This window comes from Ruditapes philippinarum, unplaced genomic scaffold (assembly GCF_026571515.1).
Source record: "Ruditapes philippinarum isolate M1 unplaced genomic scaffold, ASM2657151v2 ctg2269_1_1_1_1, whole genome shotgun sequence".
Taxonomy (NCBI): Eukaryota; Metazoa; Mollusca; class Bivalvia; order Venerida; family Veneridae; genus Ruditapes; species Ruditapes philippinarum.
In genome coordinates, this window is record NW_026860580.1 from 1,072 (window position 1) to 145,250 (window position 144,179).

Below are 144,179 nucleotides of genomic sequence, written 5' to 3' on the forward strand. Positions count from 1 at the left end.
TTACCCTCGGCTATACGCTTCGGGTAACAGTATTTTCCTCGGGATGATATTTTTACTGTTACCCACAAACCCATGTACTATTTATATACTCTCCACACAAAACGGGTGTAAAAATCAAAATATCTGCTGCAGTTATATTAGATATGCAGTGCTATGCACAAAAGTAAAATTTGCAGTTTCCACGAAATAACTTGGACCTACCGTTGGTATTTTCCTGGCACTTGACACAGATATAAACATCCCTATTATCACACCCGTGAACATGTAGCGAGTAGGACAGCTTGATGCAGTCACAACTTACACCATAAAATGTCAGTTTTAAACCGGATTACCGAGATATGTTCTTCTGCTTTGTCTCTTTTTATAGACATAAATTTCTATGATATATTATGCAGTTATCGTTTGCAGGATAAAAAAAACCATACCAAACACACAATTGTTGTACCTGCAAACAACGGATCTACTTGCAACCAATTTACAGGTGTGTTTATAACTATATCAATATTAATAAAATAAAGCGTTGCAACTATTTAAAATTTCAAAATGATATCTTATCGTCGCACATGACATGTATTAATCATCTAGTTCTAAATAAATGTACAAGTCTGTGGTAAAATTTTAACTTTTGATGGCTTCTTATTTCAAAAATGTCCAAACTTCAATGTGTGGGATAGTAGCTTTAATATTTTCTATCTCTTGTATATATAGTAGGCGCATAACATACTAACAGTGATCCTCTAGCTTTGAGTTTAGCAACAGGTTTATTGGGTAAAGGTCACTGGTCTTTTTCTTATAAAGATTTTACTTTTTACTGATGTTTCTCGTATTTGGTAGGTAGACATCTTGGATAAGCTTTCTACCTTAAACGGAGTTAGGAATGGAGTAAGAAGTTAATTGGGTCATGGTTAAGGTCAACAACGTTTTAAATCGTTTCCTTGTTAATTTGCTCATACATCTTTATATATTTTTTTAAATGACCATTGAGCATTGATATACCTCGGCAAATATGCCGGTTAGGGAGCGTTCATTGCTTTGTGAGATATGTCTTGTTTATATATATCATGATAAAGATTGATTAAGTGTGTATCTTCTATTTTGAAGAACTTGAAGATAAAAAAGTAAGCCAGTAATGTTTTTTACTTTATTAGATGAACCAGAAATAAAACAGAAAAAATAAATAAGTAAAACATACATCTATTAACTTTTCCCCTCTAAAAATTCCCAATTTCAACCCAATTTACAACAGGTTAAATTACACGCTGACATTTTAGCATGTTAAGCAAAACAGTGAACGAAAATGAGACAAAATAAGAAAAAAATATTAAATATAAGATACATCTATCAATTTTTCCCTCTACAAAATCCCACTATTAACAGAAGTTATACGTAATAAAATACGATCAAGGTAGGTGAATGAAAAATGCAAATTCTTTACAAACAACAATACTGAACTATGCCAAAACAAGAGAAAAAAAGAGAATAATTTGAACGTTTATATAATCTTTAAACGATCAATGAATATACAACAAAACAAAATCTATGTGTAACATCTCACTGCACAGTTTCAGATATGATTATCAACGCAATAACAAAAACGTTTATTGTATTCGAAATGATTGAATTTTTCACATTAAAATTCCAATGGCACATTGAACAATTACAACAAGTAGAAAAAAATCACAATATACCTTACAAACTATTTAAATAGACGTGCAGATAAGCTTCAACAATGTTTTTTATTTATTTTTAGCGCTTTGAACATGTTTATAAATTATCCTAACATATTATATTACATTGAAATACTGTATATATTTTCAAACTGTCACTTATCGATTCCGAATATACTGTCATATTTGTTCATTTTTTTAAAGAAAGGCCATATTAGTTCAAACAAGAATGTTTTTCGTTGATTCTGCTTCTTTCATTTTTATATCATAATATCTTTTTAAAAATACTGTCTTTGTTTTTTCACGAATGTTTCATATATGTGAGAATAACGTAGAATTATATATGCACTCTTTTAAGATCAAAACATTATGTTTGATATGTGTCAAATTATTCTGTTACCTTCGAATGTTGCAGTAATTTTGTCAAAATATGTTCTCTTTTTTTTGGTCCAAATTATTTGTCTGGAGGCGGTTCAGACGATCCGGAAGCTGAAATATATAATAAAATGAAAACAAAAGGAAAAAAAATGTATACTTTAAAAGGTAACTACGTCATTTTTAGTTTTCATAGTGTGTGATGCCAACGTATAGTTTAATTTTATGATCGCAACTCAGTATTTCAGTTTTATTTTAATGCATTTCTGTAAAACACTTTATTAAGAATTTAACGCGAGATTGAAGTACTCATAAACTTAAGTACTTACTGCATATGGCGATCAGTATTTGACCTATCAAGGTCTTTAAAGTATCAAAGGAGGCGGTTGTATACACGTATTCAGGAGCTGATGCGATATCAAACAGTTCAGAGGTATCAAAGTCACCAATACCTATGGCAAATATCTGAAATAAATACATTTTAAAATTGAATGTAAGAAAATTAATGTTTGTATAACTCAGCAATAGGGTTGTTTAAGATGATACATTTGACGTCTGTTTATTTTTTGTTTGATTGTTAAATAATGCACGGAAGGGCACCTGAGGTCTTGCTCCAACAGTATGGAACGTCGCCATATGACCTACACTGTGTAGGTGGGACGTAAAACCAAATCATGTTATTAGAACAATTGTGTACTTAGCATGCGAATTACGCATAATCGTTTATAATGATAAATTAGTGTCATAATCGATATTTGTAACCTCTATGTTAGGAATTGAAATATTTTCTTCTTGAAACCTTTAGTTAAAAGGGAATAAAACATATTCAACTTTTATTGTAGTTTCTTTGCTGAATATGTTTTAAAATTTCTACAAAAATAGTACTTCTGGCATAATGCATTGAAATATATGATATGAGCCGCGACACGACAAAACCAACATAATGCCTGATCAGGATCCATGCTGTTCGCTATCAGATTCTCTACTTGCTATAGTGTTTGTAAGCGAACAGCATGGATCCTGATCAGACTGCGCGAATGCGCAGGCGGGTCTGGATCCATGCTGGTCGCAAACCCATTATGTTGGTTTTGTCGTGACGCGGCTCATATATATATATATATTGTGTATAAACAAAATTAACTCGTTGATTGTAAGACGTATTTTAAGAAAAAGACAATTAAGGCTAGAAATGAAGCTACCAGTTTTTTATTTATTCAGGCATATATCAAACACTGTCTTAACTAGATGTTAGTGTAAAAAATATTGCACGAGAAAAAATATCAACCACATGAAAAAAAAAACAAAAACAAAAACAAAAAAAAAAACACCAAAAACATGTGTATCAATAAAAACAAGACTAGATATAACATCCTTATATATTGTCAATGCCTTGCTAGAATACAAGAGTAAACATAAGGGAATACAAGTTTTACAGGAGAGTTTGAAGAAACCAACCATTGCTTTGCTTGAATATAGTTATAAAGAAAGTAAAAATAGCAGAACGAACTGAGTCGAACAAGACGTTAACAGTGAAAATGAAACCTCGTTAAAGACACAAGCCAGTGTCACAAGCGAGTACATTGTGTACAACACTTGTAATGAAAAATGAAACATTTTGGCAGTGAAACAATGTGAAAACGTGTACTGATACTTTTATGACAGCTTATGTTTATCACAGAAATACTTGGATCTAGATTTAAGGATTTACAAAGAGAGCGAAAAAGATTCAGATTAAAACAAAAACTGCAATCAATGTATAAATAAGCGAAAGTACCTAGGAAAACAAGGATAGTAAATGTAACATAATTTCAATATGATTATAAGACATTTGCATTAAAATTACCCCCAAAACAGGATAGCAAAAATATTTATATGTATGTAATCTAAATTACCGTGGTGTCAGGAACAGCTTTGAGGAGAGCAATTTCCGTCGGTAAATTGTTTGTAGCATATGGCTCAGTGGTCATGCCGTCAGTGATAACAATAACAAAGTTCGGAATAGTTGGTCTGTTAGCGCTGTCTAGGAGAATTGAGCGAGCTTCAGCTAACCCTAAGTCAGTTCTTGTTGTTCCAGATGAGTAACTGAAAAACAAATTCAGTTTTAAAACATATTTATATACGATTTTTTTATAACTACGCATTACATTCACAAAAAACAGAAAGTCAGGGGGGAATGGCACGAGTTGGAAATCTGTATAAAATACATCATTTTCCTCGTTCACTTTTTTTGAACAACTTCTTCTGCTTTTACTTTTTATATTTGACCAATATAAATTCTTCATCATATTCTCTGTAAAGTCAAAGGATTTTCAGTTTTACGGATGTAAAGTTACCCATATTTAAAGGGGCATTTAACCTCAAAACTACTTTTTATTTAATTCAAGTGTTTTTTAAAATGTTTATATTTTAATTGATTTAGAGCATGTTACATGTTTAACAACCGACGAAAGTAGTAATGAACATGTAGAAATGTGTTATTAAGGTAGCAGAAAGTAATCAAATTAATATGATGACTTTCATAAAATCAAAGCACAGAAGGCGCTGAATTTGTTTGGGTCTCAGAATGTCAGAAAGGTGAAGTTTGTGAGATTATAAAACAATTTGTTTTTGTATAGTGCCACTAATGCTTTCTAGCGTTTTAATTGTAGTAGATTGGCTATAAGGCTAATTGCAACACTGATATTCGATCAAATGTTTATTTTGACTTAAACAGTTTGAAAAAAAAGAATAGATGCAAGTGGGATTTGAACGCCAGACCTCTCGCTTCCTAAGCGAGCGCGCTAACCCCTCGGCCACGGTGGACATACATGTTAACGCCCTGAAGAAAACCATTTTATTCTCTTTAGGGTTTGTAACGACGCTAACTTTTGATTTAAACATATTTTATTGCCAAAAATAAGACATATACATACATGTAGACAGTTACAATACAATGACATGACATATTTGGCCGACGCTAACTGTTGTTTAAAACTTGTGTAAATAATCATGGCGCTTACTATAAGCATGTATATTTATAAAGAATAAAACAATATTAGAAATCTTCGACCATTCGGGAATTATTTTACTTTAGAATTAATCCGCCTGTCATGTGACCATATTTACGCAGTGATCTCCCCTAAATTTTTCGGCCTAAGTGTTACATATAAAGGGAAGTAACCGCTTCAAAAAAAGCGGACTACTTTCGGCACCTCATTTAACAGCATTAGAGTCTGAAATTTCGCTACCATTATTTGTTTGGTCTTACGACCCAAACAAATAAAAAACACTTCTTCAGTAAAATGTTTATACCAACTGCTAATACAGAAAAGGAAAAAACAATAGTTTTATGTATGCCAAATGAGTATTATTTATCAAAACTGAAGCAAACAAGAGCCGGTTTGAATCGGGTTGGTTTTTGACACAGAAAAGTACACCTCTCGTAGTTTCAGAGTTATGCCTCGGACAAAGTTCAAAGTGCAATAATTCCAAAAATAGGCAAGGCAGAGTCAAGGTTCTTTGCACTGCACTTTTACTCAATGAGATCTATCTACCGGTTTAGTTTCTTGTTGATTTCTCTACTGTCCCGAACAAAGTTCACCGTGTAAAATTTGAAAAAGGGCAATAATTGCAAAAAATAGACAAAGCAGAGTTACGGTTCTTTTACATTGCATATTTACGCAATAAGATATATCTGTCTGCAAACTTTAATGTAAATTATATTTTTTATTATTTCAGTTATATCCTGGAAAAGTTGAAAGTGAAAAAATGAACATAGAGCAATAACTTCAAAAATTAGGCAAGGTAGAGTTACGTTCTTTTTGCATTGCTTATCTACCAAATGAGATCATTCTACCTATAAAGTTTCTTGTTCATATCTCTTATAGTGTCAGAGTTAAGTCCTAGACAAAGTTCAAAGTGTTAAAATGAGCAAAGGGCAATAACTCCAAAAATAGGCAAGACAGAGTTATGGTTTTTTACACTGCACATCTACCCAATAAGATCTTTCTACATACAAAGTGTGTTGTTCATATCTCTTATAATTTCAGAGTTATATCCTGGACAATGTACAAAGTGTAAAAATGAACAAAGGGAGATAACGCCAAAATTTAGAGAGGCAGAGTTATGGTTCTTTTCCACTGCACGTCTACCCAATGAGATATATCTATCTACAAAGTTTCATGTTGATATCTCTTATAGTATTAGAGTTTTGTTCCAGAAAAAGTTCAAAGTAAAAACAAAATGAACAAAGAGCAATAACTCCAAAATAAGAGAAAGCAGAGTTATGTATCTTTAAAACTGCACTTCTAGCCAATGGGATCTATCTATCTTCAAAGTTTCATGATGATATCTTTTATAGAAGAGTCATGTCCCGAACAAAGTTCAAAGTGTGAAAATAAACAAAGGGCAATAAATCCAAATAAGCAGGGCAAAGTTATTATTTTTTTGCACTACAATTTTTATTTAATAAGATCAATCTTCCTTTAAATTTTCTTGCTGATACCGCTTATGTTTTCAGAGCTATGTTCCGGACAATGATCAAAATGGAAAAATGAACAAAGAGCAATAATAGAGTTATAGCACTGCACATTGCCTCAATGCCCTCTACATTGTGTGCAGATTTAAAAAATTATATCAAAAGGTTTTCAAGTAATTCTTCGTACAAGAACGGACGGATAGATGGACAGACGGAAAATGTGACCACTTTATGCTCTCAGGCAGCATAAAAAACAAAATAAACAAACAAAAATAAAACAACAACAAACAACAACAAGAGCTGTCACAGGAGACAGCGAAGCTCGACTAATAAAATACTGGACGCAGTAAGGAGGACAAAACTATGAAAGAAAAGTCAATTATGTATAATTATGTATTAAGTTATAGTAAAAAAATAACATTTGTTAACATAAGTTCCAAGATCAAGGGGAATAATTCTAGAAATAGTCATGCTAGAGTTATGGACCTTGCCACACAACATTTGTGTAATGATAAGAAATATATATTTGAAGTTTGAAGTAGATACCTTAAAAAGTAAAGAAGTTATTATATTTCTTAAAGAAAATCCTAAGTTCAAAGAGAGATAAATCTGTAAATATTGCTTCAAGAGTTATGAACATTGTCACATTAAATGTAATTGATGATAAGGAATAAGTATTTGAAGTTAGAGGTAGGTACCTTTAAAAATAAAAAAGATATTTTCTAGTATAACATTTTTCTAGTAAAAAAATCTAAGTTTATGGGGAGATAATTCTTGCAATATTGGTGCTAGAGTAATGAACCTTGTCACATAAGATGTGGATGATGATAACGAAAATATATTTGAAGTATGAAGTTGATCCCTTTAGAAATAAATAAGTAACAGTAAAAAATAATATTTTTTATGGAAAATTCTAAGTTCAAAGGGAGATAAATCTGAAAATATTGGTGCTAGAGTTATGAACCTTGTCACATAAGATGGGGATGATGATAACATAAATATATTTGAAGTATGAGGTTGATCCCTTAAGAAATAAAGAAGAAACAGTAAGAAATAGTATTTTTTGAGGAAAATTCTAAGTTCAGGGGGAGATAAATCTGAAAATATTGATGCTTATATTGATATTGAGTTATGAACCTTGTCACATAAGATGGGGATGATGATAAGGTACATATATTTGAAGTATGAGGCTGATCCCTTAGGAAATAAAGAAGTAACAGTAAAAAATAGTATTTTTTAAGAAAATTCTAAGTTCAAGGGAGATAAATCTAAAAATGTTGGTGCTAGAGTTATGAACCTTGTCACATAAGATGTGGTTGATGATAAGGAACGTATATTTGAAGTTTGAAGTTGATACCTTAAGAAATGACAAAGTTATAGTGAAAAATATTTAACTGCACCAAAACTTTAATCTAAAATCTGGACGCGGACGCGGACGCCGAAGCCGACGCCGGGACGAGAAGGACAGCTCTCCATATACTTCGTAAAGTCGAGCTAAAAACGCAAACAAATATAAAGGTTTTACTAGATCTAGCATTTAAGAGTGAGTCAGTGAGATTATATTGGTCGTTTTTTTGAAACAGAAACATCTTATAATCTACTTACGGTTGGCTGCATATTGATAAAGTGAAGTCAAAGTTGTCATTAAATGCGTCCAAGGGGTACACATAATTTATGGCGTACGAATAGTCAACTAAACCAATTCTTGTATCAATGTCAGATATCTGGAACGCATTGCCAAGTGCTATAACAAAAGCTTTGATTTTCTGGTAATTCGCTGTTTTTACTGATCCAGATGCATCAGTGACGAAAACAATATCTGATCTGAAATCTGTACAGTCTGAAATAAAGCAAAATATTATCACGTTTGTTAGCAAGTATAAAAACGGATCATTACCGTACTTGAATTGATTTTCCTATCTGACACTGTTTCGCTCAAACAAAACGTTTTTATGTTTGTATCATATACGTCGACACTATTTTCTCTTTTTGATTCATTTTTAGGAGTATGTTCATGTTTCATCGCATGTGCGGATGATTTATGTTTATACCATTATAAACAAAGTAATATTTCGATAGACATACATGTATATATGTTTTTGGGGGAAAAAACGCAAAGCATTAATAATCGTTTGGGATCTTTTTCAATAGCAGGGATTAAAACAAAATCCGTAATCTGCAGAGGGGTATATTCAACTGTTTGTCAGGTAAAGTTATTGATCATAATTGTTCACTAATTTTTCCGGCAGAAACAAGGCTTGTTGGTAATGTTTTCATTATTTCAATGCTGGTGTGTGAATGTATTTGCGATCTTGAAGAAATAATTATTTATAGAATTAACACACTGAAAGTAGATTTATGTTAGAAAGTATAAGCACAACTTTTGCTGATGTTAGCCGAAAATTTCTTCACTTTAACATAGTGGTTGATACAACAATCTCAAGCCGGCAAAAAAGCATTCATGGCGAAAATGATGATTTGTTAAGGAGAGCTTTAACTGCCAAATGTAAGACGAACAAATTATGACACAAATGACATTTGTACCGTCTTTGTGAACTCTGTTATGAAGCATATTCCGATAAACTTAAAGAGTAGAACAAATAAACATGATATTCAGTCAATTACCTACATCAGCTTGCGTAGAAAATGAACCATGACTAAATCTTTGAAATAATGTCTTCGTACAAAGGTTGGTCATGGATAATAATAACAAATAATAAAATTAACATTCAAGACAAAGTTATCACGTTTTGACAGACAAGCTAAAATATATGTTCGATACAATATATAAACGACAAGTAGCACATAAAGATTATAAAGATGACCATAGCATGACTATATAATACGCGAAGAATCTTGCTCTAGATCTTACTTTAATTCTAATTTTTATAATATACTGTACCGTTACAACAATCGCCTTCATCAGTATGTTCACAAATTCCACATATACAATAACCAGACAGACACTGATCGTCACAAGAGCAGTCACTTCCGTTCGATAATCCTATGGTTATATATTAAGTATCATTACACACACATAAATATAAACATATTAATGATAATAACATTATATAAACATAAATCGGCTACTTGAAAATATATGTTGCAGCTCATATTTACACCTAAACGTGGTAGCTGGTCATGAAAATGCACTACTAAAATGATAACCTGCATGGTCTTTATTCACAAAAAAAGATCCATATCAGAATTCATATTTCAAGATCTATGGATCATATTGCTAAAAATAAATATCGTTGATATTGAATGCTATATGTACAATAAATGCATTTGAATAGCATCACATAACTGAGTTTTCGGTTTTCTTTTTTCTGGTATTTTTACAACTTTTGAAAAATCACATTTTTGAAAGAAGAAATAAAGAGATAAAATGATGATTGTAATAGGCATTTAATCAATATTTTTTTCTCAGTTAGATATCTTATTCAAATACCCTAAACGAAGATTTTTTTCTTGAAAATTTAATGTTTTTAACAAGTTACAAATTAATTACAAAAATAACAAACAAAATTTTTGTTTATTTTCAACAAAATAAGCAAAAGAGCAATCAAATTACAACCTTGTATGTCTCACACTTTTGATCAATGTGTTTTAAATGAATTATTTCACCTAAGTAGCAGGAGATATATATGAGCCGCGTCATGACAAAACCAACAGAGTGGGTTTGCGACCCGCAGTCTGTTCAGGATACATGCTGTTCGCTTACCAACTCTATATGTAGACTATATCCCTGGTATTGATCAGCTACCAGATAGAGATGTAATAGATTTTTCTTCAAACCAATTTGGAGACATCTTAACTGAATTTTTAATTAATGTAAACTTTTGTATTCTCATTGTTGGACCTCAAGGTGCATCAGTTGTTTATTTTTGTTTAATTCCATATGAAAATTTGTCAAAGTTTATTAAGTCTAGCAAAGAGTATATCCTAAATTGTTATATGAGACTAAGAATGTAGGTATTTTGACAAATCCAGATGTTCAGCATGAGGTTTTTGATACTATAAGTCACTTGGAAAGATGTCTTTTAAACTAGAACATAGAGTTGTAAAAATTTCTTCTCACAGAAAAACTGGTAAGAAATTAAGTAAATAAACCTTGGTGGTCTGATCACCTTACTGTCTTATGGACTGACTTATGCCAAGCGGAGAAAATGTGGCTATAATGTTAGGATGGTAATAGCCAAATCTTACAAAGAAATTTAAGGCATTTGATAGTAGTGTTCAGAGAACAAAGAGGCAATATGTTTATCAAGCCCAGTCTGAATTGGAGGCGGCAGTATCTTCCAACTCCAGATAATTTTGGAAAAGTATTGGAAATATCGGTATTGGAAATGAACGTTTAAAACGTATTCCGATTGAAGTGAAAATGTCCGATGGTTCCATTAGCTCTGATCCAGAGACTGTACTTAGTAAGTGGGGCTCTGACAAAACTCGAAGAACACTGCATCAAATGACTTTGGCAATGACCAGGCTTCTGTTGATTTAGATCAGTTTAATGTTAATAGTGTTGATGAAATAGAGAATTAACACTTTGATAGCATGGTTACTATTGATGAGGTATTGAAATGTATTTCACATGCAAAATCTGGTAAAGCACCGGGTTATGACAATATACCATGTGAACTACTTAAAAATGATTCTGCGATAGCTTTGCTACATAGTCATTTTAATAGATGTTTTTTTAAAGTGGTACTGTTCCTACTGCATGGTCTAAGAGTAAAATTTCACCGGTTCCCAAGTCTTCAACCTCAGACCCACGGGATCCTTTGTCATACAAGGGCATTTCATTGGCTCCATCCATGTATAAAATATACTGCTCTGTTTAAATAATAAATTAGTAAAATGGACAGCTAGTAATAATATTATAAGTGATGAGCAAAATGGTTTTATAAAAGGTGAAAGTACAATTGACCAAGTACAGTCCTCAACTAATATTATTGAAACACGTCAACTTACAAAGTTACAAACATTTACTGCTTTTATAGATTTCAGGAAGGCGTATTACCTTATAGACCGTACATCACTGTCGCAAAAGTTGCACCAGCAGGTGGGCGTAGGGGGCAGACTGTTTCAGGCAATTTCATCATTAAATAAAGATGTTAAGTGCTGTATACTCTTAAATGGATTTGATACACCATGGTTTGATGTAGAATGTGGATTGAAACAAGGCTGTCCCCTGTCTCCAATGCTGTTCAACTTGTATATCAATGATTTAGTAATGTATATGAATAATTTAGACAAAGGTGTTTATATTGGTGAAAGAAAAATATGTATTTTGCTATATGCTGATGACAGAAAACGCCAAAGATCTTCAATCCATGTTAGATACTTTAGCTATATGGTGTTGTCAAAATAAAATGACTGTCAATTGTGATAAATCCAATTCACTTTAGAGCCAGCAGTATTACTAAAACTGAACATGTTTTTTTATTTCAATTCAGGAAAACTGGAAATTTTTCATAGTTATAAGTATCTTGGTGTCGTACTAAATGAACTTTTGGATTATAATGAAATTGCGAAGACAGTCGCAATGTCTGCCTCTAGAGCTCTTGGTCTTGTTATATCCAAAATTTGGTGGTTTTCAGTACTCTACATTTACAAATCTTTATGATTCAATGAAATGGCCAATAATTACAATTACAGTGCCCCGATTTGGGATGATAAATCTTACTCGTGCATTAATGCAGTTCATCATAGGGCTATGCGTTACTACTTGGGTGTTGGAAGATATACCCCGAATGTGGCTGTAAGTGGAAAGATGGGTTGAAAACCACCAATTGTTAGACAGTGCGTGTCTGTATTAAGACAGTATTTTAGAGTTATGAATATGGATGATAATAGAATTAATAAGTCTGTATATATGTGGTCTAAAGCAAGTAATGTCAAGAATGGTTTTTACCGAAGATATTGATAGTGTTCACGTACTAGAGGCTAATATCGGAAATGCCAAACCTACCATATCAATGCTAGAATATAAACTTATGGAAACAGAAACAAATAAATGGAAGTTATTACTTGAGAGAGAAAATGCCATTAGAGGACATGGCGGGAATAAATTAAGGACTTACAGGAAGTTTAAATCTCAGTTCTGCACTGAAAAGTACCTTATGTCTAAGTTGCCATTTATGTATAGATCAGCCTTAACAAAATTCAGATGTGGTGTAGAACCACTAAGAATAGAAACAGATCGTTATGAAATATTGATGTAATAAATAGAAAATGCTTTAACTGTCCGGGCACTATAGAAGATGAGAAACATGTATTACTTTACTGTCCATTATATAATGATATAAGGAAAGGGTTGGTCTCTGCGTTAGATGATGTATTAAGAAATAGAGATATTGTATCTGATGATGACAAAATGGTTACAATTTTTAGTAGTGAAAACCTAGTATATTTATCTGCCAAAGCCTGCCACCATATTCTGTTTGAGAGAAAAAGAAAATTGTACTTTAAATCATGATTCTTTTATATGTTTTTTTATGGAGTATCGTATTAACCAATATGTAAATAATGGTTAGTAACATTTAAGATTGTTTTTATGGTTTTTACAAATATATTCAAAAAGTAGGTTCCAATAAGTAGACGTGATAAAAATTTCTTATTTAAGATTTTTGTATTTTTTTTATATTTATATAGGATATCGCTCTAATGCACAATATTGAGCTTTTCCTTGATTTTAGTCGTGAGTATTTGGTTGGAGGCTGCTTCTTGAATTGAACCATTGTAACAGATATAGTTGTATTAACATACAAATAGGTCTTATGATACTATAGGACCATGAATAAATCACACATTCTTGCTTATTTCTTACGCCCAATCTTATTACTATTAAGATAAAACACACATACATATTATATCAAGGGTATAGTGTTTGGATAAACATTAGGATGTGCGTAGGATTTGCATATATCTGGGCATTTCTCGGAACACTGTAAACTTGTACACTGCTGTAACCATTCAAATCAAACAATCGACAATATCAAAAAACAAACTACACAGAATTTCAACTAAAATAAATACTGTCTGGTTGTCTCAACACTTCACATTATTTAAAAAAAAAAACAAAAAAAACTTGGTTTTATTTTAAAGTAACTTTGTTTTGTAGATATGTCTAGTATGTTAGATTTTGTTGTAAAATTATATATAGTCTCTTATAACTCATCTATGAGTGGCATTTATGTACAATGTCGTAGGTTTTATATTTGTATCGTTTTAATATTGTACATGATGATGAGACTTTAATAAACTATCTTATCTTATCTAATCTCTATTACAAGTGTAGAAACTGATAGCGAACAGCATTGATCCGCACAGTCTGATCAGGATCCATGCTGTTCGCTATCAGTTTCTCAACTTGTTATAGAGTTTGTAAGCGAACAGCATGGATCCTGATCAGACTGCGCGGATGCGCAGGCTGGTCTGGATCCATGCTGGTCGCAAACCCATTATGTTAGTTTTGTCATGACGCGGACCATTTGTTTTCTAAATGACAGGTATGGTGACACCCAAAATATATATCTAATTCTATGCATTTTCTGTCGGTCGGTCCGTAGACCAAATTGTTTCTGATTAATAACTAAAGAACACATCGGCCTAGGAATTTAAAACTAAGTAAAGGAATTGTTCGTGACCAGAAGGTGACCCATTTTAATTTTGAGGTCTTTAGGTCAAAGGTAAAGATCAAATTGACATTTAATGTCAAAATGGTTTCTAATGAATAACTCAACAATTTATAACACTTTGACCTTCAAATTTCTAAGGTCTTGGCCTGTAGATGATCCCTATTTTGGGTCAAGGGCTCATAGTCATATAGACGTTGTAGGTAAAAACGGTTTCCGATCAATAACCTCACAACCCATAGGCCCTTGACTCTCAAACTGCATAGGTACATTTGTCTTGGCCAGTAGATGAACCCTATTGAATCTGTGGTCATTGGATCAAAGGTTAATGTCACATTTGCATTGTAGGTAAAAACGGTTTCCGATCAATTACTTGACAATTCCTGGGCTGTTGACCCTAAAACTTTGAAGGTGCATTGATTTTGGCAAATAGATGACCCCTATTGATTTTGGGGTCAAAGGTTAAGGTCATTAAGTAGGCTTACATGATTTATAAACTTATATGGTAAGACTTGTAATAATTGTGTTGAAAACGCTGCACGCAACCTTTACGGGCACAATGATCTAGTGACTAGTCATGACCAGCAGATCACCCCTGTTGATTTTTTGTCATAAGGTCAAGTGCCAGTCACAATAACCCTGGAATATGACTAATTGGCTGCCAAAAGGGGCATACATGTTTTACAAAATATATCTTTTTTCACTTAAGCATTGTTCAACGAAATAAAATGAAAATTGTTTTGATACGAGGCAAACGTATCAAGATTTAAATAAGACACTCTCAAATGCATTGTTAACAACAAAAATATATTATTTTATAGCAGGTAATTTATAACACTGTCGTTACTACACAGTGAAAGCAACAAAACATTTTACACTAACAAAACAACTGCTTTAAAGTAAAGTGTAGAATATTAAAGCTGCATTATATAAAAATGTAGAATTATTTTTTCGTCGGTCTAAAAAGCAAGCAGTTTACTCTTTTATGAACTTTTTTAAATAGTAGTTATGTAAATTTTATTAAATACTCTTTAGAAATTATTATTTAAAAGAACGCCACGGTAACACTAAAGCTTCTTTACAATTTTTAACATGCAAATGAAGCTTATGTATGCGCTACGAACACAGAATTAGACTTTTGTAAAAATTCCCCATCTTATCAAATTTTACCGTTTTGGCTTCGAGGTACATTAGGTCTGTCGTTTACAAGAGTTTCGAACTAGTAAAGTTTAAAACATCCATTCTTTAAAGCAGAAATTCGGACTACTATGTTTGTAAATTGTCTGTACTCTCGAATTCGCCACAATGAGGTTGCTGAGTTTGAATCTTAAACAGCTCTTTTTGGTCGTCTGGACACCAAAATCAGAACGGGAGTCATAATTAAACAAATGTAGCTATTTATATTTCTATGAAATAATAAAATGCAGTTTTAACGGCATGCTATAAAATAACAAATGATCACTAAAAAAAACATCAACAACAACAAAATTGAAATAATTTCAATTGAAAATAGATGTTATCTTGTTTTATTTCATGTGCTTTTTATATAAATGAAATTGGAATATGAATGTGCTAACTTACTTGGGCTACATATTCCGCAATAGTCTAAGTAGTAATCATTCTTACATACGCATATGGTTGCTTCACCATCAACAACACAAATCTGGTTAGGGTCAAGGCAGTCGGAATCTGCCTGACATTCACCGCATGTTAAAGCATCTGTTGAAAATATTTACAAGAATGATTGAAAACGAATTTAATTCCAAGTCTAGTTCTTAATTGTGTTATTTTTGAGAATATAAAAGGAATTCATTTTGCGCAAGCAGTTGGTTAAGTAGAAAATTACATGGCACGAATAACTGTAAAACGCTATTAAGTGGTAATATGTAATATGATTCAACGGTATTTAAATAAATTTACAATTAATATTCAGAGGGCTTATAAAGCTTTAAAGAAAAAATGAAAATTCGAATTGTAAAACTTTGTCTAATTCCGATATTTTAACCAATAACACGTAATTGGATTGAAAAGTTAATAAGTTATACACAGGATATAGTAAAACTTCTTCATATTACATACAAAAAAAAATAGAAATTATAATAGAATTAAAATAAATTACCTAACTTTTCACAATTGTGACATTAAAAGATTTATTAGATGTGGACATAAAACAATAATTTGTCCTGGTGTATGGTACCATGAAACGATGGTTATTCTGTTTTTGTTGCTGTAAAATTTATTAAAGTATTATAACGAGACACACATATGAGCCGCGTCATGACAAAACCAACATAATGGGTTTGCGACCAGCATTGATCCAGACCAGCCTGCGCATCCGCGCAGTCTGATCAGGATCCATGCTGTTCGCTTTCGGATGCGCAGGCTGGTCTGGATCCATGCTGGTCGCAAACGCACTATGTTGGTTTTGTCGTGACGCGGCTCATATGTTGAAGACTTACAACACTCGTTTTCAAACTGCACGTCAAAATAAGGGCATTCACAGCGATATGTTGGACCACACACAAGACCGTTTGTTGCACAAGAGTCCGGGCTAGCCTCACAAGGTTCATCTATTTGGCTACCGACTGTAAAGCAAAATAATAAAGATAAATTGACATTTTCCAACATTGTGGAGATAAACCTTGTTAATTTACAAAATTAAAAAAAATAATAAAATAAATAAATAAACAAAAAGAACGAGATCAACGACCTCAAATAAATTTACGTTTACGATGTTGAAAAATTATGCAAAACCTGAAACAATTCAATAAAATAATTTCCTTTCTCCCTATTGTTTATGCCGGCTCGCATTACTTTAAACTGCAAAAACGTATTAAATAAAGAAAACATATATAATGTAAAGAACAAATTAACAGTGTTAAGAACAAATTAACAGAAACTCCAAGTTGGATACTATCTGATTAAGGTAAGTATATATGTACGAAACAAAATGTAACGACAGTTTAAAGTTGAATACAAATAGAGATTCAGAAAAAATGTAAAATACCACATACCACATCTACTGCCATTCCAGTAAAAGCCATCAAAACAAATACAAACTGTTCCGTTACAGTATGCGTTGCAATCTGTACATGTATTCAGTCCACCTGGACACCTTTCAGTTACTCTTGTTCCATCTTAAAAAGGAAAACTATTATTAAAAGATTGTAATAGTATTGAATTGGAGGAATATATGCAAACATTTGTTTAAATGTTTGATTTATTTCATCTTGACATATTCAGGATTGAGACAAAAACAAAAAGATTTCATAACTCATTATTCAGACGAAAACATAGATGAGCCGCGTCACGACAAAACCAACATAATGGGATTGCGACAAACATGGATTGAGACCAGCCTGCCCGTCTGCGCAGTCTGATCAGGATCCATGCTGTTCGCTTTCAGTTTCTCTACTTGTTATAGATTATGTAAGCGAACAGCCTGGATCCTGATCAGACTGCGCAGATGCGCAGGCTGGTCTAAATCCATGCTGGTCGCAAAACCATTATGTTGGTTTTGTCGTGACGCGTCTCATATATCTAGTTTAAAGACTATACCTACTACGAAGGCTTAAAATTATCTCCTAAATATCGAAGTTGGTACAAAATCAGTTTGAAAGTAGGTTTAATAGCAAAAGCAAAGCCTATTTCTCTAGTAATGATTAAATGTTAAATGCAAGGAAGGAATGAAATTGCAATAGTCATAACCAACGTATTTACGACCATTTAGCATTTTTAACCATTGTTTGGTTATTTACGTGGACTGAAAGTGCATTTTTCATTGGTGAATCAGTTTATTTGTTCACATGACAATACTTTACATTTTGATTCATTTTTTTAAATTCTGTGAAAATTACCATGAATCTGGAGGCATGCTATTGGAATACTTTAAATTTAAATTATGTGCTAGTTTTAGAATACTTACAGCACTCTCCATCGTACTGTATAGGAATTGCAGGTGGACATTCACATCTGCCGGATTCAGCGCCACAAACTAAGTCGCCTCCACATGAGTCAGGCTGATAACCGCAATCGTCACATAATGCTGACCCAACTGTTGAAATAAATCAAGCAAATTTAAATGTCCGACAAAACCTTTAATCAGTTGTATTTTGATTATACAAATATCGTCATTTCCTACATTCTTAAATAATTTAGTTAAAGTCACATTATGCCCATTGAAGGAAATATAGTGAATGACCAGGAGAAAGTCAAAATAAGTTTGCATGTTACTTATATATAGTTCCTTTCAATTTCATGATTTACCCCGCATGAACAATAAAGTACTCAAAAGGTCTAAGGAAATTTCTGTAAATATGCATCACACTATGAAAGGGATGGGGCAGACATTATATATATTCAAGGCAGTTGTACTTCTTTATCTTCAATATTTTCAAATATCAACTGTTGGACAATCACCATTGTAACAGTCACTTGAAATATATACTCCATTCAGCTCAGCTTTAGAATGAAAGAATGAGAAAAATGTCACTTCTAATAAACTAAATGAACAAGATTCGTGACCTTTTTCAAATTATTCCATATATGAAATAAATTTAAAAGTACCGCAATGAGTTCCGTTCCAATGATAGCCATCAACACAATCGCACACTGTTCCATTGCAGAATGCATGGCGATCTGTGCAAGTATTTAATGTAGTCGTGCATGTTTCTGTGACTTTAGTTCCATCTGTAACATGTCGGGAAAGGATGATGTAAATACAAGCTATTAATCTATTAAAGAAGCTCTACTAAAGTCGATAAAGCCTAGAAACGTGAAATTTAATCTTTCTAACACAGATCATAGAGCAATTTAAAGCAGAAAGATATACAAAAGTGAGAAATACAGCTATTTTATGCCGTTCTTAACAAAGCGTTTCAAATGTTTTCAATTGAGGGTAATTCTTCATAATTAAATTCAATATTAACATATTTTTCTGGTAAGAGTATCACCGAGAAGTCGGAAAAATTGCATGCATCCCAGATTGAGCAAAACAGTTTTTTTTAAATCTACTTTGTGAAAAATGTAACAAAAGTTTTAGAAAAGAAACGATATTTATTACTCTAGTAATGATTTACGTGTTAAATGCAAGGATTGAATGAAATTGCAATAGTCATAACCAACGTATTTACGACCATTTAGCATTTTTAACCATTGTTTGGTCATTTACGTGGACTGAAAGTGCCTTTTTCATTGGTGAATCAGTTTATTTGTTCACTTGACAATTCTTTACTTTTTGATTCATTTTTTAAATTTTGTGAAAATTACCATGAATCTGGAGGCATGCTAATGGAATACTTTAAATTTAAATTATGTGCTAGATTTAGAATACTTACAGCACTCTCCGTCGTACTGTATAGGAAGTGCAGGTGGACATTCACATCTGCCGGACTCAGCGCCACAAACTAAGTCGCCTCCACATGAGTCAGGATGATAACTGCAATCGTCACATAATGCTGACCCAACTGTTGAAATAAATCAAGCAAATTTAAATGTCCGACAAAACCTTTAATCAGTTGTATTTTGATTATACAAATATCGTCATTTCCTACATTCTTAAATAATTTAGTTAAAGTCACATTATGCCCATTGAAGGAAATATAGTGTATGACCAGGAGAAAGTCAAAATAAGTGTGCATGTTTCTTATATATAGTTCCTTTCAATTTCATGGTTTACCCCGCATGAACAATAAAGTACTCAAAAGGTCTAAGGAAATTTCTGTAAATATGCATCAGACTATGAAAGGGATGGGGCAGACTTTATATATATTCAAGGCAGTTGCTCTTCTTTATCTTCAATATTTTCAAATATCCACTGTTGGACAATCACCATTGTAACAGTCACTTGAAATATATACTCCATTCAGCTCAGCTTTAGAATGAAAGAATGGGAAAAATGTCACTTCTAATAAACAAAATGAACAAGATTCGTGACCTTTTTCAAATTATTCCATATATGAAATAAATTTAAAAGTACCGCAATGAGTTCCGTTCCAATGATAGCCATCAACACAATCGCACACTGTTCCATTGCAGAATGCATGGCGATCTGTGCAAGTATTTAATGTAGTCGTGCATGTTTCTGTGACTTTAGTTCCATCTGTAACATGTCGGGAAAGGATGATGTAAATACAAGCTATTAATCTATTAAAGAAGCTCTACTGAAGTCGATAAAGTCTAAAAACGTGAAATTTAATCTTTCTAACATAGATCATAGAGCAATTTAAAGCAGAAAGATATACAAAAAATGAGAAATACAGCTATTTTATGCCGTTCTTAACAAAGCGTTTCAAATGTTTTCAATTTAGGGTAATTCTTCATAATTAAATTCAATATTAACATATTTTTCTGGTAAGAGTATCACCGAGAAGTCGGAAAAAATGCATGCATCCCAGATTGAGCAAAACAATTTTTCTTATATCTACTTTGTGAAAAATGTAACAAAAGTTTTAGAAAAGAAACAATATTTATTACTCTAGTAATGATTTACGTGTTAAATGCAAGGAATGAATGAAATTGCAATAGTCATAACCAACGTATTTACGACCATTTAGCATTTTTAACCATTGTTTGGTCATTTACGTGGACTGAAAGTGCTTTTTCTTTTTCATTGGTGAATCAGTTTATTTGTTCACTTGACAATACTTTACTTTTTGATTCATTTTTTAAATTTTGTTTGAAAATTACCATGAATCTGGAGGCATGCTATTGGAATACTTTAAATTTAAATTATGTGCTAGTTTTAGAATACTTACAGCACTCTCCGTCGTACTGTATAGGAAGTGCAGGTGGACATTCACATCTGCCGGACTCAGCGCCACAAACTAAGTCGCCTCCACATGAGTCAGGATGATAACTGCAATCGTCACATAATGCTGACCCAACTGTTGAAATAAATCAAGCAAATTTAAATGTCCGACAAAACCTTTAATCAGTTGTATTTTGATTATACAAATGATTGCAATCATACCATATTATTTTTAATTTTTAAATTTTTGATCTAGTGATGAATTTTTTTAAATTAGTGTAGTTTTAAATAACTTACAGACTTTACTTGTATTATAAATTTGTGGAATTCACACTGCCGGACAGGCCAATGAATCCTCAATGTAGTATTGCAATTAAAATCTACCACTCATATAAGGAATTAAGGTGGACAAAACCTTACGTTACACAAACAATCGCCCTACATTAAATAATGTAATCCCATAATGCCAAAGTAAATAATAAGACAAAAAGTCAAAAACTATATTTATTTTTCAATTTGTATTTCCCAAAATTGAAAATACAATCAAAAGAAAATTATGAAAAATCAAATAAGGTGGCATGTTATATATATTCATCATTTCTATTTCCCATATTCAAATCTCATGTGAAATCACATCAACTATAAATATATCTTTCAGCTTGCTTTATAAATTAAATCACTTTAAACAAAACCTTAAATTTCCATTAAATTGATTTACCCCGCATGAACAATAAAGTACTCAAAAGGTCTAAGGAAATTTCTGTAAATATGCATCAGACTATGAAAGGGATGGGGCAGACTTTATATATATTCAAGGCAGTTGTACTTCTTTATCTTCAATATTTTCAAATATCCACTGTTGGACAATCACCATTGTAACAGTCACTTGAAATATATACTCCATTCAGCTCAGCTTTAGAATGAAAGAATGGGAAAAATGTCACTTCTAATAAACAAAATGAACAAGATTCGTGACCTTTTTCAAATTATTCCATATATGAAATAAATTTAAAAGTACCGCAATGAGTTCCGTTCCAATGATAGCCATCAACACAATCGCACACTGTTCCATTGCAGAATGCATGGCAATCTGTGCAAGTATTTAATGTAGTCGTGCATGTTTCTGTGACTTTAGTTCCATCTGTAACATGTCGGGAAAGGATGATGTAAATACAAGCTATTAATCTATTAAAGAAGCTCTACTGAAGTCGATAAAGCCTAGAAACGTGAAATTTAATCTTTCTAACATAGATCATAGAGCAATTTAAAGCAGAAAGATATACAAAAGTGAGAAATACAGCTATTTTATGCCGTTCTTAACAAAGCATTTCAAATGTTTTCGATTGAGGGTTATTCTTCATAATTAAATTCAATATTAACATATTTTTCTGGTAAGAGTATCACCGAGAAGTCGGAAAAAATGCATGCATCCCAGATTGAGCAAAACAATTTTTTTATTAAATCTACTTTGTGAAAAATGTAACAAAAGTTTTAGAAAAGAAACGATATTTATTACTCTAGTAATGATTTACGTGTTAAATGCAAGGAATGAATGAAATTGCAATAGTCATAACCAACGTATTTATGTTTACGACCAATTAGCATTTTTAACCATTGTTTGGTCATTTACGTGGACTGAAAGTGCCTTTTTCATTGGTGAATCAGTTTATTTGTTCACTTGACAATACTTTACTTTTTGATTCATTTTTTAAATTTTGTGAAAATTACCATGAATCTGGAGGCATGCTATTGGAATACTTTAAATTTAAATTATGTGCTAGTTTTAGAATACTTACAGCACTCTCCATCGTACTGTATAGGAAGTGCAGGTGGACATTCACATCTGCCGGATTCAGCGCCACAAACTAAGTCGCCTCCACATGAGTCAGGATGATAACTGCATTCGTCACATAATGCTGACCCAACTGTTGAAATAAATCAAGCAAATTTAAATGTCCGACAAAACCTTTAATCAGTTGTATTTTGATTATACAAATATCGTCATTTCCTACATTCTTAAATAATTTAGTTAAAGTCACATTATGCCCATTGAAGGAAATATAGTGAATGACCAGGAGAAAGTCAAAATAAGTTTGCATGTTACTTATATATAGTTCCTTTCAATTTCATGATTTACCCCGCATGAACTATAAAGTACTCAAAAAGGTCTTAGGAAATTTCTGTAAATATGCATCAGACTATGAAAGGGATGGGGCAGACTTTATATATTCAAGGCAGTTGTACTTCTTTATCTTCAATATTTTCAAATATCCACTGTTGGACAATCACCATTGTAACAGTCACTTGAAATATATATGCCATTCAGCTCAGCTTTAGAATGAAAGAATGAGAAAAATGTCACTTCTAATAAACAAAATGAACAAGATTCGTGACCTTTTTCAAATTATTCCATATATGAAATAAATTTAAAAGTACCGCAATGAGTTCCGTTCCAATGATAGCCATCAACACAATCGCACACTGTTCCATTGCAGAATGCATGGCGATCTGTGCAAGTATTTAATGTAGTCGTGCATGTTTCTGTGACTTTAGTTCCATCTGTAACATGTCGGGAAAGGATGATGTAAATACAAGCTATTAATCTATTAAAGAAGCTCTACTGAAGTCGATAAAGCCTAGAAACGTGAAATTTAATCTTTCTAACATAGATCATAGTGCAATTTAAAGCAGAAAGATATACAAAAGTGAGAAATACAGCTATTTTATGCCGTTCTTAACAAAGCATTTCAAATGTTTTCAATTGAGGGTAATTCTTCATAATTAAATTCAATATTAACATATTTTTCTGGTAAGAGTATCACCGAGAAGTCGGAAAAAATGCATGCATCCCAGATTGAGCAAAACAATTTTTTTTTAAAATCTATTTTGTGAAAAATGTAACAAAAGTTTTAGAAAAGAAACGATATTTATTACTCTAGTAATGATTTACGTGTTAAATGCAAGGAATGAATGAAATTGCAATAGTCATAACCAACGTATTTACGACCATTTAGCATTTTTAATCATTGTTTGGTCATTAACGTTGACTGAAAGAGCCTTTTTCATTGGTGAATCAGTTTATTTGTTCACTTGACAATACTTTACTTTTTGATTCATTTTTTAAATTTTGTGAAAATTACCATGAATTTGGAGGCATGTTATTGGAATACTTTAAATTTAAATCATGTGCAAGTTTTAACATACTTACAGCACTCTCCATCGTACTGTATAGGAAGTGCAGGTGGACATTCACATCTGCCGGATTCAGCGCCACAAACTAAGTCGCCTCCACATGAGTCAGGATGATAACTGCAATCGTCACATAATGCTGACCCAACTGTTAATAAATCAAGCAAATTTAAATGTCCGACAAAACCTTTTATCAGTTGTATTTTGATTATACAAATATCGTCATTTCCTACATTCTTAAATAATTTAGTTAAAGTCACATTATGCCCATTGAAGGAAATATAGTGAATGACCAGAAGAAAGTCAAAATAAGTGTGCATGTTACTTATATATAGTTCCTTTCAATTTTATGATTTACCCCGCAAGAACAATTATAAAGTACTCAAAAGGTCTAAGGAAATTTCTGTAAATATGCATCAGACTATGAAAGGGATGGGGCAGACTTTATATATATTCAAGGTAGTTGTACTTCTTTATCTTCAATATTTTCAAAAATTCACTGTTGGACAATCACCATTGTAACAGTCACTTGAAATATATACTCCATTCAGCTCAGCTTTAGAATGAAAGAATGGGAAAAATGTCACTTCTAATAAGCAAAATGAACAAGATTCGTGACCTTTTTCAAATTATTCCATATATGAAATAAATTTAAAAGTACCGCAATGAGTTCCGTTCCAATGATAGCCATCAACACAATCGCACACTGTTCCATTGCAGAATGCATGGCAATCTGTGCAAGTATTTAATGTAGTCGTGCATGTTTCTGTGACTTTAGTTCCATCTGTAACATGTCGGGAAAGGATGATGTATATACAAGCTATTAATCTATTAAAGAAGCTCTACTGAAGTCGATAAAGCCTAGAAACGTGAAATTTAATCTTTCTAACATAGATCATAGTGCAATTTAAAGCAGAAAGATATACAAAAGTGAGAAATACAGCTATTTTATGCCGTTCTTAACAAAGCGTTTCAAAGTTTTCAATTGAGGGTAATTCTTCATAATTAAATTCAATATTAACATATTTTTCTGGTAAGAGTATCACCGAGAAGTCGGAAAAAATGCATGCATCCCAGAGTGAGCAAAACATTTTTTTTTTAAATCTACTTTGTGAAAAATGTAACAAAAGTTTTAATAAAGAAACGATATTTATTACTCTAGTAATGATTTACGTGTTAAATGCAAGGAATGAATGAAATTGCAATAGTCATTACCAACGTATTTACGACCATTTAGCATTTTTAACCATTGTTTGGTCATTTACGTTGACTGAAAGTGCCTTTTTCATTGGTGAATCAGTTTATTTGTTCACTTGACAATACTTTACTTTTTGATTCATTTTTTAAATTTTGTGAAAATTACCATGAATCTGGAGGCATGCTATTGGAATACTTTAAATTTAAATCATGTGCAAGTTTTAACATACTTACAGCACTCTCCATCGTACTGTATAGGAAGTGCAGGTGGACATTCACATCTGCCGGATTCAGCGCCACAAACTAAGTCGCCTCCACATGAGTCAGGATGATAACTGCATTCGTCACATAATGCTGACCCAACTGTTGAAATAAATCAAGCAAATTTAAATGTCCGACAAAACCTTTAATCAGTTGTATTTTGATTATACAAATATCGTCATTTCCTACATTCTTAAATAATTTAGTTAAAGTCACATTATGCCCATTGAAGGAAATATAGTGAATGACCAGGAGAAAGTCAAAATAAGTGTGCATGTTACTTATATATAGTTCCTTTCAATTTCATGATTTACCCCGCATGAACAATAAAGTACTCAAAAGGTCTAAGGAAATTTCTGTAAATATGCATCAGACTATGAAAGGGATGGGGCAGACTTTATATATTCAAGGCAGTTGCTCTTCTTTATCTTCAATATTTTCAAATATCCACTGTTGGACAATCACCATTGTAACAGTCACTTGAAATATATACTCCATTCAGCTCAGCTTTAGAATGAAAGAATGGGAAAATGTCACTTCTAATAAACAAAATGAACAAGATTCGTGACCTTTTTTCAAATTATTCCATATATGAAATAAATTTAAAAGTACCGCAATGAGTTCCGTTCCAATGATAGCCATCAACACAATCGCACACTGTTCCATTGCAGAATGCATGGCAATCTGTGCAAGTATTTAATGTAGTCGTGCATGTTTCTGTGACTTTAGTTCCATCTGTAACATGTCGGGAAAGGATGATGTAAAAACAAGCTATTAGTCTATTAAAGAAGCTCTACTAAAGTCGATAAAGCCTAGAAACGTGAAATTTAATCTTTCTAACACAGATCATAGAGCAATTTAAAGCAGAAAGATATACAAAAGTGAGAAATACAGCTATTTTATGCCGTTCTTACAAAGCGTTTCAAATGTTTTCAATTCAGGGTAATTCTTCATAATTAAATTCAATATTAACATATTTTTCTGGTAAGATTATCACCGAAAAGTCGGAAAAAATGTATGCATCCCAGATTGAGCAAAACAATTTTTTTTTTAAAAATCTACTTTGTGAAAAATGTAACAAAAGTTTTAGAAAAGAAACGATATTTATTACTCTAGTAATGATTTACGTGTTAAATGCAAGGAATGAATGAAATTGCAATAGTCATAACCAACGTATTTACGACCATTTAGCATTTTTAATCATTGTTTGGTCATTAACGTTGACTGAAAGTGCCTTTTTCATTGGTGAATCAGTTTATTTGTTCACTTGACAATACTTTACTTTTTGATTCATTTTTTAAATTTTGTGAAAATTACCATGAATCTGGAGGCATGCTATTGGAATACTTTAAATTTAAACCATGTGCAAGTTTTAAAATACTTACAGCACTCTCCATCGTACTGTATAGGAAGTGTAGGTGGACATTCACATCTGCCGGATTCAGCGCCACAAACTAAGTCGCCTCCACATGAGTCAGGATGATAACTGCAATCGTCACATAATGCTGACCCAACTGTTGAAATAAATCAAGCAAATTTAAATGTCCGACAAAACCTTTAATCAGTTGTATTTTGATTATACAAATATCGTCATTTCCTACATTCTTAAATAATTTAGTTAAAGTCACATTATGCCCATTGAAGGATATATAGTGAATGACCAGGAGAAAGTCAAAATAAGTTTGCATGTTACTTATAAATAGTTCCTTTCAATTTCATAATTTACCCCGCATGAACAATAAAGTACTCAAAAGGTCTAAGGAAATTTCTGTAAATATGCATCACACTATGAAAGGGATGGGGCAGACTTGATATATTCAAGGCAGTTGTACTTCTTTATCTTCAATATTTTCAAATATCAAATGTTGGACAATCACCATTGTAACAGTCACTTGAAATATATACTCTATTCAGCTCAGCTTAAGAATAAAAGAATGAGAAAAATGTCACTTCTAATAAACAAAATGAACAAGATTCGTGACTTTTACCAAATTATTCCATATATGAAATAAATTTAAAAGTACCGCAATGAGTTCCGTTCCAATGATAGCCATCAACACAATCGCACACTGTTCCATTGCAGAATGCATGGCGATCTGTGCAAGTATTTAATGTAGTCGTGCATGTTTCTGTGACTTTAGTTCCATCTGTAATATGTCGGGAAAGGATGATGTAAATACAAAGCTATTAATCTATTAAAGAAGCTCTACTGAAGTCGATAAAGCCTAGAAACGTGAAATTTAATCTTTCTAACATAGATCATAGAGCAATTTAAAGCAGAAAGATATACAAAAGTGAGAAATACAGCTATTTTATGCCGTTCTTAACAAAGCGTTTCAAATATTTTCAATTGAGGGTAACCCTTCATAATCAAAATAGTAGCAGAGAGCGCAATTTATTTATAATTTTACTTTACCATCAAATAGAATTCTGAAAAACAAATTCACAGCTCCTGTTTTTGTCAAAAAAAACCTTAGTTGAGTCCGTTTTAGAATAATAGGTTCTTACAAAAATTAACAATCTGATCAATATCTTATAAAAAAAAGTACGGAACTGTAACAAACATATATAAAATATGGCAAGTTTCTTTTTTCTAAGATTATCAGTTTCTGATAAGATTGATGCTGCATGATCATGAGTAATCACGATTTGAGCCGTGTCATGACAAAACCAACATAATGGCTTTGCGACCAGCATCGATCCAGACCAGCCTGCGCATCCGCGCAGTCTGATCAGGATCCATGCTGTTCGCTTACAGACCCTATAACAAGTAAAGAAACTGATAACGAACAGCATGTATCCTGATCAGACTGCGCGGATGCGCGGGCTGGTCTGGATCCATGCTGATCGCAAACCCATTATGTAAATTTTGTCGTGACGCGGCTCATTTGTTAATGTTAATAAATAATGAACTTAATAGCAATTCGACACTCTTTTTTGAACATGCGCAGTTAAACTCTGGCACTATACGTACAACATGTATCTCCAATTAAGACTTGATTTGCACCACAGAACGATATACCATCACACGGGAATGATGTGAGAAATGTTGTAAAGTCAACTGTAAGTTATATAAAATGCATGATTGAAAATGTTCAAATAGAGATGTGAACGAATCAAATCGACTTAAAACTTTTAACACAATGTTGTGAAAAAAAGATAATTTCAAATATATGAATGAAGGATATAGTGAAGTATCTGACTTATTATCTAGTTTATATATGTACATGAATCTCGCTGTTTTAAATGAAGATACTAACGAGCAAACATTCATGACGCAAGAATCCACATGTAAGTGTTCTGTAACAGAGAATTGTTCGCAAGATCTTTAAAGTTCTGGTTTGACAAGAAACTACAAAATACGACTATAATGTTAAAAATATAAAATACTTGAATGGCAATCGACGCAATTTCCTTTTTGGTCAAGGATGAAACCATGCGCGCATAAACAAATCCCTTCTGCTTGATCGCACACAGCATTATCATCTTTACACTGATCAGTTGTAGTGCAGTTTTCACCAACGCATACCTCTAATGATTGAAATAACAAGTCAAATAATTTGTATGTAGGAAACAATCAGTAAAAAGTTTCTTCTAAGTTGGTTACAAGTTGTTGTTGTATCTTTTTATAGAAATTAATGACTCTTAATTTCGATCATTACTCTGAAAATAACTTAATATTTTTTATTATTTCCGGTTAAATTCAATTTTGTTGTTAAAATGAACTGAACCCGTCGTCTCTACATTTCTTACTGCAAAATATTAGGCATAATCTATTATTTTGTAATCTTTTAAATTTAATGAGTTTTTGTCAATAACTCTACGTCTCACCTTTGTTTCATAGCAATAAAAAGGAACGAAAGCAAGGGAAAGGCTTGTAAATAAAATAATGCGGTAAAAGTGTGAGGTTATATATGCATTATATGTAAAACTGATAAAATGTGTGTAAAAAGTTATAATTTGCCATAATTTGCATGAAAACTAAGGAAATCTAATAATCGCTTGTCATCAATGAAAAACAAGTTAAATGAGAAAATTGAAGGGGTCTGTTACAGAAAAATAATGTAACAGCATTAACTGTATTACATTTTCAACTGTGTGGCAATTTCAACAGCGTTTATAACTCGTTATTGTAGGTACGGTCATTCTAGATATAAGATATGCCTTGAGCAATAACACATTAGAAAGAAATAGAGCATTGATTGCAGACTTTGTTTAAATCTGAAAGGTCATGAAAACGTTATCAATTGCAATCAAATACTTTAGATAATATAAGAATTTCTTCAGTCTATCTAATTTGAAAAATGTGTTCTGCTATAAAGGTATCAGAAGCTTTACTATTGAAATGTCTTTACAGTGATATTTAATATAATGAACAAGTAGAAAAACATAAGGAAAGGCAAATTAAGAAGCAAAACGATCGTCCAAAAAGAAGAATAAAAAATAAAACAATGCTAGTTTGGAAGGTACAATTAACAATCACGTTTTGGTACTTCTTTAAACACCAATCAGTACCGACTTCGCATAGTGTACATAATAGTGTGCAAGCATACGGCTTGTCAAATATACCCTTCCAATTGGTTTTGTTAAAGATCGGTCTACAATACCCTTTAAAGTAAGGGTTTGCCACAATGAATATTATAAATGTATAAAGGCAATCGCATTAAAACCGTGTCAAATATAATGACGCTATCACTAACGGACATCTGACATTTTGGAGTTGGCTATCCACTTCCAAAGTGTATGCTACATGTTATTATATAACAAATAATGATTCTTTAAAAATGTCAAGGAATAGATAAAGTTTAATATTTATTGAAGCAAGCGAATTATAACATATAAAAAGTCATATGTTTTATATAATTATACTGGAAGCAAAAACGACATAGCAAGCCATGTGTTTACTGCAAACTTATGAAACCAATCACGAAAGGTCATGTGATTATCATAATTATATTGATAGCAATCAAGACCTTACAAGTCACGAAATTATATGAAATGCAAGTAAGAAATAAGTCATGCGTTAATATAGCTACAATGAAAGCAAATTCGACATGACATGTCATGTGTCAAATATAATTATATTGAAAGCAAGCACTGCATGTCAAACACTCGAAACAAGTTATTTGTTAAAAATATAATTATAATGAACGCAAGCATGATATAACAAGTAATTTGTTAGATACTTATATTTTGAAAGCTGGCGCGTCATAAAAAGACATGTGTTTTATATAATTGATATAATAATATTGAAAGGAAGTGCTACTTAAAAATACATGTGTTTTATATTATTATAATGAAAGAAAGTACGACAAAACAATAGAGACTGTGATATAGAGAAATGAGTCGCATAAAACAACCAAAACGAAGGCTCAGTGTGATTTAGCCTGTTCACGGACGGTAGTGGTAACTGTCACTGCAAACTACCAATGACACCCCCTCACTGAGGCTCTAACAGACTTTAACATTTAAATTATGTTCGTGCATGAAAAGCGACACATGATCCCCAAGTTAAAGAATGCGTTTGGCCTAAACAAATTGAAAAGAAGATCAGAAGTCATGCAGCATGCATTTCACAGACAAGACGTCGAAAGACGGATTTGAAACATGATGATATTGAAATTAAGCATTACAAGTCATTTCAAGTGTTAAAGTATAATGGTTAATGTATTACCAGGTGGCGGTGGTGCTGTAAATAAAAGTAAATTACTTTAGTTCAAGGTCAGTGGTTTGTTTCAAAGTCACTATGTTTAATTTAAAGAATAATAAAATGAATTTCCAATCTAACAACTGAAACCGTTTGTGACTAGCCTTTTCCAGAGTCAGTCAAGCGTACTATTGAAGGACAAACTTTCCTCTTGATGCCACAAATATGATAATGAACATTAAAACAAGCATGATAGACAAGTATCTTTTTAATATGTTTAGCAGGTTAATGCATAATAGTACACTTTCTATCACCAAAGCTTATTTTCATTTGTTATTCAACATCATTGTTAACTAACCTTATTTCAAATAAAAAGACTGATATTTTGTCAACATGCTGACTGTTTACAATTGTGTTCATATCAGCCAGTAATTTGCAAAAAAATATACGAACATACTTATGATTTTATAATACGCGTGTATATAAACAAATCTTTCATTCACATTTTCAAACTATATTATACAACATGCTAATGGAGGACATAAGAAAACAACATTTTTTCTATCTTTACTTCTACTTTCCTTTCCATTCTGATTACTTCCAGTTTATAAACGAATAATTTTAAATGAGCCGTGTCATGACAAAACCAACATTATGGGTTTGCGACCAGCATGGATCCAGACCAGCCTGCGCATCCGCGTAGTCTAATCAGGATCCATGCTGTTCGCTATCAGTTTCTCTACTTGTTATAGAGTTTGTAAACGAACAGCATGGGTCCTGATCAGACTGTGCGAATGCGCAGGCTGGTCTGGATCCATGCTGGTCGCAAACCCATTATGTTGGTTTTTTCATGAGGGCTCAAATAGTATTTCATTTTATATTTGGCAGAAATATGATATTTTCTCTAATTATTTTAAAATGAAACACTCATAACTTGTAATGTTATGTCAACGTTTTTTTTCTTTAAACAAGATAGGTGTTGTTAGTTAGTTTGCTGTTGTTTTTAAATGTTTCTCCGTAATTAATAATTATAATATATATTATATTGTTACTGTTATACTGTATCTTACGTTTGTACAAAAGTCATTGACATCCTTCTAAATCTTGTTGCTAAACTGCAGCGTGATTTGTTTATATATTCATATGTATGTAACGAAATAAATAGTATTTAAAATTATAAAACTCATTCTTCAAAATCTTGTTTCCTAAAACTTTCTGTGTAAAAAACAATTCTCACGCCTGGCAAGATAGCACTTATCATTGTGGAACATATTTATTTAAAAAAAAAAAAACTTTTATATAGTAGTAAAATGCAATTATCATTGCTTAACATATTTATAAACGAAACTTACCTTTTCTTTCAACGCGAACATTATTAATAAAAGAATCTTTTTCTTTCATCATATCATATGAATGTGCATTGTTTGCACTATATCACTAGTTTACACGAGAAAAATTGAATTAAAATGACTTACTGCAAATTTCTTGTAACACTAAATCAAGTATAGTATCAAGGTCGTCGAAATTATCAACAGTGAAGATCAAAGACCGATCAGATGCTATATAATTCAGCTCGTATATATCAAAATCTTTAACTCCAACTGCAATTGACTAAATTAAAAAGAGCAGAGCATTTCAGTTTTAACAAATTTTAGACATAGGTGACATAAAAGCATCTTAAAATATAAAAAACTTACATGATAAAAACGTATAAAACTATACATTTACTGTGTGAGAATTGTAAAGTTTGTGTTTATATTATAATTAAAATCAGTGCAAAAAAATCAATTAAAAAGTCTGTCGTTAAATATCTTCACAAAGACATAATATAATACAGTACTGTTAAATCTGGAAACATTGCTTTCAGTTCGTCAACCCGATCATCTAGAAGGTCTTGTCCACCATCGTTTGTCTCTCCGTCTGTTAATGTGAACAAAACATCAGGTACATCTGGTCTATTTCCTGGTCCACTAAACATATTTTTAGCTGCTTGTATGGCAAGATCAGTTCTTGTGCTGCCACCTGAGTAACTGGAATATGATTAATAAAATTAACTACTTCACTGTGATTAGTATCAAGGTATGATCCATTCAGTCGTTACTTTGCTTGTCGGGAGTTATCAATGAAAAGAGCAGATTATTTTCTTTAGTACACTTTGGCACGCTAGAACCGATGGGATAGTTTTGTTTGGAAAAAGATATAGCTGCAGATACTACCATCTTGCTGTATCCGTTCTTTGAGTAGTTATTTTACCTATCGGTTGTCTCCGCAAGGTGACATATTCTAAGGTATTGGTAAATCAAAAAGTCTAACTCCCTCAATTTCCCTGGAAATGGTGGGCGTTGGCATGATTGTCGAAAACATAGAAACAAACGATGTTCTTAATTTTCTATTTATACAATATCTGTGCACGCATATGTTTACATTGTAAAATATAAGAGCAACTGAAATTCATTCAAGACCTTCTATTGTTTCAATTTAACAAAAACTGTAACTCCATTTATCAGGACCACGTAAATTATGAAAATGAAGATCAACAAGGAAGGCCGGCTTTCAATGAACGCATAAAAAAATCCACCAACTCAGATCCACCGGTATGGAGCCAATCAGGGCACCTAATAAACCAGGACAGAGTACAAAGTCAAAGCGAGGATGGGGCGTTATTATGAATAATTCAGTAAAGGTATTTTTGAGGTTATTATAAAAGACCATTAAGTTTGTAGGGGGAGGTTCGGGAGGGCAGAGAAAAAAAGTTTGGACAGGAAAACGTAAACGTTTTGGTGAGCGGGGATACTCACAGTTGACGAGAAAACAAGAAGGGACCCCAAATGTGTTACTACAATTAGGATATTTCAATCAATAACAAAAACATTTAAGAAAAATAGGAGGCGCTGCCTTGGAACGGTCTGAAGTTTAAACTGGTAAATGGTGTACCAAACTTCAATCTTAATCCCAATATTTTGTAAATACATTAAATCCCGGCCACAGTTGTTGTGGCTTAGTAAGTACTTCGCCAATATGGTCATGTAGAAACATGTAGAAAGAAAACTCATATGAACAGATATATACTGATTGTCTTAAAGAATGACGAAACGACAAGTATATCACCTACACGGTTCGGCGAAGCAAGACAGAAGCTTAAGTAAGGCAATTCAGTTTTAATGTGTTTGAAGAACTGTCCATCATAGAGTCACCCACTTGGTCCGTCACATGTTATGAAAAGAGAACAGCATTGTGTCGAACTGTAAACTTTGTAATTGAAATATACGAATTATTGTAGAACTGTTCAATGAACGCAGCCACTACACGACCCAGCAATACATGACCACAGGCAAGGATCCCGGCAGGACCCAAATAAAACCAGGACAGGGCACAAGGCAAAGCTATGACGAGGTGATAACTATAATAACATATAATAGGAAATATTAGAAACAGACAATGAAATTAAACAGACGATTAATTAATCAAACGTAAAGTGTTGTTGGAGAAAGGGGCGAGAAGGTCGTGGGGGGATTGAAATGAAACAAAACTAGGCGGAAAGAGAAGATACTTACCGTAGACGAATAAACAACAAGGACACAAAAGTGTCAACATAATAGTATTAAACAACAGACATGATACTTTTGTAGAGGACCACAGGGTGATGATAAATGCAAAAAAAATCTGACTATGGGCATAATAATGTCTGTGGAAGGAATTTTAAAAAAATTCATGTTTAAAGTCTATGTTAGCTCACTCCTCTATTAATTCCATCTATATAAATTTTTCCTAGGGCCACCTTAATATCATTCTTGTGAAGTTTGGTCTTTTATCAACGGACGACAAACAGATTGTCGTCACAAACTTTCCCTAGGAGAAATATTATGAACAAAACAAAAGTACAAATTGCCTTAAAGAGCATGCTCCGACGAAACAAGGCAGAGGGCGAAAGTGATGGGTTTTATGAACTGCCGATAGTAGAGTATCCCATTTGACCGGTCAGAGCAAAAGAAAGTGGCCAACTATCAAATGGTTGAGAAGTAAGCATACAAACATCTTAAAAGGATTGTTTCAAAACCTCTTGTAATATAATGTTTGCTAATTTTTGTAAAAGTAACTGATCCAATATCTCACGAAGTTTGTGTGTTATAAACAGGGTTGCTTATACTTTTTTTTTAAATTTAATTTGCACTTGAATTAAGATATGTATTCAAAAGTACAATGTTAAAATTTATAAAGCCTCGCGGAATATTATTGAGATATGAGCCGCGTCATGACAAAACCAACATGATGGATTTGCGACCAGCATGGATTCAGACCAGCCTGCGCATCCGCGCATTATGATCAGGATCCATGCTGTTCGCTATCAGTTTCTCTACTTGTTATAGGGTTTGTGAGCGAACAGCATAGATCCTGATCAGACTGCGCGGATGCGCAGGCTGGTCTGGATTCATGCTGGTCGCAAACCAATATGTTGGTTTTGTCATGACGCGGAACATTTGTCTTATTAGATGAAACACCTGTGTACATCTCCTTTCAAGTTTGGAAAATTTATAATATTATTCCCTGTTATTCTTACAATTTATAAAATTTATATGGGACGTATTGATAAGTATGGAAATATGTATACATTTTGTATCTCAATAAGATGTAACAGTATCCAAATTATTAGTTTTAATTAATTGTTATTCACTTTTAGATAACTTAAATATCATTTCATTTAAATATAGACCTTTTTACAATACGATTCTTCCATAGCAACCAAGGTTGCATTACGCGCGTGCGCATTCTGTGCAGGGCAAAAGCTCAACAGTGTATGATACTTTAAGGCTTTAATAGTCGTGATTCCATGTTATATCAACCAGAAAACAGTAATTTTGGGATGACTAAAAGCGGTAAGTACTTCAATCGATATTTATAACAGATATAATAAATATGCAGGACTAATAATCCAATGGTCAAAAGGCGCATACAAAAAAAAACCTCTGTTTAATGTATCATTAGACGACTTTTTCATCCGTTATTTAAATTGAAACAAGAGGGTGTTAATTATTAAATTTTATTATCCCTGTATTTCATAATATTACACAATGTGTATTGTACACTTCCTTTAGATTTGCAAGGCGGTAAGTGTCAAACAGATTGACACGCGACCGTGGTTGTTTGTTTCCAGGTAGACATTGTATAAATATCATTCAACCGGGACGTTTTAAAACCATGACATATCTAATCTCGTACAATTATGAAAATCGTAATTTAAGTAACTTTTATATATACCGATCTCATCAATGTTTATTGATTTGTGAAGTGACCAATAGTGTGACTTGCATTTATAAATATTAACATGTGTTATGAGGAACCAGATAAAATGAATGTAAATTCACTTTCCTTAAAGATTAAAAAAAAATAATTATTAAAAAACGGACTTAAAAATTATCTGTTTTGCATCACAGTCAAATAAAGGATAGAATCAGGTGAAAACCTGAACAATAAAAATGCACTATCATCGGGTCTGTTCTGACTATTTTCAGAATGCTAATTAACCTCAAATTCAAATGTTATAAAATTTCTTTTATATTTTTTATGAACTATTTCAACAACAATTTAGTTGACTCCCATTTGAAAAAAAGATATAATTCCACATTTTCTTAAAAAAAATCTGAATGTCAGATCCGTGACCGTAAGCGGGACCACCGTAAGGGGGAATTCTTAAGCAATTTCCTTTTCCATGCCTTTTTATGGCAATCTTTGCAACAAAGCTATAAAGGAATCTTTTCTATCTTTGTTTAAAGCTATTTTATATAATTTTCTACCTTTTACCTTAAACTTACTCGGAATTGTCTAGGAACTTCTTCTATATTTCATGTTAGATTATGGATTTTTTGCCCTGCGCAGTTTGCGCAAGTGCGGGGAAATACTACTTCCGGTCGATTTCTTATAGCAACGGACCGCGTCGTAAAAAGATCTATAGGCTATCAATATTCAGGATGTTATCTCAGTATCTTGAAGTACCATTAATTAAAATAAATAATTAAAATATACATAAACGATTAAATGTGCCACACTATATAAAGTAATAACAATAATGACTGATATCTTGGTTGCTGAGAAAGTTCAGTCTTTGACTTAAATTTGACCCACATGTCCCTTACAGCTGTAGCCTTTTATCCTACCATACATATTTAGGAACGTATCGAGCTTAATTACCGCGTACTGCTTATTGGTCTATGCCTGCAATGACTTGACAAAATGCAAATCAGTCAAAAGTTGATAAATCGTTTTTTAATGTGTAATTTAAATGTATATTTATACAAATATGTTATTTTTAAGAACCAACAGGGAAAACTTACGGTAAAGAATTAAGCTTAGCTATAACTTCGGCATTTGTATCGAAATTCGGATCATTCAAGTTGAATCCAAGGCTGGTGTGAACACTGGTCGAATAATCAATGAGGCCCATTCGGACTTCGTTTGGGTCAATTACTAACTCATTAACGATGGCTTTAATGAAATCAATCTCGTCATCATAACCGCTACTTCCAACGGATCCTGACGAATCAACAATGAAAACAATGTCAGCAGTGGCAGTTTGACAAATATCTGAAATGCAAACAAAAAAAGTATTTAGAAATAAATGTATTTATAGATAGATAAAATATTTGATGTCATTGTTGAACATTCAGTAAATCAAACTGACTTTTAATGTAGGTTAATCTAGTAAATCAAACCGACACTTAATGTTGGTTAATTTATGAATTTGGCATTGGCCAATCTGAGAGCACCCTTAACGTCACGTGCTCTCTAACAACCAATCAATTAACGGCATCAGCCTTTCTGGAAAAACTTTTAGAAGGGAAAAACACGCTACATCTGCTCTGCTATAATTTTACCACCACCTCCCGTTTTCATCCTCCTCAATGTGTTTTCTCAAGGGTTACCAATAGTCAATACTAATTTTAAAATGTTGTTTTGTATCAATTTTAAAATAATATTTGACAGATTATGCTGTTCCTTCATTAACTTAGATAAGTATGCAATTGTTGTTGTTGTTTCTGTATATTATTGTTAGGCGGTATTTGTTCACCCAGATGTGGGAAAATTATTTTATATGTATGTAATAAGGTTGTTTTGCTGCAAAACAAATTTGCCCGTTTTCAATCAATCATGATGTTGCTTTGGAATTTCCCCATACACAGTCCACAGAGTCATTGCTTTACTTTAAACAGATGCACATAAACGTTAGATTAGTTTTAGATTAATTGTGCAAATTAAAATAATAAACTCTTTAAAGTTAATGGATGAGAAACCAATTCTATATATAAAACGTTGTTAAATGAGTTGTTGTGAATAATAGGACTTCTGCTCCGTTGCATACTACCGGCTGAAACAGTAATCCGTTTTTAAGAAAAAAGTGCTGTAATATTCATCCATGGTCCTTTAGGATCATTGGGGTCCGGCACTTTAAAGTGTTGATAATTGATTACCGCTCAAGCAGGTGCTTGGGGTTGTGAGGGATGTTTCACATTTTTATTATCCTTCATGTACAGGCTCAATCAAACCGCGTTTGCAATTTTGCTTTTTTTAATGCTTCCGAGGGATCATTTTATTTCCAGATTTTCACTCAGATGAAGATAAATGCAACTGCCACACAGTAAGTAAAATCTTTTAGAAAGGGAGAATTTTTATCAGAACAACATTTCCAGTGAAATTTGTGGCCTTATTTTTGTAAAAAATAACAAAAAGAAAGCCCCAAACGGCAAAATAAAAAATGCTTTAGGCTCTGATTTATTGAGACTATACTATACACTTCGTCATAAGAGACAGTGAACATGTTTTTTTTTTTTGGAAAAAGGGAAATGGTATTTGTTTGTGTTCAGTATAAATAATAAAGTGTATCATACATCCTTTATTCTATGAGATCATGTCCGGACCATCTAAAATTTAGTTTCACCAATATAATATTTTACCATATTTTCTGGGAGTGAGTGATAAATGTAGAAAGAAATATGAAAGCCCTTGTGAGAGTTTTTTTTTCTGTTTTTTTTTTATTCGATAATCATCGTCTTAACTGCTTTGATTGTCGTATGTGTGTCTTTAAATTAGTTAATTAACTTATCCTGTTTTAAGTAGTTTTTTCTATTTATGTATATAAAATCAATATTAAAAATGTATATTTTCACTTCACAATGTAGTTTATTGAGACAGAGACAAATTTTACAATCACACTATGCAAGTTATATAAACAAGAAATAATTTGAGCCGTCTCATGACAAAACCAACATAATGGGTTTACAACCAGCATCCGCGCAGTCTGTTCAAGATCCATGTTGTTTGCTTACCAACCCTATAACAACTAGAGAAACTGATAGCGAACAGCATGGATTCTGATCAGACTGCGCGGACGCGCAGGCTGAGCTGGATCCATGCTCGTCGCAAACCCATTATGTTGGTTTTGTCATGACGCGTCTCATTTATTGATGCATTATATCTTTTTCAACATGTTCCGTAAAGGCAAATTATGCCTCGAATACAAACAAAAAGTTTATTATTTCGAAAGGGCAAACATGAGTTTCATTAAACGTGTTAGATAATTTTACCTGTAAAATGAGAGCTTGATGTGAAATAATTTCTCATATAAGTAGTAAAGTATTATTTTGATTTACATACTTAATACTAAATCACTATAATTGAATAACTGCCAAAAAACCAACAGAAAAAAGCGAAGGCTCAGGGAATTGTCCAGTGAGTAAAACTTTTAGGAAATTATATTAGGACACAAGAAAAAAACCTTTTGAGAAATAAAATAAAATAAAACTAGGGCATAATGAGCTATTGTTTAAATTTTTAAAAAAATCAGACGTTCGATTTATGAAATAACTTACCAGTTACGCTCCCTCCTGAAATTGAAAAAGTAAACACTGTAAACAGTTACTCAATAATTGATGAAATAAGAAGAATATTTCTAGCGTATATAATTCTTTGTTGAACGGTATATGTCATTGACACTTCCCAAAAATATCCTACTAAAATTATAGAATTGAAAAAGTAACAAATTAAACTTGACCTGTATGATTATTACATAACTACAGTAACGAGCTTGAGAGGTAGTGCGTTAAATAAAGTTTTGATGCAACTCTGAACTTATTGAAGCATAATCTATTTTTCTTTAATTAATTAATCAAGTATGTTAAAAAGAATCTTTCTAGAGCTTGAGATTATGGCGTAGATTGTTCTGACCATCAAATATTGCTCAGAGCTAAACATTGAAATAATCAAGTTTTACAATCATGAATCAACATGGTTATTCTGGTTAAAGTTTGTTAATCATGTCAATAATTAAAAGCGACTACTTTACTTACATCGTTGCAACAGGCTTTAATCTTTGTTTTTTGTATTTTCGAAATTATTAAACAATTAATTAATTATTAAACAAAACTGCACTCAAACTTATCATAATAAACAAAGAAAGTCCTTACCTCGCAGAACTAAGTTCATAAGGAGTATCGCTATATAGGCGTGCCGCATGATACCAGGAATGCCCATGTCACTGAGTTTCCTGAGGTACAAATTAAAAATTAACTTCCAAATCAATAATTCATATCGTTCGATAAGGTGGAAACTTTACTAAGAACGATTAAGATTTTAGATGTTTTGACCTCAAACCAGGTAATTTGTTGCCTTAAGAAAATATATAATCGTAAAAAGATAAATGAGCCGTGTCATGACAAAACCAACATTATGGGTTTGCGAACAGCATGGATCCTGATCAGACTGCGCGGATGCGCGGGCTGGTCTGGATCCATGCAGGTCGCAAACCCATAATGTTGGTTTTGTCATGACGTGGCTCAAATATACAAGATAATCATGCTTCTGTATGATATCAGATGAGTTTTCACAAATATATAAGAGACATCAATTTCGGTTTGGAAATGTTCAGCCATGTTTTAAAAAAGAGGATGCTCACAACACTTGTGAACAAATTCACCGTAATATTTATAATGTTTGTATTATTTACATCACATTTCAGTAATGTATCATTCAAAAACAGGCAGTTTTGCTATTAATCTAGAACAAAATAATTCTTTATCATCATGGCTACCTTTCATATTACTCATAATTTTATACTTTGAATCCATTTATGTGTCATGAATTACTCAAAATGTCAAAATCAAAAGCAGCATGGTTGTAACTTCATTAAAAATACATATATGAAAATCTTTTTCCACACAATAGTAAATACTCAATCAAGCTAAAACAATTACATGTATTCTTATATCATTCCCGAACCACCTAAGCGACCGTCTGCTATTTCAGAGAGATAGCTTTGCACATGCCTATTAATTTATTACCACACGAGTTACTTCCCTTATCCACTAAAAATCTTGAAAAGGATGAATCAATACAATTATCATCGGAGCCGATATCATCACATAGTATTAGCCGCGTCCGGTCACATTCATTAATCAACCAGAAGTGATCATCAGAACAGAACAGAACAGAGTTTATTTCATAACTTGTACACACATAGGTACATCGTTATTACAAGCATTTTTAAATATAATTATAGGTCACATATTTTACAATTACACATAAAGAAAAAACAAATCAATACAATACTGAGCAATGGGATATTTAATACATACAATGTGATACATTACATACACTGACAAAACTCCATTAATCAATTATATATCCATTTCTTTAAATTACTTCTGTAAATGAATAATGAAGAGTACTAAATTTAAGCGGAGAACAAACTATAACTTCGCTTTTAATCGAATTTGTTTGATAAATTATTTTTATAATAATATACTGAAAAAACATCAAGGTATATATAATCAAAACTGCATCATAATACTATTGAAGATTTCTGAAGTAATCATTTCGTTTGATGTTTGCCTTTTTTAAATAATAACATAAGTTTGTAAGTACTTTATGACTTTTAGATTGTAGTAGTTCTATAAATTTGGCCATACTAGGCCTAATGTAAAAATATCGCTTAATATATTGACTACGTAGATTTTCATAAGCACTGCATTTTAAAACAAAATGATATTCGTCTTCGAGTTCGTTAGTATCACAGAATTGACAAGTTCTTTCGTGGTGTTCTACATGGCCTCGACCATACCTTCCGGACTCAATTCTAAGTCTGTGAGAGGACACTCGAAGGCGTGTAAGAGCGCTTCTAAAAGATTTACAATTAATCTTATCTTAATATAATTCATAACAGAACTGATCTTTTACATATGAATATAGATGACTGAGCACACCATTACTAGATACATCTGCACGCCATTCTTGTAAATAACAATCGATAAGTCTTTGTTTAAAAACAGGTAAGAACTGTTTTAACAATACACTATCGGGAAAATTCCATATTTCGGCAAAACCAATTACCGCAAGCAGTTTTTTAATTTTACATGGCCAGTTATTTGTGCCATTTTCACATTTGTCACGGGCATTTTCGTAAATGCATTTTAATATACTGTTATCCGTATTCAGTAATTTAAACCAATACTTTATTATATGTGTGTACCTAATGATAAATAACGGATACCTCCCTAATTCCCCGTAGACCGATACGTTACTTGTACTTAATTTAACGCCCAAAATCGTTTTACAGTATTTGAGATTTACACGTTCTAACTCTTTGGACTTAGTGAAGCCCCAAACCGGGCAGGCATAGTTTAAGATAGATCCCACAAAAGCATCAAACAATTGAAGCGATATCGAATGGCTAAGTTCATATTGTTTTATATAATTTAGCAGTATATTTGAGGCTTTAAAGGCCTTTCCGACTATGTACTGGTTATTTAATACGAATGAGCCGGTATAATTAAACACCACCCCTAGGTAGTTGAAGTCATTAACTATTTCTAGAGGCACATTATTGAAATGCCAGCGCTCATTACATTTTAGTCCACCCCTACGACGAAACACCACTATCTTGGTCCTAGATGTGTTGACTTGTAGGCCCCAGTACTGGCATTACTCGTATAATTTGTCTAAACTGGCCTGCAAATCTTCAACAAAATGGCCAATAATTGCCATATCATCGGCGAATAGCAGTATGATAAGGCACATATCATAAATAGATAAACCTGATTTAATGGATCCTTGCAGGAAAAGTTCCAAGTCTTCAAGAAAAAGGGCAAACATGACTGGCGAATTATTTAGGCCTTGCCTCAATCCAATGGAAATATTGAAAAAGTCAGAATAGGAATCAGAATGTTTAACACAAGACTTAACTATATTATACATAGACCTAAACATTTTTAAAAGTTTTCCATCCAACCCAAGATGATACAATTTAAACCACAGTGCCTGTCGATAAACGGAGTCAAAAGCCTTTTGTAGATCTACAAATGCACATGGCAAACGTGACCCTTGCGAAATAACATGTTTTATGAGGTTATGTAATGCAAATATAGCATCTACAGTGCTGTGACCCTTTCTGAAACCGAACTGGGCGTCAGATAGAATATTATAACTTTCAAACCATTTCTCAACCCTAGCTGTTAACACACCAGTGAATAATTTTCCAAGGTTACTCAAAAGTGTAATGCCCCCATAGTTGTTAGGGTCATTTTTACTTCCCTTTTTGTGGATCGGTATTATATAACCTTGTGCCCATATATCTGGGAAATAACCTGAATTAAAAACAATATTAAAAAGATCTGTTAGATGGCCTCCATTGATATCAATCGATTCGATTAAGTATTCATTTAAAATATTGTCACTGGGACATGGCGATTTGTTACGGCCGAGTCGCTTGACTGCAGCGGTTACCTCCCCTAGTGTGATAGGTAAGTTAAGCTCACTGTATGTAGGATCATGTAAATTTAAATCATTATTATCGTTAAAATTTTCAATCTCATTTATAACAGTTGTCGGAATATTATTAAACAAATCTGAAAAATAATTTTTAAAATGCTCTACTGTTATATCATTTTGACATGACTGATTATTAGATTTAAAATATTTCCAAAACTCACGCGGTTTACTTTTTCTTAACTCCGAAAGCTTCCTACCTTCTTTCAATTTGTAAGCGCGTTTTTTCTTGCGCACTATATATTTAAACGTTTTACGCTGTTTGCAAAGTTCAATTCTATTTATTTCGGACTGGTTACTGTTATAATTGTGCAACGCGCGTTTATAAAGTATCTTATGGTCGACACATTCCTTATCATACCATATATTTAGATTTGCTTGGGAGGGTACATTATTTTTATATTCACGTTTGAACAGAGGCGACGCAACTTCCGAAATGATGTTTGTAAACATATCCACTGTGTAATCTATTCTATTTAAATCACTACAATCCGCACTTACAATAAGATCATCTACTGCTGTTCTCGACTCAAACACTACATACCCTGGACACGTAAACCCCAATATTAACAGTGATGCGAAAAATAATAGATATGCTGACTGGAAAAATGATCCTAAACAAAATTTGCGCAAGCCGTTCCCGAATTGCCAACCAAACATACCCCGAGGACGTGAAAAACAAAAAGCCCCCATGACTTCAGTACTCCCAATCGTTTTGACGCGTTCCATAAAGATCGCTCTGTGTCACTCAACCGAAAAAAGCAAAAAGCTCGATCACCACTAGAAGAAACATACGTGAAACGTGTCAACATAGGTAATACACCCGAAACCAATAACTGTTTATTACAAGGAGCAACAAATCCCGAAACGGATCAAACTATACCAAAACTCTTGTCACCCAAGGCAGGGCTTCAATCCGAATCAACAATTTAAATGGATAATGATGTGTATTCAAATACACCTGGTCACTAGGTCAGGCAGGGAGAGAATTATAACAGTAAAACTGATGACAAAAATTATTATAAGTGCTCGCCCGAACGGAATTATTGCGGTCAATGTGTAAATTCATCCTATATAGACCAAACGCAATTTTTCTCTGTTTTGTCATTGAATGTGTGTGGCTTAGTTTCTAAACAAAACACTCCCGAATTTTATTCATTGATACAAAAGTATGATGTTATCGGGTTTCAAGAAACAAAAACTGATTTTCTTGACTCGGTCCGATTTGAAAACTTTGATTTGTATTTTAAACATAGGAAGCATGTTGCATGAAGAAAATCGGGTGGGATTTGTGTGGCCTATAAACATAATATTAAACGATATATTTCTTTTGTTGACACAGCCAGTTCAAATGTCCAATGGTTCGTAATTTCTCATAAACTTAAATCGGTGATATATTGTATGGCGTAATATATGTGCCACCAGAAAATTCTATATACACGGTTGAAGACCCGTTTGCAGAATTGCAAGCAGAATCAGATACATTATCAAATAAATATGAACATATCTGTTTATTCGGAGACTGGAATTCAAGAATCAAGAATTTACAAGAATTAGTTACTCCAGATTTTGACATTTTTCACGAAAATGATATGGACATTCTTTACAACGAACTAGATACTGAATTGAATGTATTTCTCGGTACAAATGTTGTTCCTTTCAGGAATAATGAAGACAATACTATGAACAATTATGGATATAAACTCATTGATTTCTTAAAATTTAATAACATATTGAATGGAAGAACTAAAGGTGACCAAAAAGGTCGTGTTACTTGCAAAAGTGTTAGTGCTATTGATTTTTTTGTCAGTACATCTAGTATGTTTAAAGTAATTACACATTTAAATGTCCTAGAATTTTGTCCTATGTATTCTGATGCTCATAGTCCTGTTGAAATTATTTTTGAATATTGTGATGTTAATATGCCAAAAAGTACTGAGAGTTTTAACTATAAACCAAAATTATGGGATTAAAATAGAATGCAAACATTTATTTCAAATATCGATGTAGATATTGTAAACAAAATACATGATGACTTAGATACAATTGAAAATAATAATATTTGTACGCAAGAAAATGTAAGCAAAATAGTATCTGATATATGTTCTGTATTCAGTAAAAGTGATGAAAAAAGTTTTGATACACAAACTGTTGAATTAAATGATACATGTAATAACCCTAAAAAGAACGCAAATTTTAGGCCAAAATGGTTCAACGGTGAATGTAAAACAGCACGGCGTTCTTTTCATCGTGCAAAATTCTTGTATAAGTAAAACGGATATAAATAAGCAAAACTTAAACTCTTCCAGTAAACTGTATAAAAAGTGTTTAAATAGGAATTATAATTAATACAAAAGGTCAAATGTAGAAAAGATAAAAAAGCTCAAAAAGTCTAGTCCAAGAGAGTATTGGAAAATTCTGAACGGTAGTTAAAGTAATCGGCACAATTTCGGCACAATTGAAAGATTTGTATGAATTTTTCAAAAATGTAAGCAGCATTGATGACGCTAATTCTCCTAGTAACGATTTACAATTTGAAGACAATTCCAATAATGAAACCTTAAATAAAGACATCTCAATGCAAGAAATCGAATATGCTGTAAAGGCCCTCAAAAACAATAAAGCTAGTGGTAACGATGACATTTTAAACGAATATTTAAAGTACTCTTTGCCTATTATGAAAAATGAATATAAACTATTCAATATAATTTTTAATTATGGTATTATCCCCGAATGTTGGACAGTTGGTGTTATTAACCCAATATTCAAAAATAAAGGTGATGCTACAGAGCCAAGCAATTATCGACCGATAACTATTTTGAGTTGTTTTGGCAAATTTTTTACGTCTATTTTAAATATACGTCTTCAGAAATTTTCTGAAGAAAAAGAATTGATAAATAAGTTTCAATGTGGATTTAGAAAGGGATATTCAACTGTAGACAATATGTATGCACTTAAAATGATAATTGATATATTGCAAAATTCTAGAAAAAAATTGTTTTGTGCATTTATAGATTTAAAAAGTGCATTTGATACTATATGTAGAACACATTTGTGGACAAAACTCTGTAGTTATGATATAACTGGAAAATTTCTCAATGTTGTTAAAAGTATTTATAATAATGCTAAAACATGTGTATGTGTAAATGGTAAGAAGTCAGATTATTTTTCATGTTCAATTGGTGTAAGACAGGGAGAAAACCTGTCTCCTCTATTGTTTTCATTTTTTCTGAATGATCTACATGAATATTTCGAAACAAACAACAATGTAAATGGGGTAACTTTGAACAATAAAATGATTGGTTTACTCAAATTATTTGTTATTCTCTATGCTGACGATACTGTCACATTATCCGAATCACCTGTTGATTTACAAAATGCCATACATTTATATCAAACGTATTGTGATAGTTGGAAATTAACAGTTAACACATCAAAAACTAAAGTCATTGTATTTTCGAAAGGAAGACATGCACAATATATTTTTACTTATAAGAATGAGAATTTAGAAATAGTTGATGAATTTTAATATTTAGGCATAACGTTTAGCAGAAGTGGTTGTTTTGTTAAAGAAAAATCTGAAATAGCTAATCAGGCTACTAAAGCGCTGTACTGTCTAATTAAGAAGTCGAAAAATCTGCAGTAACCAATAGATATGCAAATTTATTTATTTGATAAACTATTAAAGCTATCTTATTATATGAGTGTGAGTGCTGGGGTTTTGGTAACAATTCCATACTAGAAAAAGTTCAACTGAAATATCTAAAACACATATTGGGTCTTAAATCAAGCACACCCAACTGTATTGTATATGGTGAAACAGGTGTCAAGCCATTACACATTGAGATTAATACAAGAATGATAAGCTTTTGGTCAAAACTTGTTGTACTAATATATTTTAAACTGACATGTTCTTTGTATAATGTAATACTTCACAATTTTAGTAACTGTGTCAATGTCAACAGACAATCATTTAAATGGATCTTACATATACGACAAATACTTACAGATTGTGGTTTATTGAACATATGGGATACCCATGAATTTCCAAATCATAAATGGTTAGTTGCTTGTGTTAAACAGAAATTGTCTGATTTATATTTGAATGAGTGGTATTCTATTGTTAGTAATTCTAGTAAATGTAAAAATTACCGATTATTCAAGGAAACGTTCAAATTCGAACCATACTTAGTAAATACACCTCATAACCTGCTTAGATATGTTATTAAATTTCGAACTCGTAATAATAGACTTCCGGTAGAAACAGGAAGCTGGAATAGGACAGAACTTCACCAGCGAAAGTGCACACTTTGTAACTGTCTGGTAGCATAGGTGATGAATTTCATTATCTATTAGAATGGCTAGAAATTTTCTGCACTTAGAAAAAGGCATTTAGATCACCAATATATAAGAAAACCTAATGTTATGTTATTCAAATCTGTTATGAATATAGATACAAAACATTACGATAAGTACAAGCATTTTTGTTTATTTGTTAAGGAAATAATTATTAAATTTGATATTAGATAAAGTTGCAATCTGATGTACGTCTTAGAATTACTACAAAAATGTGTGCTTTGCTATTAAGATCTGTCGCATATTAAACATTTTTTAACTAATATTTAAGTAACGGAAGTTTAAGATCATGTTATTTGAGTATATGACTGATCTCTTTGGCAAAGCATATATTTGTAACACTATTGGTATTTAATTTAAACATATGGAATACTTAATGTCTCTCCCTCGTATGAAAATACGAGATATGTCTATGCATGTCATATATGCCTCTATAGTTTATTATGTAAATATGTTATAGCTCATATTGTCATGTTATTCATGAACTGAGTATGAAATAAACTTGTTTATTATATACTTATAAATGAAATATTGAGAAATATTGATGAAATAAAATGCGTATTTTTCATTTTCCGTATTTTCACTGTAAAAATTTATTTTTCACTAGTGAAACATATTTTCCGTATTTTCACTGGTGTCTTGCCGGACTACTTTCTTTTAAATTCTGCCATTACACAAGATTTAAGGGAAAGTCTTTCAAATTTTATAGCAAAAAAGAGAAAAATATATATAATAAACAGAAAATTCAAGTTTTTTCTATAAATTCATGATTTATTTTCATCTTGTGGCATGAAAATTACCATATTTCATTCGTGGCTACCGCCACTCATGAAATATTTATTTTCATACCACTCGATGAAAATAAATCATGTATTTATAGAAAAAACTTGAATATATTCTATAAACTTGGTAACAATCACCGGAAATTAACACCCTACCTTTCGGCTTAAAATGTTCCATATTATTTTGTAAACAGTTCGTTGAGTCTATTTTTTATCAAATTTGCTATAGATGAGTTATTTTCCTATAATAAATGACAGAAGAATTATTACAGAAATTGTTATTAAGTATTTGTGTCATTTATATTTGTTACAATTGAAATACCATCTATAATATAATTTCTAAAATACACAAAAATACCTTCGCTATTTTTAGCATTTACTGTATAAAGTAGAGCATGAAAACCCTTCTAACTCTATCCAGATTCAGTTAAGATTATGATGTCATTCGTAATTAAAAGGTCAGTTTTTGCCAGTTGTTTTGCTATAACTCATCCCGTTACAGTTAACCGTTTAAGCCCATCAACGTTTTCCTCGGCATCTTTAATCATTTTGTAATTAACAAATAGTTTGTCGTAGGACTTCCGGTTTTCTTCTCTTGCTTCATTTATCTGAAAAGTGCCCTCCTCTTCAAATGGTGCAACTACTCCCGAAGAAACTTCTGTTATGTAATATTTCGTGTATTTTAATTAGTAGCTAGATTAACGGACGACTTTCCTGTCGTTTAACATATTAAATTTGCATACAATACGACAATTTCTATTTCGCATTTCGTTTTTATCCAATGGTATAGCGCCCATGCGATACGCTCTTTCTTGAATGCTTGACACCAACTCTATTGCGAGCCGTTATTTGTCTACGTCAAGAGGACTTGATTATTTTTTCTTTAAATCCACCAAGATTGAGACTATTGATTGGGGATGCATATTTATTTCATGCTTTCCAGTATTTTATTGTAATATATCAGATGATTATATTCTGATAAACCACAAGTGAAATTTATAAAATAAAATTTTCACTGTAGCCGAACTATATCTGAATGCGGATGAAAAGAAAATCATATTTAAATGGAATAACATGCAGAAATAAATGCTGTCATGCGTAAATTTTGCTTCTTTAGGAAAAGAAAGTCGATGTCACCATAAATCATGTTAAAAATGTAACAAAGTTATAGAAATATAACAGAACAATATTTTCTTCTTTGTTGATTAAGATTTACTAAATGTTGTAATCTTTACAATTGCTTGAATATGTCCGTTGTTATGTTTCAATCTCCACACAGTGATCTCCCCTTATTTCTTCGGCGTGACGTCTTTGAAGGCAGTGATTACAATTCTGCCAAGGGAAGTAATCACTGTGAGGAGTTTGGTTATGTTTATGTTTTATTAAAGGCCTTGTTGAAAATAAGATTTTGCATTATATGTGTTGTATCTAATGCTTTGATGTATTGTCTTAATAAGTTACCTTCGTTAAATAAAGAGTTTATTATTATCATTATTATTATTTCAAAATTGATGATGTGACGTCATGATGTGATGACGTCACAAAAGAGAATGCGCGACGTTACGCGGCAAAATCAGTAAAAGATACTTAAAATCACTTAAAAAAGCATGAAATAAAAAGAAAATTTATTTGTTTAACATATAAGATTGAAATATATTTCATTCGTGAACACCAGCTATTATATTTTCACCACTCGTGAAAATATTGCATCTGGTGTTCACTCAGTGAAATTATATTTCAATCTTACATGCAAAACAAACAAATATCCTCTATATATTAAGGATTAAGCTTTGCATTTGTAGACCCACTTTATTTGTCTGCGATATTGACTTAATCTATCAAAGGTGCTTATAACGGTTTCACTAGTCCGCTCAATAGTAAAAGTGGCTCTTTCATATTTCACCTTTTTCAAGTAAGAGATATTTTTCTTGTTAAATTATCAAGATTTTACAGTGTTCCGTTTGGACAATCGTGATTTTTTATTAAGTCTGCACCTGCGATGCACGATGGTAAGATGTTGAAAACGCGACGGTACGATAGAGAAAACGCGATGGCACCATGGTGAAAACGAGATGATACGATTGTGAAAACACGATATAGCATCGCGTTTTTACCATCGTACCATCGTGTTTTCATCATCGTTTCATCGTTCGATCGCGTTTTCACAATTATACCATCGTGCATCGCGGGTAAGGCCGCAATAAAAAAATCACGATTGTCCAAACGGAACACTGTAAGATGTTCATATTATTGTCACCTTTTAAGCAGTACGCCTCCAGATTCATCTTAATTTTCATGAAAATTTTGAAAATGTATTTAAAGGTAAAAATATTGTGACATGAACAAAGAAAGTACTTGACACATTACAATCGGCACTTAAAATTCACGTAATTTACCAAAAAGAGGTCAAAATATGCATAAATAGCCCCTACTGCGTTAGTTACGCAGTAGAAATATGGTGATAAATACTACAAAATACAGTCATAAAATGCACATAAGATATAAATTATCACTTGAATCTTAATTTTTTACTTTTCTCAAAGTTTTAGTAAGGGTTTTCCAAGTTTAATCTTCTTGAAATATTTTGGGTCATCTGGAGGCATGCAGCTTTAAATGATCATGAATGGTCAGATCATTGCCTTTTGCCGTTCAATATTCGTTATTATAAGAATACTATAAAAAACGAAACAACAGGTTACCTATAGAACAAACAAAAGACGGTAGAATATGGTTAGAAACTAACAAAGATGAATTTAATAATAAAAAAAAAAACATATTACTAAACCTTTTTCTGTAAATTGTGACGATGGAATTGTTATCTCTTGTTATAAAAGTTTTGCAAATAAGATAATTGACGCTGAGTTACCTTTAAAAACAGAATCTACCAGAACCTACCAAAATTGCCCAAAGGTAAAATGAGATTGCAAAGGATGAAAAAAGGCTGAGAAAAAACATCTGAATGGTTGAATGTCGTCATGTTAAGTGTATACGTTCTTAATTTATTTATGTTTAAAATATGTACAAAAGCGGGAATTAACATTTAAAAAAATATGTAATTCAAAATAAAAAAAATAAAAAATAAATAAAACAAACAAAACTTTTTGAGTTTTTAAGGGTATTAATCTATATCTTATGAAATATTTTAATAAAATTTATCAACAGTGAAATTGTAATGAGTCTTTTATGTTCAGATTGATTCCCGAACAAGTTGCAGGGCCCCCGATAATGTTGTTATAACTTTTGGCCCGACCCTTTTGTATATTTACATTAATGTATTTATGTACAAAATGTATAATTGTGAAAACTTATGTGTGTATGTATATATATACAATAAAATATGTTTAAACTAACAAGTTGTAACATAAAATGTCTCTATTATTTAATACACATTTATAATGTACGTAAACAGAATAAAATGTTCCTGAACAAAATAATGTTTTGTTTCTTTAAGAAGGGTAAATTTACCGTTTAACAATGATTTTGTGCATGCGCCGTTCGCTTTTAAGGCAATAAATTACCATAGCATTTTGAAAGTATACTTTTAAAAATTAAAACATTAATTTTTGCATCAGATATACACTTTATAAGCTTTAAAAACATAACGCTAGCTCATTGTCGGTAGGCGTATTTTAAATGTAGCTTTCAATGTTTACAAAATAACATACGAACTTCTATGATAATAAAGCTGAATACATTTTGTAAATGAATGCAGTTTAAGGAGTTATATAAAACCAGTTACATAGAAGTTCTGCTTCTTGTTGAAACAATAAAAAACAACAAAACTTTTTCCAACAAGAATTTGTAACAGAGTTACCAACGTCCCCCGCCCCGGGAGTTTTATATGAAGCATAAAATTGTGCTATTTCAAAAGATTGAGGTATGGATCTCAGGACATTCAGTCCAAAATTATGATCAATGCTAGATCTGCAAATGTAACAATAAATTTGTCAAAAAAAATAAAATGAAACACAGAATTTAAAAATCTATCATGTTAAGCTTTGACCTCTAAGTGTGAACTTGACCTTGGAGGTAGGGGAGCAGGTGTTGTGCATGACATAACGTCTTATTATTGTGACTATTTGTGCCAAGTTATTTCAAAATCCCTTGAACTATGAAGAAGTTCTAGATTCAACACAAAATATACCCTATAACAGACTATGTTGATTTTTGACCTCTAAGTGTGACCTTGACCTTGGAGGTAGGGATGCAGGTGTTGCGCATGACACATCCTCTTATTATAGTTACTATTTGTGCGAAGTATTTTCACAATCCTTTGATCTATGAAAAAATTATAGACCTGACACAAATTATACCCTGTAACAGACTATGTAAGTATTTGACCTCCAGGTGTGACCTTGACCTTGGAGGTAGGTGACCGGTTTTTGCGCATGACACATCATCTGATTATTGTTAACAATTATGGCAAGTATTTACAAAAGTCCTTCATAGATAAGAAAGTTATGGACTGGACACGACATATACCCTCAAATAGACAATGTTGACCTTGAATGAACAAGTACGACCTTGACCCTGAAGGTACGGGTCTGGTTGTTGCGCATGACACATTGTCTTATTATAACAAGCATTTGTGCCAAGTTCTCTCAAATTCCTTTGATAAATGACAAAGTTATGGACCGGACACGAAATATACCCTGTAACAGACTACGTTAATATTTGACCTCCAAGTGTGACCTTGACGTTGAAGGTAGGCAACTGGTTTTTGCGCATGACACATCGTCTGATTATTATGAACAATTATGGCAAGTATTTACAAAAACCCTTCATAGATAAGAAAGTTATGGACCGGACACGAAATATACCCTGTAACAGACTATGTTAATATTTGACCTCCAAGTGTGACCTTCACCTTGATGGTAGGTGACTGCTTTTTCTGCATGACACATCGTCTGATAATTGTGAACAATTATGGCAAGTATTTACAAAATCCCTTCATAGATAAGAAAGTTATGGACCGGACACGAAATATACCCTGTAACAGACTATGTTAATATTTGACCTCCAAGTGTGACCTTGACCTTGAAGGTAGGTGACTGGTTTTTGCGCATGACACATCGTCTGATTATTGTGAACAATTATGGCAAGTATTAACAAAATCCCTTCATAGATAAGAAAGTTATGGACCGGACACGAAATTTACCCTGTAACACACTATGTTAATATTTGACCTCCAAATGTGACCTTGACCTTGAAGGTAGGTGACTGCTTTTTCCGCATGACACATCGTCTGATAATTGTGAACAATTATGGCAAGTATTTACAAAATCCCTTCATAGATAAGAAAGTTATGGACCGGACACGAAATATACCCTGTAACAGACTATGTTAATATTTGACCGCCAAGTGTGAACTTGACCTTAAAGGTAGGTGACTGGTTTTTGCGCATGGCACATCGTCTGATTATTGTGAACAATTATGGCAAGTATTTACAAAATCCCTTCATAGATAAGAAAATTATGGACCGGACACGACATATACCCTCAAATAGGCAATTTTGACCTTGAATGAGCAAGTGTGACCTTGACCCTGGAGGTAGGGGTCTGGTTGTTGCGCATGACACATCGTCTTATTATAATAAACATTTGTGCCAAGTTATTTAAAATTCCTTTCATAAATGACAAAGTTATGGACCGGACACGAAACAGACGGACAGACGGACAGACGGACGGAGCCTATTTCTATATCCCCCTTTTTTCTTCGAAAAGGCGGGGGACAATAACATTCGCGCTAATAACCGAGTTCTGATCGATGTGTAACCATATTATAGGAAAGAAACATCTTATTATATAACCGTAAAATTTGTTTCATGAAATACTTATTGTTTTCAAAACGAATATACGCACTATCCGAAATACCAACTACCTTCTGGCTATATATAGTAGGTAAGTTGGGGATTCGCGCGAATAACCAACTGAGTCCCCTGGTCGACGTAGGAAGACGGGGATATACTATTGGCTACAATTCATCCACCTTGACATAGATCTGTTACTTTTATACTGATTTTCCCTCTGTTTTTTTTAAAGCAAACATAGAATTTTCAAATAACCAACTATCTCCTAGTTGGTAGCAGGGGATTCACGCGAATAACCAACTGAGTCCCATGGTTGGGGTGTAACTATATAATAGAAAATAACCAACTGAGTCCCATGGTTGGGGTGTTACTATATTATAGAAAATAACCAACTGAGTCCCATGGTTGGGGTGTAACTATATAATAGAAAATAACCAACTGAGGTCCATGGTTGGGGTGTAACTATATTACAGAAAATAACCAACTGAGTCCCATGGTTGGGGTGTAACTATATTATAGAAAATAACCAACTGAGTCCCATGGTTGGGGTGTAACTATATTATAAAAAGTAACCAACTGAGGCCGATGGTTGGGGTGTAACTATATTATACAAAAATAACCAACTGAGGCCGATGGTTGGGGTGTAACTATATTATAGAAAATAACCAACTGAGGCCGATGGTTGGGGTGTAACTATATTATAGAAAATAACCAACTGAGTCCCATGGTTGGGGTGTAACTATATAATAGAAAATAACCAACTGAGTCCCATGGTTGGGGTGTTACTATATTATAGAAAATAACCAACTGAGTCCCATGGTTGGGGTGTAACTATATAATAGAAAATAACCAACTGAGGTCCATGGTTGGGGTGTAACTATATTACAGAAAATAACCAACTGAGTCCCATGGTTGGGGTGTAACTATATTATAGAAAATAACCAACTGAGTCCCATGGTTGGGGTGTAACTATATTATAGAAAATAACCAACTAAGGCCCATGGTTTGGGTATAACTATATCATACAAAATAACCAATTGAGACCCATGGTTTGGGTGTAACTATATCATAGAAAATAACCAACTGAGGCCGATGGTTGGGGTGTAACTATATTATAGAAAATAACCAACTGAGTCCCATGGTTGGGGTGTTACTATATCATAGAAAATAACAAACTGAGGCCGATGGTTGGGCTGTAACTATATTATAAAAATAACCAACTGAGGCCGATGGTTGGGGTGTTACTATATCATAGAAAATAACAAACTGAGGCCGATGGTTGGGCTGTTACTATATTATAGAAAATAACCAACTGAGTCCCATGGTTGGGGTTTAACTATATAATAGAAAATAACCAACTGAGGTCCATGGTTGGGGGTGTAACTATATTACAGAAAATAACCAACTGAGTCCCATGGTTGGGGTGTAACTATATAATAGAAAATAACCAACTGAGTCCCATGGTTGGGGGTGTAACTATATTATAGAAAATAACCAACTGAGTCCCATGGTTGGGGTGTTACTATATTATAGAAAATAACCAACTGAGTCCCATGGTTGGGGTGTAACTATATAATAGAAAATAACCAACTGAGTCCCATGGTTAGGGTGTAACTATATTATAGAAAATAACCAACTGAGTCCCATGGTTGGGGTGTAACTATATTATAGAAAATAACCAACTGAGTCCCATGGTTGGGGTGTAACTATATTATAAAAAATAACCAACTGAGGCCGATGGTTGGGGTGTAACTATATCATAGAAAATAACCAACTGAGTCCCATGGTTGGGGTGTAACTATATTATAGAAAATAACCAACTGAGGCCGATGGTTGGGGTGTAACTATATTATAGAAAATAACCAACTGAGTCCCATGGTTGGGGTGTTACTATATATAGAAAATAACAAACTGAGGCCGATGGTTGGGCTGTAACTATATTATAAAAATAACCAACTGAGGCCGATGGTTGGGGTGTTACTATATCATAGAAAATAACAAACTGAGGCCGATGGTTGGGCTGTTACTATATTATAGAAAATAACCAACTGAGTCCCATGGTTGGGGTTTAACTATATTATAAAAAATAACCAACTGAGTCACATGGTTGGGGTGTTACTATATCATAGAAAATAACAAACTAAGTCCCATGGTTGGGGTGTTACTATATCATAGAAAATAACAAACTAAGTCCGATGGTTGGGCTGTTACTATATTATAGAAAATAACCAACTGAGTCCCATGGTTGGGGTGTAACTATATTATAGAAAATAACCAACTGTCTCACATGGTTAGGGTGTAACTATGAGTTATAGAAAATGACCAACTGAGTCCCATGGTTGGGTGTTACTATATTATAGAAAATAACCAACTGAGGCCGATGGTTGGGGTGTAACTATATTATAAAAAATAACCAACTGACTCACATGGTTAGGGTGTAACTACGAGTTATAGAAAATGACCAACTGAGTCCCATGGTTGGGTGTAACTATATTATAGAAAATAACCAACTGAGGCCGATGGTTGGGGTGTTACTATATTATAGAAAATAACCAACTGAGTCCCATGGTTGGGGTGTAACTATATTATAGAAAATAACCAACTGACTCACATGGTTAGGGTGTAACTATGTTATAGAAAATGACCAACTGAGTCCCATGGTTGGGGTGTAACTATACTATAGAAAATAACCAACTGAGTCCCATGGTTAGGGTGTAACTATATCATAGAAAATAACCAACTGAGTCCCATGGTTGGGGTGTAACTATATTTAAGAAAATAACCAACTGAGTCCCATGGTTGGGGTGGTTGGGGTGTAACTATATTTAAGAAAATAACCAACTGAGTCCCATGGTTGGGGTGTTACTATATTATAGAAAATAACCAACTGAGGCCGATGGTTGGGGTGTAACTATATTATAAAAAATAACCAACTGACTCACATGGTTAGGGTGTAACTATATTATAGAAAATAACCAACTGAGGCCGATGGTTGGGCTGTTACTATATTATAGAAAATAACCAACTGAGTCCCATGGTTGGGGTGTAACTATATTATAAAAAATAACCAACTGAGTCCCATGGTTGGGGTGTAACTATATCATAGAAAATAACCAACTGAGTCCCATGGTTGGGGTGTAACTATATCATAGAAAATAACAAACTGATATCCATGGTTGGGGTGTTACTATATTATAGAAAATAACCAACTGAGTCCCATGGTTGGGGTGTAACTATATTATAGAAAATAACAAACTGAGTCCCATGGTTGGGGTGTTACTATATTAAAGAAAATAACCAACTGAGTCCCATGGTTGGGGTGTAACTATATAATAGAAAATAACCAACTGAGTCCCATGGTTGGGGTGTAACTATATTATAGAAAATAACCAACTGAGGCCGATGGTTGGGGTGTAACTATATTATAGAAAATAACCAACTGAGTCCCATGGTTGGGGTGTAACTATATAATAGAAAATAACCAACTGAGTCCCATGGTTGGGGTGTAACTATATTATAGAAAATAACCAACTGAGGCCGATGGTTGGGGTGTAACTATATTATAGAAAATAACCAACTGAGTCCCATGGTTGGGGTGTAACTATATAATAGAAAAATAACCAACTGAGGTCCATGGTTGGGGTGTAACTATATTATAAAAAATAACAAACTGAGTCCCATGGTTGGGGTGTAACTATATAATAGAAAATAACCAACTGACTCCCATGGTTGGGGTGTAACTATATTATAAAAAATAACCAACTGACTCACATGGTTGGGGTGTAACTATATTATAAAAAATAACCAACTGAGTCCCATGGTTGGGGTGTTACTATATTATAGAAAATAACCAACTGAGTCCCATGGTTGGGGTGTAACTATATTACAGAAAATAACCAACTGAGTCCCATGGTTGGGGTGTAACTATATTATAGAAAATAACCAACTGAGTCACATGGTTGGGTGTTACTATATTATAGAAAATAACCAACTGAGTCACATGGTTGGGGTACAACTATATTATAGAAAATAACCAACTGAGTCCCATGGTTGGGGTGTTACTATATTAAAGAAAATAACCAACTGAGTCCCATGGTTGGGGTGTAACTATATTATAAAAAATAACCAACTGAGTCCGATGGTTGGGGTGTAACTATATAATAGAAAATAACCAACTGAGTCACATGGTTGGGGTGTAACTATATAATAGAAAATAACCAACTGAGTCCCATGGTTGGGGTGTAACTATATAATAGAAAATAACCAACTGAGGTCCATGGTTGGGTGTAACTATATTATAAAAAATAACCAATTGAGTCCGATGGTTGGGGTGTAACTATATAATAGAAAATAACCAACTGAGTCACATGGTTGGGGTGTAACTATATAATAGAAAATAACCAACTGAGTCCCATGGTTGGGTGTTACTATATTAAAGAAAATAACCAACTGAGTCCCATGGTTGGGGTGTAACTATATTATAAAAATAACCAACTGAGTCCGATGGTTGGGGTGTAACTATATAATAGAAAATAACCAACTGAGTCACATGGTTGGGGTGTAACTATATAATAGAAAATAACCAACTGAGTCCCATGGTTGGGGTGTAACTATATAATAGAAAATAACCAACTGAGGTCCATGGTTGGGGTGTAACAATATTATAAAAAATAACAAACTGAGTCCCATGGTTGGGGTGTAACTATATAATAGAAAATAACCAACTGAGTCCCATGGTTGGGGTGTTACTATATTATAAAAAATAACCAACTGAGTCCCATGGTTGGGGTGTTACTATATCATAGAAAATAACAAACTGAGGCCATTGGTTGGGGTGTAACTATATTATAAAAAATAACCAACTGAGTCCCATGGTTGGGGTGTAAACTATATCATAGAAAATAACCAACTGAGTCCCATGGTTGGGGTGTAACTATATTATAAAAAATAACCAACTGAGTCCCATGGTTGGGGTGTTACTATATCATAGAAAATAACAAACTGAGGCCGATGGTTGGGGTGTAACTATATTATAAAAAATAACCAACTGAGTCCCATGGTTGGGGTGTAACTATATTATAAAAAATAACCAACTGAGTCCCATGGTTGGGTTGTTACTATATTATAGAAAATAACCAACTGAGTCCCATGGTTGGGGTGTTACTATATTATAGAAAATAACCAACTAAGTCCCATGGTTGGGGTGTAACTATATAATAGAAAATAACCAACTGAGTCCCATGGTTGGGGTGTAACTATATTATAAAAAATAACCAACTGAGGCCGATGGTTGGGGTGTAACTATATTATAGAAAATAACCAACTGAGTCCCATGGTTGGGGTGTAACTATATTATAAAAATAACCAACTGAGGCCGATGGTTGGGGTGTAACTATATTATAGAAAATAACCAATTGAGTCCCATGGTTGGGGTGTTACTATATTATAAAAAATAACCAACTGAGTCCCATGGTTGGGTTGTTACTATATTATAAAAAATAACCAACTGAGTCCCATGGTTGGGTTGTTACTATATTATAGAAAATAACCAACTGAGTCCCATGGTTGGGGTGTTACTATATTATAGAAAATAACCAACTAAGTCCCATGGTTGGGGTGTAACTATATTATAGAAAATAACCAACTGAGTCCCATGGTTGGGGTGTAACTATATTATAAAAAATAACCAACTGAGGCCGATGGTTGGGGTGTAACTATATTATAGAAAATAACCAACTGAGTCCCATGGTTGGGGTGTAACTATATTATAAAAAATAACCAACTGAGGCCGATGGTTGGGGTGTAACTATATTATAGAAAATAACCAAATGAGTCCCATGGTTGGGTTGTTACTATATTATAAAAAATAACCAACTGAGTCCCATGGTTGGGTTGTTACTATATTATAGAAAATAACCAACTGAGTCCCATGGTTGGGGTGTTACTATATTATAGAAAATAACCAACTAAGTCCCATGGTTGGGGTGTAACTATATTATAGAAAATAACCAACTGAGTCCCATGGTTGGGGTGTAACTATATTATAAAAAATAACCAACTGAGGCCGATGGTTGGGGTGTAACTATATTATAGAAAATAACCAACTGAGTCCGATGGTTGGGGTACAACTATATTATAGAAAATAACCAACTGAGTCCCATGGTTGGGGTGTAACTATATCATAGAAAATAACCAACTGAGTCCCATGGTTGGGGTGTTACTATATTATAGAAAATAACCAACTGAGTCCCATGGTTGGGGTGTAACTATATTATAGAAAATAACCAACTGAGGTCCATGGTTGGGGTCAAACTATATTTAAGAAAATAACCAAGTGAGGCCCATGTTTGGGGTGTAACTATATTAAAGAAAAATGAGTCCCAAAGGTTGGGGTGTAACTATATTATAGAAAATAACCAAATGAGTCCCATGGCTGGGTACAACTATATAATAGAAAATAACCAACTGAGTCCCATGGTTGGGGTGTAACTATATTATAGAAAATAAGCAACTAAGGCCCATGGTTGGGGTATAACTATATTATAGAAAATAACCAATTGAGACCCATGGTTTGGGTGTAACTATATCATAGAAAATAACCAACTGAGGCCCATGGTTGGGGTATAACTATATTATAGAAAATAACAAACTGAGGTCCATGGTTGGGGTGTAACTATATTATAGAAAACAGATATGAGCCGCGTCAGGACAAAACCAACATAATGGATATGCGACCAGCATGGATCGAGACTAGCCAGCGCATCCGCGCAGTCTGATCAGGATCCATGCTGTTCGCTTAAAAAAAACCTATAGCAAGTAGAGAAACTGATAGCGAACAGCATGGATCCTGATCAGCATCAGGCTGGTCTGGATCCATGCTGGTCGCAAGCCCATTATGTTGGTTTTGTCATGACGCGGCTTATGTCTTGTTATATAACCGTAAAGTTTGTTTCAGAAAAAAACTTTCTGTTTTCAGACGAATGTATGCAATATCCGAATTCGCAACTTCTTATATTTAATGTCAGCAACATATTGTCTGACTAATAGCTCGGTTTTGTACTTTTATTTTATTCTAATATTTGAAATAAATAGAAAAAAAAACGTTATATTAACATAAGAGCAGATACGTTTCGTATTTGTTCCTTCTCAGTCGTTTTTCCTTGTTTCGTTTTTTTTTCTTTTTTTTTCTTAATTTTCTCCTTTGTTATTAAAAGTTTATTGATTGGAGCATGTGTAAAAGACAGCACATTGTAAATTTAAAATCCTAACAAAAAAATGAACAAAATATAAAATTCATTTCAATTTGCACAAAAAGAAAACATCTGAAACCTACCGCGGAGAAAAATCTTGATTAAATAACAGATAATGTACGCAAATAAAATAGAATGTCCTTTGGTATGAATCATAAAAGTTTTTTTTTTTAATATATGCGTAGTTGATCCATTTTAAAACGCAATATTGTTGTCATGATAAATGTCATATGCCATAACATTTTTATTCAATATGTGTTCGCTTCTCATGTGTTGATAAACTCTGAACTTTATCGTTTCATCTTGATCTACATTAATTATTGTTATTTTATAGCTATTTAAAATGATTTTTTTATTTACTGGATTTAACACCACTTAGTATCAACCTCTTACACCGACAGAGAAGTGACTAAGAAGTGTTCCTTGATTCTTTATAAGCATCAACCTGCTTTTTCCGAAAAAAATCCCTGCTTTTTTCGAAAAGAATGCTTAATTATTTACCAGCTGAGCAAATTAGCTGGGATACATCCCAACATTTCCATGCTTTGCCCAGGAAAGAGACCTGAATTTTTGTACCAGTATTTACCTCCTTTCCTGCGAGTAACATTGAAGCACATGAAGTGGCATGAGTCTTATTTCCTACCAACCAAATTTTCAGGAAAACATTTGATTACACCACGAGTAGGAATATTGTTTTTAAAGTTCACGACATGAAAAAAATTATACCTTACAGAACAAACTTTCTTTTTATTTTATGCTTAAAAATAAGTTAAAAAGAAATTTCCTTGATATTAATGTTAATATTAAAATTTATTTTCCCCAATGAGCGCTCATTAGTTGAATTTGACATGAAATAAAAGAAGTCTTGGGCTGAAAAATAAGTTTAACAATCAATGTTAAATGGCGGTGATATTAATCATTCTATTAAAAAAAATAATGATCGATTTTTTAATAGTATTATCGAACAATTATAGTAGGAGAAAAAGTCAAACCATCCATCCATATTTCTGTTACTTACTGCGAATTTATATAAGACTTGGCTTTGTTTAATGTAAGCGGCCGCCAATTTTACAAGTTGTGTATTTCACGGGAGGAAAATAATCGTGTTTGATTCAGAGGGATATGATTTGGATTTACCAGTTATACACCTTTTTAAAAGAAAGAAAACTTATTTGAGGATTGTAACAGACAATGAATAAGTAATGACAGAAGTGTAAACATTCAAAAGCGGCTAGGAAATTCGAAAACTTCGAGAGTTGAAAGGCTGCCTAACGAACGTTGGGTTGTTTACTTATTCTTCGGCTGATGGCTGTCATTGCTTTTCAAGTTTTCATAAGGCATACGGCAGTTATTGCTCGTAGGATACTTAAATATGCCAAAATGTCATATATAGCAGTTTTGCATGTGGAAGAAATTTATTTTTCAGACTTATAAAAATGAAACAAAAAACATAAGAGACGATATTTGGTAATTGGTAATTTGAATGAATAGAAGAAAGTTTTCTTCTTTTTATTACTTTTCACAATAAATTTATTTATCAATTTCAGCTTTGCTTTTCTCTGAACAGTCTGACAATGTCAGAATTGTCAGCAGAAATAAAATTGAGGTACCACGTGGGGAAAATCTTAAAAAAATAGTTTCGTAATTTAAAAGTGTGAAATTATATTTTGATAATTTTCACTGTGAAATTATTAGATATAAGTTTCATTGATAAATCAGTAATCCACTAAAAGCATAAAATAATATGTGTTCTTGTTCTTTTTATATATGCATTTATTAATATTTTATTATTTATTATCTTACTTATTATTACTTTACTCTTTTTGAGGCATTTTGTTTGCAATACTGACAATCAATATTTCGCTTTTTTATGTTTTCGTTTTATGTTTTGATATAGTGTTTATTATTGATTAACTGTCTATGTGCTCCGGGTGATCATAAGTGACATGTTTATTTTTGATACTTTTCGTCATTTTTTAACCGTATTTTCATTGTAAAATTGTTGTATGCTTATCTTCTATCATGATAAAAATAGTGTATGTGTATGGTTACATTAGACTTATTTAAAATTCCAAGACAACCCTTGTATTTTTTGTTAAAAAAATAAAAGTAATATCTGAAGAAAGAATTTAAGTCAAATTATTATTGTAATTATAAAACTTTGCACCCTGTGATATGACTGTATCATGTGAATTATGCTGTTACAATATTTAATTTTGAATTTGAAATATAATTATAAAGTATATATATATACATTGAGTTCCGAATTTGGTTAAATTAAGATAAAAACGATACTAGATATATGTTACATTTTGCTGTTTTCCACTTACAAATTATATTTCTCTATTGGTAATTAAAGACACGATTATTACGATAAATTCTTATTAAAAAAAACTTCAAAATTTGTGGGGAAAAACATTGGGGTTTCCAAATGAAAAGCTGAATATATATTTATCAATAATTAATAGACTGAAATGAATAAGACCGAAAATTGCATATTTCCTTATAAAAAGGGGAAAGAAATAAAAAAAAATAAGAAAGTGAGACAGAATCCCAGTAAATATTCCACTCAACACCAATAATAAATTCTTACCTTGCCCGCTTGATGTATTCAAATCACGCACTAATATCCTTCTCTAAATCACTAATAAAAGAATAATTCTGTATTATTCCAAGTCCGGACCCGAATAATGAAGCGTGCGTCTCGGAAACCGGAGCCCAACTGATTAAGAACAATAATTATTAAAGGCAACGTGCCTTCATCTGTCAATCAGGAGATAATATCAAGTAAAATATGTTTCAACTAATTAGAATGAAACAGGTTTTTGTATAAAACGGTATAAGAAAATATGTCACGCTGACATTTATATATGATATATATGTATTTGTTATATTGGAAAAAAATCATTTTAAAGTACAGACACGTGTAGTTATATATCTACGTTAGTTAAAATTATAAAATAAATTCATGTATTGCCTCCCTTAGATTGCAAATTAGAAATTTGCCATAAAACTGGTTATTTTCTTTTAGATATGACATTTCATATTTTTTTACGAGTCAGACATATATTTCTTGCCATATGATTTGAATGCTTAATATTGTAGCCTTGTAATGGATACAGACACAACGAACAATGCATTCATGGTATGTGAGAAGTTAGCAGTGAACAGTGAGCTAAGCAAAAAGGCATTTCAATTTATATAGGGAAGGTAATGATCTGCTGTAATGCTCAGCTGTTTTGGGCATCTAGCAGGGCATTCCTAAATATAGTGTAAAAATGCTCTGCTGCAGTACTCAGCTGTCTTGGCAATCTAGCAGAGCATTCCTACCTTTAGTGTTAAAATGCTCTGCTGAAATGCTCAGCTGGCTAGCTAAGCTGGCTAGGCAATCTAGCAGGGCATTACTAAATATAGTGAGAAAATGCTCTGCTCGAATGCTATGCTGACTAGGCAATCTAGCAGGGCATTACTAAATATAGTGTAAAAATGCTCTGCTGGAATGCTAAGCTGGCTAGGCAATCTAGCAGGACATTACTAAATATAGTGTACAAATGCTATATTGGAATGCTAAGCTGGCTAGGCAATCTAGCAGAGCATTACTAAATATAGTGTAAAATGCTCTGCTGGAATGCTAAGCTGAGTAGGCAATCTAGCAGGACATTACTAAAGACAGTGTAAAAATGCTCTGCTGGAATGCTAAGCTGGCTAGGCAATCTAGCAGTGCATTACTAAAGATAGTGAACAAATGCTTTTCTGGAATGCTAAGCTGGATGGGCAATCATCTAGCAGGGCATTACTAAATATAGTGTAAAAATGCTCTGCTCGAATGCTAAACTGGCTAGGCAATCTAGCAGGGCATTACTAAAGATAGTGAACAAATGCTTTTCTGGAATGCTAAGCTGGATGGGCAATCATCTAGCAGGGCATTACTAAATATAGTGTAAAAATGCCCTGCTCGAATGCTAAACTGGCTAGGCAATCTAGCAGGGCATTTCTAAATATAGTGTAAAATGCTCTGGTGGAATGCTAATCTGCTAGGCAATCTAGCAGAGCTTTACGAAATATAGTGTAAAAATGCTCTGCTGGAATGCTAAGCTGGCTAGGCAATCTAGCAGGGCATTACTAAATACAGTGTTAAAATGCTCTGCAGGAATGCTCAGCTGGCTAGGCACTATAGCAGAGCATTCCTTAATATAGTGAAAAAATGCTCTGGTGGAATGCTCAGCTGGCTACGCAATCTAGCAGAGCATTACTAGATATGGTGTAAAGATGCTCTGCTGGAATGCTCAGTTGGCTAGGCACTATAGCAGAGCATTCCTTAATATAGTGAAAAAATGCTCTGGTGGAATGCTCAGCTGCCTAGGCAATCTAGCAGGGCATTACTAAATATGGTGTAAAAATGCTCTAGTGGAATGCTAAGCTGTCTAGGCAATCTAGCAAGGCATTCCGAAATATAGTTAAAAAATGCTCTGGTGGAATGCTCAGCTGGCTAAGCAATCTAGCGGGACATTCCAAAATATAGTGTAAAAATGCTGAGCATAACAGCTGAGCATTTTACACTATATTTAGGAATGCCCTGCTAGATTGCCTAGCCAGCTGAGCATACCAGCAGATCATGTTTACACTATATTTTGGAACGCCCCGCTAGATTGCTTACCAAGCTGAGCATAACAGCAGAGCATTTTTACACTATATTTTGGAATGTCCCGATAGATTGCTTAGCCTGCTGAGCATAACAGCAGAGCATTTTTACACTATATTTTGGAATGCCCCGCTAGATTGCTTAGCCAGCTGAGCATAACAGCAGAGCATTTTTACACTATATTTTGGAATGCCCCGCTAGATTGCTTAGCCAGCTGAGCATAACAGCAGAGCACTTTTACACTATATTTTGGAATGCCCCGCTAGATTGCTTAGCCAGCTGAGCATAACAGCAGAGCATTTTTACACTATGTTTTGGAATGCCCCGCTAGATTGCTTATCCAACTGAGCATAACAGCAGAGCTTTTAACACTATATTTTGGAATGCCCCGCTAGATTGCTTAGCCAGCTGAGTATAACAGCAGAGTATTTTTTACACTATATTTAGGAATGCCCTGCTAGATTGCTTAGCTAGCTGAGCATACCAGCAGAGCATTTTTACGCTTTATTTTGGAACGCCCCGCTAGATTGCCTAGCCAGCTGAGCATACCAGCAGAGCATTTTTACACTATATTTAGTAATGGCCTGCTAGATTGCTTACCCAGCTGAGCATACCAGCAAAGCATTTCTACACTTTATTTTGGAATGCTCTGCTAGATTGCTTACCCAGCTGAGCATAACAGCAGATCATTGATTTCCCTATATAAATCGTAATGCCTTTTTGCTTAGCTCACTGTTAACTGCTTACTTCTCACATACGAATTCATGTACTTACCGGTTCGAATAATATGCAGACAATCTTGTTTGTTTGAAAATGATGTTTCCTTATATAATATTTTTACCATAAAAGTAATAGGATACAGATTCAACACAGGTCACTCCAACATTCGGCTGTGATATTGTAATTAGACTGTTACATTTTTTACACAATTTATTTAGTTTAGTGTTGACCGGTATAGTTGTGGGGAGAACAACAATGGAGACCCGAAGATTTAAAATAGTAATGTGATCTGAACATTGAGCTTGTTTGGCAACATGCGTTTGTGAAGTTCCCATGTTTTTATTAAATTCATTGCAATGGTATATAGGGGCTATGTAGCACATACGAACAGGTTAACAGACAATAACAGATGTCTTGGGATTTTATAATTCATGTCATATGCCGGGAAGTAGACATGGCATCTCTTGTCATTATCTTTAAGACATCTAGGCATAGCGTCTTGTCTTCTGGCTTCAATCAAAATTTTTGAGAACTACCGGAGCGTTAATAAATATCCGAAATCTTAATCACGCCCACCAAGTAAAAATAATGACGTTTTGCATATATTCTTGTCGTGAGAAACAAACTGAATACATGAAATGGTACATAATATTATCTACAAACACTTTGCTGATGATCACTTCAGTTTTTGAAAGGTCATCTAATATTTCTATTATGGTAAAGACCCCCTAACCCCTTGGGTATGGAAACTTTAAAAACAAGATTTCAGCTCTGTCTATTTTTATACTGTATGTATATGCAACTGGAAACTATATTACGAGTAAAAGACATTGGAAAACTACAAAATGTACTCTTCTGTGTTTTTTAATACTTCATAAAATATTTACGTACAGTGCATTACATATTATCAACCTCACTTTTTGTAATGTTTATTTATATTTGTGCCTATGTGCCTTTGTAGTTTTATTTCTGTCGAAAATTTGAAAGGGAATTCACAACACAGTTTTGGATTGAACATGTCTGGCATGAGAGCATGCCAGACGGATTTATTTATCATTATAAAACTCTATAAAACTAAGAACATAGATAAAACATGCAGATATAAGTGATTTAAAAGACAGAAAGTTGGACAAACAACAGTCCATATCAGTCCAACCAAAAAGGCAAGTAGGCACATGGTTTAGACAAAATACATGTAACATCAAGGTTATAATTCAGCAGTTTCATATGGTACAGTATATGAAGTAAAACAATATTAGGTATTTACATATGTACATAGTCAAAACAATGCATGTCAGAAGAAGTAACAGCACACCCCAATACTGTTAATCAAGGTCTATGTATCCAGTTTAAAATTTGTAGAATACTCATAAAGTAACAATTAATGTGGTTGAAATAAAACAACTATTAGATATTTACAAATGTACATAGTCAAAACAATGCATGTCAGATAAAGTAACAGTACACCCCAATACTGTTAACAAGGTTAGCTTTTAAAAAAGCTAGTAGCGACTCGCTTCGTAAATTTTTTCCAGGGGTGCGTTTAAATGTAAAAATGACAGTTCTGTTAGCTGTAGAGACTTGAGCGAACATCAAAATAAAAGTGATGGAAGCCAGTTCTCTCAGTTTAACAAAGAGAAATATGAGTATATATGAAGATGCATGTAAACAGATAAAATGAAGTCCCTATGTCTATGCACATTTACTGTATGGCCTGTTGACCTTGACCAAATAAATGTTAGATAGGTAGAATTCATAAAGATGTCTCTTTATACGAAGTTAAGTTGTAATATGTTATTTAGTATTGGAATGAGTGACAGACACAAGTCCTAAAGTAAACACAAGTTGTCAATCAATTCAGCCAGAAAAGCCGGGATCCTATTTAAAATATAGGGATCCCGGAAATTGACCAGTCTAAGATGTTTTTCAGATAAGCCGGGATCCTATTAAAACATATAGGGATCCCGGGAATTGGCCAGTTCAAGAAAATAATTTTCAGAAAAGCCGGGATCGTATTAAAATATAAAGAGATCCCAGGAATTGGCCAGTTCAAGAATATAGTTTTCAGAAAAGCTGGGATCGCATTAAAACATAAAAGGATCCCGGGATTTGACCAATTCAAGAATGTAGTCTTTGATTTTTCCAATTAATTAGGCATATAATTATAAGTATTGTGATTTCTGCATTTTAAGTTTGTTAATAAATAGCTCTAAATATATTTATATCCTAAGTTTAATTAATTGAACGTTCATTACATACAATAAAAAAAACTAAACGTTTAATGGCCTTTCATTAAGACAATAATCAACACAAATATAGTTTATTAGTTTTTCCTCTATATCTTATACGATCCCGGATCCCGGCCAGTCCGGGCGTCCCGGATCCCGGCCAGTAAATATATACACTAAATACCGGAAGGTTAAAATGACCGGAAAAAAGGAAAAAGAAAAAAAATGCACAGAACCAGATGTACACTTATGTTAATTAACCAAACGAAAACTTACTACAGAGGAACAGATGAGATCGCTAAATCAAAAGTCAGTGTAAATATGATTTATTGAAAAGAATTCATGAAAACAAACATTTTAATCATCAGTATATCTTTGCGCTCAAAATAATACTTGCTGCTTTTTAAAAATGGCGTGAAAATTGAAGGTTTTTTTGACGCTATGTAAGATTAAATTTGATTGGCTAAATAATTTTTGATCCTAGCCCTGATAGATAAATTTTGTAGAAAGCTGGAAGCCAAGCTTCGATTAAATTTTTGGATGGATTCGGAGTTTTAGGTTGTTTCTCAGTAAAATCCTAACGTAATACCGGCTCGCCGTGGCGAGCCGGCATCAAGGTCTATGTATCCAGTTTGAAATATGTTGAACTCATAATGTAACAATTAATGTGGTTGAAATAAAACAACTTAGGTATTTACAAATGTACATAGTCAAAACAATGCATGTCAGATCGAGTAACAGTACACCCCAATACTGTTAGGAAAAAGTTAGGCGAAGACCTATGAAATTTTTTATAAAAGTGAACTTGAAACAATTAATGCAGTAAACATTGTTAGAATTTGAGATGTATAAGCAAGGCACAGCAATATGACAATTTAACAAATAATAATTGAATCAAGAATACATTGTTTCAACAACAAGATGAAAGTATTTCCAAATAAGCAATTACATTAGGCAGTCAGCATGTACATAATAGAAATATATGCACTATTGTGAAAAACAATCAATTTGGTAAAGTCTAAGGCAATTAAATAAAAATAGAAACACTATTATAAGTAGTATATGTGAATATTGTTTAGAAATATGAAATCTACAAACAAGTTGTGGTTGAATGACATAAGTTTAACAATGTACAAAAGGACAGTACACCCCAATACTGTTTAAAAATATGAAATTACAAACAAGTTGCAGTTTGATGCCAAAAGCTGAACAATTTATCAATAATAAACAGTACACCCCAATACTGTTTGTAAATATGAAACCTGTAAACAGGCTGTAGTTGAATGACACATATTAATCAGTACACCCAAATATTGAAAGAAGGTATTTCGTATTAGCAATGGACTAAAAGGGGGGAATGAGGTATGCACAAGTGAGCAGTATATCTTAATACTGTGCAAAATATCAGTTTGACATTACAGCTTATGGCAGAAAAATAAGACTAACTAGTATGATTACAGTGTGGCATGACACACATATTAATAATGAATCAGGTGTTGCAACTTAAAACCAGTGCACAAACATTGGTTATGAATGTACATTACAAAGTAATACAAGTTCTATAATTTATCATGCTTATTAGTGAGTGGCATTAACAACTGGCATTCGAATGTAACGTTTGAATGCATTAGATTTCCAGCGGCCCATGCGCATTACTTCATTTTCGGGTGTACCAGAAAGAATTGCTTGAGTGCAAGCTCCAATTCTGAAACTGTGGAGTTTGTAGTGAACTGGTGATAAGTTTGCTAAACGTAAGAGTAACTTAAAAACCTCCCGAAAGGAAGGTAATGTTAAGGGCGAGTTATTGGCTAATAAGAACAGAGGACCAGCAGACTGTCCCCGCATAGACAAGTAATTATTTAATGCTTTTACAGGGCAATTTGTTTGTAAGGATTTCATAAGAATTAACGTTGGCTTATCAGACTTATTTGTTTTGTGATTGAGTAGTTTAAGCCGGACTGATTTAGAGGAAGATGATAGATCAGTTATTTGAACTACTTTATCTGCTGAAGAGATTGTGGCAGGAAGGAGCTCTCCCAATCTGAAAAAACCATTAAAGGCAGTCAAAATTAATGCCATATATAAGTATTTAAGGTATGGAACATGAGCGAACATTTCTTTAACTGCTTGACAGAGTAATTGAATGTGATTATTTAGCAATGGCTTCCGTGTATCTGAACGGAGGTTTATCTTTCTACATCCCACTAACATCTTGCGAGTAATAAAGTTTTCACAAGGGTCTGTGAAACCGGATATATTATGGAAGTGAGATATAGCAGATAAATGACTGCTTATGGAAGATGGTGCAAAAGCCAAGATGTGTAGATGTGCAACAAAATCTGATATGCAATCAGGTGTGGCAGGCAAGGGTGAGAAATGGACAACACTGGTAGAAACAAAGCATAGAAACCGTTCCCAAAACCGATCGTAAGCTTTATGGGTTCCCGGAGCCAGAGAAGAATGCAACAAGGACTTCTTCACGTGAGCAATATCCATGGTGACATTTCTCGTGGAATTGGTACAGGGTCCCTGTTTAGGTGAGGAGCCAGTTCCAAAGCCTCTGTTACCTGTAATCGAGATAGTTTATCACAAATAGTGTTGTCTTTTGAAGGAATGTGGGTGGCATTAAAACAGAAGTTGTAACGAAGAGCTTTTTATACAATTATGCGAATAAGCTTCATCATACGGGGGTCTTTTGAAGTCTGCTTATTCAGGCAATGTACTGCTGCAAGGTTGTCACAAATGAATAGTATGTTTTTGTTTTCCCAACAATTACAAAAAATAGAGACTGCAAGGGCATTTGGGTAAAGCTCTAGAATATTAATGTGGCATGTTTTTATTTTATCAGGAAAAACTCCATAAGTCCAAGAAGACTGATGGGTGTATGCAAAACCTTTAGAACCCGCAGCGTCTGAATATAGATGGAGGGTTTTTGAAGAAATAAACCTATCATCAGTAAGAAGAGTGACTCCATTGTAATCTGATAAAAAGGAGTACCGAAGCTTTAGATCTGCTCGACAGTCTTTACTTATCTTAATGAAATGCCAGCTTTTAATGTGTCCTTTAGTAAGATCATATAAACGCCTTAGGAAACATCTGCCTGGTTTGATAACTTTACAAGCAAAGTTAAGATGACCCAAAATAGATTACAAGGTTTTAAGGGACACTTTCTTTTTGTGCATATTCTGAAGTAAAAGTGATTTTAGGTTAATAATTTTATCAGTAGGTAGGGACGCAGTCATGGTTGCTGTGTTCATCGTTATGCCGTGGACTTCAACGGACGTTGAAGGAAACACTGTTTTATCTGTTTTAATTGGAATTCCTATGTCTGCAGCTAATGTAAAAAATTTTGTAAGTGCCTCATGACATTCTCTAGAAGCCGGAGAACCAACAAATATAAAATCATCTATTATATGTGAAACTCTCCGTACTTTTAGTGAATGTTGCATGATCCACTGAATGGCTTTTGAGAAAGATTCAAAGATAGACACAGAAGAGGAGGCTCCCATTGGCAACACTGTGTCAAAGTAATAATGCCCTTGAAATGTGAAACCTAGTTTATGATAATCTAGGGGCGAAATTGGAATGATTCTGAAAGCGTCTTCAATATTAGCTTTGGAAATAAGGGAATGTTGGCCTGATTGTAGAACCAAACTTGCAACATGATCAAATGTTTCTAATTGAACAGTGGATTTTTCTTCCGGAATGCATGAATTGACAGAAGTACCAAATTTAGGGTAAGATAGATCATGGATCAGACGAAAGGAATTAGGTGAACGTTTAGGTACCACACCTAAAGGGCTGCATATGAAATTATCGAGCGGTGCATAGGAGTATGGGCCCTTAATTCTGTTCTTACTAATTTCCGAAGAAATTTTAACAGATACAAAGTTTGTGTGATTAGCAACTGAAGGGTGGTTTGGTGGTATTTTAACAGAAATAGAACCAATTGAACCAAGGGGAAACCCATTACGAAAACCATCTAATAAAAATTTTTTGTCTGAACATGGGTAGACCTGTAAGTACTTGGAAAGAACATCTACTTTGATAGGTGTGGGCAAATTAAATCTATTTGCTAGAGGGAGCCTGTCTTGGGTGAGGGTTTTGAGGGCCGTTTGACTTTGGTTTGGAGAAGGTATCAGCAGTTTGTGTGCGTCTAAAAGGTTTGGTGCACTTACTGGCTCCATGATTGAAGCCTTCACAATTGGAACATTTATGTGATCTGTCACATATTTGTTTTGAACACAAGGAGAATTTCTGGTATTCCCAGCAATATCCTCGGCGCTGCAGGATGTGCAAGGGTACTTTAGGGGTGTAGGAACTTCCTGACTGTGGTGAACTGACACGAAAGGAAGGTTTCAAGATCATGCAATGAAGGTACGTTTCTGTATGTATAAAACCCCAGGCTAGATTGGCTGAAGTTCTCAGTTGTCTAAACTTCTGATCGTAAGTTATCCAAGCAATGCCATGATTGGCTAAGTTCTGGATAAGGGTCATGTATCTGAACATTTGGTAACCTTCAGACTGATATTTGCTGGCATAAATATCAGCATAAACTTGGAATGCACGATTCCAGGTCATGATATTTGAAATCTGTTTTGGCGCTGATTTGTGCACTGATTTTATAGTTGCCCCAGGTGTTTTTTAATGGTAGTTGTTTCAGACAGTAAGTTGTCTGAAAAGTATATCTCCCCGAGATCAACAAACTCCCTATTAAGGATTTTGGTGCGCAATTTTTTACTGACGACAGGGTGTACTGAGGAAAAGGTCTCCAAATCAATTTCATTAACTGTGTCTGGGCTGTCTTGACAGCTTGACAGACGATCAGATCCATGAGAATAAGCGCAAACTGACAAATTGTCTTCATCAATGTCAGAGTCACTATTGTCAGTACAAGTATTACCCAGCCGCGGCTGCTTTTGGACGGCATGATCCGGTTCTGTTAATTCCGCCTCTGTACCGTCGGGGCGGATGCCTGGTTCTATCGTCATTGGTGGTAATAAGGCGGCTACTTCCTTCAGTGCAGACTTATTCTGCACTAAAGCATTGGCGATGATGCTCGCCAACCTGTGGTCGTCGCTAGTGGATGATGTTGTTGCCTTGCCTTTACCACTGGTAGACGCGGAGGGTTTTCTTTTTGGCATTCTGAAACATGTAATTAAGTATTAGATAAGGGAATAAACATAATAGTAAATAGTTTCCTTGCATATGTGAATGCCAAACACTGAAAAGTACAAGATACTTCGTAAAAACTGACATTGCAAAAGGGTAAAATAACCCTTTGCGTCAATAATATATTAAAATAAATGACATTGCAAAAGGAATTTATTTCTATGCGCCACATTTATATAGCATCATGAAGATGATAAACAATCTTGTGGGACTTTTCAAAAGGAACAGATGTCCCATGCGCCCCTCTAGTATAAAGTATAAATGAAAAGTCATTAAAATTGTGACAATGCAAAAGGAGTTTTTTTTTTTTTTTTTTTTTTTTTTTTTTTTTTTTTTTTTTTTTTTCCCCTATGCGTCACTATAATTGGTGTCTCAGTCAGAAAGAAAGCCCCATGACATTGCAAAAGGAAAGGTTGTCCTATGTGTCACTAAGGGAAAAGGCCATAAAATATGGCCTATGCATCAATCACGGAAAAGTCCATAAAATATGAAACTTTGCCACAGTAACCAAATACATTCCCTGTTGTACTCCTTAGAATCATATAACAGATTAACAACAAGCATATATGTGTATTTTCTATAATTCCAATGGAAAAGTATTTGGCACAGATGGTAATGAAATATACATAATGATATAATCATATACGATTGTGTAAAATCGTTTAAGTTTGTGTTGAGCGTTGATAGGAAATTTTTTTAATAAAATAAAATTAAAAACTGTCACAATCAAAGGACAGAATTCCTATGTAACAAAGTATTAATCAGAAGTCGTTGCAAAAGGAAAGGTATTCCCATGCGTTGATCGGAGAATGTTTGAATCGAATCAAGACAAAGCCATATGTAAATCTTGCAAGTGCAATAAAGACTATAATATAGACTATGCTGTATAACAGACAACAGTTTGCTAAAAGATACTGTATATTCCAACTGAGCAACTGTTTTACAAACATAGAGAAAAAATAGCAAAAATGCTATTAAGTTTGTGAAAATATAAAACAAAAATAAACCCACGTAAATAGTGGAAGCTCGTCCGGCAATGTAGAAAATATCACTCAACACATACAATTCAAAATATGTCAATCTATGCACTGATTTTTGTTCAACAATTCAAAGTGACAGCAAACCTGTAAAGTGAACGAAGTGTTAATACTAAATTATATACAATGAAACTGCATTTGTGACTGACATATTAAGACAATGTGCCATGGAATTGTTCTGCAAGTAAGCAAGCACCCCTTACTGATGTATAATAGCGTGGCATGCCTCTCACATAATCAACATGTATTCCATCTTTGTCCACATAGTCCCTAAGGAAACGAATGTTGAAATTATTTCTCGAATGAGACCAAAATATCAAATTTTGGTGATTAGAGCATTTGTCACTAAGAATCTGATTAGTTTCTTGTACTTTAGCATTAAATGCAGGTTGAGACTGTCTTTGCAATATCTCAAAAATAACAACCATATCACAGCCTTTTAAAAGGATCGCCTCTGCCAAAGAAAGTATATGACTGGCAACAGAAACTGCACTGGCATCGTGATTACATAAATCATTCGAGCCAATGTCTAAGACAGTAACTTTCACATTCAAATCAGACACAAGGTGGATTTCGGACCACAAAGACTTGTGGTGGTGAGGATTGGACATAGTAGCACCACCAACACCATGCCAGAAAATTTGAATCCTTTTATTATCTAAATTAAGGTTATATAAGCTATTATGGCAACACCACCTCGACAATCTTTTCGCAAATGAATGCCCCAAAATGAGAAAGTTAAGAGCCATTTTCTATACAGTGACTTCTCAAGGGCAAACTTCACAATAATAGCACGTTTGAATAATAAATAATTGTAAATTATGTCTTTCTTTGTTCTGAAACCCACGTGCTAAAAGTAGGTCAAATCATGTCCGCAAATTGATTTACAAAAGACATAGAAATTATGCCAAAATTGAAGCGAATATAGTAAAATAACAGATGCTTTTAAAGAATAGAACAATATTAGCATAAAATTGGTTGCTAAAACCTATGAAATGCGAGATCAAAATACAAATTATGAAACTTCTCTGAAATGACTAAGTCTGTGGTCCGAAAGTGACGCTTTTCAAAGCGAGGCTCATCTAGAAAACCGAAATGGTTAACAATTTCCGGAAAGTTCATATAACCGAAAATCCTGGCCCTTCCTCCTCCAATCTCTTAGAGTAAGCAATGATAATAAGTTTACAAATATAAACATCTTTATATGTTTCACTAAATAAAGCTAGGTTTTCCAAGAGGCCCCAGGGAGTAATTCAAAACTGTTAACGCAAGTGTACCACGTGACTAAAAAATTTCCACTGCTTATATTCTAAAAAGAAAATGGCCGCCATTGTTTCTCAATTCAGGCTCTTAATTTTTCGATGTTCACCACGCAGGGGCATCACAAGAGGAAATTTAGTTGTTTGCACCATTTTAAGGCTTAAGGGCTTTTCACGTTGGTTGAATAGACAAAAAGTAAACATCCGTTTTCATCGGACGTTGTTGCATTGGAATAATTATGTGTCTAAATGGAACAAGCAAACGATTCAAGAATGCAATAAAGGATTATTAACGAAATTAATCAGTGAAAAAGACATGTGGTAGAAAAATATGGATGTAAGACATGGTAATTTCATAAATGAACATTGTCAAAACCCATGAGGGGAATATTCTGGATAGGATCAGATTTCACAGATCGTAACCCCTATAAATGAGTTTGTAATAAATACAGCTTATTCAGTCTGGTAGATATCATCATTGCTTAAAGAATATAAGAAAAATAACTTCACAAGTACAACTTGCAAGGTAAGCACAGTTGAGTTATTGTCACTCTTGGTTCAATTTTGATACAGTTAGATTAAGTTGAAATGTTCATATTGTTACAATACAATAAATGACACACAGGCTAACGCCTCGGGTAACAGTAATTTCATCGGAATTATATCTTTACTGTAACCCACAAACTTATTTCTTCTTGATATCAGGTCAGTCAAAAAGTCAGTAAAATGATATTTATGTTTTTGCTGAGCAGACAGTAACAGAGTATATTATAACCCTTCACTTTTTTCGTTATGCTGATTTCCCATAGGCCCCTGGGAATTGTTTTTACTGTTAATGCAAGTGTACCACGTGACTTAGAATTTTGTACTGTTACATATGTAACAGTATTTTTTTAACAGTATAAAATCTGGATACGTGGTCTATTTTCTAAATAAAATGAAATATAATGGCCGCCATTTTTTTTCTTGATTCATTGTCATTTTAAATTAAACGTTATTAAAACCCGATAGGTCATCAATTTCTTCTCTGGAGTAACTTTGACACTCATAAAATTTTGTTGTTTGCACCCTGGTGTGCTTTTTGCGAGTAAAATATCTATTTGATGATAAGTCGAAAAGTGAACTTCCGTTTTCAACGGAAGTAATTGCAATGTAAATAATTGTATGTCAAACTGGAACATGCAGACGATTAAGCATGCAACAAAGGATTGTTTAACAATTTTATTCCGTGCAACGTTAAAGATATAGTGGAAAGACATAGGATATCATCATTATTTTGTTAAAAACCATGCTTAGAATAATCTAGAAAGAAGAATCAGATTTCACAGATAATTACCGTGTAGATGAGTTTGTGTTTTGTTTTCTAAATAAAATAGATAAATACAGAATCCCTTTAAGAAAGCCCAAGACGGCAGAATTGAAAATGTTGCAGGTTCGGTTTGATTGAGCCGGTTCATGGACGGTACTGGAAAGTGCAAGTTACCGCCCACGCCCCTAGTACCGGCTTAAGCAGAATTCAACATTTAAACATGAAATAGTAAAATTTTGAATTAAGAAACATCCACTTAATTGTTCATACGGCGGTTATAATCACGGAACCTTCAATGTGACACCTCCGTGCCATTCCATGAAAAGCGGCGTATGGTCCCCAATTAAAAAAAATACGTGTGCCCTAAACGTATAAAACAATGGGCGGAACATAATAAAATGGAATTTTGAAAGGGGTCAGAGGTTATGAAGCGTGCGTATCACAGATAAGACGTCAAAAGACAAATTTAAAAAGCAGGCAACATATCACCCAACTAGAAAATGCCGAAAAGTTGAATCTAAAAATACCACAAGCACAACAATAATGTCGTGCTGAACGATCTTCAAGGATCGAAAATATAACATAATTGATTAAATGTACGGGGAGACTTGTTACAGCCGCCAGACGGCACAAATAACACGTAAAACCTAGCTTATTGTACTATGTTTATGATTTGTAGATATCATCACTTGCTTAAAGAATAAAAGAAAATGAAAACTTCTCAAGTAGGCCTAAAGTACACTTAAAACTTAAAAGGTAAGGACAGTTTAGTTATTGTTACTCTTGGTTTATTTTTGTTACAGTAAGATTAAGTTGACAATTTCAAATCATCACAAAATTTTTGTTCGGGGTAATATAATTAATAACACATGGGTTTGTGAGTAACAATATTTATACAATGTTGATTACCTTATTACAAAAGGAATGGGGCACCTCTGAAAGAACATTGTGGTAAAGTGTACATCTTAATGTACTAGCCTACCACTCCATCTTTTGCAACTTGCCTGTATGTTTATTCGACTGTAATGTCAACTTTCATAATCTACTGGTTATTTTATGACTGGCAGTATAACAGCCACGTATCTGTCGCATAACGTTCTGTATGTCAATACAATAAAGATTGACACAATTACATATCTGAATTAAACCCTTTAATGAGACATTGTATTAACCTCTGAAATTTACTAAAATGTTTATTTTTGAAACAGACAAAAGCTCACCTGAACAATAGCCATTCCCTCCTAAAATGACACTGTTGACAAAAGTCCTCACATGAAATGTGTTGGCATCAAAAATGCAGGCAAGAAAAAAATCTTCCAATCAAATGTACAGGTAGACAGACTAGTTCATTCAGCAGTTAAATGAAAACCTTTTTTTTAAATATCCACACATCCTTCTTATTGTGTCCACCTGTATAAAGCTGACATGTACACTGTCGAAGCAATGTCTAAACAAAAAGTTAATTATTATACCGCTAATAATACGTGTATTGTTACCAGAGACCTATACAACATACAAAAAGTACGAAACACAAACCTAACAGATATTCTAGTACGTCCTTTTATGAGGTATGAATTTTAAAGGCCCATTATGCCTCCACTGGCCAACGTCTTTATTTCTAAAAAACTTTTATGTTTGGTTTTTTGTTACAGTTTCCAAAATATACGCATTTGCCATATAGAAGAACTATTGAGCTTTTGCCCTGTTAGCAATTGGTAACCAATTAGTTAAATTGAATTAGTATTTTGTATGGAAGTCAAAACTATTTTACATTTTGCTAGCTTTGCAACACATTACTACATAACATTATTAAAAAAATGTTTGACATTAATAAAGAATATAACTTGAAACCTGAAACTTGAAACTTTTTATTTGATTAAACGCCTGTTTCTATTTAACAATATTCAACGGCGTTGTACAGTACATATAATATAATAAGAATCAACATCAAATGAAATAAAAGCTTTAACATACAATTCCAATTAACATATTTTTAAAAAAAAAATTAGAGACCTTAAAATGATAAAACTGATATACATGTAGCATGAGATAAGATTATTTACATACATGTAACTTGATTACAAATAGATTAAAAAGAATAAAACATTCATTTACATTGCACATTCATCACACTGTCAGTCATTAGTTATACGTTACTCATGTTTATCTCATTTCAAATTTTAAAATAGTGATTCAAACTTTCTGAAAAAATGTGTTTTAAGATTTCTCTTAAATACATCAATATTCTTAGATTGTTTCAACTCTAATGGCAGCGGATTCCACAATTTTGGACCAATAGTTCCGAAACTTCTGTCACTAAATGTTTTTCTTTTATTGAATGGAATATCGTAGCAGGTCTCAGAGGTTTTAGCTGAACGTAGTCGGGTTTTTTTGGTACTTGTTTGGTTAGGAGTTCAGAAAAGTATTTTGGAGCATGACCGATTGAACAATTGTATACAAAAGTCAGAATTTTATATTCGATTCTAGATTTGATGGGCAGCCAGTGAATGTCGAACAATGCTTGCCTTGAACTGTCAAATTTCTTTCGTTGCAGAACTAACTTAGCGCACGTGTTTTGAAAACGTTGCATTTTTTTCAATTCAAAATCGGATACACCATAAAGAATGACATTGCAATAATCCAAGTGTGACATTACGAGTGCTATTACTAGTATTTCAGCTGCTTCTTTGGTGAGGTATTTTCGGATACGTTTTATTCTAAGATAGTTTAACATTGCAGTACGGCACTTTCGTTTGACATGTTCCTTGAAATTTAGCAGTATATAAACGATTTGAACCCCAACCGGATCTTGTGAGAAAATCTCAGCATCTAAACGTACAATCAGGCGTAATGACAAATTAAACTATCAAAAATCGGCTTGAATTTAATATGTTACGGTATGTTAACATTTGAATCATTTTAAGAAATAATTTATCTTTGCTCAAATATACATCCATAACCTTCTTCGTAAAATATATGCGCATAAAACGCTAAGCTCTTCGCCTCATGTTTTGTTTATGTCAACACACGCCGATTACACAAGCAAATGTATGCTTAAAATTATTTTATTTCACTATAACTGATATCTGAAACTTAAGTTTATTGTCTTAACCTCATGTTACCGGACAGACACTAATGAAAATATCTTTGAATATTGATAAAACATAGTAAATAATAGAGGCGACATTTCTGATAACTGTACCCGTCTTGCTAAAACAATTTTAATGATCTGTACCCTACTTGTGTTTTCACTGAACCATTACTTGCGAGTCACTTTTGATGATTTTTATTGTGTTTTTGTCGTATGTTCCAAATTTTAATGTGCAGAATATGAAGTTATTGTGTAACAAGAGAAGGGTACATGTTTTAGTTCTATGTACGTAACTAAAACTGCATATGAATGGAGGAGCTTCGACATGTTTTCACTGTCTACGAAAATACCATCATGAAGTGGCTGTTTATACGAATCAGAAAGTGAATTATTTCTTGATAGGAATGAATACTTAACTAACAAACCTCATCTTCACTTACCATTCATTTTTCTATGGAAAGATATAAAGCTGAAATATTACGTATGTACTATATTTTTTTTATATTTAGTACAACGGCATTGTTGTTAGTTTTGACGTGACCGTTATATTATTAGTTATAAAGATCGTTGACAGGTTATATGGCCCTATATAAACGGCTGTTTGTAAATATAACCCGAGCCGTTAGGTGAGGGTTATATTGCAAACAGCCGTTTATATACGGCCATATAACCTGTCAACAATCTTTATAACGAATTTATAATACAGCAAGCGTCATTTTTATAGAAAAAACGTAAGATTTCTTCATGAATCGACAGCAGCCGTGTATATAAAACTATATAAACGTCACGATTATCCAATGAAAAATGACGTTACAAACGTGCAGTATTATAAAACGTCACGTATCAATAAACCCCGAAATATCATTACAAGATTTTTTTGCAGATTACTTATTTCAACATGTTGAAAGCTTTACACCTACCGTTAATTTCATTCTGCTTTTTTAAACACTTTTATATTCTCAGAAGTTCATTGACTTTCTTTTTCTGAACGACTTTTATTCTTGTATATCTTTCATAGACGTCGACAATTCTGGCATCTTTTTAAACGGAGATTATTCGGGAAATTTTGAAATTTTAATTGTCAGTGTTTCAGCTATTGGTGTTATAAACTTCATTTTTTCGTTTACGTTATTGGTTGTGACGCTGAAATATTTAAGTAGGAAATTTTATTCTGATCATTATTTATTCTTATTTTCAAGTTTCAGTCTGGATGGCGAATAATTATGTGGCTATAAAGGCATTGAAATTCGTAGTCTTTACTCAACTGTATATGCAGTTGTATTCTTCCACGGTGATCCGAAAGAAAATATACATGGCGTTATATATTTTATTAACCAAATGATTAACAATATTATTAGTTAAACCAATTCTCGGTAAACACCTTAGATCCCACCTTATATACTAAAATTCCTTTACAATCATTTAAATTTTCTGGCAATAATTGATACAAAATCGCAATGAATGTAAACTTTTTCTCCAATAAATCTTTAAAAATACTCACAAGTCAGGGTACAGATAAAATTCGTAAACTCACAAGTAGGGTTCACAATCACCAGCAAGTAACGTTCAGTTTACGGAAATGACCTCCTTGGTAAAACTCTTAAATTTATGTTCAAGATACAGCAATATGTTATGCATATGACTAAATTATCGTTTATTATTGATTATTTTAGTAGTTTGATATCACAATTCAATGTTTAACTAAATCAACATTGGAATAAGACGGATTTTTGTTCGTGTTCAGTGTTGATCACCTGAAAGCTGTTCGTGAGTTTCGATTATTTTATAGCCTTCGTGCTAACGTTTATGTTTTGCATAACTTAGACGTTTAATAAAGTTTCTCTCTTATAATATAAATAAAGATTTACTAACCTAACGTCCATCAGTATCAATATAAATACCAATATCGTAAACAAGTGAAGTGGCAGAATATAGCTGACACTAAAATCATCTCACAAGATCCGGTTGGGGTTCAAATCGTTTATATACTGTGTTTAGTGTTTGGTCAAGAAATGTGCCTAAATATCTAATGAACTCTTCGGAGTTGATCTTATCTCCAATTATACAAATGGATTTTAGGTGACACTTTTCGAGTTGTTGAGAACTTCCAAATGTTATGAATTCTGTTTTCGATGAGTTCATCTTGAGTTTATTAGCGTTCATCCAGTTGTTGATATCAATCGCACCATTTTCTAATTCAGTGATTGCAGAAATTTCATTATTTTCTTCAGTCGGTTTAAAACGTTTGGTTGCAGTATGGTCATCAGCGAATCCATACACCGATAATCCAGATGGAATCACGTCAAACAAGGTTCCCGCATACGTTAGGTAGAGCCAAGGCCCTAAACAACTACCCTGGGGGACACTGCACTCTAGTTGCCCTGGAGCTGAGACCGTCGAGTTGACACACACGCGACAGCCCCTTGGACGAAGGTATGAATCAAGCCAGCTGAGCACTGAACCGCTCACACCGTACTGCTTCTGTAGCACGTCGACGAGTATATCATGATCCACAGTGTCGAACGCGGCACTGAGATCAATCGCGATTAGCAATGTAACTTCTTGTTTTTCCATGGCTGCCAACAGATCATTAACTAATCGCAGTAGAGCAGATTCACAGGAGTGGTTTTTTTCTGTAGGCGGATTGGTTTGTAGGTAGTAAGTCATACTGATCAGCATGTTTATTTAGTATTTTCAGAGCTGCTTTTTCAATCAGTTTTGATAAAAACGATAGATTACTAACAGGTCTATAATTTGAGAATACAAGTTCAAGTCCAATTTTCTTCAAAAGTGGTCTCACGATAGTCTCTTTCAATTTATTTGGAAATATTCCTTGCTGTAGTGATAAGATAACAAGAGCACGGCTAGGCGGAATAGTTTATGCCCGAAAGTGTTATGCTCCAGAAACAACAATTTTCTGTGTTAAGGTCATTGTGACCCTGACCTTTGATCTTATGACCCTAAAATCAATAAAGATCATGTATTGGTCATGGCTGTTCATCCTATAAAATTTTACAGCTGTAGGATGATTAATAATTAAAACAATCATTCTATGAAGTTTGAATATTGTAGGCCAAATGGAACTTAAGCTCTGCTCTGGAAACTGTTGTCAGTTTTAATGTTATAGTGACCATGACCTTTGAACTTGTAACCCCAAAATAAATAGGGGTCTTCTACGTAATATGTACAAACATCTTTGGACGGTTGAATGTTGTAAGCCAAATTGGAACCTAAATTATACTCTTAAAACGGTTTTCAGTTTTAAGGTCATAGTAACCTTGACTTCTGACCTTGTGACCTCAAAATCAATAGGGGTCTTCTTCGTATATTTTGTAGAAATAATGTGTCTTTAATATGCAATATACTAAAAGACAAAATAGTACAGTTTGATTGTAAACTGAAACGGTCTTTCCTAAGGTTTCCAGACGTCTTTCTAATGGCGGAAGAATATCACTCGATTGTAATATAACCGCTTGTCAAGCAAACACTGACTGAAGTACTTTTTGACATATTTGACATATCGTGTCTCACCATTCTCTCAATAATGGACAAAAGATATGTCGACATGCATTGAAACCAAATGTTGTGTAAAAGCTAAAATATCGTCTGCTTACAATGTAGCGTTATGAATTTATTTTAGATTAAGGAAAAAATGCATGAAAAGTGCGATTTGTATTACGTCCTTGTATATGTTTAAGGATATTTTTTACAGTAAATCATAGGAAGGGCACATTACAGGGTGAATGTTATCGACAATGCAAATGTAAATACATTTTTTAATCGACAAAAAAAGAACTGCATGAGTTGCTTACAATCAAGGAACTAAATTATGGTCTGATAGCAGTTTTTTTTCAATTATACTTCATATCTACTAAACATGAATATATCTGCATACATGCACATTATTTTTGCAAGACGAAGACAGAGGTTTTCAACAAGCGTGCAATTTTCCACGAATAAGGTGTGATTTTACTTTTTTTTCAGTTTATCAATTGCATTGTTATTATATGTTTAAGATTATGCAATGCTGTTTTAGCATTAAGAGTGAACGATGACTGCCTTGTACGAGACTTCTCTTCGCTTGGTTTCTTTACATAAAGGATGTTTTGATATTGTTAATAGATTGCATTTTACTGTTTGATACATGATTAGTCTGTGGCTGGTAAATATATTTCATGCAGGCCTTTTCTTTTTTCAGTCGCTGCTAGTTGTAAGTCTGCAAATTATTTTGGACTACCGTATTTTCCATATTATATAACCCAACAGACTAACTTTCAAACCTTGACAAGTATTCAGTTATATATATTCATATATATTCAGAGATCGATTGATTTGCAACATACTGAATTTCTCATGGTTTAGATAAAAATTTGATATCAAATTACAGAATTGTACATGGATTGAAATTGTGTTGAATTTACATGGAATTTGATTTACACTGAATAATACATGGAATCTGAACTGCACTGAATTTCACATGGAATATGAAGCACACTGAATCCCACACGGAATTTGAATCGCACTGAATATCTCATGGAATATGAAGCACAATGAATTTCACATGGAAAATGACTATGGCACTTAGCATTTGAATTGTGCTGAATTTCTCAAGGCATTTGAATAACCGATTCCGAACTGGCGGACGAAATGCTATTGTTATCAGTTAAGTTTCAAGTAAAGTTAACCAGTTACATATCTGTCAGTATAAATTGTATGTAAAATGGTGTGACAGGTTGTAGTTTTAACAGTTAGTTTTAGTACCTTCGTTGTCAAAAGGGGGAGAATACTCTGACTACATATGCTTTACAATTCCCGGGCTTACCGCATACAGCAATTTTAGTACTTTGATCGATTTTTGTGTGGACATTAAAATATAACTTTATAAAATGCTTATTCACAACTGTACAACCACATTGGATTTTGAATATAACTTTCATTAATCATTTTACTATACAATCAATACCACAATCCGTAGGTTAGATGACCTCTTAAGAAACTAACTCTTAATGAATTTATTTTGCTTTCTTTGGCATTCTTGTAGAAAACTCAATTGCTCAATTTCCTCAGTATTAATCAGGTATCATTTCTGTTATTACCTGGTAAATGCAATTCAAATCCATCAGTCTTCATTAAATCGTCCGCATTTTTTTTTGAAAATCACTTATAATCACACTTTTAAATGCTTTGTTTGCTACTTGTTAGAGAAAACAGATTCTGTTGGGAGTTTGCGATAGTTCTTTATCAATATGCATGTACACAATGTATGGCACTGGTCACTGTATTGCGAAAGGTACCTCCAAGTGTTTTCACACCTAATCCAAACAGTTGACGATGTGAAATTCGAATTTGCATTATATCTCGAGAATGTGATATTTTGACTTTTCTCAGAGCCGGTTCTGACGTGACGTCACTAGGTTGTTTTTTTAAGTTTGACCTCATGACTATGATATGAACAACCTTGTCTGATAATTTTAGAGGAGAAAATATTTTACATATACATAATTTTAAAAGAAATAGCTGACCCAAAGGAATGGGACAAAGTTGTAACATAGGCCTCAAATTAAAAAATAAACTACATATGTACCATGCCAAATATCTTAGCTGTTGCATTCGGATTCTTTTAAGATTGCATTTTTTTAAATTCTGTTTTTAGCCTCTATGACCCAGATATGTAATGGACCGGAACCATTTAAAGAAAATTTTGGTTAAGCTTTATGCATGAACCATGTCTGTCTGCCAAGTCATAATAAATTGAAAAAGAGAGGGAATCCCTATTGTGAAGTTTTTACAATAACCCGATTTACGGCATTGAGCGTCTTTATATGTCTTAAAATATAGTTCTATATTGTTAATCTGGTACTGGTTGGTTTTCCTTTTATGACATGACAGGACAGGACATTTTTTTGAGATTTGGGTACGTACTAGTATATCTTATGGGCGGTTTTCGAAAGAGTTGTAAAATAGATTTTTTTCTGTTAAGTAACATACATGAAAACTGTGTTTAAATAGAATAAAATGTTCCGGAAAAAATATATAATGGTGCCAGCTTATGTAGGGTGCTAATCATTAATTTGCGCATGTCATCAATAACGCAAAAGGATATATAACCCAAAATATTTCTTTCATTTAAGCTATCTTTTATCATTATTTTCAAAGTTCAAACAGACAATTTGTAAATTTACAGGACTCTTTTACCCCAATTTTATAACAATTTTGTCGACGGTTGTCTCCTTTTCTGGATAACTAAACAATTTTAACAACAGATATCCCTACTAGTCTTACACGTTTTCAGAATCAGCGGTGACAGGATCAATGTCGTGTATCAATTGTAACAGAAGAATTTTGTCTCACTCAAGGATTGAACCAGAGAACATTTTGATTAAATTGCCATTGGCTCTTAGGCTTATTGGATTACGACTCTGATGCTATACCTTTGTAGACGGACAAATGATAGTGTCCACATGTACGTAGTAATAGAATAAACCAAAACGCACATTATATCTAGAACTTTATTGATTAAATAATAATATAATAATACCGCAAACACTTCCTTCAAACATGGGACCCATAAAGGCATAAACAATATGAGCCGAGCCATGACAAAACCAACATAATGCGTTTGTCTGATCAGGATGCTGTTTGCTTACAAACCCTATTACAAGTAGAGAAACTGATAGCGAACAGCACGGATCCTGATCAGACTGCGCGGATGCACAGGCTTGTCTGGATCCATGCTGGTCGCAAATGCATTATGTTGGTTTTGTCATACCGCGACTCACATATATCTAATTCAAAATAAACAATGTACAAATAAAGTATATATCTTTTAAAAAGCGTGCTTTTTAAATCGGATTTTACTATAAATATGAGTCTGACTGCATGTTGAATTTCAATCATCATTGTCAATGAATATATATCGAACCATTTAATTTGATTATCTGTAAATCAAGCTTTTCAGAACAAAAATAACGCTACTTGATCCATTAATGATTAAGAAATGCATATTGCAAGGATGATTTAGCGGAAAGACGCCAGTGGTTTGAATATATCGGTATCAAATTAGTGCCGCCATGTCAGTATTACGTCATTTAAGTGACGCTACGTCATAATATCCGCACTAATAATTTATACTTATACTTATTAAGGAATTATAAGAAAATAAATTAATAATCCGTAAAAGTTATAAGTGTATAAATACCGACCTATAATACAAAATTGGCGACTTTCCTCAACATATATCGTTCTTGCTAAGACAGACCAAAGAATAACAAAAATAAGATTGGAAAAGTGTAAAGGTAATCATTTTCACACGCCGTCGGTTGTTTTCAATGTAATATTATCAGTAAGATTTGTCTAACATTATAAAACGTAAATAAATGAAAAATCATTACCGGTTTACAACCTTAAATGCTTCATGGGTGTATTGTTTACTATTATATCTATGAATTTAGTTATTTTAGGTCGACATTTACTTTATATATTGGATAAAAACTTGTCAACAACTCCCAGCATTAAATTACTATTTGTTTATAATTATGCTAAGTTTCTCAGCAATACCATTTCCGTCTGTGTATGTTCGAGGTGCTTATCCGAAGACTGACGGAAAGGGCCGAAAAGTTGCGATTGGTATTTCAATATCTGTTGACAATCTTTATATCTACAACGTCTGATTTTGGTTCCAAAAAAATGAAACTGGGACAAGTCCATTTAAGAAATTCTGCAGGTCGATGGTTAATGAACTATATTTAGTGCAGAAAAGTAAGATTCCGGTTTATCATTAAACTTTTGCAGATTGCTCTATATCATTTTAACAGTTTAAGTCTTCAATTTAAGTTTAAAAATGTATATTATCGAGCAAAATAGAAATGGTTGTATGATTGCAGGAAATTGACGCAGATTCAAAAGAAATCAATAGACTTATGTGCAAAGAGTTTAGGATATTAAATTTACTACCCGCCGCTGGCAGTGACTACAGTCAAAAAAGTTCATAAAACAATACTTAAATTCCTTATGTACAGTTTAAAATTGTTATCCAAAAGAGAAAAACAATATAATCTTACTTTATATACATTCAATTTGATATCTAAAATCGACATCTTGTTAACCGAATTGTCATTTACCCGTATATACAAATGTTTACAACGAATATTTCTAAAGAAAATATTTAAAACAGTTTTACAAATTTAAAGCATAATAAAATAAAGAAATAAAAGACTTCAAGAGAGAAAATTGTTCATCAATGTTTTCATCCTCGTAACGTTTACGGATCTGAAAAAGTAAGAAAAAAGTTATTACAGATTTTTGTTAGATAAGAGCTATTGCTAACTTTTTTATTTTTTTATCATAGATGTGTATATTCTGAAGTTTTTAGTATTTGGTTTTCAAAACACGAATCATTAACCACGTCATTTAATTACTATATGGTTGATTAGCAACTTGATTTACTACAAAGTACCATAAGCCTACCTTGCACAATGTTATTAGATTTACCGAAAAAAAAACAACAAACAAACAAGATAAATACGATAAGATCAGTGACATATCTTTTTGAAAATAACTTACTGCAAATTGAGAACAATATGTCATCGACCAAATTTTTCAATGTATCGAATGTTGCTGTAGTGTATACATAGTCGGTACCAGATGATATGGAAAGTAGTTCGTTGTAATTGTAATTTCCTATACCAATAGCATAAATCTGCAACAAAAAATAATACATGTGTATGTACTGTTTGTGGATTAAGACATTATTTCTGAACAATAATCGGCCAAAGATGTTTAAGAGTCCCCTCCTTCAGAACGAGTGCCCTTGTTCTTGTTTGGTACTGACAATGACCATACTGGTTATTGTACAAATTCCAAGCTTTATGTCTATCGTTAGATTGTATTTGAGCCGCGTCACGACAAAACCAACATAATGGGTTTTCGATTGCGACCAGCATGAATCCAGACCAGCCTGCGCATCCGCACAGTCTGATCAGGATCCATGCTGATCGCTATCAGTTTCTCTACTTGTTATACGGTTGATGGATCCTGATCAGACCGCGCAGGCTGGATGGATCCATGCTGGTCACAAACCCATTAAGTTGTTTTTTACGTGACGCGGCTAATTTTACATTCCTTGCAATGATGGTTGATGACACTCCAAAGCATCGTTTTGTTGTTGTTGTTGTTGTTGTTTAAATTTTAGATATACAGACATTGAAGAAAACTGACGTTTTATACATAAATGAATGATATAAATACATAAACATTGTGAAATTGAATGAACGACCATCTTAGAACTTCAAAAGATGGAAAAGGTTGTTTACTTGGCAGTTTGCACAACCTACATGTATTGTGAAACAAAAGTAAAATTGATAAAAGATAAATTGCAACGAACCATGTTATATGTGACAGTTTGTTGTAGTATGAACAGAGAATATTTTTAAAGACACATAGTGCGTTAGAAATAAATACATGTTCCGTTCTGAAAGGGGAAAACGTGTTTTACAACACTGTAATAATTGATTAAAACCATGTGAGATCCTGACCACCTGATTAAAATATAACTAAATGCGAAACAATTTGACAAAAGTGTAGCAAAGTGTTAATCATGTCATGGAGTTTAATAGTGTATGTATATCTGTAATTAAGTGGTGTACTGTTTTAATTGTCAAAATGAAAAGAAACAAAAGATAGATTTGTTGTGTGGCTTGGAAAATAAAAACAAGGGTAGGTGAAGTGCAAAATAGATTTGGTATGGGTTTGTGTTAGACACACAAAGTGGAAACGGAGGCAAAATTGATTAGATAGGATGAAATTATGTTTTCTATTGGAACATCACGTGATGCAAAGGCTAAAAATTCATTAATTACATTTCACAATGGGTGAAATATTTAGATTTTTGTAGGTATCCCTACTTAACACGAAATTTTCATGATGAATTGTCACTTTGAAAAAAAATATATGAACCGCGTCACGACAAAACAAATGTAATGCGTTTGCGACCAGCATGATTCCAGACCAGCCTGCGCTCCCGCGCAGTCTGATCAGGATCCATGCTGTTCGCTATCAGTTTCTCTACTTGTTATAGGGTTTGTAAGCGAACAGCATGGATCCTGATCAGAATGCGCGGATGAGCAGGCTGGTCTGGATCCATTCTGGTCGCAAACTTATTACGTTGATTTTGTCGTGACGTGACTCATACACATTTAATATAATTACCTTGGTATCTGGAATACTTTTTAAGTTAGCGATACTAGTTGGCAAATGGGTAGTATCGTAAGGTGAAGTTGTTACTCCGTCAGTAAGAACAAGTACAATATTTGGGATATTTGGCCTGTTACCGGTGTGCGTCAGTATATCAAAGGCTACATCAAGGCCAAGGTCAGTTCTCGTTGTCCCTGATGAATATCTGAAATAATAATAATTTTATCATCGCATCATTAATCTTGTACTGTTTTATAACATATAATAATTGACAATTTTAATACATTAAGTATTTGCATAAAACTGTAAAATTAATACTGTAAAAAACGCATATATCAATATCTTGCAACTGTTCCAAAAGAACAGAATAGTGAATATTTTACGACTCGTGAACTAAACAGTTTCTAGTGTTTAACATAAATGTAATTACACAAATAAAATGAAAATCAATTGAGCCGCGTCATGACAAAACCAACATAATGGGCTTGCGACCAGCATGGATCCAGACCATCCTGCACATCCGCGCAGTCTGATCAGGATCAACAAAGTCTATAACAAAAAGAGAAACTGATAGCGAAAATCAATGGATTGACACCGAAAACAGGGCGTTCTTGATAATATAGGAAAATATTTGAACTGTCAATTATATTATCTTTCCATTTACATTAAAATACATTGTTTTATGATACACTGGTTAATAGTCTCTCCTTTATTACATCAATTTGATAACTTATAATCTGCGTCGATTAAGTAAATTTCAGCCTTTATTTGTCATAAAGCGATGAACATTATTACCTCGAGAAAATAATGTCATATGCTAGCAAATGAATATCCACTTACAGAAGTTACTTGCTGTAATATGCAATTGGCGTTATGTCTTAAAAAGGGAGTGCGCTGCTCAACTTAAGATACATATAGTATTGTATGCATGTAACTGACAGACAAAACAGATCAAGCACACGTGCATGAATATAGAAAAATGAAGTTTTTCATGTTCATTTCTCTATTTATAGTGCAATTTTGTCGTACTAAATCATCACTTCTTGTATTGTAACTGCATGTTGCTAAAAAGCTTTTTTCGATGCACATACCGCATTAATAACTTTTCTATCTTTAGAAAATATTAGAAATGATAGTTTAACATGTCAATTCCGACTAAAAGGACGCAAAGAGAAGAGGAATTGATAAAAGATTGAACTTGATTTTCTGTCAGAATATTAGCCACTTTCATGGTATTTCTGCCATCGACGGCAGCATTTATAATATGTATCTGCCTACAAAGGCAGCATTTTTTCTTCGACCGGACAAAATTGAGCGTCTGTAAAACTTTCAAGAAAAGACTCACGGGGTAGATATTTGGCTTGCGTGACCCCAATGGATGAACGTCTATATTGATAACAGGAAATCCTGCCATTTACTTAAAACTTGAGATATTTTGAACAGAAAACAGACATTTTCACGGATTTTCTGAGGCTGTCACTTTTAACCTGCTCAAAATAGTCTTAAAACAGGAAAAAACGAGTCCAAAATTACCTTACAGTATCTCCATTCAATGGACAATAGTTTTATAGCAATGAAATGGGCCGTATTTGTGTAATATAATTAAACTAACCAAATTAAAAACCTACCTGTATCGATCGGTAATTTTCAGATATCTGCCATCACTGCAGTGATCTGCCACCACTGCCGCCGGTAATACGGTGTAATGATGTATGATACAAATTCTAGACTTAATTTGAACATTAAACATTCGTTTGTTTAGTTTTTGTACATAAACGTTGCTTCATAAGATTTTTAGAGTTATTCATGAACTTTATAATACGTGTGTGTGTGGTGTATGTCTATGTGTTTTTATAGTGTATGTGTTGCAGCTTATGCGCTATCTGATTTGTATTGAATCAAGTTTTCACTAGTGTGTTAGTCAAATGGAGCCAGTAAAGATATATGAATGGAAAAACTTATATTAATAACCTTTTTGAAATTAGGCCATGTATGATAAGGGGTCACCAAGGTCAAGCACTAACTGAGCTCTTTGTATATTTACATTCAGTGAACTTAAACATCTTTGTTTTGTATAACTGTCACACTAAAAACCATGTACTTACACCAAATTAGTTATCTCCAGGGAGACTTCAAAGTTGTTATCAAACATGTCGAGGTAAAAATATGAATTAATGCCATATGAATAGTCCACGTGGCCGATTCTTGTTTCATCCTGAGATACATTAAACGCATTAATCAGTGTCAGTACAAACGCTTTAATTTTCTGGTAGTTTGCTGTCTTTACTGAGCCAGATGCATCAGTAACAAAAACAATGTCGGACGAAAAATCCGTACAGTCTGAAAGAAAAGAATTTCAGATTTTTATTCAAATGCTAATACTCATAAAATATACAGTAATCTATTTAATATAATATGAATTTAGGTTCTACCAATGACGCCAAAAAACTCAATTACAACCATGATAGAACTTTCAATATATAAACCAAACCTTTCTTGGACTTCGTAAATAATAAGTAAACATGAGTAAATACATGTATGTTATTCCGAATGAACTGGTGGTGTTCGACCTATCATCAAAATGTTCCGAAAGTCACCGAATACATCGTCCGCCATTTTGTTAATCTTTATTTTGGTTGCAAATTAAACTTGATAATACAACAACACTGGGGTATTTTTGTTATACCATTAAGAAATTTGAGCCACATCACGACAATACCAACAGAGTGCGTTCGCTACCAGCATGGAATAAGACTAGCCTGCGCATCCGTGCAGTCTGATCAGGATCCATGCTGTTCGCTTACAAACCCTATAACAAGTAGAAAAACTGATAGCGAACAACATGGATCCTGATCAGACTGCGCGGATGCGCAGGCTGGTCTGGATCTATGCTGGTCGCAAACCTAATATGTTGGTTTTGTCGTGACACGGCTCATATATTTTATACGTACCGAAGCAACAATTATTGTCGTCATTTTCTTGACAGACGTAGCATATGCAATAATCAGACATACATTGACCGTCAAATGTACAAGAATCACCAAGCGCAAATTCTGTAAAACAATAGTAAATAAATTACAAGAAACTGAAGGATAAATTACTATCATTATAAAAACGTTTAGAAGATACGATTGGCTTCAGAATTTATGACTTAGTTGTAGCATGTCATTTGACACACGACATCTGCTTCCGCTAAATGAAATATTGTTACTATCATTGCAATAATGTGAACACCAAAATTATGGTATAATCATTTCACATCACATGTGAAAGAAAAATAGTTGTTACATTCATTTCTTCTATAGTGCTTGTTTAGTTTATTTTTTTTTAATACATAAAGTTTTTTGTCACTTCGGAAAATGTAACATCATTTTGAGAAAAGTATACGGCTGGTCTTAAATTAATAAATAACCTATCTCGGTCATCTAAATGTGGACATAGTTGACAAGTTGTATCTTACCAAATGGAACATGATATTCAAACTAAATAGTACAAAAATATAAACCCTCTCCCATGTTTTAAACGCTTCTCTTTTATATTTCTAAAGAATTATAAGCATGACAGCAAAGGCCAACAAGGCAATGCGAAGTTCCATACAACCCAGTCATATCGACAGGGCATACAATGGCAGACAAAAGGCTGATATTTTCCTCAAAGTTTATTTTCGATATTTATCATTTCCAAAGTATCTTAATATCGTACTCTCACACAGTATATATTTTACCATGCAAAAGAATTATAGTATGTATGCAAATTTTGTTCAAGATTTGTTCAAGATTTGCATTCTCGAATTAACATTTTTCTAAGTTTTTTATTTATTTTATTTTATTATTGATTTCTTTTAACTTCATAAGTATATAGATATTATATATACACGAAATAAAATAAAATAAAATAAATGCAACAAGATTTGATGTACATGTATTATACTTACTAGGACTACAAACTCCACACGTTGTGTTGAGGTAATAGCTATCGTTACACTGACATATAGACTCCCCATTAACCTCTACACATATCTGGTTTGGGTCAAGACAATCAGAATCGACCACACATTCTCCGCATGTTAGGGAATCTAGATTTTTGTATCAAACACAAGATCATGTGATTATTTCTAATGGTTTCGTATGGTGATGCATTTCTTCAAGCTGTTGAAAACCTAATTGTGACTATCTAGTTAGTTGTCATGTAAATAAGATATACAGATTTTCTTTTGATTCTCTTGACAAATTTTCAGTTAAATCGCAAAGAAGTGTACTTCCCAAAAGCACTTAAAGGAGCCCAAACCTGGCAACACCAACCAACGATATATGAGCCGTGTCACGACAAAACTAACATAGTGGGTTTGCGACCAGCATGGATCCAGACCAGCCTGCGCATCCGCGCAATCTGATCAGGATCCATGCTGTTCGCTATCAGTTTCTCTACTTGTAATAGAGTTGGTAAGCGAACAGCATGGATCCTGATCAGACTGCGCGGATGCGGAGGCTGGTCTGGATCCATGCTGGTCGCAAACGCACTATGTTGGTTTTGTCGTGACGCTGCTCATATCTCAGTGGAGTACTGAGGAATCAATTTTTGTCGGTTTGTAATCAAACAATCAAACGGCTTTACCTTATTATTATTTATTTGTATATTCCTTTTTAATCATCCAGGCATAAGATTAGATTTTACGATTTTAAAAACTTTTTCGTCACATATCCAGAAGATGTTATAACTTTAAAAATTACACAATCTGCTATAATTTATAATGTATAGATTGTGCATAAAAGCATAAAAATAAAAATAATATCTAATTTAAAAAAATTAAATTGATGTCATGTATGCGTTGCAAAATGTGTGACCTTACCATTGATGTTAAGTGTTTCTATAACTTAGGTAAAATGTATTTATGTTAGCATTTACATCAAATTCGGTCATTCTGGTCGGCTTATTTGACTTTATATACATCTAAACTTTACTTGTATCAGTATAAGATATCTTTCGTTTGTAAAGAAAGACCATTAAAATGCTATCACCTCTTGAAAATAAATATACTCGTACAATTGATTTGACAACAATGAATGAAATCATTTTGGAAAATATCTTACAACATTCGTTGCCGACTTGAACTTCACTCCCAGGGCACTCACATCGGAATGTTGATCCGCACACTAAACCATTGACCTGACAGGAGTCAGGTGAGGTATCACAAGGTGCATCTAGTACCGCACCAACTATGAAAACATTTGACCAAATCATCAGCATAGTAAAACGTATTTTCTTTCGTAGTAACAGTTACAAGACATAAAAAGCACCAAAATACAAAAATAAGAAAAATATATTTTTTAGTCTTATTTAAAGATCCTGTATTTTGTGATAAAAGGGGTAAACCACACTAAGTGAAATTATATACTGTATATGTACATAATTATGCGAATAAAACATTTTTCAAACATCGAATGATATGTAAAATATGTACTGCAAATATTTGTGCATATTATATGTAATCATTAAAATATATGCATTCATTTCATATTGTAAAATTTGACTTAAACATTATAGAAAATAGATTTTTATTACCTCACTTTATTTACATGAAAGGTTAAATTCGTAATATCTTTATAAATAATGCTTTTTGGATCCTGCAATATTGATAATTCTTAATTTGAGCATCATAAAAAATTGTGTTACAGGATCTTTAAACATTTCTGATTGTCTAAAATAAATGATAGGCAATTGTCATTAGTACCCGTGTTTATGGCAAACAATCTTTCAAGTAATCTTATTAACGATAATTAAATGAGTTACAAATAGGAAATGACCTCTACCGGGAATTGCATTTTGTCCATGAAATAAAATTAACAATAAGTAAAATGAATATAAAAGTTTGTTTTAATTGATACACTAAGTTATTAATTATAAAACATAGTTTTATGCGGATAGACATTAGGTGGTGGTCGAAATAGTTCAAAAGCATATAAGCTATGCGACAAACTCTATCTGAGAAGATTGTAGAACCTACTCGTATTCAAGTAAACGCGAAGCTACTCTTACATCTAACATGTATAAAGCTAAATTTCAAATTTCTTCTATAAGGTTTAAAAGATGTGAAAGAAAATCACTAATAATCGGCAAGCAGTAATCGGAATTCAAGGTGCAATGTAGAAGACATTTCAAAATATTTCATATACAGTAGAATTCCTACTTAAGACCAACTCAGATTTAAGACCACACCGTTATCAAGACCACTTTTTTAAAGAACGGAATTTTCTGTTCTTTAAGTCAATAGTTACATACTCCAGAATTAAGACCACCTCATTTATCCACTTTTAAGTCCACCAGATTCAGTCCCAATTCATTGATTTATTCTTTATTTGAACTCATGAAATAATTAACTGGGAAAAGTCTTTATTTTTATAACCATAAGAATAGATTTTTAATATCAAAATTATCTTATTATCGTCTGTTGCGAATCTAAAATAATAAAAGTCAATGCCACATGGTTTTCGTTCTTTCCGGAATATTTATAAAATTATATCCTTCACTGATTATTTGAAATATCTTTTATATGGCATAATGAAAAAGAATCAGTAAGTACTGACAGAATGCATTCTGTTATTGTTCTATTAAAGCTTAAAAACAATCATTAAAAGACATTGACAATCTTATTTTCAGGTTTGTCACAAATACGCCGGAATTTTCTAAATGACAGAAAATAACACAGAAAACTAGAAAATGGCCATTTGAATTTATAATAGGCAATTTCAGTGTGTATGGGTGTTTATAGAATATTAAAATTTGATTTAGTTACTATATAGCTATTTATCATGGCATAAGAGAAAATCTAGATCTAATTAATATATTCACTTTGAAATTTCGCTGTTTCACTACGAAGCGAGAATTAATCTCAATCTTTGTTTTTGTATTTTTTTCTATTCTCTTGATATTGAATTTATGTATGCCTGCGTAAATTTTTACATGTTATAATCATAATTGAACGATCAGTATTTACGCATTTAATTTTTCAATAAGCTAACTTTCTATGCGGCATGCATAGTTTTATCCCCCATTTACGTCACATCCGGTAAGGGAAGAAACTCTTCACTGACTGTTATCGCTTAAATGAAAGGGTCTATTGAGACCACTGATTTTAAAGTCAACACCTCCCAGGATCACATATATTTTATCGTGTTATTATGAATGTTTTACTAGTCTCTTATAATTCAATGATTGAATGGTCATGTACTTTTTTTGTGTTTTATGTTTGCTTATGAATTTTATTTGTGTATGTACATGAATGAGACTTAAATAAATAAATAAATAAATATTTGTTATCATTTTTTGCTTGAATGACACTTGATTTAACAGGGTGTCAAAACTGTCATTATAAGGTTATATTATGAAATAAGGTGTGAAGTAACAATTACTGTGGCTCTATTCAGCACATTTATTTTGTAAAGAATTAATGTCTTATATGATAGGTGAAATATGTACTGAATTATATAATAATTAATATTGAAATCAGACCAAAGAGAATTTAATATAAAATTTCTTCAGAAAAAATGTTTTGCTCTCATCTGATGAAATATTATAACATATGTTTTACTTGTAGGTTAAAGCAGCATGCCTCCAGATTCATGCTAATTTTCATGAAAATTTTGAAAATGTATTTGAAAGTAAAATTAAAACCAAAGAGAATTAAATATAAAATTTCTTCGGAAAAAATGTTTTGCTCTCATCTGATGAAATATTATAACATATGTTTTACTTGTAGGTTAAAGCAGCATGCCTCCAAATTTATGCTAATTTTCATAAAAATTTTAAAAATGTATTTGAAAGTAAAATTGAAACCAAATAGGATTTAATATTAAACTTCTTCGGAAAAAATGTTTTGCTCTCATCTGATGAAATATTATAACATATGTTTTACTTGTAGGTTAAAGCAGCATGCCTCCAGATTCATGCTAATTTTCATGAAAATTTTAAAAATGTATTTGAAAGTAAAATACTGTGAGTGAACAAGGAAAGTACAGTAATTTACATATTGCAAACGGCACTTACAATCACGTAAATTAGCAAAAAGAGGTCATAATATACAAAAATACCTCTTACTGCCTAACTAACGCAGTAGAATTATAGTGATTGATCTGCAAAATCATTCATTAATCGCACATAACATGTTAATAATTATTTAAATATTGAATATTTTTACTTTTCTTAAGATCTTAATACATTTTGCTAAAGATTAAATTCCTTGAAATATTTTGGCTAATCTGGACGCATGCAGCTTTAAGATACATATTGTCTATTCATTCAACATGACTAAAATAGACCATGGTCATCAAGTATGAAAGCAATGATAAGAATATTCACAATTATTAAGACCACATCGCAATTAAGACCACTTTGGTCCTGTCCCGATGGTGGTCTTAATTGATGGTTTTTACAATACTAAACTTTTCATTGCAGAAATGTTGTATTTTAATGTAATGAATAATCATCAGCTTGAGATAGAGTAAATAAAATAATAGAAAAAAACGGTCAACACTGCAAAATTAAAATGAGCCGTGTCATGACAAAACCAACATCATGGGTTTGCGAACAGCATGGATCCAGACCAGCCTGCGCATCCGCGCAGTCTGATCAGGATCCATGTTGTTCGCTTACAGACCCTATAACAAGTAAAGAAACTGATAGCGAACAGCATGGATCCTGATCAGGCTGCGCGGATGCGCAGGCTGGTCTGGATCCATGCTGGTCGCAAACGCACTATGTTGGTTTTGTCGTGACACGGCTCAAATTGTTGCCAGCTTGGCATTACGACTGTAGTGTTACCATGCCACCAAGCAACGCCTGAAGAAAAACTTAACTTTTAAACATGGAAATGGTCATTTTTTTGATTTACAAATATCACTTATGTGTTCACACGGCAATTATCATTGAACTTTCAATGTGACATGTTCATGCGATTCAATGAAAAGCGACGTATGGCCCCGAGTAAATTACAGACATTCAGTTAATTGTCAAGTAAGCGACAATCAAACGGCATTCATACGACCGAAACAAAATGCCTACATCACACATAAAATGAAAAACTGACTTCCGTTCCAAAAATAATCATCATCACAACAGCACACTGTTCCGTTGCAAGATGCATGACAATCTCAGATATCAAGAATCATATAAGAAACAACTGGACATAATTCATAATAAATTTATCTTTCGAATCAACAACTTGATGCTATGTTTGAAATGAATATCAAAATACCGCAGTGAGTTCCGTTCCAAGAATAACCATCATCACAATCGCACACTGTTCCGTTGCAAGATGCATGACAATCTATGCATGTATCCGCTGCATTTGTGCACTTGTCTGTAACTCTTGTTCCATCTAAAATATGTGAAGTTTTAGTTGAGTACATAACTTATTCTTACAAAGATTAATGTTACGATCAATATTTAAAAAACACTAGCCCATTCAGTCTTTAAAGCGAAAACAGTGCTAAGAAGCAAATATGTTTATTCAATGTTTACATATTTTAATGATTGAATTATAACTGCTGTGTGGCCTGAAAACTGCATGCTTCCAGGTGAACTAATCAATTCATATAACCCATATTAAGGAAAATGTACCAAGAGTTTAAGAAAATTAGAATATTCAAACTCTAGTAATAGTTTACGTGCTATATGCAAGGAATAATTGTAATTATTACCTATTAAGCATTTTAACCATTGTTCGGTAATTTATATGGATCGAAAGTGCCTTATTCAATGTGTAAAATCACTTTTTTTGTTCACTTGACAATATTTTACTTTTTAATACATTTAAAAAATATATAAAAATAACACTGAATCTGGATGCATACTACAGGTACAATTTACACAATGTGATAGTTTAAGAATACTTACAGCACTCTCCATCGTACTGTATAGGAAGTGCAGGTGGACATTCACATCTTCCGGAATCAGCGCCACAAACTAAGTCGCCTTCACATGAGTCAGGAGAATAACCACAATCGTCACATAATGCTGATCCAACTATTAAAACGAAGCTTACAATTATTAATCAAGTACGATAAAAATAATATGTATTGTGTTACATGATCAAGGAACAGTTATCAGTGTTTTTCTCTCACTTGTCATAATATGAACAGTCATATAAGAAACAATTGAACAGGATTCTTAATATTTTTATTTTTATAATACATCAATTTGACACTACATGTATGTTTGAAATGAATATCAAAATACCGCAGTGAGTTCCGTTCCAAGAATAACCATCATCACAATCGCAAATTGTTCCGTTGCAAGATGCATGACAATCTATGCATGTATCCGCTGCATTTGTGCATCTGTCTGTGACTCTTGTTCCATCTGAAATATGTGAAGATTTAGTTGAGTACACAACTTATTCTTACAAAGATTAATGTTAAGATCAATATTTTAAGAAAAACACAAGCCAATTCAGTCTTTAAAACAAAAACAGTGCTAATAAGCAAATATGAAGCAAATATGTTCATTCAATGTTTACATATTGTTCTGATTTAAGTATAATTGCTGTGTGGTCTGAAAACTGCATGCTTCTAGATGAACTAATCAATTCATAAAACCTTCATTAAGAAAAATGTACCAAAAAAAAAAAAAAAAAAAAAAAAAAAAAAAAAAAAAAAAAAAAAAAAAAAAAAAAAAAAAAACAAAAAAAAAAAAAAAAAAAAAAAAAAAAAAAAAAAAAAAAAAAAATGCAGTTTAAGAAATTTAAAATATTCAAACTCTAGTAATAGTTTAAGTGCTATATGCAAGGAATAATTGTTTTATTACCTGAATTAATCATTTAAACCATTGTTCGGTAATTTATGTGGATCGGAAAGTGCCTTATTCAATGTGTAAAATTTCACTTTTTTTGTTTCACTTGAGAATATTTTACTTTTTGATACATTTAAAAAATTCTATAAAAATAACACTGAAATCTGGAGGCATAACTACAGGGTACAATTTACCACAATGTGATAGTTTAAGAAAACTTACAGGTAAAAAAAAAAAAAAAAAAAAACTCTCCATCGTACTGTATAGGAAGTGCAGGGTGGACATTCAATCATCTTCCAAGACTCAGCGCCACAAACTAAGTCGTCGTCCTGGAGTTCAGAAAAAAAAAAAAAAAAAAAAAAAAAAACATGAGGTCAGGAGAATAACCAAAATCGTCACATAATGCTGACCCAACTATTAAAACGAAGCTTACATTTATTGATCACGTATGATAAAATAATATAAATCGTGTTACATAATAAAGGAACAGTTATCAGTCTTTTTCTCTCACTCGTAATAATATGAACAGTCATATAAGAAACAACTGGACAGGATTCATTAAAAAAATTATCTTAATAATACATCCACTTGATACTATGTTTGAAATGAATATCAAAATACCGCAGTGAGTTCCGTTCCAAGAATAACCATCATCACAATCGCACACTGTTCCGTTGCAAGATGCATGACAATCTATGCATGTATCCGCTGCATTTGTGCATCTGTCTGTAACTCTTGTTCCATCTAAAATATGTGAAGTTTTAGTTAAGTACATAACTTATTCTTACAAAGATTAATGTTACGTTCAATATTTAAAAAAAACACTAGCCCATTCGGTCTTTAAAGCTAAAACAGTGCTAAGAAACAAATATGTTTATTCAATGTTTACCTATTTTAATGATTCAATTATAACTGCTGTGTGGCCTGAAAACTGCATGCTTCTAGATGAACTAATCAATTCATAAAACCTTCATTAAGAAAAATGTACCAAGAGTTTAAGAAAATTAAAATATTCAAACTCTAGTAATAGTTTACGTGCTATATGCAAGGAATAATTGTTTTATTACCTATTAATCATTTTAACCATTGTTCGGTAATTTATGTGGATCGAAAGTGCCTTATTCAATGTGTAAAATCACTTTTTTTTGTTCACTTGACAATATTTTACTTTTTAATACATTTAAAAAATATATGAAAATTACACTGAATCTGGATGCATACTACAGGTACAATTTACACAATGTGATAGTTTTAAGAATACTTACAGCACTCTCCATCGTACTGTATAGGAAGTGCAGGTGGACATTCACATCTTCCGGAATCAGCGCCACAAACTAAAGTCGCCTTCACATGAGTCAGGAGAAATAACCACAATCGTCACATAATGCTGATCCAACTATTAAAACGAAAAGCTTAACAATTATTAATCAAGTACGATAAAATAAATATGTATTGTGTTACATGATCAAGGAACAGTTATCAGTGTTTTTCTCTCACTTGTCATAATATGAACAGTCATATAAAGAAACAATTGAACAGGATTCTTAATATTTTTATTTTTATAATACATCAATTTGACACTACATGTATGTTTGAAATGAATATCAAAATACCCGCAGTGAGTTCCGTTCCAGAATAACCATCATGCCCCACACAATCGCAATTTTTCCCGTTGAAAGATGCATAAATCTTGAAATGTATCCGCTGCTTTTTGTGCCACCCTGTCTGTGACTCTTGTTCCATTTGAAAAAATGTAAAAGTTTTTAAGTTGAGTACATCAACTTATTCTTACAAAAATTAAGTAAGAAACAAAATTTAAAAAAACATAGCCCAAAAGTTTTAAAAAAAACAGTTTTAAAAACCAAAAAATGAAGCAAAAAGTTCATTAAGTTTACATATTGGGTTTTGGGTTTAAGTATAATTTGTGTGGGCCCCCAAACTGCCCTGCTTCTAGATTAACTAAAAATTCTAAAACCCCTTTAAATTTAAAAAAAAGTTAAACCCAAAAGTTTGAAAAAAATTTTTCAAAAATCTAAAAATAGTTTTTCGTGCTATATGCAAGGAATAAATTTTTTTAATTTCCTATTAATCAAATTTTAAAATTTGGGTTTGGTAATTTTAAAGTTTGGGGAAATGCCCCTTTTTCAAAAGTGTTTTAAAAAATTTTTTTTTTCCAAATTTAAAAAAATATTTTTCTTTTTGGGTACCCTTTAAAAAAAATTTTATAAAAATAACAAATGAGTTGGGGGGCATACTAAGGGGAAATTTTCACAAATTTATAGTTAAAAATATTACAGATTCCATCGTAAATGTAAAGGAAATGAGGTGGACAATTTTACATCTTCCAAAACCAGCGCCCCAAAAAAAAAAATGGGTCAATGGTCAGGAGAAAAACCCCAAATTTTGTCACATAAATGCTACCCAAAATATTTTTAAAAGAAGTTACTTTTTTATCAAGGGATGATAAAAAAATATAAATGGTTACTAAAAAAAGGAACAGTTTTCATCTTTTTCTCTCAAATTGGGGAATAAAATAAAAAGTCAAAATAAAAAAACTGGACGGGTTTAAATTAAAAAAAAATTTTTTAAAAAAGAATCCAAATTGAAAACTTTTGTTGAAATGAATATTTAAAAAGAGTGGGGTTCCGTTCCCAAAAATAAATCATACAATCGACACCCGTTCCGTTGCAAAGATGCCCTGAAATTATGCATGTATCCGCTGATTTTGGGGCACTTGTTTTGTCTTTGTTCCCCTCTAAAAAAATGTTTAAGGGTTTTGTTGAGTACATAATTAAATTTTTTAAAAAAAGATTTTAAAGTTAAAGATCAATATTTAAAAACATAGATTCATTTTTTAAAACGAAAAAGTGCTAAAAGAAAATATGTTTATTAATGTTTTCATATTTTAAATGAAATTTAAATTTTGGGCCCGAAAATGCAAAGCTTCCAGGGGAAATAATTCCAAATTATTAACCCCTATTTTAAAGGGAAAATTTCCCAAAGAAATTTAAGAAAAATTTGAAAAATTTAAAATCTAGAATGGGTTTTCATGTTATTTTTGTAAGGGGAAAACTGGGTTTTTCCCAAAAAAAATTTTTTACCCATTTAAACATTTAGCCCTTGTTTGGGAAATTTAAAATTTGGGTTGAAATGGCTTATTCCAAAATTTTAAAATCACTTTTTTTGTTTATTGACCAAAATTTACTTTTTTAATACCCTTTTAAAAATTATATGAAAATTAAAATGAATCTTTGGGTGAAAACTAAGGTACAATTTACAAAAAGTGGGTAGGTTTTAAAAATATTTTAAACACTCCTCCATTTGATTTTATAGGAAGTGCAGGTGGACATTCACATTTCCCGGGAAACCGCCAAAAAACTAAGTCGCCTTACATGAAATCAGGGGAAAAAAACCCCAATCGTCACAAATGCTGATCCAACTATTTAAAAAAAGTTAAAAATTTTTTAACAATAAGATAAAATAAAAATGTATTGTTTAAATGATAAAAACAGGTTTTCAAAATGTTTTTCTTCAAATTTTTCAAATATGAAAGTCAATAGAAAACAATTGAAAACAGGATTCTTAAAAATTTTTATTTTTTTAATAATAATTTGAAACTACCAAAAGTATGGTTTTTTAAATGAATATTTAAAAAAACCGCAGTGAGGGTTTCCCTTTTAAAAATTAAACCAAACATCAAATCGCAAAATTTTTCCCCTTTCAAAGATGCAGACAATCCCTTTTTGCCCCTTGGGGAAACCGGGTGGGATTTTTTGCCCTGTCTTATTTGTTCCCTCTGAAATTGAAGTTTAGTTTAGTAAAAACAAATTTTCTTAAAAAGATTAAAGTTTTTTGATAAAAATTTTAAAAAAAAACAAAAAGCCCCCTTTATTTTTTAAAAAAAACAGGGGCTAATAAAACAAATATAAGGGAAATATTTTATTTCCAAAATTTTAAAAATTGGGTTTTGATTTTTTGTATTTAAGGTGTGGGGGTTCCCGAAAAATGCAAAGCCCCTTTTAGATAAAAAATCAAATTAAAAAAAAACCCTTTATTTTAAAAAAAATGTACCAAGATTTAAAAAAATTTAAAAAATTTTAAAATCTAGTAAAATTTTTCGTGCTTTTATGGGAAGGAAAAAAATTGTTTTTTTTTACCCAATTTTAAACATTTTAAAAACCAAATTTTTGGTAATTTTAATGGGATTGAAAAGTGCCTTTTTAATGTTTTAAAATATTTTTTGTTCATTAGGGAAAATTTTTCTTTTTGATACATTTAAAAATTTATAAAAAAAAACACTGGAAACTGGAGGCATCTTTCGGGGAAATTTACACAATGTGATAGTTTAAAAATACTTAAAAGCCTCTCCAAAGTACTGTATAGGAAGTGAGGTGGACATTCACATTTTCCGGGTCAGGGGCCCAAACTAAAATCGGCCTTTACATGAGTCAGGAAATAACCCCAAAAACGCACATAATGCTGACCCAAAAATATTAAAAAGAAGTTTCAATTTAAATTATAAGGTTTTGATAAAATAATATTAAAAGTGTTTCATAAAAAAGGAAAAAAGTTTTCAATTTTTTTTCTTTACTTGTAATTTTAAAATGAAAGTCATATAAAAAAAAATTGGGCAGGATTCTTAAAAATTTTTTTTTTATAATCATCCAATTTTTTAATTGTTTGAAATGAAAATCAAAAAAACCGCAGTGAGTTTTTTTTCCAAGAAAAACCATCATCCCAAACGAAAATTTTTCCGGGTTTCCAAAAATGATTTTTCAATAAAAGGATGTTATGCGGGGGTTTTGGGGCCTTTCGTAATTTTCCATCAAAAAGTTTAAATTTTTTTGGCAATTATTCTTAAAAAAATTAAAGTTACAAAAATATTTAAAAAAAGAAAAAACCCCTTCAATTTTTAAAAAAAAAAGGGCTAAAAGCAAAAATATTTTTTTATTAAAAGTTTTCATTTTTAAAAATAAATTTGGAAAAACCCCCTTGGGATAATATAAATTTTAAAAAACCCCCATTAAGAAAAAGAAAAATTTAAAGGAAAAAAAAAATATTAAACCCAGTAAAAAATTTAAAAGTTTTTATTAAAAGGGAAAATGTTTTAAAAATATTTATTAAAAATTTTTTGTTTTAATTTATTTGATGAAAAATGCCCTTTTTAAAGTGAAGTAATTTTTTTTTTTTATTGAATTTTATTTTTTTTTAAAATTTAAAAAAATTTTAAAAAATGAATCTTGGAAAAGCATATTCGGTAAATTTTCAAAAGTTAGTTTAAAAAATAACTTTCGCTCTCCATCCCTACTGTATAGGAAGTGAGGTTGGGAAATTTACATCTTCCCAAAAAAGGGCCACAAAAATAAAACGCCCTTTCCCCTGAGTCCGGAAAAAAATAACCCCAATTTGGTTTACTAAATGCTTTACCCCAAATAAAATTTAAAAAAAACTTACAATTTTTTAATCGTACAAAAAAATAAATTTTGTATTTTGTTAAAAATGAAAGGAAAAAGTTAAACAGTTTTTTCCCCTCACTTTATAAATGAAAGTCAAATAAGAAAAAATTTAAAAGGATTTTTAATATTTTTATCTTTATAATACATCAACTTGATACTATGTTTGAAATGAATATCAAAATACCGCAGTGAGTTCCGTTCCAAGAATAACAATCAACACAATATTGGTTATCAATTGAATTTCATATCCCTTCCGGAACAATAGTTCACTTAATGTTATTCGCAAATGTGAAACACCTTCAATATTTATTTTTCAAGTATAAATACGGCCTTATCAATGAAACACATGGTATTGTACTTGATGCCACGAGATACAGGTGAAACACGGATTCTCGAAACCACATTGTCCATTTAAAAACATGTTGCCAGCCAAATCTGACAAAATATAAAACAAATAAAGTTTTACGACATACATGTATGTTTTTGAGCGGGTGCGTTTCACGTGAATTTACTTGTCAGCAATTTACAATATTAAAAAAGATAAGGAGATCGACAAAGTTATGTGTGAATGAAACACTTTTTTGGGGGAAATTGGGATGGCAGAGCATACATTTCCATAACTAACGTCATGCGCGTGACGAATCTTCCTGGAATTATGTGCACTGATGCAAGCATTTGTATCACACACAACGTAATCATATTTTCATGAGGTATAAAGACTAGAAAGTTGGCTCTCAATGAAAATGCTTACAGGTTATTATGATACTGCGATTAGTCTCGTCCTATTATAACAACGATCAAAACCAAACGCCATATTTGAACATGACTTAGAAATCAGCAAAACAACCTTCCTGAGCGATTTGTAGGATATTTGTATTAAAACAGTAGCCTCTAAGGTGATAACAAGGCTTTTCGATATTGGGGCTGTGTAACATAATTTTTGTCCCCAGGCAACCCATATTCAATCTTGATCTAGAAATTATTTAACAACCTTTCTAACCACTTTCAAGGATATTTGGATTTAAACAATAGACTCTAGAATGTTAACAATGTTTTTATATTAAGGCTGTGTGACCTAGATTTTAATAAAGTTAATAAATATTCTCATTTGACCTAGAAATCTTCACAACAACCATTCTGATCAATTTCCATGATATTTGGACTGGAATAGTAGCCCATAGTGTGTTAACAGCGTATGTCCATATTTGGGCATTGTGAGCTATCTATTGCTAACAGATAATCCAGTCTCGAACTTAATCTATAAATCAGTAAATCAACTTTCTGATCAATCTCTAAAATATATGGAGTGGAAAATATATGGAGTGGAACAGCAGCCGCTATAGTGTTAACAACATTTTTCCATATTTCGGCTATGTGACATAGTATTTGATCCCAGTTTACCAAATATTCGAACTTGACCTTGAAATCATAATTATTCTTTTGACCAAATTCCACAAAAAAAAAATGATTGAAACAGTAGCCCCAAGCGTATTAACAATATTTTTCCATACTTGGGCTGTTTAACCTATATTTTGACCCCAGGTAACCCTTATTCGAACTTGACCTTGAAAAGTGTATTAACAATATTTTTCCATACTCGGGCTGTTTAACCTATATTTTGACCCCAGGTAACCCATATTCGAACTTGACCTTGAAATCATTATAATATTTTCTGACCAATTTCCAGAAAAATTCGACTGAAATAGTAGCCACCAGGGTGTTCACAAGTTTGTTTTCCATATTTAGGCTGTGACCTTGTTTTTGATCCCAGGTAACCCATATTCGAACTTGACTTAGAAAGTATCTAAACAACCTTCATAACTTATTTCCAGGATATTTAAATCAAAACAGTAGCCATTAGCGTGTTAACTACGACTACAACTACAAATTTTTTATTGCATTGAAACAACATGTTCCATAGCAATACAATTTTTTATACAAGGACATGGTTTACAGAAGAGCACAATAATATAATATATGTATCTGCATCAAAGATGACTGGTTATTTCGCAAGTTTGCATAGTACATGTATATATATTTTGCTAAATTATTAATTATTGCTTTTGATTTTGCACATATGAGATTAACAAACTTCTGTTTCGTTGGCCACGTATATGTATAATGATATCTCTTTATATATTTTGATCTTAAGTCCTGGAATTTAGAACATATAAATACAAAATGATACTCATTTTCTATAAGACCGGCATTACAATTACTACACAATCTTTCAATTCTTGGTATATTTCTAAGCCGTCCACGTTCAATAGCAAAAATATGAAAAGATGAACTGAACGAAATTGGCTAAAGCTACCCTAAAATTCGGTTCAACGATAAAATCCAAATAGTTTTCAAATTCGAATGAATGTTTAAATAAACAATACGTATCTAGTCTAGACGAGTTATTAATTCAGGAATACCCACTTTGATAGAATATGTCTAAAATTCGTTGTTTGATAATACTAAAATCTATATGTATAGTAAACTGATTTTCCCACATATAAAACAAGCCAGTCTGCTCTAAAATAGTCTTTTAAAAACAGTATACGCCCAGTTTTTACCACTATAAATTACACCATTGTCGGCATCTGTTTTAACATAATAAAATTTTATACAATATAGTTCTTTCATTAAGTTTAAGAAGTTTTAACCCGTATTTGATCAATATTAGTTTTCCATGAATGGTCATTGGTGTACGATCAAGTTCACCATATAATTCCTATGTTCGGGCCAGCATGATGCCCCAACACTTCTGCAGCAAAATTTAATGTTGGTACATTATCATTTGGGAAACTGGAAGTTTCAACTGGTTTCATACAATAAATAAATTATGTAGTAAATATGACGCATGTTGCGCAATATATTTTTTAGTTCTGTTCCTGTTTCCATTTTTAAAAAGATACACACCTAATTTTTAAAAGATTCTTCAATTTCAAATCTAGTGTTATACAAAAAGAAATCATAAGATGTATGTCTACCATTTTCAACAAGAGCGATCAGTTATCACATGTGTCGCCTCATAATGGCCAATTTCATGTTGGGACAAATTTTGTGACAGACGGACAGACAAACGGACAGAGCAAACTAGACTTGGTACTGATCAATCATGTAAAGTTTGGATATTATTGCACCAGTAGCTTATGAGGAGTAGTCCGGACAAGCTTTTGCGTATTTGGCAACACACAGAAAAAAACACCTTTTTATCAAAGGGCCATAACTCAGCCAAAAATCATTCAACCGGAAAACCCGTGCAATATGCGCAAAGACTTGAGCTACAGATCAATCCTGTAAAATTTCATTGAAATTTTATAAGTGGTATAAAAGAACTAGTCCGGACAAACTTTAAAAATAAAAATTATTAAAGGGCCATAACTCTGACAAAAATCATTGAACCGCAAAATGCTGACAATATACACAACTAGACTTGGTACTGATCATTCCTATAAAGTTTGGATGAAATTGCACCAGTAGTTTATGAGGAGTAGTCCGGACAAGCTATTGTGTATCTGGCAACACACAGAAAAAACACCTTTTTATCAAAGGGCCATAACTCGGCCAAAAATCATTCAACCGGAAAACCCGTGCAATATGCGCAAGGAATTGAGCTACAGATCAATCCTGTAAAGTTTCATTGAAATTGCATCAGTAGTATAAGAGAAGTAGTCCGGACAAACTTTAAAATTAAAAATTATTAAAGGGCCATAACTCTGACAAAAATCATTGAACCGGAAAATGCTGACAATATGCACAACTAGACTTGATACTGATCATTCCTGTAAAGTTTGGATGAAATTGCACCAGTAGATTCTGAGGGGTAGTCCGGACAAGTTTTGTGACGGACGGACGGAAAGACGGACAGACAGACAGACAGACGGACAGACAGACGACGGAGAATTGATCCCTATATGTCGCCACTACTCCGTAGAGGCGACACAAAAATCACGACTTTTATTTTAGACACATTTAATTTCAGATTCCACATATTGCAAGTATGTTCTATATAATTCAAGATAGATTGCAATGAATTTGGATCATGTGTGAAAACTACAGCGCTGTCTGTAAATAACAACAAAAATACCTGTATATCATCAATGTTAACAATACCAGGAATGGTCCTATTTATTATATTATTTAATATATCATTGAGAAAAAAATAAACACAATATGTTACTTGCTGGATCTCCCTGTTTAACTCCAATCTTAGAATTAATTAGATCAGAATGCATGTTTTTATATTTTACAAAAGATTTAACAATACAATATATTGGCTTGATTGCAGTAAAAAAGTTTGTACTTATATTTTCATTCAGTAACTTTCTCCATAATAAAACCCTATCAATACGCAATCTAAAATACTACATAGAGTTTCTTCTTACTCGACAAAGTTTTTGTTATTATAGCACGTAGAACAAAACTACAGTCAATATTTGACTTATTCCTTTGAAACCCATATTGATTATCAATAAATTTTTCATGTTTATCAGCCCATTTAATAAGTCTATCAACCAATAATGTTTAGTATATTTTGGACAAAATATTATTAAGTGTAATTCCGCAAAAGTTTTTTGCTTTATGAGCCCCACCTTTAAAAATTGGTATTATATTACCTTCTCCCCAGCATTCAGGAAATACAGCATCATTAAATATTTTATTATAAAAGCGTGTGAGAAATGGACAAATTATATCAATTGAATTTCTAAATACTTCTGCAATCAGATGGCCAGTACCTGGGCATTTAGAATTGTTTTGCTAAAATATTGCATTTTTTATCTCCATCGATGTAAATTCAACATCTAAATCATTATCATATATTTAAACATTATGTACATCAATATTTTCATGATCATACAGTGGTGTAGAACCGTAAAAACTATTAAAATGTATATACATATCATCAATACTTATGTTACTATTTTCTATAGTAGGTTGCCTGTATTGTGTTCTCACATTTCTCCAAAACGATTTTAGGTTACATTATGCTAATTTTAATACTAGTTGCCCCTCGTTGCCTGTCTTTTTTTAATAAACGTTTACATCTAAGTTTTATATTCTTATATAACTTTCTTTTATTTATGAAAATGCTTTTATTCTCGTTCGCTCTATTTCTCAAAAATACATTTCTTGCTCTATTTAATGCTTTTCTGGCCTCATAGCATTCTTTATCAAACCTTTTTCTTCGTTTTTGAATTTATTTCTCGATTAGTATTTTTGCATTTGCCAAATACATGTACTTTAAATGCATTTTCTTGCATATATGTCGTAAAAGATCTTATTGTTTCATTTACAGAAAGAAACATTATTCAAATTATTGCTTATCTGTGTATCGACCGATAAATAATTTCGGAATATATCAACTTTGAGTCACCCCACGCTAAAAATAGTTCATGGGTTGAACTTGGGTCACGTGGATTTTGTTGTGGGCGTATTCTCTCTATACAGAAATGAAGAACATCGTGATCAGATAGATCATTTGGTTTTCATATTTCAAATTCTTTAATAAATTGAAAATATTTTGAATTATGCCTGTGAAATATGGGAATTTAGTAAAAGTTAGGAAATCGAACGAGTACATCTAAAATTTCGTTAGTCCATGTTATGTGTTAAGATGTCAACTAGCAGCATGGTTATTTATGTTGAGCTAAAAAGGTACCCTTTATATGTAAACAGATATGTACGGATTATCCAATTCTGGTCAAATATTGTTAACAGTTTGTTTTTTTTATATTTTTACAGCAAGTCAACACACAACCGGCCACACCGTGCCGAATGCTACAATAACCTCAAAATGTTATGTTTAACTTTGTAAATGACAATAGAACTGAACCAATTAGATCCTAGAATACAAATTTATCTTTTTCAAATAATCAATTATGTTTTTTGATGGAATTGTATTAAAAAGTTCTTTGAGTGAATTTACAGAATAAAATCTATTACGGGCCTGTGAAAAATCATGACATTCAAGAAGAAAATGCTTGACAGTAAAATTTTCATTACAATCTACACAGAAAGGGGCATTGTCATTTGTATGGAGATAAGAATTGGTAATTTTAGTGTGTCCAATTCGGCATCGAAGAAGAACTATTTGATCACGGCGGTTTGACAGAGATAGAGATGGTGACACAACAAGAGATGGGTTTATATCGTGAAGTTTATTTAAAACGGCATTGTCCCAATTTGCTTTCCATTCAGATGATACGAGTTTATTTATAGCCGGTCTAAAATCACAAGCAGGTAACAATAAGTCAGTCTTTTGAAAATTTTATAATTGTTTAGCTAAGGCATCTACTTTTTCATTTCCTCGTATTCCTACATGACTTGGAATCCAATATATTTTAACATATATCGTTTTTAGTATATCATGAAATCGTAAACGAAGTTTCTTTACCATGATATTGTCAGATTTTTTATTTTTAATGGATATTAAAACAGAGAGCGAGTCAGAAAATATCACAAATTTATCGTGGGTATGCTGTGGTATGTATGACAATGCTAAATCGATAGCTTTTGCTTCAGCAGTAAAAATTGATGCACTATCTGGTAACCTCTAACTAGATGTAAAATTATTTTCAAACACAGCCGCACCTACTTTGCAACCTTCATTTGAACCGTCCGTATAAATATGTATAAAATTTTCATGTTCTTCCTTAATTGCTAGAAACTTCTCTTTGAAATGTTCATGTGAATTTGATGACTTTTTTTATATTTGAAAGGTTAATATTTATTTCAGGGGAATTATAAGTCCAAGGTGGAACATCCTCATCGTCATTTTGAAGGATACTGACAGGATTAATTTGAAGTTTATCTAAATCATCTTTTAAACGAAGGCCTAATGGTTTAATTTCCTTTGGTTTGTTAACAAATTTTTCAATATAACTTGGTTTGAAAATAATATTTTTGGCTGGAGTTTTGCTATTTGATGAAATTCTAGTTGCATATTGAAGTGATAGCTTTTTTCGACGAAGTTGAAGCGATGGTTCACCAGCTTCCGCATATAGACTTTCTACAGGTGAGGTGCGAAATGCACCTAAAGCTAACCGTAAACCCTGGTGATGTATGGTATCTAGCATGTGAAGATATGATTTTCTTGCAGACCCATATACTACAGAACCATAATCTAATTTTGATCGGATAAGACTTCTGTATAATTTCAGTAATGTGGAAGAATTTGATCCCCAATTTGTACTTGATAAAACCTTTAGTAAATTTAAAGCTTTAAGGCATTTAGTTTTCAAATGTTTAATATGTGGTATAAAAGAAAGTTTTTTGTCAAATATAATTCCTAAAAACTTAGCTTCATCAACTACTGGAATTTTAGAACCAGATATGTAAAGTTAAGGGTCATTATGGTGTTTCCGCAATCGACAAAAATGAACACATTGAGTTTTTGACTTTGAAAATTTGAAACCATTTTCTATTGCCCACTTTTGGATTTTATCTAAATTTTGTTGAAGTTGCCTTTCAATTGTTCTCATACTTTTCGATCGATAGCATATAAGAAAATCATCTACATATAGAGAACAATCTATGCCTGGTGTAAGAGCGCTAGCAATATTGTTTATTTTAAGGCCAAAAAGTGTAACAGAAAGTATGCTTCCTTGAGGAACACCTTGTTCTTGTTGGTGATCTTCAGAAAAAGTTGAACCAAGTCTTACTTTAAAGTGCTTATCGTTTAAAAATCCAGAAATGAAAAGAGGAAGTCTGCCTTTAAGTCCAGCATCCTTTAGATCTTTTAAGATACTATATTTCCAAGTAGTATCGTTAGCCTTCTCAAGATCAAAGAAAAAAATAACCAGGTGTTGTTTATTTACAAAGGCTTCTATTAAAAAAGTTTCAAGTCGTACAAGATGATCGTTTGTACTTCGCTGTTTACGAAAACCTGACTGAAAATTAGTAATAATTCCATTATTTTCTAGATACCAAACTAACCGATTATTTATCATTCTCTCGAATGTTTTGCAGACGCAACTTGTTAGTGAAATTGGGCGATAATTTGTAGGGTCAGTTGAATCTTTTCCAGTTTTAGGGATAGGAATAACCAACGCATTTTTCCAAGTGTTAGGAAATTCACCAGAAACCCAAATTCTGTTAAAAATTTCAAGAAGCAAGTCAAGAGATTGGGGCGGTAGATGTTTAAGAAACTGGTAGTAAATTTCGTCCGGGCTTGCAGCACTGTGTTTTGCAGTTTTAATTGAATAAATTAAGTCGTCAATAGAGAAAAGGGAATTATAGTCCTCGTCATTTCTTGAAGTAAAATTAATATGTTCTTTCTCAGCTTTACATTTGTGTTGTTTAAATTCATTTGAATAATTGTTTGAAGGAGAGTAAAAAAGTTATAGTTAGATACTTATATACATCAATGTTAAATTATATTCAAAGAGAAAAAAATAACTTGTTGTCTGATGTGAAATCATTGTTAGATAATGCAGGTTTGTCATATAAATGGTATAATCCAAGTATTTATAACCTTAAAAATGCACATTTATTATTTAAGCAAACTCTTATTGATCAATTCATCCAGTCATGGTAGTATCATAATGTAACAACTAGCCCTAGCCTAGGCACATATAGACTTTTTAAGACGTCATTTGATTACTCACTGTATCTTGATAAAATTCCTAAGAAATTGAAGATTGCTTTTGCAAAATAAAGATTGTCTTCACATCAACTTACAATAGAAACTGGACGGTATGGTAATTGTAGAACTGAACATAGTGAGAGATATTGTCTTATTTGTAATTTACGTGATATAGAAGACGAATTTCATTTTGTATGTATTTGTTATGCTTTGTAATGATATACGTAAACAGTACTTAAAGAAATATTATTATAATAGACCTAGTGTCCATAAATTCGTTGAACTAATGCAGAATACCAACAACAACATGCAACTTAAATTATGTAAATATATATATGAAGCGTTTGAAATACGTCAAGGTATTGTAAATATGATATCTGAATAAGCTTATTACTGTATATACCTTTATAAATCAAATAATATACTAATTGTCCGTGTTATAATTCAATAATTTCATGAAACATTTGACTGATTTTGACTGTTATTTAGCTGTAAGTCATTAAATATACAAAATCTCCATTAGTTCAGCCTCCTTGTTTTCTCGCTTGTTTTGACTATATGTATCATATTTTCCGCTAAAATGTAATTGTCTATAAAGTTGTGTCATGTTGGTTTAAACATATTTATTCAACAAAACATTTAACAAGTGAACAATATTTACAAAGTACATTTTGGGATTGGGCAGAAAGCTATAAAGCTTATAAATGTCATGTTGACAAGTTATATTGTATCATTGTATATATGTATTGTGTAGCAAGAAACGTCATGTTTACGTTACCAAATAAAATATTTTGAAATCTTGAAAAAAAATCTTGAAGTAAAATGGTTTCACCTTGCAAAAGAAAATCACCTCACCTAACATTTTATACTTTTCTATATCTATTTCTAATTGATTAAACATATCAATATCAAATCTGTTCAATACGTGTGAGTCACATGGAGGGATATATGTGCAACAAAAATAAACGTCTGTATCACAAGTAAGAATAGATCTACAAATTTTTAACCAGCATATACCACTTTAATTTTTGCTAATAATACTAATTTTGTCTTTCAAACTACATTTATTATAAAAAGAAATCCCACCAGAGTGTCTCACTTTTCTAGAATGTATAGATTTGTTCACATATAAGTGTACAGTACAATAGTACAATAATGTCATTTTCCTTTATTATTTCTAAAAGTCAGGATCACAAAGTTTTCGAACCAGTCCATTTATATTCCAAGATAAAATTTTAAATTGCTCTTCTTGACACCTCTAAGAAGCGCTATGACTGGAACCTGTGTACTCTGCGTTATTCACGTTAACAATATTTCTATATTTTAAGCACCTGATACCTACTTTTTTATTCGAAAATACACGTCGTCAAACTTGTTCTGCATTTCAATGCGAAAAACATTCAGACCAAGTTTAATTTAATCCTTTGCTCTTAACGTTGACGACGCGCGACGACCGCCCCGGACATAGAACCATCACTTAATTATGATCCTTTGCTCTTAACGTTGACGACGCGCGACGACGACCCCGGACATAGAACCATCACTTCATTATGATCCTTTGCTCTTAACGTTGACGACGCGCGACGACGACCCCGGACATAGAACCATCACTTAATTATGATCCTTTGCTCTTAACGTTGACGACACGCGACGACCTCCCCGGACATAGAACCATCACTTAATTATGATCCTTTGCTCTTAACGTTGACGACGCGCGACGACCGCCCCGGACATAGAACCATCACTTAATTATGATCCTTTGCTCTTAACGTTGACGACGCGCGACGACCTCCCCGGACATAGAACCATCACTTCATTATGATCCTTTGCTCTTAACGTTGACGACGCGCGACGACCACCCCGGACATAGAACCATCACTTCATTATGATCCTTTGCTCTTAACGTTGACGACGCGCGACGACCACCCCGGACATAGAACCATCACTTCATTATGATCCTTTGCTCTTAACGTTGACGACGCGCGACGACCACCCCGGACATAGAACCATCACTTAATTATGATCCTTTGCTCTTAACGTTGACGACGCTCGACGACCACCCCGGACATAGAACCATCACTTAATTATGATCCTTTGCTCTTAACGTTGACGACGCGCGACGACCACCCCGGACATAGAACCATCACTTAATTATGATCCTTTGCTCTTAACGTTGACGACGCGCGACGACCACCCCGGACATAGAACCATCACTTAATTATGATCCTTTGCTCTTAACGTTGACGACGCGCGACGACGACTCCGGACATAGAACTATCACTATACCTCACCTTAGTAATCAAACAATTGCCTAATTGATATGCCAGGTTGATACATATAAAATTAAGAGAGAAAATGACAATGGTATCTTAACTTTAATAGATCAAATTGCAAAAGTAATTAACTTTTGTGACATAATAAATAAATGACATAAACTATGTTGATTATAAATTAGTGTAAATCAAAATTAAAATTGATATACACCTATATGTTGTTCACGTTTAGGGTCATTTTTCACAATAAAAATGTTATTTTTGAAAAGAGGTACTAGTATTTGGTATAAACCTATATCAGATAGTATAAAATTCTCAAAAATATTTATCCAGTGCTGAATAAGTTTCCAGATTTTGCCTAAATATTTAGTCTTGCAACACCAGCTGTGTTGCTTGCTAGTGTTTCTTTTTTTCTCTATCTTTTATCTTATTATTATTATTATTATTATTATTATTATTATCATCATTATTATTATTATTATTATTATTATTATTATTATTATTATTATTATTATTATTATTATTTAGCTCTTTATTTCAACAAGCTTAAAGGTATCTGCACATCGGTATATGCTAGTTGTTTAACTTACATTCACTGTAAATTTTTTTCGACTTCGTCTATATAGCGTAAGTTTCTCTGCTTTTGACATCTGAAAATGACGGGTATTTTGGCATTCCCTGCCAACATACGTGTTTAAGTCAAACGCGTTATTCTATGTTAGATAAATTCCAAAAATAAAATAAATTGGGTTTTCGGGTTTAATTTGTTGTTGTTGTTTTGGGGTTTTTTTGGGGGGGTGGTGGTTTTTTTTGGGGTTTTTTTTTCGAAAAGTAAAATAAATATTATATAATATATACCACAATGAGTTCCGTTCCACGAATAACCCTCCTCACATTCGCATACAGTGCCGTTGCAGAATGAGTGTAAATCTATACATGTATTTACTGACAAGGTACAATTCTCGGTGACTTTTCTACCATCTGAAGTAGATGACATTTAATTAAGATATAAAAAGGACTAGAAAAAGAGTCTTGAATTAATGAAATCTTTTAAATGATGTCAGAATAACTGTAATGCGGAACTAGGCAATTTTTTGTTTTTACAACATATTGCGCTTATTTTCGAAGCTGTAACTGTAAAGGTCTGTTTGTACCCTCGAATTAGCTATTTAAAATATATTCTTAATTTCGGAGTAAGTCTATTTGATAATCGCCTATTATAAAAAGTAGTAAATATCCTAAATATGACACCTACAGCAAGTCGTATCTATAAGTACTTGATCACTTGGGCAAAACGAAATTCCATTGCACGGCAAGGTCGACAGGTAATCCTCAAAGTTGACTGAAAAAGCATGGCATGTAGATATATTTCAAACTAAAATACTCGCATGGTTTAATGCGTCATGTAAATTTTACAGATAAACTTGCAATATCTGTGTTATTATAAAATAATTACGGTTTGTGTTATTAAAAATATTTAGGGTTTGTGTGTTTTAAAAAATTTTCATCGTCATATCCACACAATTAATAACGGACAGCTCAATGAAATGAAGGCTGGAAATTTCAGCTGTTATGAGGAGATTGTATAACAGCCAAAATTAAATCCTTGATCACTGCGACAAGTTGTTCAAAAACTTTATTTATCCGAAAGAATATCGTACTTGATTGGTATTGAAGGAGATCGCTTCCCCTGTAGAAATTCGTGATCAAAAAATCAATAGATATATTATTGACTATGTCATACCATACAAGTAGTCATGTATGGAGAAAAAAATGTTAACAACTTAACAATTCTACTATTTAAAAGGCACATTCTGCCTCAAAAACGAATATTCTTGACTATTTAAGAAAGTGCAAAAATGATTTTTACAACATTTTAAAAATGGGTTAAGGAAATGTTGATTTTTAATCACTTGAGCAAAGGTAGCGTAGTAAGTAAAATTATTAGTCATAAAAGTAGCGAAATGTAAACAAAGTAGTATTCTATATTATAATCACAGTTACTGAACTAATTGACAAATGTCACAGAGCCAAAAGATGGTTCAGGTAATTGGCCAATGAAAACCTATAACAAGACACACAAAAAAAAATGTTTTTGAGGAAAAAAAGAATGACAGCATTTCTTAGGCATAATGGCCTAAAGTTTGAATAATTATCCTTTTTTAAATTTTGAACTATCTATAGTTTAATTTAGGCAAATTCAATATCATAATGTTAAGATAACCTATGTTCATACAGACCTGGTCTCATAATGATACAATAAGGGTATTAGTACCTGTTGAACAATTCACACATTTTCCCTCTTGCGTTAAAAGAAATCCAGCCGCACAAAGGCAAACTCCGTTCACACAAACAACATTATCCCCATAACAGTCCGAATCATCTTGACACATTTCACCAAGGCATACCGCTATAAATATCACGTGACATTGAAGAAAATAATTTGACGAATGCCATCATGTAATTAGAAACAATCATTTTAAAATAAATAAATAAGAAACAATATAATGAACAGTACTTAAATCTCCTATCATTAGATTATTAACTTCTGTTGTTAACAACATTCTGAAACAAACAAAAAATACATTTCACAAAAACTTGTGTAAATAATGACAAAAATGACAAATTTATTCAGCGGAAACAACTAAATAAAAGATAACAAGACTTTGATGTTACTCGTTATGAAACTGAAATGATAGTGTGCAATTACAATTGAAAGAGTAAAAAGGGTAAAAATGGCAAACTAATTTACTAATATAAACGAAAATGTATTAGTTGTTGCAGAAAGACTCAAACGTTATTAACAATGACCATGTCATGTTCTACAAATACGTAACATATATTTATGAAACAGGTATCCCAAAGGGTTTTGTCGCGGGCTCGAATATATGTGACTTGTTTATTTTCAATAGATCATTTGAAAAACGCATGTACTTAATACAAATTAAGAAAATTGTTAAATGTGTGTCTCTCTTAGTAGCTTTAGTGACTGATTCAGATTGGCTCTTCATCGCTGAAAAATATACAATGCAACATAATATAGAATAAACATATTCGATATAAAAAAGAGACTCGTTAATAAACCTGTGTTAAAGGGGAAAAGGTGAGGCAATCAGATAATGAATTTTCACCATTCGTTTGCCATCTATATACCAGTTTAAAGGATAAGCCCCTGTTTTATTAGATATGAATATATTTAATCAATAAAAATCCGATCTATTCGGTCCAACTCGTCACTGTCCGAGCATTACTCATGGATATGTTACATAACTGCAGTAGGTGACTTACGCTTTATTCCCAACCCCAGCGGTATGTTATCGAATAATGTTTTATCCCTAGCCATACAAGTATGCTGTAATAATAACCTTATAGTTAATGACTTTAGCTTTTTCTCCCCGAGTCATGTAGCCCGGTCGTATCTACCCTAACGACCCCGTTATATGACAAATACTTTACCTTATACCCCTGTGAATGAGATATGCGTTTTTATTATATACCTATAAATGAAATATTGAGAAATATTGATGAAATAAAATGCTTATTTTCATTTTCCGTATTTTCACTGTTAAGAATTATTTTTCACTGCAATGAAACATATTTTCCGTATTTTCACTGGTGTGCCGGACTACTTTCTTTTAAATTCTGTCAGTACACAAATTTTAAGTGTAGTTTTCAAATATTAATGTCAAAAAAGAGAGAAATGTATATAATAAATAGTAAATTCAAGTTTTTTCTATAAATACATGATTTATCTTTATCCTGTGGCATGAAAAATTTCCATATTTCACTCGTGGCTACCGCCACTCATAAAATATTTATTTTCACACCACTCAATGAAAATAAATCCTGTATTTATAGAAAAAACTTGAATATCCTCTATTTCTTTCATCCCAACGATATTCGAAATGCGCTGTTTTGCTAGATAATCTGGCAAAGTTTACCAAAACTTGAAAAACAAAAATGAATACTATCAAATGGGTTTATGCCAAATGTTTGTGTAAAAATACCGTACGATATCTTACTTACAGAAAAGGGAATATTATTCAAAATCACGTTTGTAGTCAAACATTGTTGGAGTTAAAGAGGATTGACTACAAACGAATATTCCTATACTTTGTGACATTACACTCTGGCATATGCATATTTAGTACTATGTTCCTTTTGTTCTTGGTTTTTTTTTCCTTTAAGCTTAATATTGTAAGTTCATCACCCCGTATTAACCGTAAAAACCAGCAATGATAAAAAGCAGTGATAACTATTATCAGTAATTGTGCAAATGAAAAATAAAATAAATGTATATTACGTGGTGGCAATGGCGCTGAAATCAATTAGTGAAAAATATTAAAGGTATGTCATGAAACATTAGAAATCATGTAGAGCTTCAAAAGTAGAAATAATAAGCACATAATTATACTTCAGTTAGTTCAAACAACTGTTGCATGCATATGAATTTTATTTTCACTTTATTTCTCCTGCCATATTTCTTTGAAGAATTATTTTTTCATAATATTCAAATTTGTATGGAACTGATTTACAAAGCTGAATTACAATCAGTCTTGTGCTTAAAGAAATCTCGGTGTCATGTTATAATATTATCTAATTTATAATTAAATATATATATATGTATATTCATGTAATCAATAAATTGACAACTTGAACACGACAAAGCAAATATACAATACAGGCGAGATATTGAAAAATATTAACATTGCATTTCTTTCTGTTTGTATTACTTCAAGTTAATTACTATCATCACTATCATCACTAATCATCATCTGGGCCTCTGTGGCCGAGTGGCTAATTTTGCTGCTTCACATAATTTGCCCAACTAAGCTGTTGGTTCGAATCCAGCCAAATCATACACTTACTTAACAGATCTTACAATAAAATTTTCAAACATTCGATTTCAACATAAAATTATATAAAATTGTGAGTATGTTTACTTTATTCAACAAAATACAAAAAGTACAAATCTTTCCGATGTAGACGAAAACATTACTCACTGCAGACTTCTGTCAGAATGATATTTACTATAGCATTCAAGTCAGAAAAACTGTCTACTTCAAAGACGAGACTCCGGTCGGATGCTATGTAGTTAAGCTCAAAAATATCGTATGAACCAACTCCTACTGCTATTACCTAAGTGAAGAATAACAAATTTAAAAATAATAAATTTTCGAAGCTTCATATTTCAATCCTTTAGATTAATAATTGACGGTTTCATTTCGATATCACATACATTAAACGGCGTATCTTTTATCACCTACATTTACGTTTATGTGCATGTTGTAATATAGATAGTTAACAGTCTTCCTCGTTAAATTGCTTGCTTTTACATTAAATTGTGTTTTGCAAAGTAAATGAAACTATATTTATGAAACGGCAGCAAATTAAGGATGATCTAATCTTGTTACAATACTACGTCCCAATATATGACCAGAATATCTAACCTTAACGTCGAAATCGGCTTTAATTAAATCTACAATGTCATCAAGATTTTCTTTTCCTCCATTATTTGTTTCACCATCTGTGATGACAACAATGACATCTGGAACATCTGGTCTATTTCCGGCTGAATCAAGCATGTCGTACGCTTCCAGTAATGCCAAATCTGTTCTCGTATATCCGCCTGTGTAACTATAAAGTAGATTCTATACAGCAGCTGAATATATTAATTGATTGTTATAATGCCCTTGGTGGGCGTTCTTATAAAACTATTGCATTATTCCCGTGATCATATTGTCATCCTTTTATAAGTTCTAAAATATATTTTCAACCCCAAAATATATGTTTGCCATCAAAATGACGGCTTATACGAATAAGTCTCATAATTGTAAGTTGCAAAAGAATATCTTCCCCCAATGAGACATGTAATGAAAGATGGAGCTCGTACCGTGCACGAACTATTGGGTTATGTATTTGCTTTTCTTTCCTGGTAGGGGATTAATTTAATGTTGAAAGAACTTATTTCCCATCTTATTTTGCTTTATTTTACATGCTCATCATTTGTATTATCATTTACATGTAATTTACTTAACTATCTTATTTAATCATTTTAATACGTTCAGTCAGTCACAAGATCATGAGGCAAAATGAACCCAACAAGGTTAGATGGATGATGAGATGACATACGTACCTAAAACTATTAACTTTATTTATAACCTCTATATTTGTGTCATACAATGGATCGTAAAATCCAAACGTTTGGCTATTAACATTAGTGGAATAATCGATTACACCGACTCTGACATCATCTTGTGCAATCGTCAATTCATTAAAAAGATCAACAACAAACTGTTTTTCCAAGCCGTAATTGGTAGATCCAACAGAACCCGAATTATCCGTCACTACAATCATATCGGCTGTAAGGGTCTCGCAGATTTCTGAAAGCAATAAAACCTTAGCTAACAGATGAATGTCAAAAAAGCAATAAACCTAGCTAACAGATGAATGTCACAAAAAGTTTTTTCGTCTAAATACTCTCTAACCTTAAAATGTATTTTACACTTAATGGAAGTCATAAAATTGCAAATCTACTGCATAAATTATGTGAGCTAGTCTTCTAGGCACACTCACCTAAAATGCTTCATAAAAAAAAAGATATCTTACATCTCAAAATAACAAGTTTGAGATAAAATGATTTTTAACAAAACAGAAAGTTGAAGAACTTGGTGCATCTTTCAACAAGAATGAAGGATAATTTTTATCTGTTAAAATTAAAGAAAAATATGATAAACAATTGATCATCAGAATTAACTCAGAATAAAACATCATTACCGTTCTGGGCGAGGATCAGGGGGTTCAACATCAAAATTAGATAAATCGCACATCGTAAGTAGAAGCTTTCCATAAATTTCTTTAAATCTGCAAGTATCAAATAGATCTGTGCAAGTGTACATGTCATAAAAAAGTTTCAGGAACAGTGAAAAGTTCTGATTTAATTACTTCTTTTATAAAAGATGTTTTATTACATGATTGCATTGTCGAGTGCTGGTGTATAAACTTAAAACACAATAGATGCTCAAAATACAGCTGTAGAAATGATGCTGACCGCCATGCAAATACAATATTCTTTTTAAAATGTCAACTAAAGAAATATAAGAATAAAAAGTTTTATAGGAATCCGCCACAGATTAAGACCTCACGAACAGAGGTCCCTTGTCCTTCCGTCCGTTCTCTTTTGTGTCGCTATAACTCAAAAAGTATTTGACCTAGAGTCATGAAACTTACAGGAATGTTGAACAGCATTTGTCAGTGAAGTTGTGCATCTGGGTATTTTTAGTATTTTTAGAGTTATTGCCCCGGTTTAAGTAAAATTATGCAATTTTCAACTTGTGTCGCATGTATATCAAAAAGTATTTGACCTAGAGACATGAAAAGTTACAGGAATATTGATCAGCATGTGCAGTTGTGCACCTGGGTATTTTTGTCTGGATATGTTTAGTATTTTTAGAGTTAATTGCCCTTGACTTAGAATTTTTTTGCAATTTTAACTTGTGACGCATGTAACTCAAAAAGGATTTGACATAGAGTCATTAAACCTTACGGGAAGGTTGCTCAATATATAAATGTTTGCACCTGGGGCTTCGCATGTTGATTTATCCAGTATTTGTAGAGTTATTTCCCTTGACTTAGTAAAAACCGTTTCATTATGTTGTTATTTGTTCCTTGAGTGCTTGAGTTAGAATCAACCAACTTTACAGAAATAATGATCAACATCACTAAACTACAGGAATAATAATTCACATCACTGTGAAGTTATGCACCTAGGACTTTGCATGTGGATTTTTTCAGTTTGTTAGAGTTATTGCCCTTGACGTACAGTAGTATAAATTTGAAATTTTCAACTTGTTAATGCATAGCTCAAAAAGTAGTTCACTTGTAGGCCTGAAAGTTTACAAGAATGTTGGTCAGCATGTGTACCTATGCACCTTGGGGTTTGCTTGTGGATTTATTCAGTATTTGTAAAGTTCTTGCCCTTTACTTAGTAAAAGATTTTTAGTTTTCAAAACAATATTTGACCTAGAGTCATCAAATTGACAGAACAGTGGCGCGGTTGGGCACCTGTGTCCTATGGACACATTTGTAGTTTGCTTCTGTTTTTCATTCTAAACAAGTTGTTGCTGCAGATGATGAGCGTGTAGGTAGTGAGGATGTTGACAATGATATAACTTTCGCTATTGATGGTAAAGATTTTGTTTGACTTTTGTGTATGTGATACTTGTTATGATACTCAAGTTAGTAGATTTACTGCTATTAATGATCCCGATGTTGTTGCAGTTGAAACTGTAGGTGATGGTTATTGTTGCTGCTCGTTTTTACTGCAGTATTGGTTTTGTTATTGTAAGCAAAGAATTGTTAGTGCAACTATATTCGGGTTTGTCTTTGTTCTTGAAGATAATGTTGTTGTATTGCTATTGATCGCAAAAAACATCTTGAGGATTGTTGTGTATGCGATTATAACAATATTTTAAATGATGTTGGTAGAATAAGAAGTAAGTTGTTATTGCTAGTGATGGCTTGTCTACGTGGTTAGAGTGATATTGGTTATAAGGTGATTATTGCTGCTGTTGTTGTTATTGTTGCTGCTGCAGCTGTAACTGCTGTTGTTGTTACTGTTGTTGTTGTTGTTGCTGTTGTTTCTTGTTGTTGTTTTTATCATTGTTGTTGCTGCTGCTGTTGTTGTCGTTACTGCTGTTGTTGTCGCTGTTTTTGTTGTTGCAGTTGTTTCTTCTTGTGATGGCTTGTCTACGTGGTTAAAAAGATATTGGTTGTAAAATTGTTGTTGTTATTGTTGTTGCTGCAGGTGTTACTGCTGTTGCTGCTACTGTTGTTGTTGTTGTTGTTGCTGTTGTTGTTGTTGTTACTGCCGTTGTTGTCGCTGTTGTTTTTTGTTGTTATTATTATTATTGATGTTGTTGCTGCTGATGCTGTTGTTGTTGCTACTGATGATGATAATGCTGTTGTTGCTTTTGTTGTCGCTGTTGATGTTGCTGTTGTTACTGCTGTGGTTGTTGATGTTGTTAGTGTTGTTGTTTTTGTGGTTGTTGTTGTTGCTGTTGTTGTCACTGTTGTTGGTGTTGTTGTGGTGGTTGCTGTTGTTGTTGTTACTGTTTTGTTGGTGTGCTACTGCTGCTGCTGTTGTTGTTGATGCTGTTGCTGTCGTTGACTTGTTGCTGTTGTTGTTGCTGTTGCTGCTGCTGCTGCTGCTTCTGCTGTTGTTGTAACTGCTATCGCTGTTGCTGTTGTTCCTTGTTGTTGATGTTTTTTTTGTTGTTGATGTTGTTGTCATTATTATTGCTGTTGTTTGTTTTTGTTGTTGTTGCTGTTGTTGTCGTTACTGCTATTTTTGATGTTGCTGTTGTTTCTTGTTGTGATGGCTTGCCTGCGTGGTTAGAGTGATATTGATTGTAAGGTGGTTGTTGTTATTGTTGCTGCTGCAGGTGTTACTGCTGTTGTTGTTGTAATTGCTGTTGTTGTCGCTGTTGTTTCTTGTTGTTGTTATTTTAAGTGTTGTTGTTGTTGCTGCTGCTGCTGATGCTGTTGTTGTTGCTTCTTATGATGATGATGCTGTTGTTGTTGTTGTTGTGTTTGTTGTTGTTGATGTTGTTTCTTGTAATGTTGTCATTATTATTGCTGTTGTTGTTTTTGTTGTTGTTATTGTTGATGTTGCTTTTGTTATTGCTGTTGTTGATGCTGTTGTTGGTGTTGTTGTTTTTGTGGTTGTTGTTGCTGCTGTTGTTGTCATTTTGTTGGTGTTGTTGTTGATGTGTTGGTTGCTGTTGTTGCTGCTGTTTGTTGTTGTTGTTGTTGCTGCTGCTGTTGTTGCTGCTGCTGTTGTTGTTGTTGTTGCTGCTACTGCTGTTGTTGTTGTAACTGTTGTCGTTGTCGCTGTTGCTGTTGTTTCTTGTTGTTGCTGCTGTTGTTGCTGCTGCTGTTGTTGTAACTACTGTTGTTGTTGTCGTTGTTTCTTGTTGTTAGTGTTATCATTATTCTTATTGATCTTATTATTATTATTGTTGTTTTTTGTGTTTTTTTGTTGCTGTTGTTCTTGCTGTGTTGGTGTGGTTGTTTCTGCTGTTTTTGTCACTGTTGATGTTGTTGATTATGTTGTTGTTGCTGTTGCTGTTCCTGCTGCTGCTGTTGCCGTTGTTGTTGTTGTTGTTGTTGTTGTTGTTGTCGATTATTATTCAAGTTGTGTTATTGTGTTATTTTTCAAGCTGGTGTTGTTAATACAGATAATGTCCTTTCTTAACACTGCTATGCTTGTATTTTTTTCTCTTTTGGTGCTCTCGTTGAAAATGGTTAAGGTAATGCGGTTATTTGATATAGTTGTACTTTTATTTACATCTTTTGATTTGGTAAAGTATTATATTTTATACTGCTTATACTGATTTCGTAGATGAGCATGGGTATATTGCTTGGTTTTGTTACGTTTGTTATAACTGATTCTAAATAAATTCAACTTTGTATTTCCATTTTTGCTTTTCATGTTACAATTGCCAGTGCCTGAGCTTTAATGATTTGAAATAATATCGATTTTGTTGATTTTGTTGATTTTACCGTTGCTTATGTGATATGTGTTTTGTTCTTAAGATATCGCAAACTTTATAAAGTAAAGTTTGACACTTTCAAACGGATATTTTATTGACACAAATGTACTCGGTACAGTAATGTGAAATATCAAATGTCGTTATTGTAACGAATATACCAGACTTTGCAAACTCGGATGTTTTGGTACAACATACAATAAATGAATTGTTGACAAATCATTAGGACGTGTCAGTTTATAATATGTATGACATTTGCAGTATGTGAGAAGTAAGCAGTGAACAGTGAGCTAAGCAAAAAGGCATTTCAATTTATATAGGGAAGGTAATGATCTGCTGTAATGCTCAGCTGTGTTGGGCATCTAGCAGGGCATTCCTAAATAAAGTGTAAAATTGCTATGCTGAAATACTAAGCTGTCTTGGCAATCTAGCAGAGCATTCCAAGCTTTAGTGAAAAAAATGCTCTGCTGGAACGCTCAGCTGGCTAGGCAATCTAGCAGTGCATTAATAAATATAGTGTTAAAATGCTCTGCTTGAATGCTCAGCTGGCTAGCTAAGCTGGCTAGGCAATCTAGCAGGGCATTACTAAATATAATGTAAAAAGTAAAAATACACTGCTGGAATGCTAAGCTGGCTAGCAAAGCTGGATAGGCAATCTAGCAGGGCATTACTAAATATAGTGAGAAAATGCTCTGCTGGAATGCTAAGCTGGCTAGGCAATCTAGCAGGACATTACTAAATGTAGTGTACAAATAATATTCTGGAATGCTAAGCTGGCTAGGCAATCTAGCAGGGCATTACTAAATATAGTGTAAAAATGCTCTGCTTGAATGCTAAGCTAGCTAGGCAATCTAGCAGGGCATTCCTAAATATAGTGAAAAAATACTCTGCTGGAATGCTAAGCTGGCTAGGCAATCTAGGAGAGCATTACTTAATATAGTGAAAAAATGCTCTGCTGGAATGCTAAGCTGGCTAGGCAATCTAGCAGAGCATTACTAAATATAGTGAACAAATGCTTTTCTGGAATGCTAAGCTGGCTAGGCAATCTAGCAGGGTATTACTTAATATAGTGTAAAAATGCTCTGCTGGAATGCTAAGCTGGCTAGGCAATCTAGCAGAGCATTACTAAATATAGTGAACAAATGCTTTTCTGGAATGCTAAGCTGGCTAGGCAATCTAGCAGGGTATTACTTAATATAGTGTAAAAATGCTCTGCTGGAATGTTAAGCTGGCTAGGCAATCTAGCAGGGCATTACTTAATATAGTGTAAAAATGCTCTGATGGAATGCTAAGCTGCTAGGCAATCTAGCAGAGCATTACGGAATATAGTGTAAAAATGCTCTGCTGGAATGCTAAGCTGGCTAGGCAATCTAGAAGGGCATTATTAAATAAAGTGTAAAAAGGCTCTGCGGGAATGCTCAGCTGGCTAGGCACTATAGCAGAGCATTCCTTAATATAGTGAAAAAATGCTCTGGTGGAATGTTCAGCCGGCTAGGCAATCTAGCAGAGCATTCCTTAATATAGTGAAAAAATGCTCTGGTGGGAATGTTCAGCTGGCTAGGCAATCTAGCAGAGCATTTCTAGATATAGTGATAAAAATGCTCTGGTGGAATGCTCAGCTGGCTATGCACTATAGCAGAGCATTCCTTAATATAGTGAAAAAATGCTCTGGTGGAATGTTCAGCTGGCTAGGCAATCTAGCAGAGCATTTCTAGATATAGTGTAAAAATGCTCTGGTGGAATGCTCAGCTGGCTATGCACTATAGCAGAGCATTCCTTAATATAGTGAAAAAATGCTCTGGTGGAATGCTCAGCTGGCTAGGCAATCTAGCAGGGCATTACTTAATATGGTGAAAAAATGCTCTGGTGGAATGCTTAGCTGGCTAGGCAATCTAGCAGGGCATTCCGAAATATAGTTAAAAATGCTCTGGTGGAATGCTCAGTTGGCCGACTGATTCTGAGTTCCAGGATTTATTGTTGCCAAAGTTTTATTGACATTTTCGAATTCTAAGCAATTCTGAGGCACTCGCACACTTTCAGTAATTTTCGGTGCCACTGTTTGAAGGACACTCGCAGACTTTCAGGAATTTTGGTGCAAATGCTTATATTGACAATTAAGACTTCTAGGGACCCTCAAGAGTCCATTTTGGTCGTCTGCGACTGATTCTTGGAAACTCGCAGACTTTCAGGAATGGTTGGTGCCAATGGAAATAAACATATTTTTGACTTCTATGGACCTTAAAGAGTCCATTTCATTGGCCTGCAGCGTATTGTTGGACACTAGCAGACTTTCAGGAAAGTTTGGTGCCAATAGAGATGATGGCAATATTTACTTCTAGAGACCCGCCAGAGTCCATTTTTATGGTCTGCGACTGATTCTGGGACATTCGCAGACTTTAAGGAATCTCTGGTGCCAATAGCGATGCTGGCAATTTTTACTTCTAGGGACCCACCAGAGTCCATTTTTATGGTCTGCGACTGATTCTGGGACATTCGCAGACTTTCAGGAATCTCTGGTGCCAATGGAGATAATGACATTTTTGACTTCTAGACACCGACCAGAGTTCATTTCGCTGGTCTGCGACTGATTTTGGGACACTTGCAGACTTTCAGGAACTTTGATGCCAATGGAGATAATAACATTTCTGACTTTTAGGGAATCACCAGAGTACATTTCTTGGGTCTGCGACTGATTCCTTGGGACTCTCAGACTTTAAGGATGTTTAGTGCCATTGCAGATTATGACTTTTTCACTTTTAAGGACCCCTTAGTCATAAGCAGAGCATTTTTACCCTAAAATGTCATTACCTGCATTAGCACCAAAAATTCCTGAAAGTCGGCAAGTGCCAAATAATCAGTCGCAGACCAACGAAATAGACTCTGGATGGTCAAAAATGTCATAAATTGTAATTATCTCGATTGGCACCAACAATTCCTTAAAGTCTGTGACTGTCCAAGATTTAGTCGCAGACGTAAGAAATGGACCCTGGATGGTCCCTAGAAGTAAAAAATGTCATTATCTTCCTTGACATAAAAAATTCCTGAAAGTCTGTGAGTTCCCCAGAATCAGTCGCAGACCAAAAAATGGATTCAGAAAGGTCCCAATAAGTCAGAAATATCATTTTCTGCATTGACACCAAAATTCCTGAAAGTCTGCGAGTGACTCAGAATCAGTCGCAGACCAACAAAATAGACTCAGGAGGGTCCTTTTGAAGTAAAAATGTCATTATCTCCATTGGCACCAAAAACTTCTGAAAGTCTGCGAGTGTTCCAGAAACATTCGGAGACCAAAGAAATAGACAGTAGAAGTCAAAAATGTCATTATCTGCATTGGCACTAAATATTTCAGAAAGTCTAAGAGTGCCAAATAATCAGTTGCAGACCGAAATTTATACTTTATTTAAGAATGCCCTGCTAGTTTGCCTAGACAGCTCAGCATTCCGGCAGAACATTTTAACACTAATTTTTAGAATACTTTGCTGGATTGTCTAGCCAGCTGAGCATTTTTAACACCATATTTCGGAATGCCCTGCAAAATTGCTTAGCTAGCTGAGCATACCATCAGAGCATTTTTCGCACTATATTTTGGAACTCTCTGCGAGATTGCTTAGCCAGCTGAGCTTGCCAGCAGAGCATTTTTACACTATATTAAGGAATGCTCTGCTGGATTGCCTAGCCAGCTGAGCATTTTTAACACTATACTTAGTAATGCCCTTCTAAATTGCCTAGCCAGCTGAGCAATTCAGCAGAGTATTTAACACTATATTTTGGAATGTCCCGCTAGATTGCTTAGCCAGCTGAGCATAACAGCTAAGCATTTTTACACTATATTTAGGAATGTCCTGCTACATTGCCTAGCCAGCTGAGCATACCAGCAGATCATGTTTACACTATATTTTGGAATGCCCTGCTAAATTGCTTAGCCAGCTGAGCATAACAGCAGAGCTTTTTTACATTATATTTTGGAATGCCCCGCTAGATTGCTTAGCCAGCTGAGTATAACAGCAGAGTATTTTTACACTATATCAAGGAATGCCCTGCTAGATTGCCTAGCCAGCTGAGCATACCAGCAGATCATGTTTACACTATATTTTGGAATGTCCCGCTAGATTGCTTAGCCAGCTGAGCATACCGACAGATCATTTTGTACACTATATTTTGGAATGCCCCGCTAGATTGCTTAGCCAGCTGAGTAAAACAGCAGAGCTTTTTACATTATATTTTGGAATGCCCCGCTAGATTGCTTAGCCAGCTGAGTATAACAGCAGAGTATTTTTACACTATATCAAGGAATGCCCTGCTAGATTGCCTAGCCAGCTGAGCATACCAGCAGATCATGTTTACACTATATTTTGGAATGCCCCGCTAGATTGCTAAGCCAGCTGAGCATACCGACAGATCATTTTGTACACTATATTTTGGAATGCCCCGCTAGATTGCTTAGCCAGTTGAGTATAACAGCAGAGTATTTTTACATTATATTTTGGAATGCCCTTCTAGATTGCCTAGCCAGCTGAGCATACCAGCAGAGCATTTTTACGCTATATTTTGGAACGCCCCGCTAGATTGCCTAGCCAGCTGAGCATACCAGCAAAGCATTTTACACTATATTTAGTAATGGCCTGCTAGATTGCTTACCCAGCTGAGCATACCAGCAAAGCATTTCTACACTTTATTTTGGAATGCTCTGCTAGATTGCTTACCCAGCTGAGCATAACAGCAGATCATTGATTTCCCTATATAAATCGTAATGCCTTTTTGCTTAGCTCACTGTTAACTGCTAACTTCTCACATACACATTTGCATTAATTTAAACACGCCTTTGAAAATCAATACTGTGCGCCTTTCATGGCAATTGATGTTCGTGTAGGCCTATTTATCAATACCTGTAAATCAAGTTATAAACGTAGCAAATATTTTTGCATACCTTGAATTGGGACGTTTGCAATGTTTACTTTTCAAATTCAAAGCCCTTGCAATTATTTTTCCTTTACACACCAAACACTCTTGGAAAAAGGCATTATTAATATGTTACTTGGGGTTGAGGTTGTGGTGACATATGACGGTTGTATTGTACGGTGTGTCTTTTTCCCCAGACAATTTTTTTTTTCGCTTAGATACGATAAAGCGATATTTTTTATATTTTCATATCTTAGTCCTTCGCAAATTTACAGAAAACTGCATATTCTTTGCAGGTATGCGGATCCCAAACTACGATTTCACCAATATGTGACGATTAGGAAATCATTCATTCCGCGTAATAAGACTGATATTTCATGATATAGAACTTTTCTTGGCAATTTCAACATAAATATAAAGAGGTGTCAGAATGTCTTTTTCGCAGACGTAAAATTATAGAAAAAAATGAACGCACTTGACTATTATATAATAAAAAGAAAGTTAGAGATATACCTTGAGAGGAACGGAAGTTGTAGATTGTTCCTTTGGAATGAATCTACAACAAATCTCAAGCTCCCTTAAAAGTACGATTGCCAGAATGATTTTTTTACAACACTATACCCCTTATCTGCTAAGAATTTAGTTTATAATTATCTCTTTTTTATTACTAACATTCCGTTGAACTCTTTGAGATGCTGTTTTGAAAGCATGTAATTGTTTTATTGATAGCCGCACCCATTTCTAGGCAAAAGAAAATATAATGCTCTTTTATAAATTATTGAATTTGTAAAAGGAATATATATTCAAAGATAAGTCATTTAATCATAAACTAACGTAGCCGTTCAAATCCAGTGCCAATGTACAAACCATGTATTTTTAGTCACTTGACTTTTACGCTCAGTATTCTTTGATAAGAACAGTTATCTGCCAAAGTTTTGAAAGTCATTAAATTATGAAATAATTTTGCTTATTTCACTACATCAACATTTTTTTATATTTTGACCGATTTAATTTAGTGTAAAATATCTAGCTTAACTTACCACTGAAGCCTGGTTCTTTCCGTCTTCATACCATCAATAATAATGTAAATTTACGTTTGAAAACAATGAGGAAATATTAAGCATGTGTGTTGTTTTCTGCAAACTCTTTAATCTCATTTTAAAAATGAATAAGTATTTCAAAGGAAAGAATCCTATATACAATCATATTATTTTTGAAAAGAATATTAATATTTTACCTAAGTAAACTTCGTTTTCTTAAATTCACTGTAGTCCAGATATATTTTCCAACTGCGTCAGCACGCCTTGTGAGGATGACCATTTATAAGATAATATCTTAAAGGTATTCAACCAAATGCTTTACGATATAATTTTCAAAATTTCTTATATCTAGATAAGCTGGTATTCTGTAAATAATGTAAATCATTTGTTTTATGTTCATTTAAGTTATGAAAGTTGTATTTACGTTTGGCATCGAGTACTTCCGTGCAGTTACGAATCCTCACGATGTGTTACGGATTTTCACGCTGTGTGACGAATTGTCACGATGTATTACGGGTTCTATATTGCGCCATGTGACGTAAGATACTTTTACTATAAAAAAGGTATATTTAAAGAATGATGTGTTTATAAAAAGTTGTAACGGGCACTGGAGGCCAGATAATGGGCACTTTATTTTGTTTACATAAATTGATAATGAAATTGGAATGGCACTTGAGCATTTGTCATTTTAAAAACGCTAATTTGATAACTCTATTTCTAGGGGTTTGTTTTAATCCAGAAGCATTACCCAAACATATTTTTGATATGCAAAAATTGAAATTCACACCACTTCAATAGTATATTAAAACGATGGTTACTTTTTATTATTTGACTTATCTTAAAATATTTATATCAGTTCTTATCTTATTCATTACCTTTATATTATTATCTTATCAAATGCAAAAAAGATTACACCAAGAATTCTCAAAAGTTTCAAACTCTTTTCTTATTTCTATTAAGCTATAAAATTCGGACCGCCACCACCTTTAAATGCAATTATAAAACATATATATCTCATATTAAAACACATGTGTCATGGCATGTGGTCATATATATGCAACAGAAAGTTGCAACATGACACCCCTTCATTGATTGTTTGTATTTTACATATATCCCTTACAATTTGCATGGCCATACAAATGATTAGATCATTAATACAGTATTATGCATGAATAGGCCAATATCGGCTATCAGATTATCGATGTGTGTGCAATGGTTGTAAGAAGGTGTGGCCTGCATGCGTGTGTGTGTGTGTGTATGTGTGTGTGTGTGCGTGTGTGTGTGCGTGTGTATTCTCTCCATGCGTTGCTGATATCTCAAGAAATGATTCAACATGGTTTTGTGTGTATGTTTTTACATCATCATACATCAAGATTGTATGAGTGTCTACTGTTTTGATCTTATTTTCGATCATTTTCTTTAATTCACCTTGAATGTTTGACACATCTAAACCCACGACAACATAAATAAATCTGAGTAAAAGATTGCATCAATGACAGAGCATAAATGTTCGTATATCATTGCTATACTTGGCCAGAAATAGATCTATTTGACTTGATAGGTTTTTTTATCCACGACTTCAAGGGACTTCTAGCAATATTTCGAAAATCTTTTTTCTGTTTGAAAACAGTCCCCAAGCATACAAGATGAAACTAGTTTTAAGACAATTTAAACAGCTATAAAACACCCACCAAAATTTATTTTTTATCAGCATTAACATTATTATTGTTATTATTAATTTCTTTTACACAAGAGAATGTTAGTCCCAATTCTTCTTGATATTTCTAGTCACTTTTTTTTTGTTTTTTTTTATTTTATTTTTATGGGTGGATTAAGTTCGTTTGTTTTCATTTTGGTTTTTTTTTTCTTCATTTTTCTTTTCATTTTCTTGTTTTTTTGTTTTTTGTTGTTGTTGTTGTTTTTTTTTGGGGGGGGAGTGGGGTGGCTGTATTTTTTGCTTTCATGTCGAAATTGGAAGTATTAAAACATACTTTGTCACAATTTTATTGCTTTTATATTCTGTAAATGCTCTTTATTTACATACATTTCTGGTTGTATTATGTCTAAAGATCTAATTTCATAACCAGTTTCATTTTATTCAATTATAATTAAAAAAAAACATTTCATAACTTACAAAACATTATTGACGAAAAGCAATCACAATAATTGATAATAATTTCAGGAGCATCGTTTTCGTGAAATTACACAAAATCAGAAATATGTACATAAATGAGTATTAATGTATACATAGTATTTTCTAAGGCACGTTATTCCTCATCTTTCTTTAGAAAGGACATACATAAGTTTTTTAATGTTTAAATAATGGTTCTAGAGCATGTTACATGGTTATCATCAGAAGAATGAAGTGCCGAATTTAAAAAAAATAGTCATAAAAAAACAAAATACATACAAAGCAGCAATTAAACCACGATTTTCGTATGCGTAAAGTCTAAGTTTCTCGCGTTTCATGGATAGATATTGCATTTTAAGTCATATTGCAATTCTAAAATAGTTTTGGACATTAAATATATCTTTTGGTTATTTCTGATCATAAATTAAGAAATACACTATCTAAATTTTGTTTGTCCTCTCGTATTTTATATGCAAGATGTATTGAAACTGTTAGATAATATAATATCCCACGGGAACAAAGACTGTGTAAATCAGTGGTCGAAAATGAATACCATTCCACATATTAGAGATTTGATAAATAAATAATTTAAACACTTCGAATAAAGTTAGGGCTCTTATTTCAACAAACTCTACAAAAGATATATGTAACTTGCCCAAATTCGTTCACTTTGTAAATAAAAGAAAAATTGTATAATTTGACATTGGAATCAAATAAATACTGTTTACATTTCATTACCCTTAAACTAAAATTACGTTTCTTTTAACATGTTCCTCTACTAACTATGTATATACTTTTAAAAGCTGCATTTTGTTGGGATTTTTTCTATTTATCTGTGTTTTTGTTCCCCCTGTACTCTGGATTTGTATAGTCTATAAACATTGAATTAACATGTTTAATGCTGAATAAATGTTTTGCATTCTTTTATAAGTAATGCACTGTTCTGGGGACTTTAGCATAACATAGAATACTGTACCTTTATTTTAGTAAAGTATCCGGCATTACTTGAGTTGGCATTACTTGTTTCTCTTTTATCTTGTTTATTGTTAAATACTTCCAAGACAAGTTTCCTTGTGCCAAGTTTTCTTGTGACAAGAAGATTGTCGGCGTGCTTTTAAGTTTTATAACTTGGTAACTTTCAGCCTTAAGGTATGAACACCCTAACGCGCGGGCACTAGAAGGAAATGAAAAATTGACCTCATAGGTCAGATTACCTTATAGTACACATGTATGCAAAATTGAAACAAACTTTACCATACGGAAATCGAGTTATGGCCACTTGTCTGAATTGAAGCTAGGTATTATGGGTGCCTTTTTTCAGATAAGAGGAATCTTTAAATAATCTGCAATAACATTCCAATGAAAAACGTTTTCCCATTAATTTTGGTAAGAAACAAATAGTACTATTCAGCTATTAATCCACATAAGCTAATTCCCAATATCATGGTTTCTTCTCAAAATTAATGAAATATGTATAAAAATGTTACCCTACCCCACCCATTTTTAACACGTGTTTGACCATTTTCCTACCTAAGCAGCCTAATATAAAAAATCCTTAAAATTTATCCAAATGTTTGCCTGTTTTCAAAGTTTCCCTAATTTTTAAAGAAGTGTATTGGTTCATCTTGAAAAATATTAAATACTTTTTACCATCTAGTTTTGATTTTATAACATTTTGAAAATATCAGGTTCCATATTTATTACTAGATTTAGAATTATTTAGCCAATAATTACCTGAGTGTATAAATTAAATAATCAAAATTAATTAAACACTTTTTTCTTTCCAAAAGGGATATGAAAAATACATAAATAATGTTAAAAATAAAGCTGCATGCCTCCAGATGACCCAAAATATTTCAAGAAAATTAAACTTGGAAAAACCATACTAAAACTTTGAGAAAAGTAAACAAATTAAAGATTCAAGTGATAATTTATATCTTATGGGCAATGAATGACTGAATTTTGTAGTATTTATCACCATATTTCTACTGCGTTACTAATGCAGTAGGGGCTATTTATGCATATTTCGACCTCTTTTGGTAATTTACGTGTATTTTAAGTGCCGATTGTCCAGTACTTTCTTTGTTCATTTCACAATATTTTACCTTTAAATACATTTTCAAAATTTTCATGAAAATTAGGGTGAATCTGTAATGTGCTTTAAAAAAAGTTGACCCTTCTGGGTTTTGAAGCCGATGCCCTTTACTTTCAATGTAGTTAACATAAGTTCTAGCCTTTTTGCGAAGGTAAGGCATTAGGATGGTCATACCTTAAATTAAAGTTATCATTACATATATACAATAATTACCTTATCCACATATCAGACCACCGCCTCATTAAGTTAAATTTTTGAGACATACCAGAATGGGGCAATTCAGTCCCTATTCTCAGAATACAAATAAATATGTTTTAGCAGCAAAATCTGAATCACTGCTGTGCCAACTTAGCGTGCCTGTCCAAACATATATGCATATATTTGTGGGGCAGATGTAAATTTAAGTTTTTTCCTGCTTAGTTCCACACTTGTATACAGTCCCCGGACATTCCGAACTATACTCTATGAAGTGGCGATCGTTTATGCGGTACTTTATATCCGTAGTAAATTATCATGGACGAACCAGATCTCAAACCTCTAAGAATTCAAGAGGTTTTTAGTACCAATACAAATGTATCATTATAAAAATTCTTTACATATATACACTTAATTCTTTTTTTAACATTTCTGTCAAATTTGAATGAAATTTAACAATTGAATAAGCCCCATCTCTACCGAACAAAAATGCAACCCTCTTTTGTAAAAGACCTTTCTATCTGAAACGGACTTCGTAAACGAACTTCGTAATACGGAATAATTTTGGGGATTTACTCAAAACATAAATGCGCGGAAAATCAAATAATCAGTACGTTAAAACTGTATTACAGCGGTTATTGTACATGTATTTCTATCAACGTATTAAAGAAGAAGAGAATATAACCATAATATTTATAAAGACAAAAAAACAAAAAAAAACAATACATGTTTCCTAATTTATGTATGCTTTGTTGTAATGCTTATTATTTTTTTAACCAATGACCAACATGCCATTAAGTTTTGAGTGTAAGTGTTTGTGAAAGCAAGACTAAAGGTAAATCACATTACTGCTGTCCCTGCTGACGCCGAGTTCACATAGTACTTTTGATTTTTTTTTTTTTTTTTTTTTGGGGGGGGGGGGGGGGGTCTCTAGTAGAGAGCCTGATTTTCTCTTATTTGATTTACAAGGAAGTGCTTATTCCTCCTGCGATGAGCCGGTCGATTACGTTGACCTGCTGCAACATTTAAAACACCCGGCATTCGTCATATATATATTTGTATAAATATCATTGTTACTAAGTATTTATTAAATGTAGTAACGCTTAAGTGTGAATTTACACGAACTTATCGAGCGTTAGATTTATACAATAATAGTACATATGTTATACCGACTAACATTTAACCCTAGGTACTCAAAAGTTGCCGATTTTCTGACAGTCATACCTTTGCGTGGGAAAACCTGACTATTACTATTATACGTGGGTCATCATTTTTTTGGTTATGCTAAACAACAACTGTGTTACTTTTCGCTGCAACACTATTTGCATTGTATTAAGATTTTTAGAATGAAAGCTGGTAGGCGAAGGCTAACTTTTGGCATCACTTCCTGATTTAGTTAAATCCCCGCCAGATGCTTCAGAATATATCAACCATACATGGTTATGTTTAGTTGCCGTAATTAATGATGCCACCTCTAGACTCTACACTAGATATTCACAACCGTTTATTTTCAAATGATTCGAATAAATATTCCGTAGGAAACTTTTTTCAAATTTCTCAGAAAATGTGGACAATTTCTATAAAATAACTGGTAAAACATCAGAAACATTAATATAAACATTACATTACTTAGAATTACAGTGGTCAGTAAATATAATTTTATCATTTGTGATATGGATACGATGTTACCCATCCCTAAATTGTAACACTTTCCACCATGTTCAATGTGTGCACCAGATATGTACATATTGAAATTCGCACATTTATACTACATTTTACACAACATTTGCGAATTACATCAGTTGACCAACCATAGATCAGTGTCTTAGTGAACGTGGCAACTGGGAAAAACTGTTTTGTTTGTTTCATTTTACGCCTTTTTCCAACAGTATTTCAGTCATATAGGCGGGTAGTTTCCTAACCATCGTTCCTGGAGAGTTACACCAGTACTAGACTACCTTCCTCCGCGCTAAACTACCAAAGCATCTCCCGGGGATCGAGCCCACGCCTGAGAGGTAACTGGGTTAGAAGTCATCGACTGTAACCCATCGACCACGTAGGCTGTCTGGGAAAAACTGTATCCTGCAGTAGGTGCAATAGATGGAACATCACAAAAATTAGTGCGACCAATGGATTAGCCACAAGAACATGTATTGTCTCCATCTTTATTGTGTTGATGGTTTATAGAAATACAATAACTAGCATATGCATGTAAGAAAACCCGCTATATTACAGTTTTAGAATAATATTTTTATCATTTATGTTTTGAGAAAATCCCCAAATTTATTCCGTATTATGAAGTCCGTTTACGAAGTCCGTTTAAGATAGAAAGGTCTAAAACTGACATGGCCTCTTTAAATTAAATAAAAAAATTCAAACCTCTTCAACCAGCTGTGAAATTCTACTGTTTAGGTGGTTTTCATTTGACCATCATATGACATTTAACCAAAAGAAGCAGATGCCTGCTTTAAGACTTTTTTTGCTGATTACATTCATTTTCACATATAGTTAATGGTGTATTCATAGGACTTACAAAGGTAATAGCAATTTGTATAAAATTATATGTAGTTAAATTATTATGTAATGTAAATATCCGTTCCTATGCATTGTTTTCATATGACAGTGCTCAGGACACATGCGTGTCAGAAACTAAGCTTTTGTTCACACATGCTGGTAACATCATAGGTACTTCTAGTGAAAATAAAACAGCTCACGAGTGAGATTAGGTACTTGTACGATGAATCTTAAGGACGTTTTCGGGAGTTTTCATATAGACATACAGGCAAAATTAAAACTGTTCTATAGATTTTCTTTAAATTAGAATATGATAACAGACAAATTGGGGTCATCGTTCTCGATTTTGAGTTATCTGCCCCTGAATCAGATTTTTCTACGTATCTGAGGTCATTTGAAGGACAGATAACTTATACATACGTAAATGAATTCTTGTTTGTACTTCTGGCTAATGCTTTTCTTTTTTTGTTGTTGAATACAATACGTAACTACATGCAATTCCTTACATCGTTTCTGTTCATTTTTCTTTTTTCGTTAAAAGTAAAGGTACTTTAAATTCAAAAAAATAGGCCAATTTTTAAGAAAAAATGCAAGTTAAGAGAAGAAGTGGGGAAAAAAACTATCCACTCTGAAATTTTGCATATTGACTAAGACGAAGGTAAGCTTCATGAAATTAAGAAGAAAAAATTATTGTTTAGCTTCATTGTAAATTATCTGCCCTTGAATTTCACGAAAAAGTACAATTCAAGGGCAGATAACTCGAAAATGAGAATGGTGACCCGAAACTTTTTTCCGTATAAAATGTTTCTGTTATCATGTTCTAATAACATGCCAAGTTTAAAGAAATTATACTGAACAGTTTTAATTTTGTCTATATGTCTATATGAAAACTCCGGAAAACGTATTTTAAAGTAACTCGTATATCTTTAATGGGTTATTCATTTATTATTGTTGCTGTTCTTCTTTTTTGTTGTGTTTTTTTCTTCTTTTTTGTTGGTGTTGTTTTTGTTTTTTGGTGATTTTGCAATTTGATTTATAATGACCGATTCTCAAAAAATCACCTTGGTTCAATGTATTAATATTAATAAATTTAGTCTATAATTTAGGAGATTATATTGAGCACAGCAAACTATAAACAATGTTGAGTGTGCGTATGAAAGAAATTCGAAAAGACTGTACTGTGAAGCTTTTAAAGGGCATTTATGTTATTAATTATTGAGGAAAAACATACCTTTAATATAACAAAATGGCATATTTAAATTGGCTGATACTATTGCCGGTTAAGACGGTTTCCATCCGATTTTTATTTTGAAAAAGCCAGTAGTTAATTGAGCTATGATTTGAAAAACGGGTTATGGTTTCCCTCCATTGATAAAGCAAATAAAAAATTAAATACGTCAGACTTTCTACACGAGATATATTTTTGATCAGTTCGCTTAAATCATCTTAGAATTTTGTATGTACATGAATTGTACCTATTTTGACTGTAATAACTTTTTTGGCTTACAAGATACAAGATACAATAAACTTTATTTTAAGTCGGTTATATTACAAGAAACATTAGCTAAATAAGCTATTTACCGACAATAACAGAGACATCAAACATATTTACTCTAACATATAACAGGTATGAAAGTAAAAACATTTAAAACTAGTAGCATTTTTAGGCATGAAATAAAAGTAGGAAGATTAAGAAGAGATATACAATAAGATAACATTAAAGCAAAGTATGATGACATGAACAGTACATATTGTATTATAGGTACTAACAGTTTAAAAAAGTAATTAATGACTGTAGTATAGTATGAACTGACAATTTAAGTATGATAC

At 32.8% G+C, this 144,179-nt stretch overlaps 3 protein-coding genes across 5 annotated transcripts; all 3 read right to left on the reverse strand.

Moving 5' to 3' along the window:
• Positions 1 to 1,127: 1,127 nt before the first annotated feature.
• LOC132712678 (transmembrane cell adhesion receptor mua-3-like) lies at positions 1,128 to 64,936 on the reverse strand. Of its 3 annotated transcripts, XM_060695082.1 has the most exons (31): positions 64,781 to 64,936; positions 40,636 to 40,715; positions 40,042 to 40,056; positions 37,510 to 37,759; positions 33,021 to 33,210; positions 32,656 to 32,791; positions 31,208 to 31,222; positions 28,924 to 29,064; positions 28,508 to 28,594; positions 27,558 to 27,680; positions 26,919 to 27,047; positions 26,146 to 26,268; positions 25,507 to 25,635; positions 24,737 to 24,859; positions 24,095 to 24,223; positions 23,323 to 23,445; positions 22,683 to 22,811; positions 21,905 to 22,027; positions 20,894 to 21,022; positions 20,116 to 20,238; positions 19,475 to 19,603; positions 18,705 to 18,827; positions 18,064 to 18,192; positions 17,153 to 17,275; positions 16,598 to 16,723; positions 15,720 to 15,857; positions 9,401 to 9,502; positions 8,104 to 8,338; positions 3,935 to 4,124; positions 2,372 to 2,507; positions 1,128 to 2,156 (listed from the first exon to the last, which is right to left on the reverse strand). In XM_060695082.1, the coding sequence occupies exons 2-31, from the start codon at positions 40,700 to 40,702 to the stop codon at positions 2,122 to 2,124; spliced, it is 3,750 nt and encodes a 1,249-aa protein (XP_060551065.1). In that variant the 5' UTR covers positions 40,703 to 40,715; positions 64,781 to 64,936; the 3' UTR covers positions 1,128 to 2,121. The 3 variants fall into 3 exon arrangements, with proteins under 3 accessions (XP_060551065.1, XP_060551066.1, XP_060551067.1); XM_060695083.1 differs by lacking the exons at positions 18,064 to 18,192; positions 18,705 to 18,827; XM_060695084.1 differs by lacking the exons at positions 18,064 to 18,192; positions 18,705 to 18,827; positions 19,475 to 19,603; ... (1 more) ...; positions 20,894 to 21,022; positions 21,905 to 22,027.
• Positions 64,937 to 70,394: 5,458 nt separating this feature from the next.
• LOC132760673 (uncharacterized) lies at positions 70,395 to 77,211 on the reverse strand. The gene is made up of 4 exons (XM_060695081.1): positions 77,011 to 77,211; positions 75,961 to 76,073; positions 74,681 to 74,922; positions 70,395 to 72,344 (listed from the first exon to the last, which is right to left on the reverse strand). The coding sequence occupies exons 3-4, from the start codon at positions 74,919 to 74,921 to the stop codon at positions 71,356 to 71,358; spliced, it is 1,230 nt and encodes a 409-aa protein (XP_060551064.1). The 5' UTR covers position 74,922; positions 75,961 to 76,073; positions 77,011 to 77,211; the 3' UTR covers positions 70,395 to 71,355.
• A 12,694-nt stretch (positions 77,212 to 89,905) lies between these two features.
• LOC132760672 (uncharacterized) lies at positions 89,906 to 128,217 on the reverse strand. Its single transcript, XM_060752704.1, has 16 exons — positions 128,037 to 128,217; positions 125,062 to 125,308; positions 124,376 to 124,562; positions 123,957 to 124,064; positions 103,887 to 103,965; positions 103,243 to 103,365; positions 102,070 to 102,192; positions 101,728 to 101,856; positions 101,087 to 101,209; positions 96,927 to 97,052; positions 95,771 to 95,911; positions 94,851 to 94,889; positions 93,942 to 94,176; positions 91,852 to 92,041; positions 90,208 to 90,343; positions 89,906 to 89,913 (listed from the first exon to the last, which is right to left on the reverse strand). Exons 1-16 carry the CDS (start codon positions 128,215 to 128,217, stop codon positions 89,906 to 89,908), a joined length of 2,175 nt encoding a protein of 724 aa, XP_060608687.1.
• Between the last annotated feature and the right edge of the window lie 15,962 nt (positions 128,218 to 144,179).

Bases quoted from the DNA above. Each gene is read 5' to 3' on its own strand.
- LOC132712678 (XM_060695082.1), bottom strand. From the start codon at position 40,702: ATGGGCATTCCTGGTATCATGCGGCACGCCTATATAGCGATACTCCTT. The intron at 27,681-28,507 runs GTACGTATAGTG...GACATATTACAG, and splicing joins CTTAATTGGAGATACATGTT to ATGGAACTAAAGTCACAGAA. The intron at 2,508-3,934 runs GTAATTTAGATT...TATTTATTTCAG, and splicing joins AAGCTGTTCCTGACACCACG to ATATTTGCCATAGGTATTGG.
- LOC132760673 (XM_060695081.1), bottom strand. From the start codon at position 74,921: ATGCCAAAAAGAAAACCCTCCGCGTCTACCAGTGGTAAAGGCAAGGCA. The intron at 72,345-74,680 runs GTAATACTTGTA...TCTCGATTACAG, and splicing joins CCAAAAGCAGCCGCGGCTGG to GTAACAGAGGCTTTGGAACT.
- LOC132760672 (XM_060752704.1), bottom strand. From the start codon at position 128,217: ATGACAACAACATCAACAACAAAAAAAACATCAACAACAAGGAACAAC. The intron at 103,966-123,956 runs GTAAATATCATT...ACTCATGTGAAG, and splicing joins TTTCTGACTTGAATGCTATA to GCGACTTTAGTTTGTGGCGC. The intron at 97,053-101,086 runs GTATTTTGATAT...ATGTTTTCATAG, and splicing joins TTGGAACGGAACTCACTGCG to TTGGTGCGGTACTAGATGCA.